Genomic DNA, 144,179 nt, shown 5'->3' with positions numbered 1-144,179 from the left:
GAAGTTTCTTGGATGTTATACTAAAGCGACGTACTATGCTCTGTTGAAAACATAGCATAATTTTTATATTGAAACATTTGATATAAGTTATTGTTATTAAAAACTTAGGCATATGTGGCAAATTAAAAGTGTGGTGAGGGCGAGTTATATTTGAAGGGGAGGATGGAAAAGAGAGAGACAATAAAAAACGGTAACTACCCTGTCTCTCTTCACTTCCATAACATAACCGTGAATCTGTGTCTCAATGGTGATCAAACATTTATCCATTTCATATGACTGTGTAGATTAGTGATGAGTGACATCAGACTGATAAGAAGCCAACTTTTTGTGTGTGTAGCCCTTTTTAATTCTTTCCGCTTCCCTCTTTTCTAACTTCTGAGACACCAGTTTCCCCTTCTTTCTGTCTGGTCAGAGGTAGCATGTTGTTCCGTTATTGTATTGTATGGTATTGTGTGGAACTGGGGACCTAGAAACGACGGAGGGGCTTCGTCCCCGTCACAACCTCAAAACAGGATGCAGCAGTCCACTCACCCCACCGTCACCCACATCGAACCCAGGGTTATTGTGCGGTTCGGCCCCCGCTGGACCCCCCGGGAACGTGTCACACCAATGTTTGCGTGGTAGAGTAATCGCAGACATAGTGTAACTGAGGCGGAATAAGGGAAACCAGCCCGCATTCGCCGAGGCAGATGGAAAACCGCCTTAAAAACCGTCCACAGACTGGCCGGCACACCGGACCTCGACACTAATCCGCCGGGCGGATTCGTGCCAGGGACCGGCGCACCTTCCCGCCCGGAGAGCAGTGCGTTAGGCAGCACGTCTAACCGGGCGGGCTGTTCCGTTATTACAGGAAGCTATTACTAATGGTTCAAATTACTTTTTCACCCGTCCATTTCGTTACATTTCGCGAGGACATCTGAAAAATTCCCCTTGGTGATTACCATCGATTCCTAGGCTGGCGTCCTGCGCTGCTCACACTATAATCAGTTGTAACTTCTAAGATCTCTAATTATCTTTCTCAGGATTAGGATCAGATAGACGCAGACACTTAAAGTGTGCGTGACACAGGTGATATCACCGTACGGCTCACAGAACTCAATCGGCTGTAGTGAGAGTGAGGAGTGATTCTGATACTAGAACTGGCGATGTTTTCATTACAACAAAAGCGAGAAATTAATCCTTTAGTCCACTTGCTTGGCGTGACGCCTATTGAAATTCACTGTCAGTATAGCGGGTCGTGTGGCGACGGTCGCATGAATGTGAAGAACGTGCTTTCGTGAGTGTGACAATTCAAACAAGGCCAAACGTCTTGTGTCAAAGAACCAAAACAATCTCGGCCTCGCACTATCTTATCTGACAGCACGGTCACGCGAGTGGAGACAGTTGTTTTGGAAGACCGTCTGTAGAATATGAAATATGTTGTCGCCGTGGATGAGATTTCCGTGGAATTTTTGCACACTTTCGTGCCTGATGAACGGAAAATCAGGAAAAGTGACGACTTCAAGGCTGCTCGCTCGGCAGTTTACCAGGCGATGTTGAAATGTGATAACAGCATACGTGGGATTTTTTTTTCAACAGTTTTGACAATGAATGAGACAAGGGTGTCGTTTTTCAATCCTGAAAGAAGCACTAGGCAGATCAGTAAAAGAACACAGACTCACAGCCACAAAAAAAATTCAAGTAAGGGCCAGCGCTGAGAAATTGATGGTGGCCATATTTTGTGACAGCTATGGTTTAACACTTATTCTTTGTGCTCAAATGATACTACAATACCAAGTGTGAGCTATTGAGATGTAATAAAGAACTAGATGGTTCCAGCATTGAGAGAAAAACGGCTTTAAAAGGCTGCACGTGTGCTCTTTGCCAAGACAATGCTCCAGTGCATCAGGCGAACGCGAAACAGGATTTTGTTCCTCAAAACAACTTTGAAGTGGTTTTTCGTGCCCTTTATTCAATTTTCGTGTTTTCTGGCTATTCTTAGCGTTTTCCAAAGATGAGAGATACACTCTGTGGTAGTTCATTCTCCAGCCGCCCTGCCATTGCATCATCGATTTTCCAGGGATCAAAACGAACTTCTAAAGAAACGTCCCAATGGGGATGGAATCATGGCATCGATGTTGTGAAAAGTGTGCACGGCTGCAGCCAGATGACACTGAGAAACATCAGAACTATAAAGTTTCCGTGTGGCTGTTTTATGGAAAATAAAATCGGAGAACTGTTGTTGCCTCCACAAGGTCGTGGGGTTGTGTTGGTATAAAAGAACGCTGGCGAACAATGTTTTATGTCCGCCTTGACATATTTATGAGCAGGTATTCCTGGCTGCCTTGCTAGCGCATGACAACGAGAGACCCCTGAACATATTACTACTAACTTGGATTCCAGAATTGTTGCTGTATTGAGGGTACCAATAACACATTTACTTGACAAATATTACGTCCACCTACTAACAAACTAGCACCAATCAGAAATTCTGAGGTGCTATCACAGTGATTTTTGTAATTTGTATGGTGTTAATAGTGCAGGAAATAAATGTCAAATACGTGAGACATAAATCAAAGAGCATAGAACGGAGAAGTTTTTCTGAGTGGAAAGGAATTGTTAATGGAGTTCCACAATGTTCCTCTTTAGGTTCACTATTTTTTTCTTATATCTACAAGTGACTTTCCATATAATTCAAAACATACAAGTTTCAGTTCATTTTGTAGATACACGTTTTAATTAATTCCAACTGACACTTGCAGAAGGAGAAATTCTAAATATTGACTTAAAAATATTATTTATTGTATTTTTGATAATTGCCTCCACCTCTACCCTACATTCTGTTTTTAATACAGTTTCTATATTCCTCAAACTTGCATGATACAATACTAATAAAAATTTAATACAAAACAATCAATAGTAATAACTAAGGTATGAAATTTATAAAAAAAACTTTGTAGATATTAATGGTAATTCGAAATAGGACCAAAATGGTATGCAGCAGCTTCTTAAGCAACTCACAGCGCTACTTTCCTAGTTTGTGTTGTTTCACATTTCAAAGAGAAACAAAGCACAAGTACCAATGTTTAAGAGAAAATTCTTTCATTCGTTTATCCGTGTTGAAGGTGACTGGTCCGCCTTCATAGCCGAGTAGTCACTGTAGATGGCCCCCCTGCGGAGGACCCGCGTTCGATTACCAGGATTGCTGAGGAATTTTACTTAGTGGAAGCACTGGTTCGAGGTACACTCTGCTTTGTGCCGCCAGTTGAGAAGCTACCTGACTGAATAATAGCGGTTCGACGGTCTAGGAAGTCTGCAAAACGGTCGAGAGAACGGTGCGCACACCACATGCCCATCTACCCTGCATCCGCATGACGCTGCAAGACAAAGAATGACATGGCGGCCGGTAGACATTCCTTGGGCCTTCGTGGCCTGGACGAAGAACTAGTTTTTAATCGTGACTGAGTGGTTGGTCTCCGCGGCTGTCGGTTGAATTCTTTCATTGGAGGAATAATGTTGGTATCGAAATATTTGATCTGATACCTAATTACTGAAAATTCCTGTGACATTGTTCAATTTTATTGTAAAACAATGTAACTCTAGAAAATAGCTAGTGCGTTATTCACAAAGAAACGTTTTCTCCGAAACTTGCAGGTTTGTTCTGCAGATACTAAACCTAAACATTATTTCCATTATATGACCTCGTCTGCAAGACTAGAAGTATGCTAAACAGCTGGTTAACATGCTGTCTTTGGCGTATAGCTTAGAAATTACCCATCTGCATACATTGTATCGTTTTTGTTGCCGAACATGGCACCCCAACTCAAGCCTTTCACTAACCGCAACTGTCGTGGAAAACTCGATACACTTTATCTTCGGCAGCTCTGGAACATCCTTAAAGAGGAGCTTTCTGCGAGAACACTTCTCCAAAGCCCTCACCACTCGTCCCTTGTCTGACGCCGACGTTTTCACTTACTTCCTCATCCAGGGCTGAGGACGTTTGCTCACTGGCTGATTAGTACCTTAACTAAGTGCTAAGAGATTGTGCAACGAGCCGCCAGTAAGTCATTTACTCAAACAATCGCTTACTCAAACAATCGTATTGACAGTCTGCCGATAATGCTGTGTGGCCATGACCAAGCAGGTTCCGCATTAAGTCAGGTAAATCGTAACACAAGATAAACTGCAGCCAAAAAAAGCGACCACAAATGGTGAGATATAAATTGTCATCGAAAAAACTTGGCGAATAGCGCATGTCTACGAATTTATACTACTTAACTTGGATAGTCGTCACTACGGCGGGTCGTAATAATTGCTGGTAGTCCGGACTTCTCAAAAGTAAACCGATGGAAGACGAAATTAGCCACCTACATTCCTGCCGCAGTCCAATTCGGATACATGCCTTTAGCCGTTTGCTCCAGCTTACGAAAAGTATAAGACGGTCTTCTCACAAACAATCAAAGGCAAATGCTATTTCTGAAAAACCAGCTGCGTAGTCATCGCAGCACAATGAAAAGTTGTGGAAACATTTGTAAGGACGTGAGGACGAGAAATACACTTTAATTTCCACATGAAAGTGTAACATTGGTTAATTACGTACTATGTTTACTTTCCAGGCTATGAACGTTGCTCAGTGTGACGACCGTGTGCACGCACGACAGCCTGGAACCGTACTAGAGATGGCTCTACTGCTGCCCGAAACAACAGTGGATACCGGAACGTTCAACTGTTATGACACACGTCGTGCGCTGACTGAAGATCGCACACTGCGTCCAATATCCTCAGCTATGCCAACACTAACTTCAACAACCTGTCTCACAATTGGCCGTCGGCCTCTGCCAAGAGGAATTCCCAAATTGCCTGTTAACTCGAACTTCTGAATCATGTTCTTCAACCACGGTGCGGAATGAGGACCTCTCCATATTCCTTTAATGCTTCGATACTCCCGATGAGTAGCAGCACTGATAAAAGGTCTTTACGAGCAAAGCCCTCTCACTTGTCCAGACCCATGATGACTGTCTGCAACTGTAAGGCACACTGATGCTTGTTTTTCAACTCCACCAGTACCTTCCCCTAAAGGCAGGTCATGACACTGACAATTCTAACGACGGATATCCTGCAACTCACAGTCTGAACATTACTCCTATAAACATGGGTACCCATCGGTAAATAGCTTTCCGTCTACACTGGATCAAGTAGCGGAAGTTTAATTACAATAAAACTGCAGCTAACACTAATGTTCAGTACCACAACGCTTCCAACAAACGCACGTGGCGTCCGAAAAGTTTAGGGTCATAATATAGAAGCAGTTTTGAGTAAAGTAATCAATATTTGTAAATGAATATTTCATCAGCTTCAAAATCTTAAAGCGTTCAGTGTGTTTGAAATTACAATTCATAACTTACTACCGCTACACATAATGTGTCAGTTATCACCTTGAAAAATCAAGCAAAGACCATGAAATCTGGTGACAGTGTTAGCTCTTCCCTGCCTACTAACCCTTCAATGCAACTCATTTTTCTCTACGCTAGATTGCTTAGCGACTGTCTTGGTTGCAAAAGTTTGCGTTTCGGCACTTCAGGAAATGTATCACCTCGAAAATCAGCTCCTCCTCATCCTGAAAATGCCTACCGCCCAATGGTTTCTTCATGGAACGACACAGGAAGATGTCACTGAGTGCCATATCGGGAGAATATGGTGGATGGGGTGGGTGGGGGGGGGGGGGGCAGGGAGGCATGAAAATTTGATAGCTCAAAGAAGCAGCAAGTGTGACTGTGCCCTTGACAGATTGCCCTGGGGCGTTGTCGTGGAGCAAAAATTCTGCTTCCCACGATGTTTCGTGTTGACAGCTTCCCATAAACTCGTCAACAGACTACGCCAGTGCACTCTTCTATCAGTTTCTTCTTACGAGCATAATCATTTAGCAGTATCCGTGACATTCCCAAAAAACATTCAGCATCCTCTTGCCCGATGATAGTCCGGCCTTTGCCCTTTCTGGAAGGTAGTGAATTCACAAGTTTCCGTTGCTTGCTTTGCTCCTTTGTCTCGATGGAATACCCACCACTTATACATGGTGATTAGGAGGCTAAAGAAGTCATCTGGACTGGCCTGAATCTGCTGCAACATTTCCGATCCTGCTCGGTTTCTCGGGCTTTTTTTAACGAAGGAGAGCAGTCGCTAAACCCAGTGGGTGATGATCGCTTTCTTCTTACAAACGTCTTGCAATATGTTGAGAAATTATCCAGTGACAATTTTTAGTGTTTCCACTATCACCTTGTGACCGACCGGTTTTGGTGAACCGAGGCATCCACCTCTCTTGCGATTCACCGTTCTTCACAGAGAGACGGTCCGCCACTCGCTTCTTCGTCTTTCAGACTTGTTTGACCACATTGAGAACGTCTGCGACACCTAAACACCGTGTCATATGGCGGTGCCGTACATCTGCGCCAATCCAGCACGAATAGCTACAGCTTTGAGGGTGAAAATATGGTCCGAGTAGCCTGTATTCTATTTTTTATCCGTGCACGGCTAGTGAAAATAATGCAGCCTACTTGGACAGTGTTTTCTTCCTCAAAACACCTTGAGGCTGTGGGCCCATAACAAAAATAAAATTTTAAGATCTTAATGATGGAAGCTGAAGAAATGAACAAAAATTTGTGCTATGGGCCGGGTCTGCTTGGTTTAGCAGGCAGGTACGCTAGCCATTACATCAGCACAGCATTATAGCTAACAGAGCTGCACGGACTACTCTAGTCCAGCTCCCTCCCGAAATCAAACTTCAAATCACATCTTCATCTTATTTTCCCCTTCTTGTATGTTACGACTGCAGACATACAAGGTGAGGCAAGACGAAAGATATATGCTTTGAGGGCTGACAGTGTCGGTGAGTCTGAACAAAAATGTTCTTGTGTTAGAGACGGACTTGGGCTAGAGTAGTCTCTGCAAGGATGTTAGCTATAATTCTGTGGTGGTGTAACAGCTCCCACATCTGCCTAGTGAGCAAGGAGACTTGGGTTCAAGCCCTGGCACATATTTCAGTTCACTTCTTCAGCTTCTATCGCAATCGTACATAAAGATGAGCAGCAAATGTTTCGAGGAAAAGTCAATTATAACAGCTTTAAAGTATTAGCTACAGTCTTGTTCCCCGTAAAATGTATAAAACCAAATAACACACAAAACCTTTCTTTAATAATGAGATATCTTGGTTCGTCTAGCAGCATGCTACTCTGCTGTGATGCGAGGATTTCATTGTGTGTTATGACTGCAGACATACAAGATGTGTCAGGAGCAAAGGTAAATGCTTTGAGGGCTGATGGTGTCAGTTACTCTGAACAAAAAATGTCGTATGAACACATGTGCTGTTCTTAACAGTTTTCGGGGAAACTAATGAAAATAATGGGAACAAGAAAAATGAACCGTAGTAGATGAAACATTGTGATCTGATGTTTTGTTTAACTGTGTATATTTCTTCACAAAAATGTTAAAAGAAGTCCACCGTCAACTGCAATGCATTTTCAGTTCTTGTAAACAACTGCCGTGTTCCTGATCTCAGCTTATTCGTACGGTTCTTTACTTGAGCACATGCATGTAAAATAAGACCTGGAAGTTCCTACTTTGTGAAGAGCTCATTGAAATTGTCAGTAAAGATAACACTCGTAGCATAATGTAGCTCTGGTTGTATTCGGGTGTGTGCGCTGATGAAAGACATGCGACTGACGTCCGTGGCCGGCCGTGGTGGCCAAGCGGTTAAAGGCGCTACAGTCTGGAACCGCGCGACCGCTACGGTCGCAGGTTCGAATCCTGCCTCGGGCATGGATGTGTGTGATGTCCTTAGGTTAGTTAGGTTTAATTAGTTCTAAGTTCTAGGCGACTGATGACCTTAGAAGTTAAGTCGCATAGTGCTCAGAGCCATTTGAACCATTTTTTTGACGTCCGTGAGTTTCAAACATCTGTATATCGGATACGGTTACGAAAAGGGCACATATTCATTTGTACTTCTTTGTTCAGAATCAGCAGTACAGTCCCCCCTCAAATCAGGTACTTCTCCTCCTAAAGCACCCCCTATATCTGCACACAAACAATACTTTAATTATGCAGCTTTATTTTTTCGAGGTGATAATTAAAACGTTATGGCTAGTCCTCGTACAATTTCCTGTGGCATCGACGTTTGTCGTGTTACCTCAAGGATATACATAGCTGTTACGATGTGCCCACAGTGGTATTTGCTACTGTTCCCAGTTTATCACTGGTTGTCAAAAGTTAAGCATGACACGTTCGTAGGAACTCACAGATGTGCATTTAATTTTTGGTGCGCATTCGCATCAGACGCCATCCTTATTGAAAACAATCGTCGTGGACAGGGTCTTTCTAGAAAGTAGGTCATTCAAGCTACAGAGAGCTGTCCAGTGTGTCCGCCAAAGAGACGTTTACTGAATATAATTTAAGGAAATGGTGTTGGATAGTATAGGACAAGATTGATCTTTAAGAGTCAAGGGAACGAAGTAGAGCCGGTCGGAAACAGTATATTTCCTAACACGATATGGTCTTCATCCAATACACTAACATCAGATGAACATCTGCCAGGGCCAAGAAAACAAATTGGCTCTCCAAAACATGTGATACTATACTGCATCTCACGCACCATGCAGGACAACAAAGGCTGATACACCACTACAAATACAAATCTCAAGAATCCAGACCAAAGGGCAGACCTAGCAGAATGCTGGAACCTACAGGGTAAATGGAAACGAGGAAGACCAGAGACGTAACGGAGGAGAACTGTGGAGGAAATAATCAAACATCATTCAACCAATATTTTTGCTATGAAACGCACTCTTTGGAAAGTACTTTGTGGAGAGTCTTGATGAAATAGCAGTTACACACCTACCACATACAAACTGGCAAGCAATTGTGCTTAACGGGTTTGAACCCAGAGTTGAGTTCTATCAATAAATTATCCAGCGCCGTAGTAGAGTGCAAAATTTCTAACTGTTAAATCTTTTCCAATAACAATGCATATTTCAGTCGTGAAGCTCTTTTCAGCGGCTTCAGCATCTACACTGAAGCGCCAAAGAAACTGGTATAGGCATGCGTATTCAAATACAGAGATATGTAAACAGACAGAATATGGAGTTGCGGTCGACAACGCCCGTATAAGACAACAAGAGTCTGCCACAGTTATCTGATCGGTTACTGTAACTACAATGTCACGTTATAAGAATTTAAATGAGTTTGAACGTGGTGTTACATTCGGCGCACGAGCGATCGGACACAGCGTCTCCGAGGTAGAGATGAAGTAGGGATTTTCCCATACGACCATTCCATGAGTGTACCGAGAATATCAGGAATCCAATCTCCGACATCGCTACTGCCGGAAAAAGATCCTGCGAGAACGGGATCAACGACAACTGAAGAGAACTGTACAAGGTGACAAAAGTACAACCCTTCCGCAAATTGCCAGCCAGAGTGGCCGAGGGGTTCTAGGCGCTACAGTCTGGCAGTTAGAGCGACTGAGCGCCGGAACGAAATACACTCATTGTCAGATTGTAAATTTCTGAAGAAGACCTGGTTTATGCCGAGCGAGGTGGCGCAGTGGTTAGCACACTGGACTCGCATTCTTGAGAACGACGATTCAAATCCTCTTGCATCCATCCTGATATAGGTTTTCCGCGATTTCCCCACATCGCTTCAGGCAAATTCCGGGATGGTTCCTTTGAAAGGGCACGGCCGAGATCCTTCCCTATCCTTCCCTAATCGGATGGGACTGATGACCTCGCTATTTGGTCCCCTCCACCGAATAAACCAACCAACCAACTGGTTCGTAGGGTCTTAGCTACCTCAATCTACAACAGACAACAGGAATATTTGAGAAAAGTGTGTTTTACTTTTTGCGCCATTGTAATGCGTCACCGCTTTGAACGTTTGTTATAAGCTTGTCAATATAATGAAGAAGTTGTTCATATCAACAAAAACTGAATTTCCAGTACCGACCACTGGTTCCATACCTCAATGCAGTTAAGGATCGTTTGCCATCCCGATGATTTTGAAACAAAAGCTTTAGCACAAAAAATGATTTACACACTTCGCGTTGTTTTAATCAGTTGGAAGATACGTATTTACTGATATCTCTGATTGGGATAATGTTTTCAAGTACTGCAGTGTCGTGTGACTGGCAGTACAAACTGCAAATAGCACCCTGTGATAGGTAGTATTGTTCAGAAGTGTTACGTGATCTGAAAGCAAAAATTACCATTATCAGCTGCTTTTATAAAAGAAACCTGTTATTAACATGCTATTTGTGATATAATTATCCTAACTGATTAGTTATTTGATAAAAATAGTCAAATACATGTTCTTCTATTACTTTAAAACAATTTTTATATTATATATTCCCTTCAACAAAAACTCACAGTTTGAAATGACATGCAATAATTAAAATTATAATTGGATATTTTTTTATCTTCAAGTTGTTTTCGCGGTGAAATTAGCTTCAAAACACATGTCATACGTGTATCTGTACCAAGTAATACAGTAATTATTTTACTGAAAATTACGAATTTTATACTTCCTGACGGAAATTTACACCATACTTGCTAACATGCAGCGTGAAACTGACATAGAAAGAATTTAAAGCACTAATAGATATCGAGAAGGCAACACTGTTATCAAGTTATTTGTGTAATTAGAAGTAGGTGTTGTTAAGGAACAGACTACTTTGTTACAAAATTAATTCTTGCTAAACGCTAATAATGAAATATTTTCGGAAAAAATTGTCTGTGTTTGAACATTTTAAAATTAATTTCAATACTTCAGTATGATCTGTAAAGCAAAATTATGATGGTAAAAACGAGAATTCGTAACTCTGATACAAAACTATGTTCAAATGAAAAATCAATCGTATTTTATAACAATTATGTGAATTGTGCTTGAATGTTAGAATCTTATAGTCTGAAATCAGTGTACAAGCGTGGGCTAGTACCGCAGATAAATTAATTATGCACCGGCTATGCGGAAGCGCAGTTAGTCTTTATTTTTAGTGAGCTTTGAGTAGCAACAGCGGTAAGATTATAATCTGATTTCATAATGAATAAATTATAGAGAGTGATTCAGTAGAATTATTGCTTTATTTTAGAAAGGAAAGCCTAGCTACAACAAGGGTATTTGCAGCAACCAAACACCCGCCCAGAACAACTGCAAATTAATGAAATTGCGGTTACTGCTACTACAAAAAATTAGTAAATATTTTATTTAAAATTCATCGTCTCTGGCGGGCCGCAGCGTCTTGGTGGATATCTTTTGTTCTAATTAACTCGGAAACGAAGTAACGTATCGAATTTTTGTCTTAACAATTGTTCCTTAGTACAACCTATATTGTAACACCCTTACAAGCTTTTCAGTCTGTTCTTATTTCTGCTTATGGCCGAGTGACAGACATTGTACGTTGTTCATGTTGTTGCTTGGTTATCTGTTATAGAGCAATATTGAACTTGTACTGTTTTTGAATTCGTTCTGTTGTTATTGTAAGGATAGCCGTGCTATTGGTCATTTTAGTCCCATTTAAAGTTCTTTCAGAGTACATAAATTTATTTTGTTCTGTTGTAAATGGGTTTCTACTCTGTTAATTGAAGTTCTTATGTTTGATAAAGTAATTGTCAAATTGAGCTCCTAGTCTGCACAATCCCCGCCCAAACCAGTTCCACGTAAATCCCACGCTACAGCCGCACGTGCGATGTTTCGTGAGACGATCGTCGACCGTCGTTTGTCTTTTGCGGGCACACCGGCATAGGCTTGGCGGAAATGAAGGGGCGAAATAAGGTCGCCTGGTGGAACACAGCCACACACCTGCACACCTGCGCGATCCGGCGCCTCACGCACGGCACGAAAACGGCGGAGCGTCTATTGCGCGGCACACACGCCAGCACGAGCCGCAACCAGGATAATGTTGTCATCCTCGAATCGTGTCAATGGCTTGTATATCTCAGCGATCACGCCAGGGTCGAATGCAGTGACCCGCTATGATCACTTCCGCACGCACTCGCATTAACCGTGTTGTGCCGCGTGCTAAGAAACCCAAAACTAAAAAACAAATAGGAGAAAAAAAGACTTGCGTTTACCATACCACGCTCCTCAGTTTGTTACGCTATCATTTTCTCGAAAGCACATTAAAATAACCGCAATGTGCTTTAACCGTTAACTCACGAGGTGACTTTTCTGTAACGTGTACGACAAGGTGTGGTCTCTGAGACCCCTATCTTTAAACCAAACTTTGTGTTCTGCCTTACGGCAGGTCTTCTCATGGGGAGAGCCTCGGCAGAGACGTCCACCGCATATTCCTCTAGGGAAGTGATTCCAGTGGTGGTTTCCCGTTGCATTTCACTGGTGATGATGAAATGATAATGAGGACAACACAACACCCAGTCCCTGAACAGAGAAAATCTCCGACCCAGCCGGGAATCGAACCCGGGCCCCTTGGCCTTACAGATCGCCGCCCTGACCACTCAGCTATCGGGGCGGACTTTAAACCAAGATTTAAGGTGTAAATCATTTGAAACTTTAATTTATGTCATATAACATTTATGATTACAACTATATAAGTGTTATTTAAATACTCCTTGTTGATTTTATTGCACTAAATAAGGCCAGAATTATCTTATTTTTGTATCAAGCAAAAATCACATACTTTTGTGAAGCTTTTTCAATAGTACAGAAAACGAACTGTTAGAGAACTGAATTTTACATACCGGCCGGTGTGGCCGAGCGGTTCTAGACGCTTCAGTCTGGAACTGCGCAACCGCTACGGTCGCAGGTTCGAATGTGTGAGATGCCATTAGGTTAGTTAGGTTTAAGTAGTTCTAAATTATAAGGGACTGATGACCTCAGATGTTAAGTCCCATAGTGCTCAGAGCCATTTGAGCCATTTGAGTTTTACGTTCTGAAAAATTATGGTATCTTTGTAGAAAGCAAATTTTCGCATAAAACTAACTTCCGGAATTTAAACTTGCATATAAAAACTGAACTCGATAGCCAGGAAAAGAAAGGCTGCAAAATTCATATTCAGCACTGATATCTACATATTTCTTTACCACCACTCAGAACTAACACCAAGTATTTTGTTGGAGAAACAGAAAGGTCCTCATCACCAGTGTCCTGAAGGTCTTCCTCTGAATGGTCCTCTTGTTCGCTAGCAGAATTGTGATCACTGGCTATTGAAAAATCGTTGTCTTCTTCGCCTACATCTTGTTCTATATCATTGATATCATTCTCCATCCACTGACTAAAAATTTCATCGAACTTCAAGAGTGTGTAAAACTGTCACATTCTTGCCCACACATCTTGTTCTGAACTGACGAAAGCAGGTGCGTAGTTCACGAGGCGCGGTCTAGGAGACCCCATCACATGTCGACAACACGTCAGCAACAATCAAATAAGGCGATATCGCAACTGACAACAGTAATTTGTAGGGTTGGTGATTAAATGAAGGTACGTGGTGTATAAAAACGTTTCGCCATAACTGACCTCCTAGAACGACTTGGAACTGGACTCGCATTCGGGAGGACGACGGTTCAATCCCGCGTCCGGCCATCCCGATTTAGGTTTTCCGTGATTTCCCTAAATCGCTCCAGGCAAATGCCGGGATGTTTCCTTTGAAAGGGCACGGCCGACTTCCGTCCCTAATCCGATGAGACCGATCACCTCGCTGTTTGGTCTCTTCCCTCAAACAACCCAACTCGACTTGGAAAATTCTGGCGCGGTCTGAGTGACGACACTTCGTGAGGTGAGGGTTTAGCCGCACTTAATTATTTTGCGTATTACGAACATTCTAGTTGCTGTTTATAAAAAACGAATTTCATTTTGGTAGCCACGAAAAGCAAAACATTATAGTATTCGCTCGCCTCATCGACATCTAGTCCACAGTTCACAGAGAAACAACAGCTTAATGATCTTCTCAAAATGAGGAATGACGTAGGCTGTCGTTGCCTGTTTTGAAAAACAGTATCGGACTGCAGTAACAATGAGATATTGCTGTACCTATGACTGATGTTCTTAACAAGAAAGATGCAATGTTCCTTCAGATATGCATACATGTCCTGAGGCGGTGTGGGGTGGGGGTGGTGGGGGGGGAGGGGGAGGGGAGACACTGCGACAACTATAGCCGTTACGAAACATGTGAAATGCATTCGCAGTTGCGAATACGAACAACCATCAGCTGTGTAAGTGAATGACGACAGTGAACATTCTTGCCGGAGCGGAACTCGAACCCAGATTTCCCGCTTTTTGCGAGCATTCGCCTCAACCCCTGTCAATGCTCGACTGACGGCCAGACCGAAACCACTATATGTCGTTGTTCCTGCGTCACAGTTGTACTCGTGCACACTTTATGTAATTCCGGTACAGGCGAGGACATTTTAATTGAAAGTCGCTGCCTGCTATAGGCTGATATTTCATGTATTTCATAACGGTTCTAATCGCAGCAGTGCCCGTTCCTTTAGACATGTATGCAGTTCCGAAGGGACACTGCATTATCCTTATTAACAATACAAGCACTGTAATATCGTATTTATTCGCCGATTCCAGCCAGCGACTTTCAATTAAAATGTCCCTCCCCCCCCCCCCCCCCCCCCCACCATTCATGAATTAGATAATGTGTGTACGTGTACTGGCTGTGACGCAGGAACGAGAGGTAAGGATCTGGGTCGGGGCGTGGGATGTACGCAGATAGCCACAGCGGTAAGGATTCCGCTCAGGTAAAGGGAAAAATCTGTGTTCGAGTCCCAGTTCGATCCAAATTTTCATTCTCGTCGTTACCTTATACAGCTGATGGTTGTTCGTATTCGCAATACATTTTATGTATTTCACTAACAACGATGAATCATAGAAGCCATGACAGACTTAAAGCATATATCTCCCAGACGGTTTGGAAATGTTTTAAGCAACAAACATGAAACGAAGAAATATAGAGTAGGATTTGTACAATAATAAAACTGCTTCAGTGAAGAAGTTCCGTCTTCGAACTGGTGCCGACCGAAAGGCTTTATAGCGATGACTGCAGCAATATCAAGATACTTTGTACCTCAAATGAATTTTAATTTAAAAATTGTCTCTGCTGGTGTTGACGCAATCGTTATGCATTTAACTTTGTTATAAAGACGTCGGTTGGAGCGAAAACTCGTCTCTAACGTCGTAATTTTTGTTCTTATAGGGAATACAATTCTCATCGTCGCTTAATACGACAAATGAACATGTATTTACCTCCTACATAATGTCATTTTCAGCCCCAGTTAGCAACAAGATTTTCCTTGAATCACTGTACCGTAGAATGAAATGTGTTATTGTAATAAGGCAGCCTGACATATTCTTCTCTCTGCCCTTCCGTCAACCAAAGGTGTAGTATAGACTCCTCGCCTCATTGTTACCATGGCGCAGTCGTACTACAGTAGTGGTGACAATCGCAGAACTCGTTAACAGTATACTACAGTAGTGGTGACAATCGCAGAACTCGTTAACAGTACCAGTGATGTCAGTTTCAGTTACAGTTTGTCACGAAGTGCACACATTTTAGAACAGCCTGGCCAGTAAAAGAAAAATTTTGAAGGTGGAAGAAAAAGTGAAAGTGATTCATGAAAACGAGACTAGAGCTAAAAAGGTTGACGTGCGTCGTCAATTTGGCTTCGTAAATTCCACAGTCCAAACGGTTTGGAAGAACAAGAATAAAATTGTTACTGCGTTTGATCAAAATGGATCTAAAATTAAGCGGTTATGGAAAAGTGAACGGACAAGATGGATGAAACGCTGCTTAAGTGGTTTAAGCAACAGAGAAGTATCTCTCCTTACGGTGAAAGCAGGAGATATTGCCAAGAAATTAAAAGATGAGGAATTTGTGTGCAGCAGTGGCTGTATTGACAGGTCCAAGCAACGTCACGCCATTACACTTGGCAAAGTGTGCAGTCATGCCAGCACTACTGTGTAGCCTACAGTTCACGAAGGAGCTGCAGATTTTTACATCTTTAATGCAGACAAGATTGGCATTTTCTTTAAACTGACTCTTGACAAAACTCTAAAATTCAAAATGAATTGGTATGAAGCCATCTAAAAGACGAATAACAATTCTAGTTTGTGCTGCCGCAGATGGAACTGAGAAGAAATAATTGCTAGTGACGTGCAAATCAAAAAAATCTACGTATTTTAAGCATATAAAAATTCTGACAGTGCACTACAACGCTAATAAAAAGTTCTGGATGCGCCACGAACTCTTTGAAGCTGAAATAAGGCCCCGGGATCGGGAGCTTAGAAGTCAGAAAAGGAAGATACTGGTTCTTGTTGATAACTGTCCAGCACATCTTACACTCTCTGGTCTGGAGGATATTAAGCTTGTTTTCTTCCTGCAAATCCGAGAAGCTTATTACAGACCGTGGACCGAGGAGTAAGTAGAAGTCTGAAATGCCACTATCGTAAGCTCGTATTACTGAAAATGATAGAATGCATTGAGAAAAAGAACGATTATTCAGTTACACTGATGGATGCGATCAGATGCATTACCAAAGCTTGGAGCCAGGTCACAGACAAAAACATCAAGAACTGTTTCCGTCATGCGGAAATCACAAGCTAAGGAATAAAAGCCACCGAAACTGAAGATACGTTCCATGACACTGATGATCTGCTGCTATCTGCTTTGCTGCCAGAAATCAACTGTGTTATTCTCTATCAGTGCGACTACGAAATGTATAGAACAAGCGATAACCTTGTTACGAACGAAACGCAAACTGAAGACGAAATTTCAAATGAAGCGAAGAATCGGGGCTACAGTGACCATCAAGTGAGCGATGGAATTGAACAAGAAGAGGAAAAAAAAAGAAATTAAGTACCTACACCTACTGTTGGTGACGCTGTAGAAGCCATTAGAATTGCGAACATATTCTATGAAGCTAGGGGGGGGAGCAGTGAAATTGCAAATGAAATAATGAACATAGAATGTAATTTAGAAAGTGTGTATTGGACAGATATACACCAGAGTAAAATGACTGACTTGACTCGTAAGTAGCGAAGTTTGATGAGCATTCGACATACTGCTGTGCATTCTGTGTTCGCGTAAGCTTAAGAGTAATGCTATATGTAAAATAAAACAAGGGTAAATAATTTTTTTTTCCGCTTGCCACCACAATAGACTGAAACTACGCATCTACGACACTCGTTTAAAACAAGATAATTTACAGTGTGCTTTGAATGTTGTTGTAGCTGTATTCCACCGTAATTGTACAAGTAGTCACAGCCTTCCTCAAGATCCAATAAGGATAAATTTTGTATCTTATGAATACAATTAAACAATGTACACATAGCCTTGTTCACAGAAGAGATTCTACATCAGCCATTTGGCCTGGGTGGTAGATAACGCAGTTGTGCACGTACTCGCAGTTTTGTGATTTGATCTGGGTGTTTGATATGCTGGCATTTTATCATGTCTATAGTGAGTAAGCTGCAGAAATGCAGTGCCCAGTTTAAATGGTCAGCTTGCAGCAACTAAACTTGCAGCTCTTTGGCAGTTGTAGTGTGATGATAATCACTCGCTGGTGATTTTGACATACATCTTGGAGGTTGCTGCGGACCAGGGCAAATGATAAATAAATGTCGTGTGACTAGACCGTTTGCCATGGTACAAGTCTCTTGATTTGACGCCACTTCAGTGACTTGATCGTCGATGGGGATGAAATGATGATGATTAGGACAACACAACACCGAGTCCCTGAGCGGAGAAAATACCCGACCCAGCCGGGAATCAAACCCGGGCCCTTGGGATTGACATTCTGTCGCGCTGACCACTTAGCTACTGGCGGCGGAGAGGTCAAATGATGTCTAGCAGCTACATCTTCTCTGTGACTACAGAATTAATAATTGATTTGCAAGACATCAGAATTGCAGCGTCTGATTTCCTGCTTCCACCGACAAACTATCTCAGAGAGAAGGTCGACGTTTGCAAAGCAAAGAATCAGAACTAGCTATTTCCGCTCCCCTAGGTTACCTCTGAAGATTTTGGGTTGATTTCACAGGGTGGGCGGCCTCTGCTATCTTTTCCTCCAATTATAGAAATTGTTACACATGTCCTAAGTTGAGTTCCCTTGCAATCCCCTTTGTGTGTATCGTTTTGTTGATCATTTCCAAATACTTTGGAATATCTCTCTCTTGTACTTTGTGAATGGAACACCTGAAGACCTGGCTAATTTTCTTGTACTTTCCGGATAGGTGCATCCATTAATTCACAGTCGCTTTTAGACAGCTACCTATTGTCGGCGATGTCTACTGTACATGGTGGGCAAACTAAAACTGACCTTTGTCAAAGAACGTCACAGAAGATACTGGAAATGTCTATCGTTGATGTATGTATGGCGCTGTGCTCGATTTATCAAACTGAGACACATGCAGCTGCTCTACCTGAAGGACAGTAGCAACAGCGTTTCCAGCATTCTGCTGTAGCTCTTCCAGTACACTGATGACCCAGAACATTATGATCACTGCCCACCGCGACGCTGGATGCCATCTGGTGGCGTTGCAGGCACGTAACGCGGTAAAAATAGTATGTAAGCGTAGCAGGCACAAACGGGGGATCATCCTAGCAAAGATATCGGCTGCAAACGGGGAAATTTGTTGCCCTCGGCGTCGACGTATTGCGTTGAGCTACTGGCTGAAAAATGGGGATAGGAAGTACAACACTGACTACTTTAAATAATGTAGCCGACAGGTGCACAACTGCACTTCACAGTAGTTTACTTTCACTGTTTATAACCTCCCCCCCAGTAATACATAGTTAAATATGCCCAGCGCACTATTGTTTTAGCTTTACATAAGAAAGATTAAGGAAAGGCAAACCTACGTTTCTAGCATTTGTAGACTTAGAGAAAGCTTTTGACAATGTTGACTGGAATACTCTCTTTCAAATTCTAAAGGTGGCAGGGGTAAAATACAGGGAGCGAAAGGCTATTTACAATTTGTACAGAAACCAGATGGCAGTTATAAGAGTCGAGGGGCATGAGAGGGAAGCAGCGGTTGGGAAGGGAGTGAGACAGGGTTGCAACCTCTCCCCAATGTTATTCAATCTGTATATTGAGCAAGCAGTAAAGGAAACAAAAGAAAAATTTGGAGTAGGAAGAGAGAAGAAATAAAAACTTTGAGGTTCGCCGATGACATTGTAATTCTGTCAGAGACAGCAAAGGACTTGGAAGAGCAGTTGAACGGAATGGATGGTGTCTTGAAGGGAGGATATAAGATGAACATCAACAAAAGCAAAACGAGGATAATGGAATGTAGTCGAATTAAGTCGGGTGATGCTGAGGGTATTAGATTAGGAAATGAGACACTTAAAGTAGTAAAGGAGTTTTGCTATTTGGGGAGCAAAATAACTGATGATGGTCGAAGTAGAGAGGACATAAAATGTAGACTGGCAATGGCAAGGAATGCGTTTCTGAAGAAGAGAAATTTGTTAACATCGAGTATAGATTTAAGTGTCAGGAAGTCATTTCTGAAAGTATTTGTATGGAGTGTAGCCATGTATGGAAGTGAAACATGGACGGTAAATAGTTTGGACAAGAAGAGAATAGAAGCTTTTGAAATGTGGTGCTACAGAAGAATGCTGAAGATTAGATGGGTAGATCACATAACTAATGAGGAAGTATTGAATAGGATTGGGGAGAAGAGAAGTTTGTGGCACAACTTGACCAGAAGAAGGGATCGGTTGGTAGGACATGTTCTGAGGCATCAAGGGATCACCAATTTAGTATTGGAAGGCAGTGTGGAGGGTAAAAATCGTAGGGGGAGACCAAGAGATGAATACACTAAGCAGATTCAGAAGGATGTAGGTTGCAGTAGGTACTGGGAGATGAAGAAGCTTGCACAGGATAGAGTAGCATGGAGAGCTGCATCAAACCAGTCTCAGGACTGAAGACAACAACAACAACAAGCCTCATTAATAGTTTGCAGGTAAACCTCCACATACTACTACAATAGTTTACTACTGAAAATCTACGAGCAGTAAAAACCTACCCACAAAGTTCACAGTTCTTGAAGAATAGAAAGGTACGTATGGAAGAGACGCTGTCATTGTTTTAACACATGGCCTAATTGTGTAACACTTATTTCACGGGTAAGTTGAAGCATTGTTGTTGTTCTAACCAACACAGTTTCCTCGTCTGAAACTTGGCCATGGACTGACCGTTTTGGGACCAAAAATCGGGCCCTTATATATCCTCATAATAATGGGGACTGAAACTACACATTGTTCGATGTTTAATCTACAAAAATTGCATTTAAAACTTAACTCATTAAATTAACTGAATAGATCGAAAAATTCTTTCCTTTTAACAGTTTCTCCTACTACAAGGGTTTGGCTGAATTATTTGTTTAAATGATGAAATTATCAAAAAACATTACGCAACAATACTTTTGACAAAACTGTTAATTACTTTTAATTAATTAAGAGCTGGCTTTGCTAACATGTTTTCGAATAGAACCAAATCAATACTTTAATAATACTATTAGTTGTTCCTCCAATTGTTTATAATTATTATAGCATTTATATTTGTTTATAAGACAACAATAGAAATAAGTTACGAAACAATCACTGATTTCACCCTATAATGAAAGATACCATCTAGGAATAGTGAAAATAAATTAGACAATCAGTTACGTACATAAAACTAAGCACAAAATTAGATCTGGTGGTATATTCTTTAAGACAAGGGGCAACCTATCTCTTTTATGAAAATGCAGATTATTCTCACGTTTATTAATGGTAATTAGTCAAAAATGAATAAATTAATTTTAACCATCGAGCGGGCGCGCTTGTGTATAAAGTGCGCCAACCAAAAATAAAGTGATTTCGTGCGGTTCCATTTTTGTTTCACAACTGTAGATCTATACCTACTCCTTCAGTAGTGTTTCAGGTAACACAGCGATAAATTGTGTTGTCGTATGTCCAAGTGAGCAGCAGTAATATAAAATACAAAGCGCGCTAGGCGAGAAAAAAATTTACGATCAGTTAAAAAAAAATGACCCCAGATAGGAACTAGCAACATAATCCCACATTGAGGAAGTTGTCTACGAGATAATTAATGATCGAATAAGCAGCTGGCCGACATATGATGCAACTGCACTGCTTAATGCTTCGAATGGCTTTATTACTGTCTCTTTAGCACCTGTCCTTGGCAACAGAGAGTTATAGAGAAAATTTATTTCATTATTGTTTAATAAAACATTAGTTTAGCGCATATTATGTAAGATTATTTTCTTCTTGTTTAAATAAACTAAGATTAAACTGTGATTTTGATCATACTTGACTTACCTTGTTAACATAAGGAAACCTATTCTTTTTATGTGTACAAAGTGCGCCGGGCGCCCGCTCCTGTTATGAAAAACGCCGCGCCCGCTCGAGGGTTAAGGAGGCAGACGGCAAAACAAGTGGGGAAGTAGAAATATCCCAGCTTGCTTCGTCACAAAGCGACTTCGACAAAGGGCGAATTATTACTACGCAGAGCCTGTGAACGAGTATCTCGAACACGGCGAAGCTGGTCGAATGTACACGTGTTACTGTCGTGAGCATCTACGGAAAGAGGTAGAAGGACAGTGAAACTACCACTAGGCGCAAAATGATCGTATGTCCACCACTCTTCACAGTCGTGGGGTTCGGAATCTTGTCCGCTATATAAAGTAGACTACATGGTGATCTGTGGCATCTCTGTCGAAAGAGCACAGTGCTGGTGCACGTACCAGTGTTTCGTAGCACTCCGTTCATAGTACATTGTTGAACACGGAGCTCCGCAGCAGGTCACCCCTACCTGACATGTTGCTGCAACGGTATCATCAATTACGATTGCCGTGGGTACGAGACCATCGGGATTCGATTGTGTTCAATGGAAAAGTGTCGGCTCTTCGGGGAATCACATTTTTGCTACAATAGGTCGATGGTCGTCTCCACAAACGCCGTCATCGAGGTGAACGGCGGCTCTAAACGTACAGGACGCCGGCTGCTGTGAACATTATTATGCCATGGGAGACATTCTCCTGTGCTTGTATAGGACCTGTGTTAGGAATTTAAGACACGTTGAGAGCTCCGATCCACCTGGACCCCTTCATGCTTGATGTCTTCCCCGACAGCGATGTCATCTTTCAGCAGTATAATTGTCCGTGTCTCAGAGTCAGAGTAGTGCTACAGTGTTTTGAGGAGCGTTATAGTGAAATGTTGACATCTCGGCTGCCAAATTTTACTGATGTAAATCCTATAGATATCTGGGTAACTATCGGGCGCCATCACAGCGTACGCAAATCAGCACACAGCGTACGCAAATCAGCAGCCCGTTATTTACGCGAATTACATGACATGTGCGTGTACAGCTAAAGTCACATACCTACACAAACCTACCAACAAATTGTCGGATCCCTGATATGCAGAATCAGTGAAGTATTTCGTTCGAAAGACGGGCAAACAAGCTACTAAGTACAGGGTGTTTCAAAAATGACCGGTATATTTGAAACGGCAATACAAACTAAACGAGCAGCGATAGAAATACACCGTTTGTTGCAATATGCTTGGGACAACAGTACATTTTCAGGCAGACAAACTTTCGAAATTACAGTAGTTACAATTGTCAACAACAGATGACGCTGCGGTCTGGGAAACTCTATAGTACGATATTTTCCACATATCCACCATGCGTAGCAATAATATGGCGTAGTCTCTGAATGAAATTACCCGAAACCTTTGACAACGTGTCTGGCGGAATGGCTTCACATGCAGATGAGATGTACTGCTTCAGCTGTTCAATTGTTTCTGGATTCTGGCGGTACACCTGGTCTTTCAAGTGTCCCCACAGAAAGAAGTCACAGGGGTTCATGTCTGGCGAATAGGGAGGCCAATCCACGCCGCCTCCTGTATGTTTCGGATAGCCCAAAGCAATCACACGATCATCGAAATATTCATTCAGGAAATTAAAGACGTCGGCCGTGCGATGTGGCCGGGCACCATCTTGCATAAACCACGAGGTGTTCGCAGTGTCGTCTAAGGCAGTTTGCACCGCCACAAATTCACGAAGAATGTCCAGATAGCGTGATGCAGTAATCGTTTCGGATCTGAAAAATCGGCCAATGATTCCTTTGGAAGAAATGTCGGCCCAGATCAGTACTTTTTGAGGATGCAGGGACGATGGGACTGCAACATGGGGCTTTTCGGTTCCCCATATGCGCCAGTTCTGTTTATTGACGAAGCCGTCCAGGTAAAAATAAGCTTCGTCAGTAAACCAAATGCTGCCCACATGCATATCGCCGTCATCAATCCTGTGCACAATGTCTCTCGTGCAGCAATGGTAGCGGCGCTGAGGGGTTGCCGCGTTTGAATTTTGTATGGATAGAGGTGTAAACTCTGGCGCATGAGACGATACGTGGACGTTGGCGTCATTTGGACCGCAGCTGCAACATGGCGAACGGAAACCCGAGGCCGCTGTTGGATCACCTGCTGCACTAGCTGCGCGTTGCCCTCTGTGGTTGCCGTACGTGGTCGGCCTATCTTTCCACCACGTTCATCCGTCACGTTCCCAGTCCGTTGAAATTTTTCAAACAGATCCTTTATTGTATCGCTTTTCGGTCCTTTGGTTACATTAAACCTCCGTTGAAAACTTCGTCTTGTTGCAACAACACTGTGTTCTAGGCGGTGGAATTCCAACACCAGAAAAATCCTCTGTTCTAAGGAATAAACCATGTTGCCCACAGCACACTTGCACGTTGTGAACAGCACACGCTTACAGCAGAAAGACGACGTACAGAATGGCGCACCCACAGACTGCGTTGTCTTCTATATCTTTCACATCACTTGCAGCGCCATCTGTTGTTGAAAATTGTAACTACTGTAATTTCGAAAGTTTGTCCGCCTGAAAATGTACTGTTGTCCCAAGCATATTGCAACAAACGGTGTATTTCTATCGCTGCTCGTTTAGTTTGTATTGCCGTTTCAAATATACCGGTCATTTTTGAAACACCCTGTAGGTGCTCTTCATGTTTTGGCTCACCGGTGTAAATGATGATTATTTGAGTACACATCAATTTTTAATTTACCCTGCACATAAAAATCACAAGGAGAGACATCAGGCGATCGAGGTGGCCAGGAAACTGCATTGCGTCTGCTGATTGTCCTCTTCTCACTGAAAACCTCAGGCATTTGTGATAGGGTTGTCAAGGCGGTGTGTGCTGCTGCTGCATTTTGCTGAAAATAGCCATACAATCGTTCATCTTCTGTTAGTTGATCCACGTATGAACTAAACAGTTTTTGGACATACAGGATAACGTTGTTGTATCAGCTATGACAAATAACGGCCTGAGCAACCTACATGCTTTAATCAGGGTGCTATATGGTTCCGAAAGCTTTTCAATTCTCAGACATCTATGACGTATATATGCAGATTGAAGCGAAGAATGATAATTTGTACCAAGGCCGGGATTCGAACTCGGGTGTCCCGCTCACTAGGCGGATACGCTAACCAATACGCCATCCTGGCACAGTAGCTTTGCACAAGTGCATGGACTCCCACATCACGCTTCCCTCCTCAGTCCAAATTCCAATTCACCCTGAGCCCACTTGGTATTCCTCCTAAACTCGGACAGCATTGCAGAGGCTCTCCAGCTGTATTGAAATAGCACCTCAGCACTGAACGAAACGAGGGATCCTGCCTGAAACCAGGGGCGTAGACCTCCCTCCCTCCTCTCCCCACCGTCTCCCAAAGCCATGAAGATTTGTTTTTCTTTTTTTTAAAATGAGTTGAAAGTCACTTTCGTTAAAATATGGCATAAGTTAATTGTAATGAATATGAGATTAAATTTTTATAGTGAACACTTGCAATGACCGTTAGATTGCAAAGCTCGGCTGCAGCAAGAAATGGAGCGACGTCTACATGTTGTCGACAGTAAGTTGGGCACTTCGTGTCGACTGTCTTATGATTACGACTGCCACCAACCTGTGGTCGTACAGCTGTACCACTAAAGTTGCGCGACGAGCTTGTGCGTCAACTTAAAAATAAATAGCATATTGAGTGTTTTTGAGCATGAACAACCCTATGATAGTCTTTCACACAAGCTTTTTACGTCAGTGTGTAATTCATGCTGGTGATTATTTGGGTGCACACTTGCCTAAAGTAGCATCATTTTATACCAGACAGACAACATTCCCGCTCTTAGGTCACTCCTCAAACTGACGACAAAGTTCTCCTTCCTGCGTTCTCGTACTCCACTGGTGTCGAAGCCTAACCCAGCATCGACATCAGTCGATATCTGTAGAGCGCATCCAATACGTCTGTGATCCCTAAAATTTGAAATAAAAGAAACACGGCTTCAACAGCATTGTGATTACCAAAATCTTGAAGACTTTTAATACTTTGTACTTTATCTCAGAATTTCATTTGCAGTTGTGTAACAATGGTACACCTAATACATAATTAGACCTATTTCCAATGACATAACAACACCCTGGAGCTGTGTCTTCAGGTCACTGACCAATCATTGAGCGTATGTTTGCTTACGTGAGGTTAAACGACGAACAGAGTGTGAGGAAGTCTTAAAACTTTTCGTCACGCCTATGCAAAGGAGACAGCTGACGTAACGTGACTGATATTTTGTTACTTGTCTTGTTCACCTGAAGTGGCATTTCGCGATAAGGTTTTTTACTTATATTTTGAAAGAGTGGAATTTTATTAAATAGTTGCGTAAATTTAATCATGTTAACCAAACATGACGATAAATGTAACCTTTGTATCATCCATTCTACACACATCAAAAAAGTTTTGCATCACCTCGGTTCCGAGAGTTCCGGAACCTGTAAAGAAAACTGGAATAGAGATCAAGATAAACATCATTTCCGCCCTTTCTATTGCTCATAAAAACGGCACATTGCATGTTGTACCACCATATAGCGAGAGCTTCAGAGTTGGTGGTCAGGATTGCTGTACACACAAATACCTCTAATACCCAGTAGCACGTCCTCTTGCATTGATGCATGCCTGTATTTGTCGTGGCATACTATCCACAAGTTCGTCAAGGCACTGTTGGTCCAGATTGTCCCACTCCTCAACGGCATTTGGCGTAGATCCCAAATAGGCGCTGCTCTTGCATGGTTGTCTACATCTCTGGGCAGGTTTAGTGACATCTCTGAACAGTCAAACGGACTGTCCCTGTGATACAGTATCCACAGTCAACGTCTATCTTCAGGAGTTCTGGGAACCGGGGTGATGCAAAACTATTTTTGATGTGTGTACAATAAGGTTTGACGGTTAGCGTTTAAATAAACCATAAATAGTTTCTAGTGACTTTTTAAAAGCATTAAAAATAATGTTTCACAAGATAAATCCGTTATGGAAAAGCTCTTTAAGATTGGATACGTGACTTCAGGAAGCAACACTATGTTTGAGAGAAACCACGGAAGTAACTGAAGACACTAAAGAAGATCTGGAAATTCTGAGGTCTGAGGCTGCAAAACTTTCAGAACTACTGTTTTTGGAGCTACTAAAATTTGTCAACGGCTGGACATCCCCAGGTAACTAAAATCCAAAAAAATACGTCAAACTACTTTATAGGTTATCCTGAAAAGTACCACTGACGATAGGTGTTTATTCCATTTTAGACTATTTTATAATAACGTTTAAAGATCATAAGAAAATACTGTCTGGAATTTCTTCGCTTTTTCCGATTTCAACCAATGAAGTTCTCTTAAATAGTGAAGAATGAGAAGAGTTCAAGGCCCTAATTGAATTCTATACTGAAGATATGGAATGTGGATTTGAATTACGTCTACGAGAAATCTGTGAGGTTAATATGATATTAGTTAACTGCAGAAGCATCCACGGAAAGATCCCAGAATTTGTATCGTTTATTGAATTTTATAATGCCTAGATAGTATTAGGAACAGAAAAGTGATTGAAATCGGAAATGAATAGCAACGATATTCTAAATTAAGAGTGGAATATGCTGCCGGCATAATTATCACACCACAGAATTCGGTAATATCTAGCGATGTTATCGCGGATTCCGAATGCGAATTAAGCATTAACGATGAGTAAAAAATAGTAACTGGATGCTTTTATAAACCACCTGTGTCAGGAGATGTAGTGGTAGAGTGCTTCAGAGAGAATTTTCAGAATTTTCTGAATATGTCTCCCGATTATGCTGTTGTACACAAGTTGACTTCAACTTGCCAGATATACGCGGGCTGTTCAATAAAGAATGATCATAATTTTTTGACAACATACCTTTACTCATCGTCAGAATTTTGATGGTCCTTCTCAAAGTAACCTGAATATTAGAGAATATGATGGCCATAACTTTCCCAGCAGAAGCAACCACTTTTGCTTTCTTGGGGGTTAGTGACGAAGGAGATTTCCACGCTGTCAAAATGATGTAGCCAAGTTTCATCAGCAGTGATTACATTTGAAAGAAACTCCGGATCTTCCTCAAAAATCAACTTTAACTGCATGCATACATGCACGCGAATGTCCTTTTGTACGGGAATCAACAGTTTAGGAACCCATCGCGCACAAACACGTGTCATGTGTAATTTTTCTGTGACCAACGTGTGGGTGATACCCAATAAAATGTTCAGTATTTCAGAAAGTGATCTTAAGGTAACTCGTCGATCCTCTCTCACAATTACAGCAGCAGTGTTGATGTTTTCTTCCTAAGATCACTAACTGGAACACCGTGTCCACCTTCCTTTGAAATTGATTGTCTCCTCTCTTTAAACATTTTAAACCACCTTCGAGCTGTGCTGTAGGGAAGAACAGATTCTCCATAGGCCTCCTGTAACATTGTAAAGGCCTCAGATGAAGATTTGTTGAGACGAAAGCAGAATTTCAAAGCCGCATATTGTTTCTTGCGTGTTACCTCCATTGCAGCGGTAGGCGATACTGAACATAATGAGATTTTCACTCTGCAGCGGAGTGTGCGCTGATATGAAACTTCCTGGCAGATTAAAACTGTGTGCCGGGCCGTTTTCAATCTGCCAGGAAGTTTGATACTGAACATGTCTGACCTTGTCTGCCTCTCACAGGAGGGAACCGGAGTCACAACAATGAAATTACTACGGCGTGTTTGTTGCACATGAAACTAATCATAAGGTTAAATTTTACCGGGAGAAATTATGAGCATAAAAATTATGATCATTCTTTATTGAAAAGCCCTCATAGTTTGGGAGAGTCATGCTATCGAAACTGGTGCCATAGACGAGGATTCGTGTGACATTATTCTGAATGTCTTGTCCAGAAAACCAGTTCGTGAAGGAAACGTCTTAAACTTCCCAACAACAAACCTCTTGGATCTATTATTGTAAGGAGGGTATTAGTAATCATAAGACTGTGATAGCATGAGTAGGTGTATTACAACGAAAGTTAAGAAAGATAGGAATATATTTTTGCATTGTAAGAGTGACAGGATACAAATTGCAGAGTATCTGAGTAGTCACATCAGATATTGAGTGCTAAGGACGATGATGTGGAGGACAGATGGAAAAAATCAAAAGCATCGTTCATTATGCCACACACAAGTATGTCTCAAGCAAACTCTTTAGGCGATAGGATAGACCAAAGGTGGCTTAATAACCGTGTTACAAAACAAAGTTCTTCATCACCGATTCAAGAAACCTAGCTTAATAGTGGAAAGGCATACGGACCAGATGAGATACCTCGAAGATTCTACAGCGATTATGCGAAGTAATATGCTCTCCTTATAGCAGTAGTTTATTACAGGTCGCTGGAGCAACGAAGAGTACCTACCGATTGAAAAAAAGCGCAGGTCATTCCCGTTTTCAGGAAGGATCAGAGAGCAGATGCATATAATTACAGGCCTATATAGCTGCGTGCCTCAAAGATACAGATAGCCGTACCGTAGGTGCAACCACAACGGAGGGGTATCTGTTGAGAGGCCAGACAAACGTGTGGTTCCTGAAGAGGGGCAGCAGCCTTTTCAGTAGTTGCAGGGGCAACAGTCTGGATGATTGACTGATCTGGCCTTGTAACACTAACCAAAACGGCCTTGCTGTCCTAGTACTGCGAACGGTTGAAAGCAAGGGGAAACTACAGGTGTAATTTTTCCCGAGGGTATGCAGCTTCACTGTAAGATTAAATGATGATGGCGTCCTCTTGGGTAAAATATTCCGGAGGTAAAATAGTCCCCCAATCGGTTCCCCGGGCGGGGAATACTCAGGAGGACGTCGTTATCAGGAGAAAGGCAACTGGCGTTCTACGGATCGGAGCATGGAATGTCAGATCCCTAAATCGGGCAGGTAGGTTAGAAAATTTAAAAAGGGAAATGGATAGGTTAAAGTTAGATATAGTGGGGATTAGTGAAGTTCGGTGGCAGCAGGAACAAGACTTCTGGTCAGGTGAATACAGGGTTATGAATACAAAATCAAATAGGGGTAATGCAGGAGTAGGTTTAATAATAAATAAATAAAATAGGAGTTCGGGTAAGCTACTACAAACAGCAGAGTGAACGCATTATTGTGGCCATGATAGACACGAAGCCCACGCCTACTACAGTAGTACAAGTTTATATGCCAACTAGCTCTGCAGATGACGACGAAATTGATGAAATGTATGATGAAATAAAAGCAATTATTCAGATAGTGAAGGGAGACGAAAGTTTAATAGTCATGGGTGACAGGAATTCGCTAGTAGAAAACGGAAGAGAAGGAAAGGTAGTAGGTGAATATGGATTGGGGGCAAGAAATGAAAGAGGAAGCCGCCTGGTAGAATTTTCCACAGAGCACAACTTAATCATAGCTAACACTTGGTTCAAGAATCATAAAAGAAGGTTGTATACATGGAAGAACCCTGGAGATACTGACAGGTTTCAGACAGATTTTATAATGGTAAGACAGAGATTTAGGAACCAGGTTTTAAAATGTATGACATTTCCAGGGACAGATGTGGACCCTGATCACAATCTATTGGTTATGAGCAGCAGATTAAAACTTAAGAAACTGCAAAAAGGTTGGAATTTAAGGAGATGGGACCTGGATAAACTGACTAAGCCAGAGGTTGTACAGAGTTTCAGCGAGAGCATAAGGGAACAATTGACAGGAATGGGGGAAAGATATACAGTAGAAGAAGAATGGATAGCTTTGAGGGATGAAATAGTGAAGGCAGCAGAGGATCAAATAGGTAAAAAGAGAGGGCTAGTGGAAACAGTTTAGGTAACAGAAGAGATAATGAATTTAATTGATGAAAGAAGAAAATACAAAAATGCAGTAAATGAAGCTGGCAAAAAGGAATACAAACGTCTCAAAAATGATATCGGCAGGAAATGCAAAATAGCTAAGCAGGGATGGCTACAGGACAAATGTAAGGATGTAGAGGCTCATCTCACTAGGGGGAGATAGATACTGCCTACAGGAAAATTAAAGAGACCTTTGGAGAAAAGAGAACCACTTGTATGAATATCAAGAGCTCAGATGGAAACCCAGTTCTAAGCAAAGAAGGGAAAGCAGAAAGGTGGAAGGAGTATATAGAGGGCCTATACAAGGGCGATGTTCTTGAGGAAAATATTATGGAAATGGAAGAGGGTGTAGATGAAGATGAAATGGGAGATATAATACTGCGTGAAGAGTTTGACAGAGCACTGAAAGACCTGAGTCGAAACAAGGCCCCGCGAGTAGACAACATTCCATTAGAAGTACTGACAGCCTTGGGAGAGCCAGTCCTGACAAAACTCTACCATCTGGTGTGCAAGATGTATTAGACAGGCGAAATTCCCTCAGACTTCAAGAAGAAGATAATAATTCCAATCCCAAAGAAAGCAGGTGTTGACAGATGTGAAAATTACCGAACTATCAGTTTAATAAGCCACGGATGCAAAATACTAACGTGAATTCCGTACAGACGAATGGAAAAACTGGTAGAAGCCGACCTCGGGGAAGATCAGTTTGGATTCCGTAGAAATGTTGGAACACGTGAGGCAATACTGACACTACGACTTATCTTAGAAGAAAGACTAAGGAAAGGCAAACCTACGTTTCTAGCATTTGTAGACTTAGAGAAAGCTTTTGACAATGTTGACTGGAATAGTCTCTTTCAAATTATGAAGGTGGCAGGGGTAAAATACAGGGAGCGAAAGGCTATTTACAATTTGTACAGAAACCAGATGGCAGTTACAAGAGTCGAGGGACATGAAAGGGAAGCAGTGGTTGGGGAGGGAGTGAGACAGGGTTGTAGCCTCTCCCCTATGCTATTCAATCTGTATATTGAGCAAGCAGTAAAGGAAACAAAAGAAAAGTTCGGAGTAGGTATTAAAATCCATGGAGAAGAAATAAAAATTTTGAGGTTCGCCGATGACATTGTAATTCTGTCAGAGACAGCAAAGGACTTGGAAGAGCAGTTGAACGGAATGGACAGTGTCTTGAAAGGAGGGTATAAGATGAACATCAACAAAAGCAAAACGAGGATAATGGAATGTAGTCGAATTAAGTCGGGTGATGCTGAGGGAATTAGATTAGGAAATGAGACATTTAAAGTAGTAAAGGAGTTTTGCTATGTGGGGAGCAAAATAACTGATGATGGTCGAAGTAGAGAGGATATAAAATATAGACTGGCAATGGCAAGGAAAGCGTTTCTCAAGAAAGAAATTTGTTAACATCGAGTATGTTAAACGTCAGGAAGTCGTTTCTGAAAGTATTTGTATGGAGTGTAGCCATGTATGGAAGTGAAACATGGCCGATAAATAGTTTGGACAAGAAGAGAATAGAAGCTTTCGAAATGTGGTGCTACAGAAGAATGCTGAAGATTAGATGGGTAGATCACATAACTAATGAGGAGGTATTGAACAGAATTGGGGAGAAAAGGAGTTTGTGGCACAACGTGACAAGAAAAAGGGATCGGTTGGTAGGACATGTTCTGAGGCATCAAGGGATCACCAATTTAGTATTGGAGGGCAGCGTGGAGGGTAAAAATCGTAGAGGTAGACCAAGAGATAAATACACTAAGCAGATAAGCAGATTCAGAAGGATGTAGGCTGCAAAAGGTACTGGGAGATGAAGCAGCTTGCACAGGATAGAGTAGCATGGAGAGCTGCATCAAAGCAGTCTCAGGACTGAAGACCACAACAACAACATATAGTTGACGTCAATCTGTTGTAGAATTTTGGACATGTCTTAGGCTCATGTACTGTGAAGATTTTGGACAACGAAAAACTTCTCTATAAAAATCACCTATTCCGCAAACACAGATTTTGCGAAACTCAGCTCGCTCTGCTCATGAGCCACAATGCTGCAAGCAACGGCACTCAGGTTGATGCCATGTTCTTCCATTTCAGGAAGGCTTTTGAAACAATCCCGCACTGCCGTTCAGTGAAAAAAAAATACACGCCGAGTATTGGACCAGATTTGTGATTTGAGTCAATACTTTCTTGCGGACAAAACTCAACACGTCTCTCTTAACGGAACAAAACCGACATATTTAAAGGTAATTTCGCGGATACCCCAAGGAAACGTGATAGGAATGCTTCGAAAGCTCTTCAACGCTGGTTGTAGGTAATGTGGTTGTCTATAAGAAGGTAAAAACGCCACAAGTCAACGACGATTTGTGGAAGGACCTACAGACAATTGATGAACGATGCAACGAATGGCAGTTGACTATGAACGTAAGTAGATCCTGAACATGAATAAATGTGACACACTGAGCATACGTAGGAAAAGAAATGCACCACTGTACAAATATGCTATTGATAACAAATTGTTGGAAACAGTAACCACCGTAAAATACCTGGGAGTATCTAACTGGTGCGATTTTAAGTGGAATGACAACATAATACATGTGGCAGACTGAGATTTATAGGAAGAATCTTCAGGAAATGGCTTACAGCGCACTTGTTCAACCGAGTCTTGAGTGTTGCTCATCAGTCTCAGATACTTAACAAGTACGACTGATAGAAGAGGCAGAGAATATCCGACGAACTGCGTCGCGTTGCGGCAAAGGGTCGGTCAGTCGGCGTTAGAGTGTTATAGAGATGCTAAAGAAACTCTACTCGCAGATACTAGAAGAGAGACTTCTTGGAAAATGGCTCTGAGCACTATGGGACTTAACATCTGTGGTCATCAGTCCCCTAGAACTTAGAACTACTTAAACCTAACTAAGCTAAGGATATCACACACATCCATGCCCGAGGCAGGATTCGAACTTCCGACCGTAGCGGTCACGCGGTTCCAAACTGAAGCGCCTAGAATCGCACGGCCACACCGGCCGGCAGGCTTCTTGGACCACTGCTGAAATTTTCGAGCGGGTACTTTCCTGGAGCCGGCCGCTGTGGCCGAGTGGTTCTAGGCGCTTCAGTCCGGAACCGCGCTGCTGCTACGGTCGCAGGTTTGAATCCTGCCTCGGGCATGGATGTGTGTGATGTTCTTAGGTTCGTTAGGTTTAAGTAGTTATAAGTCTAGGGGACTGATGACCTCAGATGTCCCGTTGTACTTAGAGCCATTTGAACATTTTTTTGAACTTTCCTGGAAGAGTCGGGCAACATATCATTTCCTCTCACATACAGTTCGCGAAATGACCAGAACGAGTAAATTCGAGAAATTACAGGTAATACAGAGGCTAGAGGACTATCACTCTTCCCGCACTCGATTAGCTAATGGAACAGGGAAGGGGTATCTGTCAGTGGTACCTGAAGTACGCTCCGCCACAATAACCATGGAAGCACTGCAATTATGCAACAAAGGCGTGTATCCTAATATCAACATCCTTCTGAAGATGTGGCCACACTTCCTACGATTACAGCCAAAGCAGGCAGAGGTCATTAAGCACTTTAGAGAGAACCAAGCATACCTGCGAAATCCAGTAAGACAGGCAAGTCTGTAAGTCTGTAGTTTACTGTCTCATGTTAAATCATATAACAATTATTTGATTATCATTCACTAATATTTAAAAGTTCTGAAAATAAATGATGTATGCCGCTGTATCAATTGAAGTAAGTTGATAATTTTGTTTTATCCTTTCAGAGGGTTTAACCTTCTTGTCCATTCGTCAGTCAGTGTATACTGGGTGATCAAAAAGGCAGTATAAATTTGAAAACTGAATAAATCACGGAATAATGTAGATAGAGAGGTGCAAATTGACACACATGCTTGGAATGACATGGGGTTTTATTAGAACCAAAAAAATACAAAAGTTCAAAAAATATCCGACAGATGGCGCTTCATCTGATCAGAATAGCAATAATTAGCATAACAAAGTAAGACAAAGCAAAGATGATGTTCTTTACAGGAAATGCTCAATATGTCCACCATCATTCCTCAACAATAGCAGTAGTCAAGGAATAATGTTGTGAACAGCACTGTAAAGCATGTCCGGAGTTACGGTGAGGCATTGGCATCGGATGTTGTCTTTCAGCATCCCTAGAGATGTCGGTCGATCACGATACACTTGCGACTTCAGGTAACCCCAAAGCCAATAATCGCATGGACTGAGGTCTGGGGACCTGGGAGGCCAAGCATGACGAAAGTGGCGGCTGAGCACAACGCGCGCAAGAGATCTTTCACGCGTTTAGCAATACTTTGTTTTTTTTCGTTCTAATAAAACCCCATGTCATTCCAAGCATGTGTGTCAATTTTTACCTCTCTATCTACATTATTCCGTGGTTTATTAAGTTTTCAAATTTATACTGACTTTTTGATCACCCGGTAGTACACCATTGGAGAGAAAGAAGAAACTGGATATGTGAATATAGGGAATATGCTCATTATTTGCTTGTACCTTTGTTTTACCTTTAATTACTTTGAGCCATGGTTTATTCATATGTGGAACAATACATTTGGTGTGGTTATCGTCAATATCACGCACAATGCTTCTTTTCTTTAGTCTTAATGCTTTCATATACACTAATGCTTCGTTTGACTAATGGTGTGCCCTTTTAATCAGGTACATGCCATGTTTTGTAAAGCGCTTTCTTTTCAGATCAACTATGCTGAGACTGAGAGTATTCGACGTGGACTGTTAAACGTAATACGCACTTCATAGACGCTAAATAGTGGTGATTTACGTCAGTACCGATATGCGGCGCCATTTTTCTACTACAGCGCTTTCACCTGCATTCATTTGTATCTGTGACGATCCATTTACGTTACATAACCGAGCCGTTTTGAACAGCTGCCTAACGTTCTGTTGCCTTCGGTGCGCGCCGCCGGAGAAGTGTTAGTACACACGCTCGCCGCAACCACTGAGTGGGCGCCACGGGCCCACTTCAGCGGCGCGGCTCTCCGTGCGTGCTGTGCCAACACCTTCTAACATACTGTTGGCTGTGCCCTGTGCAGCGACCAGCAAGCAAACGTCGTCCGTCATCACACCGGCGGCCCATGGGCAGAGCGTACCACATGCCTTGAATTGCCGACGCGTCGCATTCTTTCCGCGCACTATACGAGATTGGAATAACAGAGAATTGTAAAGGTGGTTCGATGAACCCTCTGCCATGCACTTAAATGTGATTTGCAGATTATCCATGTAGACGTAGATGTAGATGTGCTCACAGTTTCCGTGTTAACTTACGACACCGCTTGAATGGTCATAATTGTGCTTTCTTCTAAACCCACCTGTGACAACTGGTCGTCATACTTATTGCTACTTCTTTTGCTTGGCCCTATTTTGCGTATACTGCGTCTTTTAAAGTCTCTTGTGATTGCTGTTTGTGTTTGATTTTTTTTTAAAGATTTATCTGGATTCGAAATCATAACGCATGTTATGAAATTATTTGATCAGGGGCCATAGGTCTGTGATTTTTAGGGTATTTTAATTATTAGATTGAATTAAATTCCATCGTTTACTGTATAAGTCATTCTGTTCTGTATATTCTTTTAGTGGCTGTGTGTTGCTCCATAGCATCAGAATTTTCTGTGGATGCGACGTATGTTCCAATTCTATATGTTGAAACATTTTATAAAAGTTCAGCTACAGATATTTTGCGATTCTGTTGTCAATGAACATCTTGTACTTCAGGACCTGCCATGGCGTGCAAACCGCAAGCGAGACTGGTGTATGGGCCGCGTGCGGGTTGAGGCTTTCTGTCTCGTCTTTCTTCGATCGTTCTTGGAAGTATACTCATGTTTTCAGCAAAAAAGGAACACCTTGAACGACTAGAAATACGACGTTCATATTCAAAAGACAAGCACATTAGTATGATCTGCAGAAATGATTAGCATTTGAACCATGTCGGCCCGCGTGTTCAAGGTCAATATCGAAATTTCCGCGCAACACCATCTATCGGTAAAATATGCCTGCGGCTCTAGTTGTCACCACAAACTGCAGGTAATGCATCAGCATGACTTGAGCAGACGTGTAGGATGCCTCGCAGACGTATGCGCGAACCGTGCCGTCAAATCAGTGAGTCTGAAAGAGGGCTCATTATTGGCATGAAAGAATGCGCTTCATCCATGCGAGAAGTTGTTGCTCGTGTGAGACGAAACGTTTCGGCAGTGCAGCAGGAGTGTGGAGAATGGTTTTCGGACGGCCGTCGAACACTACAAGATGGGTCAGATGGCACCACCCAGACCATCCCCCCAGAAGATCTACACCTCATCCGAATGGCATTGCACGACAGATATGCGTCCTCTTCGGTTCTGACGCGACAGTGGAACAGTGTAACACATCGTACACTATCAAGGGGGACAGTCTGTCGCCGTTTATTACGGCATGGGTTAAGCGCACGTCGCCCATTTTTCCGCCTACCTTCGACGAATGTGAAGGAACATGCTAGACGACAATGGTGTATGGAACGAAGTCACTCGGGACAGGAACGGCATCAGATATTGTTTTCGAAAGAACCCAAGTTTTCAGATCACCCAAGATCAACCCAAGTTTTGTTTGCTTGCAAATGATAGCCGTGTTTTGGTTCGCCGGAGGCAAGGGGAGCGGCATCACAGTGACCGCATTCGCACAATACATACAGCGCCAACTCGAGGCCTTACGGTATGGGGTGCTATTGTGTACAACCACAAATCACATTTCGTATGTGTCAAGGTCACTATGGCCAGCGTGACCTACGTGAATGACATCCTGCGACCTGTAGCCACACCCTTTCTGCACAACACTCCAGACGTCATTTTTCAGCAAGATAATGCACGACCACATGTTATTGGACGAACACGTGCCCCTTTGTCGCCAGTCTAAAATGTGTTGAATATGGTGAAACGACGGGTGCAACACTGCGACCCAAGGCCGACCACCATAGATGAACTTCGGAACCAGGTGAATGCAGCATGGATGACTATACTACTGGACGCCATTCGCGCCTTAAACGCGTCGATGCGAGCACGTGTCGAACAAGTTATCAGGGCCCATGGCGGACCCTGTGCCTACTAGCCAACAGGACACGTGCTGAACCGAAGTGACTGAAATACTTATCATTTTTGCAGAACATACTAACGTAGATGCCCTGTGAATATGAACGCCCTATCTCTAGTCGTTCAAAGTGGTCTGTTTTTTTCTGAACACAAGTGTACACGATACAGAACTACCCTTCGTTTAGTATTGGTGGTGTGGCAATTTTCTGTCAGCACAAATCCCTTCAGTTCGGCAGAAGCCTAGTGTCAGCACAGTTTACCGTTCGTTATTTGTTGTCGTGATATCAAGGATGTTCGTAAGTCCTGCGGTTGTTCGCACAAAAAGAGGCAGTCTGGCGATCTACCATCACAAGCCTTTAAAAATGAATGAGATTCACAGAAGAGAGGGAATAGAATGCTCAATATCTATTATGCAGTCGCATAATCGACGAGCACCGCAAACTTTTTGTGGAACGACATTACAACACAACGCGGTATGCAGAAAATATTTAAGGATTTAGCTGATAATCAAAGAACAAAGAATTACAACGATCGACATACATAGTACACTGTTCTGTACGTCAAGAAGTACTTTGTGCTTAACATGAGGAAACTGATGGTACGAATAGTAAAATTTCTGAAGTCGCATGCGTTACTCCGCTATCAGTTGCAACAGTTTTCGATGTAACTGAACGAAGAGTATGAGGCTGTATATATTACTGAAAAGTATGATGGTTAACTCAAGAAGCTTGCCGGGAAGGATTTTCGATTTAAGTCCCCCTATTGTTGAACTTATGAAGGAAAAACTACAGCGGGCGCAAAGATTAGAACATACGGAATGGATGGCAGCCTTCGCATTTTAAGCTGACTTGACTGCACACTGCCCACAGTAAGACACTGAATGGTGAGAAACAACCTATTTCTGGTTTGATGGGAAATACTTTAAAGAGAAAATCGTTTTTTAGAAACGACAAACTCTGACAAACACAGTTCAGTTCGCTAAACTTACTGGCGTCAAAGAAAACGCGAGCTGTGAAGAATTCATTGTGCCCTTGAAAGAATTACAAGAATAGTTTTCTAAACGTTAAAGAGGATACTGCCATTCTTACATCTACAATGTAATTCCCGTTTTAACACAAATTCGTTTATGTTGAGACTGTCCAGAGTGCCTACATAGTTTTCCTCCGGTTGAGTTTCCATGATTCCTTATTCACGTTGCAAATGTACTGCAGTGTTTCAATCAACATAGGTGTGTGAAACACTTTTCTATACTATGAAACTAAATGTCACGATTAAATGGGAACCTCAGTCAGAAAAATCTGTGAAATTGTGGGCGTCTGTGCGCATGCCGACAGCTTCTACCACCACGACGTGGCATGGATTCGACTAATGTCTGAAATAGTGCTGGAGGGAATTGGCAACATGAATCCTGTAGGGCTGTCCGTAAACCCGTAAAAGTACAAGGGAGTGGAGATCTCTTTCGAACAGCACGTCGCATCCCAGATATGATCAATAATGTTCATGTCTGGGGAGTTTCGTAGCCAGTGGAAGTGTTTAAACTCAGCAGTGTTCCTGGAGCGGCACTGTAGCACTTCTGCATGTGTGGGTTGTCGCATTGTCCTGCTGGTATTGCCCAAGTCCGTCGGAATACACAATGGACTTGAATGGATGCAGGCGATCAGACTGGCTGCTTATGTACTTCTCATCTGTCAGAGTCGTATCTAGACGTATTAGGGATCACATATCACTTCAACTGCACACGCCCCACACCATTACACAGCCTCCACCAGCTTAAACGGTCCCCTGCTGACGGATTCATGAGGTTTTCTCCATACCCGGACACATCCATCCACTCGATACCATTTGAAACGAGACTCGTCCGACCAGGCAACACGTTTCCAGTCATCAACAGTCCAACGTCGGTTCTGACGGGCCCAGGCCAGGCGTAAAGTTTTGTGCCGTGCTGTCATCAATGGTACACGAGTGAGCTCATGTCGACGATGTTTCGTTGAATGGTGTCAGCCCAGCATTGAAATCTGCAGCAATTTGTGGAAGGGTTGCACTTCTGTCACGTTGAACTATTCTCTTCAGTCGTCGTTGGTCCCGTTCTTGCAGGACCTTCTCCGGAGGCAACGATGTCGGAGGTTTGATGTTTTACCGGATATTCACGGTACACTCGTGAAATGGTCGTACGGGAAAAATCCCCACTTCGGTGCTACCTCGGAGTTGTGTCCCATCGCTCGTGCGCCGACTAGTTGTGCAAACTCATTTAAATCTTGATAACCTGCCATTGCAGCAGCAGCAACCGATCTAACAGCTGCATCAAACGCTTGTATTATATAGGCGTTGTCGACTGCAGCGCTGTATTCTGCATGTCTACTTATCTCTGTATTTGAATACGCATGCCTATACGAGTTTCTTTGGCGCTTCAGTGTAATTAAATGATACTGAATATTTGTTTCATTTGTGACCTATGTTACTGAGAAGAACAAAGTCATATGCTGTGCGATTACATTGCCATTTAAATAAGGTGCGTTCGCAATTTCCCCCGCTTCCCCTTCAGTCTTCTCAGACAGCGTAGCGTGGTGGTGGAGGAAGTGTGCATCCAGGCTGAGCGCTATAGTATGTGAACCAGGGCATGGCTCGTGAGTCAAATTCTTGGCCGCATCTGTCGTACTTGAACAGAAGTAAACCACCTCCCTCAATCCCAGGCTTGGTACAAATTTTCATCCTTCGCTTCAGTCTGCATATATACACGATGGATGTCTGAGGCGTGAAAAGATCTCTGGGACCAAATAGTTTCATTTGATTAAAGCTCATATGCCTGGGTTTCGGGCAGGATCTCCGGTTTTGTTCGATGCTAAGGTGCAATTCTAATACATTTGGAGAGCCTCTGCTATGCAGTTCGAGTTTAGGGGGAATTCCAAGTGGGCAGAGGCGTGAATGGGAATTTGGATTTAGGAGGGACACGTGCTTGGATAGTCCATGCAGTTATGCAAAGCCACTGTGCCAGGGTGGCGTAGTGGTTAGTACATCTCCCTAGTGAGCAGTAGACCCGCATTCGAATCTCGGCCTCTGTTCAAGTTTTCATTCATCGCTTCAGCAAGCTCACGTGCTTATGTTCAGGTAATCAGATGTTACAACACGCAAATTTATTAGCATTCGTAGAACTCTAGATAAGGCATCATTTATCTAAGACATGGACGGCCCAGATATCAATTCGTGGGCCTTGCTCTGACGCGAGTGCTATAGCGCTCAACCTCACTACAGATTTCCGCTGTCCCACGCAACGCTAAGCTGTCTGATAGCTTAGAGGGGGGAGAGGGGCAAACTACGAACGCGACACGTTTAAATGGTGGAGCTGTTGCACTGCATACGACTCGCTTTTTTTCACGTTTGTCAACAACGTAGATCACAAGCAAAACACATTTCAGTACTCTTTAATTATTTTCGACGCACAGAAGACGTAATATAATTTTTAATTGGTACAAACCATCGGCATACGGGGAGCCGCCACGTAATCCTCATTTCATTCGATCGTTATTGAAAACTGGTCTTTCACACAAATACGTCGATAGAAATATCGTAGCAGTTTTTCAATTTCAATGTGGAGACGTTGAAATTCTACTGGAGGAAAGCAATATAGACATCCTCGACAGTTTTAACGTAAAAGGATTTGTCATTAAAACGCGAATTACCTTGCAGGCTAATCAGTCATATCTGCACATGCACAAGGGCGCTATCAACTGAAACGGCAAACGGTCTCGAAAACAGCTCGAAAATAGATGTAAGATTGACAGCGTCCTCAAAACATTTAGGAAACTATCTTTGTAATTCTTTCAAGGCAACAATGAATTCTTCAAACCACGCATTTTCTTTCTCGGCAGTGAACTCAGGGAAGTGGGCTGTGTTTACCACAATATGTCCCTTCTATATCGTGATTTTTTTTAAAAAAATCAATTTCTATCAATTCAGAAAGAAGTTGTTTCTCACTTGCAATGTCTTACTGTGGGAAGCGTGCAGTTAAGTCCACATAAAATTCGAAGCATGCAATCCATTCCCGGAGTTCTAATTTTCGTTTCTGAACTCCTTTTTCCTTCACAACCTCAACAATAATGGATTTTAAATCAAAAAATCGTTCCAGACATGCACACTGTCTTACCAACGTACTTTGCAGTAGTTTATAAAGTCTTCGTTCAGTTCCACCGAAAACTGTCGCTAGTGACAGTGGAACAATGTGTGCGACTTCAGGAACTTAGGTTAGTTAGGTTTAAGTAGTTGCAAGTTCTAGGGGACTGATGACCTCTGATGTTAAGTCTCATAGTGCTGAGAGCCATTTGAACCATTGTCGTGTCTGAAAATTCTGCAATGGATACATGCACATGACTGACCAATTCACTGCTCTGACACTGAAGGTACAAACAACCCCATTCATGGTAATTCTTTTGCAAACCAGAGAAGACAAAACGTTTTGACATCAGGCGTGTTGATGCTCTAACGCCAGCGTGGCATACGTTGTGGATGCAGTCGTATCACATCAGCGGAGAGGAGGTGGCAGAAACTGGGGAGACCTACCAGTACAGTTTGACGTCAAAACCAGGAACGCCGACGGCTGTAATTGATGGCTGGACGAGACATCGTGAAGTTGGAGTTACTCATCAGACTGCTGTCACTTACGAGCTGAACAGAATCAGTCAAATTTGTCGCACTGTTGATTCGCGACAGGCAGTCGGCGATCACATTGTTTATACCAGAATTGCGCGGGATATCAGTGCTGAATGGAGCAATAAATAACAACTAGTTGTACTGTCACAATGAAGACTTATTGTTGTTCAGTCTGAAGCCTTACATAAGCGGTTTGTGATAGGTAAATATCGTGAATTCTCTGGCCTGAGAATGTGGTCGAAAGTACATGATTGCTTTATACACAGACAGAAGTGCAGCGCTCAGGCAAGAACACAAGTGTTTGCCAAACCCATCGACTTACTACTGCAACTCTGCATCAATAGCCGGCCGGAGTGACCGAGCGCTTCGAGGCGCCTCGGTCTGGAACTGCGCGACCGCTACGGTCGCGGGTTCGAATCCTGCCTCGGGCATGGATGTGTGTGATGTCCTTAGGTTAGTTAGGTTTACGTAGTTCTAAGTTCAAGGGGACTGATTACCTCATAAGTTAAGTCCCATAGTGATCAGAGCCATTTTTGAACTGCATCAATAGTCGTGTGACTGCCATCAACTACAAATGCGAGTGGTGCACCCAAGGCAGTAAGTGCTAGGGGTACAACATTTGCCAGGCTTTGCTCGCTGCATTAAAAGCAGAGCTTATCTCCTCTATCCAGTGTATAGGTGAATTCGCATTGGTCTTCTGTCCAGTAAGTAGTGCTGTCTGTGGTTCTCTTGGTGCGTGTAAACATTCAGCGTCCCCAAAAAACAGCATAGCTCCTTGATGATTTCCAGCTGTGAGATTTTCATGATCGTTTCCACTTTCTCTGGTAGCTACAGTAGCCCTATGGACGAAATTGATGACCCAAAGAAGTGATCTCAGGTTTGCCAAAGACACACTTAGCGTTTTTCAACACTGCACCGAGCTGTCTAGGCGTTTGAAAACCTCCACCAGGTGTTGTTGATGCATTGTGCTGTAGCTGAAAACACGAGGATATTATCCAAGTATGCAAAACAGACGAAGAGGTGAAGACCAAGGACTACAAGAAGAGCGATAAAGAGCTACCCCCCCCCCCTCGCATTTAGTTAAGTTCCGCCTTTAGACATCGTGGGATGATCGGGAGCTAACACACAGGGTGGCATAGAACAGACGGACCATCGCTAGCTTTGATAAAACGCGCAGTGGTGTACGTATCTCCCTCAGCACACCGGGTGATCGGATTATGGCTGGCAGCTGGCCGAGCAACTAGGAGTGTCTGCTCCTTGCCGCCTGTATTACCTTGTCGCTATAAAATCACCTCACTGTGTCGGAATCCAGCAGTAGAAAGACCGGTGACGTCGCCGACGAGCCGAGCATTTGCTACATCAGGTAATAAATGGTAACCTGCCAAGAAGTCGGCTCCAATTATAGAAAAGACCGTCGCGTAAATGCTAAAATCCGGGCCCATGTGCAAAATAAATTTCCGTGCTACACACTAACACAGAGACGCCGAGGGACTGCCTGGCAAAAAGCTGCGTCTGTGTCCAACTCCCACTGCCGTTTTCGTAGGTAAAAGATGAGTTACACCTACAAACCTGATCACCAAATTTGCGGTGACAACTCGTTGTAGGTGACTGCTCTGCGCCACTTAGAACCAACGAGTTAGTTCTGGAACCATTGCGTAATTTTCTGTTGTAATGCCCAATATCCCTGCTGTGCCTGCGCTGAGTCAGTAGTTCACTCGTTTGACTAGCCAGAACATGCACATTACATGCCTTCGTAATCCGCCCGCGTCAATGTCGATGACGAGACACTGTTGCACGCCGCCGCTACAGTACTGATTGATGGGGCATTTTTGCATGCTGAATCCGGTCCGCCACATCTGTGACGGAGCCATTTCTATCTGTAATGCTGCTATAGCTTTACCTGAGCCAGAAGATGGCTACTCTACACTGAAGTGCCAAAGAAATTGGTACACCTGCCTAATACCGGGTAGCCCCCCCCCCCCCGGCAGCAAGCAGAAGTGCCGCAACACGACGTGGCTTGGACTAGACTAATGTCTGAAACAGTGCGGGATGGAATTGGCAACATGAATCCTGCAGGGCTATCCGTAAATCTGTAAGTACGGGCGAGTGGAAATCTCTTCTGAACAGCACGTCGCGATACATCTCAGATATGCTCAATAATGTTCATGTCTGGGGAGTTTGGTGGCCAGCAGAAATAGTTAAACACAGAAGAGTGTTCCTCGAGCGACACTGTAGCAATTCTGGATGTGTGTTGCGTCGCAGTGTCCTGCTGTAATTACCCAAGTCCGTCGGAATACACAATGGACATGAATGGAAGCAGGCGATCAGACTGGATTCTTATGTACTTCTCACCTGTCAGAGTCGTATCTAGACGTATTAGGGATCCCATTTCACTTGAACTGCACACGCCCCATACCATTACACAGCCTCCACCAGCTTGAACTGTCCCCTGCTGACATGAAGGGTCCATGGATCCATGAGGTTTTCTCCATACCTGTACAAGTCCATACGCTCGATACAATTTGAAACGAGACTCGTCCGAGCAGGCAACATGTTTCCAGTCATCAACAGTCCAATGTCGGTGTTGACCAGCCCAGGCGAGGCGTAAAGCTTTGTGTCGTGCAGTCATCAAGGGTACATGAGTGGGCCTTCGGCTCCGAAAGCCCCTAGCGATGATGTTTCGTTGTATGGTTCGTACGCTGACACTTGTTGATGGCCCAGCATTGAAATCCGCGGCAATTTGCGGAAGCGTTGCACTTTTGTCATAGTGAACGATTCTCTTCAGTCATCGTTGGTCCCGTTCTTGCATTACCTTTTTCAGGCGGCAACGATGTCGGATTCCTGATATTCATTGCACACTCGTGAAATGGTCGTACGGGAAAATCCTCTCTTCATCGCTACCTCGGAGACGCTGTGTCCCATCGCTTGTGCGCCGACTATAACACCACCTTCAAACTCACTTAAATCTTAATAACCTGCCATTGTAGCAGCAGTAACCGACCTAACAACTGCGCCAGACATTTGTTATATAAAACAACCGCAATACCGTCCGCGGCTCGTGGTCTTGCGGTAGCGTTCTCGCGTCCTGCGCACGGGGTCCCGCGTTCAATTCCCGGCGGGGTCAGGGATTTTCTCTGCCTCGAGATGACTGGGTGTTTGTGTCTTTCATCATCATTTCATCCTCATTAAGTCGCCGTAATGGCGTTAAAGAACTTTTGGAGCGGCGGCCGAACCGCCCCGCTAGGGGTCTCCCGGCCACCAATGCCATAGCTCATTATTATTACAACACCGTATTCTGCCTGTTTGCATCTGTATTTGAATACGCATGACTATAACAGTTTCTTTGGCGCTTCAGTGTAGAAAGTACGAAGTAATGTGCCAGGTCGACTGTCTCGGGCATTGCGACGGCGTCCTCTTACGTTAACGATAGACGCACGCTCTCTGCTTGCGAAGCAGACTCTCTTTTCGCTTTACAATATAATCTCGTGCAGGAGAAACTGTGATGAATCAACTTCGGCCACGTAATGGTGGTCGAGCTGACTGACTATTAGGGCAATCATTGTAGAATCTGTGATTATTCCTCCGTAACGAAAATTGGCTCTCTCCTGCGCAAACCAGAGCGTTGGATTGTGAAGCACGAATGGCGGTGATTGCACGTTAAGTGGTGACATTGTCGGCCCTTCAGCGCTCGCGAAGTATTGCATTTTAGTAGTCTGAAAATCATGTGATCAAAATGGCTCCAAGCACTATGGGACTTAACATCTGAGTTCATCAGTCCCCTAGACTTAGAACTACTTAAACTTTACTAACCTGCCCGAGGCAGGATTCGAACGTGCGACCGTAGCAGCAGCGCGGTTCCGAACTGAAGCGCCTAGAACCGCTCACCCACATAGGCCGGCTAAAATCCTGTGGTCAGTCACGACTGCTCGCTCGTATAGTACCACGTCGAGATCACCAACTGTCGAACTGGCTGTACGAGATAACAGTCCGAACAACCTAACTGCGTGTGTTTAGTTCATCAGCCGTTACAGCACACAAATTTATTAGCACTCGTAGAACTGTAAATAATACAAAATTCAGGCACGCGTTTATGAGACCTAAGTTAGTAAGTCTTGCAAACTGCAGTAAAGTCACCTTTCTATCGAAACAGACTTCACAAACGGTGATTGAACATTGAGGAAGTAGTTCTTCTCTGTGGGGCACAAATGATTTCTGGATGCGACATGGTTGGTGCGGATTAATTCTCGCGGCTTAGAAATTACTCTTCCTCAGTATTAATTAACGGAAGGCGAGAAGTATCTTTATTAAGGAAAAGAATATCCCACTTATTAGTTCCCAGGAGTGTCGTTAAACAAGAAACAACTGACGCCGAATCAAGAGCACCTCCAGAGGTTAGCCGGCGAGCTAATTGACAGGTTCTACATCATACGCTAGGCGAATGTCTTGCTCGCTGCAGTATTAAAAGTTTGGTGAAAGAATCGCCATTAAAAGTTTGGTGGAAGAATTTTGCGGACGCCAGACATCTCAGGCCAACACCAGTTTCGATATTAAGCAATGTTTCTTCGAAGTAGTAATGTGATGGGTATTTTCTGACGAATAATGACGCCTGTTCTGAGAGTTAAATGCCATGACAGGCTGAACCAGACGTCATCTGAAGGAATGAAAAACTGTAGATCCGAGAGTTCTGATTATACGTCACTCAGAAACCACAGGGAGAATTCAACTAGCGTAAGTTTGTCTGAACGTATTAACTTACGCGCAACACAAAATTTGTAACGGTCAGATGCAGATACTTTTTCATAATTTTTCGACGCGACGATCCATTAATTCACATGCACAGATAAACGCCATTGTGATTTCGTTGGATTTCGTTCCAGGCTTTCCTTCGCTCAAACAATGTTTCCTGGTGTTCGAATCTCTTTCGGTATTTTCGAATAGTTATGGTTTTTATTCACTGTAGAGTCCGCTTCGCGTAATTTTTCCACTTTGTTTTGCATTTCAGTCTTTGCTGGATGTTTTGCCAAACCATTTCCAGTCTTCAGCTCTTGCGCAAACAGTTACCCACACGTTTTCCGCTAACTGAGCTTCGCATAACTTTTGATAGTGAACGCGCGCTGTTTTGTCTCGAGCACCATTTCGTGTTGCGTTCAACTGCTCTCTTAACATGTCTGTTCCTCTCACTCGCTCAAACGTAATGACTCAGCGAAGTACTTGGGACAGAGTATGCGGGCATTGCTCATGAGGAGACCTGTGACAATAAGCGAATGCTGGATCGCCAAATCACGGTTTCCAGCATTTTCTGTGATGGGTGTTCATTAATAAAAATTAATTCCGCGACAGTCTTATAGATAATTTCTGTGGCAGTTTTATCTTTCCCACGCTATATTTACACTCACTTGGTCGTAAACTTAGTGGTTCATGGTGTGGGTTCCTGTAGTCATGTCCTAGTTCATGAACCACGGGCAACATATGAGTGGCCAAGTAAGTGGTCCCGACAGTCGGGGTACCAGTTACTTTGGAATAAGGCTGGGCATCTCGGACATATTCTGAGTCGTGGTCACCTTTGTGCTCATACGGCAAAGACTACCAAATCCACCGGCTAGTCTCTCAACCGTTAGGGGTAAAACCCAATGGGACTCGGGGCAAGTAAGACTAGCAACCTGCTTCCCTGGTACTATAAATATGATGCTGGCAACAATCAGAGCAAAATGCCTCGGACCTTTGGAGGTGACGGAGTCCCACCTCTAACTGACAAACCAGGGACTCCTAAGATACGACTTGGCAAACAAATGGTAATGTGATGGGGAGCTATTAATACCAATGGGGGCTACTCTGGGAAGTAGGTAGAGCTGGCAGAGGCTGCAAGTAAGATGGGGCTGGACGTCTTAGCTGTTAGTGACATTCGGGTAAGGGGTGAGAAAGAAGAGGAAGTGGGAGAATACAAGGTCTACCTGTCAGGAGTCAAAGCAGGAATAGCACAATGGGGTGTAGGGCTTTACACCAGGAAAGAATTGGAACCCAGCGTAGTTGCAATAAGGTATGTAAACGAGCGACTGATGTGGATAGATTTGACAGTGTCTAGCAATAAAATTAGGATTGTGTCAGTATATTCGCATTGTGAAGGGACAGATCAAGATAAGATGGATAGTTTTTATGATGCACTCAGTGATGTAGTTGTTAGAGTAAAGGACAAGGATTGGAAATCGAACAGAAGGGTATGAAAAGGTTATGGGTAAATTTGGAGAGGATATGGAAGCCAACAGGAACGGGAAACAACTCTTGGATTTCTGTGCCAGTATGGGCTTAGTAATCACAAACTCCTTTTTTACACATAAGAACATTCATCGGTATACTTGGGAAGGCAGGGGAACCAGATCTGTCATGGACTATATAATAACAGATCAGGAATTCAGGAAGGCTGTGAGGGACACACGTGTATTCAGGGGATTCTTTGATGACACTGATCATTATTTAATCTGCAGTGAAATTGGGATTGTGAGGCCGAAAGTGCAGGAGGTCAGGTCCATATGTACGAGGATAAGTGTGGAGAAACTTCAGGATAAGGAAATCAGGCACAAGTACATAACAGCAATCTCAGAAAGGTACCAGTTATTTCAATGTAGTCAATTACAGTCATTGGAAAAGGAATGGACAAGGTACAGGGACACAGTACTAGAAGTGGCTAAAGAATGTCTTGGAACAGCAGTGTGTAAAAGTAGGATGAAGCAAACAGCTTGGTGGAATGATACAATCAAGTCAGCCTGTAAAAGGAAAAAGAAGGCATATCAAAAATGGCTACACACTAGAACTCAGGTAGACAGAGAGAGTTATGTTGAAGAAAGAAACAAAGCCAAACAGATAATTGCAGCATCCAAGAAGAAATCTTGGGAAGACTTTGGAAACAGGTTGGAGACTATGGGTCAAGCTGCTGGAAAACCATTCTGGAGTGTAATTAGCAGTCTTCGAAAGGGAGGTAAGAAGGAAATGACAAGTATTATGGACAGGTCAGGAAAACTGCTGGTGAATCCTGTGGATGCCTTGGGCAAATGGAGGGAATATTTTGAAGAGTTGCTCAATGTAGGTGAAAATACGATCAGTAATGTTTCAGATTTCGAGGTAGAACGGGATAGGAATGATGATGGAAATAGCATCACATTTGAGGAAGTGGAGAAAATGGTCAATAGATTGCAGTGCAATAAAGCAGCTGGGGTGGATGAAATTAAGTCGGAACTCATCAAATACAGTGGAATATCAGGTCTTAAATGGCTACACAGGATAATTGAAATGGCCTGAGAGTCGGGACAGGTTCCATCAGACTGGACAAAAGCAGTAATCACACCAATCTTTAAACATGGAAACAGAAAAGATTGTAACAACTACAGAGGTATCTCTTTAATCAGTGTTGTGGGTAAAATCTTCTCAGGTATTGTTGAAAGGAAAGTGCGAGTATTAGTTGAGGACCAATTGGATGAAAATCAGTGTGGGTTTAGGCCTCTTAGAGGTTGTCAGGACCAGATCTTTAGCTTACGGCAAATAATGGAGAAGTGTTATGAGTGGAACAGGGAATTGTATCTATGCTTTATAGATCTAGAAAAGGCATATGACTGGGTTCCTAGGAGGAAGTTATTGTCTGTTCTACGAGATTATGGAATAGGAGGCAAACTTTTGCAAGCATCTAAAGGTCTTTATATGGATAGTCAGGCAGCAGTTAGAGTTGACGGTAAATTGAGTTCATGGTTCAGAGAAGTTTCAGGGGTAAGACAAGGCTGCAACCTGTCTCCACTGTTGTTCATATTATTTATGGATCATATGTTGAAAACAATAGACTGTCTGGGTGAGATTAAGATATGTGAACACAAAATAAGCAGTCTTGCATATGCGGATGACTTAGTTGTGATGATAGATTCGATTGAAAGTTTGCAGAGTAATATTTCAGAGCTAGATCAGAAATGTAAGGACTATGGTATGAAGATTAGCATCTCCAAAACGAAAGTAATGTCAGTGGGAAAGAAATATAAACGGACTGAGTGCCAAATAGGAGGAACAAAGTTAGAACAGGTGGACGGTTTCAAGTACTTAGGATGCATATTCTCACAGGATGGCAACATAGCGAGGTGTAGCAAAGCTAATGCAGTGAGCGCTCAGCTACGATCTACTCTCTTCTGCAAGAAGGAAGTCGGGACCAAAACTAAGTTATCTGTGCACCGTTCAATCTTTCGACCAACTTTGTTGTATGGGAGTGAAAGTTGGGTGGATTCAGGTTACCTTATCAACAAGGTTGAGGTTACGGATATGAAAGTAGCTAGGATGATTGCAGGTACTAGTAGATGGGAACAATGGCAGGAGGGTGTCCACAATGAGGAAATCAAAGAAAAACTGGGAATGAACTCTATAGATGTAGCAGTCAGGGCGAACAGGCTTAGATGGTTGGGTCATGTTACACGCATGGGAGAAGCAAGGTTACCCAAGAGACTCATGGGTTCAGCATTAGAGGGTAGGAGGAGTCGGGGCAGACCAACGAGAAGGTACCTGGATTCGATTAAGAATAATTTTGAAGTAATAGGTTTAACATCAGAAGAGGCACCAATGTTAGCACTGAATAGGGGATCATGGAGGAATTTTATAAAGGGGCTATGCTCCAGACTGAACGCTGAAAGGCATAATCAGTCTTAAATGATGATGATGGTCGTAAACTTTCTAGCTGAGTGCTTGGTACTCAGAGCCGAAGGCCGATGAAACTCGGAAATTAGGCCACCAAGGAGATTCCTAGGACAACATTTGTGCTCCCTTATGGAATTCTCTCTCGCTATGGTATTCCTTATTTAATACCCAATGACGAAATGATGACTCGTCCATCCACACGAGTTTGTTGTTGAAGAGGGAAATGAATATATTAATTGTGATCTGCCTGTGACGTAAACCTTTGAAAGTAAACCTCAAAATACGAGCTTATGGAGCCCGTATGATTTAATCATTTCCTTCGTTTTTGCCATTATAATCAGGCCAAACTGCGCTCTGGTTGGAATTAGCTGCAGCCAGTCCTGCCGTAGAAAGTCCTAGCTAGAACTAACCGTCATTATTCTTGGTTTTTTGTGTGGTGTCACCGCCAGACACCACACTTGCTAGGTGATAGCTCTAAATCGGCCGCGGTCCATTAGTACATGTCGGACCCGCGTGTCGCCACTGTCAGTAATTGCAGACCGAGCGCCACCACACGGCAGGTCTAGAGAGACGTACTAGCACTCGCCCCAGTTGTACGGACGACTTTGCTAGCGACTACACTGACGAAGCCTTTCTCTCATTTTCCGAGAGACAGTTAGAATAGCCTTCAGCTAAGTCCATGGCTACGACCTAGCAAGGCGCCATTAACCATTTCTAGAGAGAGTCTCACTTGTATCATCAAGAATGCTGTATACAAATGATGGATTAAAGTTAAGTATTCCAGCAGCTACGTACTTTTCTTTATAGCATTCATTACGTTTCCTGTTTCAGACCTCACGCCCATCTGCGTGAGCTTAACGCGTGAATTTCGGCTACTTCCGAGTGGCGTGGCTGTCTTGCTACGCCACAACATTTTATGTGTTAAGTTTCGCACTACTAGAGTGCACAAACTTCCGACATTTCCTCTGGCTGCATTTAACTTTGCGCAGTTATGAAACTGATTTGTTCAGCGTAGGCTTGACAAGTCCTTTCAGTATTGAAATTAAATTGGAGCCCATTGAACTTGATTTGCAGCATTAGTAGCTCGACTGGTATGGCATATAAAGACGTGTAGAGAGAGCATTCTTGTCGTAAACCTCGTTTTACTGTCAAAGGGCCGTTTGCCTATTTAGTTTAATGTTTTAGTGGAGCAATGCATTTTTTGTACAATTTTTCTGAAATTTTCTTGTAATCAAATTTTGGGCATGGTGTCAATTAGCAAGCTGTGACTAATTCTGTGGTAGGCATTGTCGAAATCGAGAGAGATGAGTTAGTTTCGTTGTAACGTATCTGCTGGGTGTACAATGGCTCTGCATGCTACAAGTACATTAGTCATCGTTCCCCCTGTTGTTGCATTAGATGATATGGTCCTAAGACTTCATAAAGGAGTTACTTCACTCTATTGTTAATGAGTCGTGTATAAATTTTAAAAACCGAACTAAGCAGACTTATTGGCCTGAATTTCTTTAACCTAATCCCATGTGGAGTTATGGGGGTTAGTGCCACGAGGTCCTCTGTGAAAACTTTTGGTAGGTCGTCGTTTGCCATTATTTCGTTGAACACGTAGTTTATTTCTGTGCCTATTATCTCCCAGAAACACACATAGAATTCTGCTGCCAAGCTATTCATCCATACTCGGCGGTTTTTTGTTTTTTTTTTCAAAGAAATTCCTTTTCTTCTTTGGTATTTGTTTCAATTTCTGCGTAGAGTCTGTTAAAGTAACTTTCCACTTGATACCGAATCTTAGTTCAAATGGCTCTGAGCACTATGGGACTTAACTTCTGAGGTCATCAGTCCCCTAGAACTTGAAACTACTTAAACATAACTAACCTAAGGACATCACACACACCAATGCCCGAGGCAGGATTCCAACCTGCGACGGTAGCGGTCGCGCAGTTCCAGACTGTAGCGCCTAGAACCACTTGGCCACCCCGGCCGGCCCGAATCTTAGTCTGCGTGTCCTTCGCCAGATCGTCCATCAAGTACTTTATTAGTTTTTGCCAGGCTCTTTTTGTTTCTCTGATGATAGGAGAAGGGAAGTGGTTTCCTGTCCGATGTCGTTTGTATAGGACTATGCCTCCGCGTTCTAGTGATCGTTGCGTTAGAGACGAAACTTTTGCTTTAGTACATTTTATTTTAACGATGCTGTTTGGTAAGGTATTGGGTTCTTTTAGGGTTCTCTTAAGCACACGAAGCAGTATTCTGCCGTATGTAAGCTTTTTCCTTTGCGTTTTGTTATGGTCGTCTTCTCGAGTTGGGTTTTGTTAGTTCCATCCACCAGAGCACGCATTCTTGGTATATGCGCCGTTTTTATAAGCACTTATTCCATGTTTCGGTGATTGTCTGCTTTAGATGTGTTTCCCTAAGTCACGCGTTTAAAACGATCTCCCATTAAAAGTTATTGACCAGTTCTAGTTAGCAGACTTGTTATATCCTCTTTAAAACATTTTCTTTTAGGGACTTTATTGCTCGTACCCGATGCTGCATACACGTTGACCATCGCGAGGTCATATATATAGACAGAGACTCCTCTGCCACTCTCGTGTATGCCCCATACTGTTCATCCATTTTTTAAAACAATATTGCTGTACCACCCAGATTTTTTACATTAATGATCGCGTCGCAGCCGGTTAATTGGTATATTTTGTCTGTGACGATTCCTTATAGGAGGAGTATGCCCACATCGGCAGCATACACAAGTGGTGGATAAAATTTGGAAACACCAAACACAAAACACATTACCATGCTTAATATGGTGTAGAAAAGTCGTTGCCACACAAAACAGCTTCCAGTGGTCTTGGAATAGGTAAATACCGGTCGTGTATGGTTTTCAAGGGAAACTTACAAGTTCAAGTAACGACGATGGCGGTGGCTAGGGATCACGCACCGTTCTGTCCAAAGCAGACCACAAGGGCTCAATAATACTGAGATCTGGTGGCTGTGCTGTCCAGGAGAGAGGCGATAAATCATCCTCGTGCTCACAAAACGAGTCCTGGGCCACGCGAGCTGTGTGAGCCTCGGCCCTGCCATCTTGGAACACAGCAACGCCATTGCAGAACAAACATTTTAACGTGAGATGGATATAATCAGCCAAAGTGGTAACATTGGCAGTAATGCAACCTTGCAGAATACTCAAAGGGCTCATGCAATCCACGATACGGCTGCCTAAATCATCAGAGAACTCCCGTCATGTATCACTCTTTGGACGTAATCCCCATCAGCAGTTGGAGTCACTGTGCAACAAGGCTCATCGATCAAATGACTTTCTTCAAATGGCTCTGAGCACCATGGGACTTAACATCTGAGGTCATCAGTCCCCTAGAACTTAGAACTACTTAAACCTAACTAACCTAAGGACATCACACACATCCATGCCCGAGGCAGGATTCGAACCTGCGACTGTAGCAGTCGCGCGGTTCCAGCTACAAGCGCCAGAACCGCTCGGCCACAAATGACTTTTTTCCATTGCTTCATTATCCAGGTTTCAAGGGTTCGGCACCATGTTTTCCTTCTTGCGGGTATTTGCATTAATGTCGTGTGGTTTTGGAATTCCATCTCTCCCTGCAGATCCCTGCTTATGGAACTGCCTTTGTGGTGTTTTGGTGCTGTCACGGTTTGCGAGTGCGACATGCAGTTTTCCTGTGACTTTGCAGCTGTTGTCCCTGTAGTAACCACAACCAACATCGGGAACGCCGTGGGCTGCGGATCGGAGCCTCCAGGCGGTGGGGCACGCACCACTGGGTAAACACAGGAGGAGTCGGACGACAGACCACGACAACTGACAGCAACCGACCACGACTGACTATGAGCGACACAACAAGAAGAGATAAACAACGGAGGCTTGTGGAAACCACAACACCAAACACCAAACGTAAATCCACTCGGAACCAGAGCCAGGCAAATGTCAACAACGAGCAACGACCAGAACGCAGTACCGCCGAGATAGAAACGAAATCCAGAGCGAGTACCAGACTGGCTGGACTAGGTTTTTTTTCTTTATTGTGATTTCATTCCCCTGCCCCATATGGGCAGGGGAGGGCTGTCAGCAGCACAATCCGCCGCTCTTCAGCCGAGTGACACGATAACTAAAACAAGAATAAAATAATACATACATAAGGAGATAAAAAAGGGGAACATAAAACAGAGTAAGGGGAGAAAATGGAGGTAAAAAGACATGGACATGTAGACGTTCATGGAGGACAGTTAAAAAAGTCACCAGAAAGTTAAAAAACACAGTTGGCGATTCTTACAACACAGAGAAGACACTGGATGCTCATGCACAGGTTAAAAGTTGGCAACAGTATTAAAAACACTCCGAAACAACACACTTAAAACCCACTTGGAGCACACACGACAAAGAATAAAACTACCAGGTGGGACCCGCCGAGGGAAAGGTCAGAGAGGATGGAAAAGGAGGGGAGAGCATGGGGTAGCTGGGGAAGCGGCGGGATGAAGAGAGGAAGGGCAACCGTGGGTTCACGAAGAGGCAGGAGACACATGGGGCGGGAGAGGAAAAGGGAAGACAGGGCAGGAGGGAGCGCAGAGACACTGGGCACAAGAGATCGAGGGGGAGTAGGAGGTGGCAAGACTCAAGTTTCACACGGAATTTGCAGTCTCCCCTCCACAACGACCACAGGCCGGTCACGTGATTCCACCTCCACACGGACAGGAGGCGGGGCGTGACTGCCAGCGCCCCTGGTTTTACTTGAGTGTACTATGTTATTCAAAAGAACAAGTTTCCGAAGCTAATGACACACACATATTTTGGATATGCAATAGATGCATAAGGTAATTCATAATAATGACAACAGAGTTTGTCAGGGCAGCAAATATGTGTGGTTATTGTACAAAGTTTTAAAACCATTCAGCAGTTTGCTGAGGACGACTGTATGGAAAATATTGACAGTTCAAGATGATGATGATGATGTTTGGTTTGTGGGGCGCTCAACTGCGTGGTTATCAGCGCCCGTACAATTACCCAGTCTTTGCTCAGTCTTTGACAGTTCAATAATTATTCTATCCTATTTGAGCAGCAAATAGACAAAATATTGGAAACTCATTCTTCAGCCGACTGTAAAACTCTGAAAAGTCATATCCCATGTATTGCCAAACTATGCATTAATTGTTATATCAGCCTAAGACACGGATATATTATGAACATAATGCTTGAAGTATGCGGAAAAAACTTTAATAAAGAAACGACACGAACAATGAACTGTTTGCATCTGCTAAATGCTTATGTACAAAGAAACAGCCAACTCGGTACAGCACGTTAAAGTGGAAATTTCACGAACTTAAGCCTTTTTAATTGCCGTACACGAAATTAAAGCCGACTCCTTCGGCAATTTTGTCACAGACATTTTATTTTGAGCAATAAAAACATCACAGTAGAAACTCATGTTCGCTACACACGAAAGTTAATAAGAAAAATATTTATTCTGGTAAACAAAACGGAATAAGAGTGCAAACTTTTGTTAAGTCTCTTAATCTTCTAGGCTCCTTTTGGGCTGTAAATTTTTGAACAACTTGTAGTAAAAACCTGAAAAGAATCTGTGCAATCTGGTTGTAGTGCACTTTGCTGGTTTTGCTTACAAACACAAAGCAGGCGAGAGTGTGTGTTTTCCGGCGGGAAAGGCAACATAGTACACTCAAGTAAAACCAGGAGCGCTGGCAGTCACACCCCGCCTCCTGTCCGTGTGGAGGTGGAATCACGTGACCGGCCTTTGGCCGCTGTGGAGGGGAGACTGCAAATTCCGTGTGAAACTTGAGTCTTGCGTAGGAGGTGACATCCGCTCAGAAGGAGGGAGGGGGAGGAGAGAGAGCCCTGAGGAGGAGGCAGGAAGAGGGGGTAGAGTTGGTAGGAAGGGTATATGTCAGGGCGAAGCTCATCATCCAGGAGGGGTAGACGGTGGAAGTTGCGTTGGGAAAGGAGATGGAGGGTGTGGAGATGGAGGGAGGGAGGGACACAACGGTAAAGGCGCGGCAACTGGTTGGGAGTGGAGAGGAAGGGAGACACCAGGGGGTGAGGGGGATCAAGGCGGCGGACAAAATACAGTGTGCGGATGTGTTCAAGGAAAAGGAGAAGGTGGGGGAAGGGGATGAGGCCATAGAGGATGCGCGTGGGGGACGGAAGGCGGATGCAGAAGGCGAGGCGGAGTGCATGGCGTTCGAGGATTTGGAGGGCTTTATAGAACCGGAGAGGGGCGGAAATCCAAGCGATGCTGGCATAACAAAGGATGGGGCGGATCATGGATTTGTAGGTGTGAAGGATGGTGGAAGGATGTAGACCCCACGTCCGGCCGGACAGGAGTTTCACGAGGCGGAGGCGGTTGTGAGCTTTGTTTTGGATGGTAAGGAGATGGGGAGACCAGGTGAGGTGGCGGTCGAGTGTGAGGCCAAGGTATTTGAGGGTAGGAGTGAGGGGGATAGGACGGCCATAAATGGTGAGGTGTTGGACTAGGGCAGAGCGGGTCCCTATATACGAAACCGGAGGGAGCGGCCATTGGCCACTGTCTGCACGTGGCATAGCGGTGGCGCCCTCGCTGCGCGAGAGCCGCTGCGCGGAATAGCCGCCGCGGAGGCGGAGCCCTCTATGGGCTGACCACGTCCATTTGTTCTGCCGCGTGTTCGACTTCCGCGGCGGAAGGTACTAGAGTCCCCTTATTTTCTGTCACAATCCTTTTCAATGACCGTCCATCACGGTCACTCAACACACACTTTCGTCCTCCTTGTCACTTGGTGGATGACGTTTTCCTGCTTTCCCTGTATGCGGTATGAATCTTCGATATGTTCTCTCCTGTAACACCAACACTTCGACTACTTTGGTTACAGAAGTATCCACCACAAGAGCATCAACAATTTTCCCACGTTCAAAGTCACTTAGCCCCGACATACTACACTCGCTACACAGAACAAAGTAACAATGTCCTGACCACAACTGACACTTGTAACGTATTGAGGACATTGCAAAGATGCCGTTCGTGGTCAAACAGAACTGCGCAACTTTCATGCTTGTCTAGCATCTGCATTTATGTTCAGACACGCATTTCTCGTCGTGTTTCCATACTTTTGTCCTACCTCCGTAAGTAGATCTTTAAATATTGTATTTTCCTTAGCGGCTGCATTATGTTGACATACAAGAAATGTATTCGCAGTTGCGAATGTGAACAACCTTCAACCGCATAGCAGAATGAGGAGAATGAGAATTTATGCCGGACCGTTGACTCGAACCCGAATTTCTCGTTTATAGCGAGTGGTCGACTTACCATTGGCTATCCGCGCATACCTCTCTGCCAGACCCAAACTTCCACATGTCGTCAACCATGTATCTACAACGTCCCCTCGTACATCCATTATGTATATTCTCGTTTATACGTTACAAGTTATATTATGTATATTCTCATTTAATTGAAAATCACTTGCCTGATGGCGTCTGATAAATACGATATTGCAATGCCTTAGGAAATGCATGAAATACTCGCAGTTGTGAATATGAACAACTATCAACTTGATTCCATCCGGTAAAATTCTCGTTTCCGTCTTTCCATGACATCGGACTTCCAAACGACGCAGGCACTGCAGTATCGTATTATGTTGATGCTGACAGTGTCAGTTTTATAATCTCGCATGCTAGTTGGCTGAAATTACTCTCCGAAGTCTTTTGACCAAATCAGTAGTGTGTTGGTTGGCGATGGAACGGAGATTTCCATTTATTGTTCCAATTGTGGGCATTTTTAGGTTTCTTCCCGCATGTTGTGCACTGGTTGTACTTCGATATCTGTGTCTTTTGCTTGTGTATCGCGCTTTATACGCGTTGTGAGGGTACCGGTTCATCACGTTCAGCAATCGTCGTTTCTTGTTGCAAGTTTCACATTTCGGGTCGGGTTTGTCCGTCGGCGCTGCGGGCGGAGTACCTAGCAGGTTGTTTCCTTGGCCCTCGTGGCTTTATGCTGGGCCATATGATGCACTCTGTCTAGGGGACTCCGGCTGCTGCTCTTTCCTGCGAGGTTTCAGCCTTGCTATATGTCGTACTCTTCCAGGGGGTTTTTGGTTTGTTCTCTTTGCTTTCCTGCACACCGACAGGTAGATGAAGGATATTTGCTAATTTGTAACAGGCTCCACTGTGTTCTGTATGTTCAATACTCTTTTTTGGAAGAAAGTTTGCATACTTTGAGCATTTGCTTCCCTTGGTATTTGCTCCTTTGTATTGGAGTCTTTATTTGTGAGCAAGATACTTTAAGGTGATCCATGGATCCGCAGTTTGTGTGTTATCTTGGTTGTCCATCGTAAATAACAAGAAGAATTGTAAGACGTCGTGGTCTCCTGACCTTCATTGCTTACATATTCCGCCTTCACAATCATATTCCTCACATCAAGACGCTTCATTCGAACCCAAACTCGATAAGATAAAGTCAATGTTGTATGAATTCATGTAAACGATATGCAATTAACAAGTAAGTGCACCGTGGTTGAAATACTCAAAGCTGGCATACACACATACGTTCCAGACACGACGGTCACAGAAGCTTTTAGTTCAGGAGAGAAACCGTGCAACTGGATGCCGGTCCCTTCAGAGTACGACCCAGCCTATGTCGGCCGGTGACGGCTAGTGTAGTGGACAGTGTGGGCCTGAGTAAAAGGGGGGAACGACCCTGTGTTCGGCTTAAAAGCAAATTCCGCTACATTGTGTGGGAGCGGCCAGCCTACGCATTCCTTACACATAGCACGCAGTTTCAGAGATTTTCACAGGGAGACAGCAAACGCCAAACGTCATAGCTGCAGGTTTCCAGATTGGTTGCCTTAAACGAAACGTCATTCTCCCATTTTAGAAGAGCAATGCTGATTGGCAGACGATATTTCTGACACCTTGAGCTGAAGGAATAATGGAAGAGACCAAAAGATATACCGCTTCACGTCTGGCGTGGAGAGGCGCCGTTCCGTTGTCGCTCTTTGAGTGAGGAACAAGTCTCTCCTCAGTACTTCACTGGGAGAGCACCTTTGTCGAGAGTGAATCGAAGTGCTATTCTATATTGAGTCCTTGTGATTAAGCATTGTTCACTGTGTTGGCCGACACAGTTATTGTGCGGTGTGAACAGACAGAGTTATAGTTAAATGCCTGCGATCGAATTTTGAGTGGCATCGCGGTGGACTGGTTATCTGACTGGTGTACCACATCAATAGTTATACTAGGGGCGAATAGGAATCCTTGACTTCATCAAGGCATAGGGAGAGTTTGATTGGTGAATGTTAATCTAGATAGAATGAGAGTTATCTTATTTGTCAGCAGCTAGTGGCGCAGACAGCAGTCATCGCAGCTTATGGAATTGTGCGCTACAGCTATTGTGGGCCCCATATTTCCTCCACAACAGTACACTTCACTGAATTTCACAAGCGACAGCCTTGACCATACCTAGCAACATTCTAAAGGATAATTATTCAAGTTGAGTAGGCGCGCCTCTCAGCCATTTTGCCAAGTCAACAACCATCTTAAACTTCATATAGAAATTTCATTAGCGATCCTATCCTTGAGAGGTAACGTCACATTCCGAAAAGAACCACGATATAACTTGTTCAATTCATAACTAAAGGTGCCATTGTGATTTCTCAGAATTTTTGCAAAATAAATAATAACTTTCGTTAGTTTCATGTTTTTCTTACACTAACTAGCACTACTCCTGTACCCAAGTATCCCACTACTTATGTAAGAAATTTTGTGAATTTTTGTGTCATTTCCTTACAGCGGACAACTCCAGAAGATATTTATTGCTGAAAGTTTTTCAGGCATTTCTCTTTAGAACGTTAGGAGCGTCTGTCTGACTTCTGTAGTAGTGTGGGGGTGGAAATTGCATCTTGCAGGAGCCACAGGGTAAAGGGTACATCTCAGATTAATCCATTGCGCAGAATAACAGAATAACAGATCAACCCCACACCTCAGACAATGAAACATATAATCATTTCACAAAAACGTATGTACCTTTTTAAATCGAGTATAACGTTAAAATGTTTGCTTCCTGACCATTTGTCGCTCCGAATTTGCAGCTCAGTGCCATACTGGAACAGAATTTTTTTTGTTTTAGTAAGTTCAACTTCAAAAGCCACACTGTGCCCACGTACAAATTTTAATCCAAGGCCTGGAATAACTTATACCGATTATACAGATTTCACCGTATTCGGAGAATATAATCAGCAGAAATTTCAATATTTGTCGTAAATCGCAGACACGTCTCTTTATTGCTTAAATCAGCTTAAACGACATTTCTCAGAAATTCTTATTGAAACTATATCATCTCGACTTCTCGCAAACCAATTTTCTCGTAAGGCTACTCGTCAGTGTCCGAAAGTTATGGCAGTGCGCAAGCGAAAGAAAACGCCAACTTCAATGTACATTTCTTAATTTCATTTTTAATATTGAAAATCCTTAAATGTTACTTACAAGGCTGCAACCAACTGCTGTCCCCGCGAACTGCCGGCGAGCGACGTCGGACAGTTGTTTACGGCGCCCAGTGCTGTCGCCGCACGTCCGTTCCGCACGGCAGCTGAGGTGCGACTATGTTATCAAGAACATTCCTTTCTAGAGAGCAATGAACTACCAACTTGGCTTCACGATTTCGTTAACTCCAAACCAGTAGGCTTCTACTAGCACGGGACGGTAAGCTATCTCAACTTTGTCAGACTGTTTTGACCCTAGATTACTAAACTCTCGTAAAATTTATGATTGCAGTAGGGTATAAAACAAAATATTTTGTACTTAATTTGGTGTGTAACATACCGTTGGAGATTTAATAATTGTAATGAACTAATGCATAACCTATAAATTATGACTTGCCTCGAATAAATGTGGAGTAACACAATTTATAATAGATTAGTAGCTGTGTAACATTTCTCCCTTTTAATGTTATAGGGTTAAATAATGTGAGAAAGTGTATTTTTCATGTTTAACTAGCTTAGAGCCCGCTGCTTCCCTCGCGTAACTGTATGGCCTGCAGGGACTTTTTTGTTTTTATTTAATCGAATTTTTATGTTGTTTACAAATTGCAACACCTTCTAAGCTTTTCACGCTAATTGAAACTATATAAGCCTGGTCTTTCCCGAATGTACTTCTGTCCAAAAAGCGAATCTGGTAGCTGGAGTTGGTTGGTTGGTTGGTTTGAGAATTAAAGGGACCAAACTGCATAGGTCATCGGTCCCTTGTTTCATAAACACACAGAGCACAGTGAAACCATCCATTAGGCATTCGAAGCACAAGATAAAAATCCCAGGGGAAAAAAATCCCCAAGGTCAATAATAAAGAAACATGGAAAACGGAGCACAGCAATAAAAACAACAAAGAGAAGAAAGGCAGAAAGAATTAAAACTGTACAGCAGAGGATCGTGGCTGGCTGATCACGAAAATAATACGATGAGCCAGCCACTCTGCAACACGTTAAAACCTCCAGCCTAAAAGATTAGGGTGGAGTCGAATTGCAACACAAAACAAAGTAAAAGAGACAGCACAAAAGAGGGTGACGCAATAAAATTAGAGGGACCTATAAAAGCTACTTGCTCGAATAAAACTTAAAACACGATCTGCCATAGAGACATTGTCACCTAAAAGAGATGATAAATCACCCAGGAGATTAAAAGTTCGCCTGAGGGCGGTTAAAAGAGGACATTCCAACAATATATGGGCCACTTTCATGGTTTCACCACAGCGACAATGAGGGGGGGGGTCCTCTCGAGGCAGCAGATGACCATGCGTCAGCCAAGAGTGACCAATGTGGAGCCTACAGAGAATAACAGAATCCCTGCGAGACAATAACAGAATCCCATGGAGGAACCCCACACTGGAGTCCAAAGTTTTTGTTAATCATCACTTTTGCGTTCTTGCACAGATGTCTCCATAGCATACCAGTTTTCATAAATTCAGATTTTAAAGTAAGAAGATTTTTTTTAATTTTCATTTCCTATTGCACGCCCTTGGGCGTTAAACACTTCTTTTTATTTCTAATCGAGAAGTCGAACACCAGTTGTCATAGATATAGCCAGTTCTTGTTTGCTGCGTGTGACTGCTGTACTTGTATCATCAGTAGAAAGAACTCGCTTTGCAGCTTTATGAATATACAGCGGCAGGTAATTAATATGTATTAAGAAAAATAAGGGAGCCAAGTCTGAATCCCATGGGACACCACTCTTGATACCTCCCCAGTCAGAGGACTCACCTGATTTTTGTAGACTGTCTGTACTGTTAATTTCAACCTCCTTCATTCTTGCAGTTAAATATAAATTAAACCATTTGTGCATTGTCCCATTCAAACCGCAATACTTAAGCTTATCTATAAGAGTTTCATGATTCACGTAGTCAAAAGGCTTTGAGACATCTCAAAAATCCAGATGTGTGATGTTCGGTTATTCAGAGCATATGATATTTGTTCAGTGAAAGCATATATAGCATTTTCTTTTGAAAAGCCATTCTGAAAACCACAATGACATTTTTAGTACTTCATTTTTGCAGATATGTGAAGCTGCTCTTGAATACATTACGTTTTCAAGAATTTTGGGTAAAGCTGCCAGAAGTGAGATTGTAAGCATCAGACCTATCCCCTTTTTTATGGAAAGGTTAAACAATAACATATTTCAGTCTATTCAGAAAAATACCCTGTTTCCATGAGCTGCTACATATGCGGCTGAGAATCGTACTTGTTTTTTAGTACTGTGCTGGAAATGCCATCAATTCCACGCAAGCTTTTGAGTGAAGTTATTATTTTCCTAATTTCAGTAGGAGAGATGGATTGAATTTCAATTTCATCAAACTGCATAGGTATTGCATCTTCTAATTTCAGCCTTGCATTTTTCCTACAACACTAAAAAAATAATTGTTAAAATATTTGCTACATCTGACTTTTTATTGACAAACTTTTCATTGAGTTTGATAGAAATACAGTCTTGCTGTGCTCTGAGCTGCCCTGTTCCCCTTTCAGTCATATTTCAAATTGTTTTAAATTTATTATCAGAGGTGCTAATCCCAAACATAATGCTCATACCTCTGGACTTTTTAATAACTTTTCTTAATACAGTGCAGTAGATTTTATAATGTTTGATTATTTCTCGATCATCACTCCTGCTAGCTGTAAAATATGTTTTCCTTTTTTGTTTTCAAGATAACTTTTCCCTTTAGAACATGCCACCATAGCTGTCGCACGGTTCCAGGCTGAAGGGCCTAGAACAGCTCGGTCACAGCGGCCGGCACTTACGGGTTGTAATACTGCTGTGGCTTTATAAAACTTCAGTTGGATTTCTTTCCTGGCATTATTCTGAAAACGTTTTAAGTTCATTACATGTACGGAATTAAATTAATATAATTTCTTGTGGACGTCATGGCTATATTCGGAAGTTAAAAATGTTTAATTTTATCCAGGTTTCTATTATTCAAGACTCCTTTACATCTTACTGGTTGCTTGCCCTGAAATACGATCACTTTCTCTTCATCTGTGCGCAATTTTAGTAATTTTATGGAGCATTGTCCGTGGAGAAAACAGCAACCTAGAAAGCTGTAATAAAATGCGGCCTGCTCCATTCCACCGTAATTTGCTGTCACGAAGGAGTAAAATGGTGTGATGATGATCTTATGAGATACAGGTGGGCAGCCAGCGGCCAGTGGGCCGCACCTGGCTTTCGATCGGTTTCGGCCTGACCAACGAAATAAATTCCAGCTGAGAACAAAATGGATGTACTATCACAAAATCGTGTTTCCAGGCATAGTTTGCTGGCGTGGCGTGTCAGTATCGGTCCAAAACCGCAAAAACAGTAACCTCATGGACACTCTAGTATTCACTTTATGCGCTAAAGCAGTTTCCGCACGAAGACGCGGCCCGCGAGCTTAAGTTAGTATGTGAATCAGGCCCGCGGGCCATTAAAATTTGCTCACGCCTGCTGTAAGAGATCGAAAACGGTCATCGAATGAGATACATGACATATATTCGATCAAGGGAAAAGATAAGTTACCTCCTCCATTGGCAGATGCTGTAAGGGAGACCACAGTCACACAAGGGATGATCCCTGTGGCTAATGGGACCAGAGAGACTAGTTTTTTAGGTTAAAGTCGAAGTCCAGATAGACAACAATCAAGAAAAATAGAATAAAAGAAGCTTCATGCACATTAAATGAGGACAAAGCTAAGTGTAGTATCAATTTACTTCATCAGCATATCAGGGGAATAAAAAATAAAGTAGGTGAGCTCTTAGGAGTGTAGGCAATCTCAAAAATAAGAATGGGATCAACATACTCTGTCTGCCTGAACACCACATACCTGTGGGGACGGAAAGTGCCAGGATAAATGGGTATAATTTAGCATCTTACACTTGCAGATCTAGCATGGATAAAGGATGGAGTTGCCATTTACATAAAACAACTATATAAACACAAAACTGTAGAAGTAAGCAAATTTTATGTCGACCAGCACTTTGAAGCTGGAGTATGTGTATCATGTCTGAAATCAGCAACTCTGATAATAAAATTAAAACAATTTGGAATATTATTAAAAGAGAAACAGGTCAACCAAGAGCACAGGAAGACAGTATTACCATCAAATTGAATGAAAGCTTTACGAACAAAAAGTCAGAAGTTGAAAATATTTTTAATAATCATTTTCTAAATGTTGTGGATATAGTAGGATCCAGGTGTTCATTAGAAGATGCTAGGCTGTTAATCGAAGAGGCCATACCTATGCAATTTGATACAATTGAAATCTCACCCACTTCTCCCTCTGAAATTAAGAAAATAATAAACTTGCTTAAAAGCAAAAACTCACATGGAATTGATGGCATTTCCAGCAAAATACTAAAAGCTTGTTCTCAACAGATAAGTAAGATTCTCAGCCACCTGTGTAATAGCTCTCTGGAACAGGGCATTTTCCCTGATAGACTGAAATATGCTATTGTTATACCTTTACATAAAAAGGGGGATAGATCTGATGTCAACAATTACCGCCCAATCTCCCTTCTAACAGCTTTATCCCAAAATTTTTGAGAAAGTAATGTATTCAAGAGTAGCTTCACATATCTGTAAAAATGAAGTACTAACAAAATGTCAGTTTGGTTTCCAGAAAGGTTTTTCAACAGAAAATGCCATATATGCTTTCACCAGTCAAATTTTGAATGATCTGAATAACCGAAAACCACCCATTGGGATTTTTTGTGATCTCTCAAAGGCTTTTGATTGTGTAAATCATGAAATTCTGCTAGACAAGCTCAAGTATTGTGGCATGAGTGGGACAGTGCACAAATGGTTTAATTCGTACCTAACTGGAAGAGTGCAGAAAGTTGAAATAAGTAGTTCTCGTAACATGCAAAGATCAGCACATTCCTCAAACTGGGGAACTATCAAGAATGGGGTTCCACAAGGGTCAGTCTTGGGTCCTTTGTTGTTCTTATTATATATTAATGACTTGCCATTCTATATTCATGAAGAGGCAAAGTTAGTTCTCTTTGCTGATGATACAAGTATAGTAATCACACCTGAGAAACAAGAATTATCTGATGAAATTGTCAATACTGTCTTTCAGAAAATTACTAAGTGGTTCCTTGTAAACGGACTCTCACTGAATTTTGATAAGACACAGTACATACAGTTCCGTACAGTGAATGGTATGACGCCACTAATAAATATAGACCTTAATCAGAAGCATATAGCTAAGGTAGAATATTCCAAATTTTTAGGTATGTCCATTGATGAGAGATTAAATTGGAAGAAACACATTGATGATCTGCTGAAACGTTTGAGTTCAGCTACTTATGCAATAAGGGTCATTGCAAATTTTGGTGATAAACATCTTAGTAAATTAGCTTACTACGCCTATTTTCACTCATTGCTTTCATATGGCATCATATTTTGGGGTAATTCATCACTGAGGAATAAAGTATTTATTGCACAAAAGCGTGTAATCAGAATAATAGCTGGAGTCCACCCAAGATCATCCTGCAGACATTTATTTAAGGATCTAGGGATATTCACAGTAGCTTCTCAGTATATATACTCTCTTATGAAATTTGTTATCAACAACCAAACCCAATTCAAAAGTAATAGCAGTGTGCATAACTACAATACTAGGAGAAAGGGCGATCTTCACTATTCAAGATTAAATCTAACTTTGGCACAGAAAGGGGTGAATTATACTGGCACTAAAGTCTTTGGTCACTTACCAAATAGTATCAAAAGTCTGACAGATAACCAACAAGTATTTAAGAAGAAATTAAAAGAATTTCTGAATGACAACTCCTTCTACTCCATAGAGGAATTTTTAGACATAAATTAAGAAAAAAAATTATTAAAAAAATAAATAAATAAATAAAAATAAAAAACACACAAAAAAATAAAGTTGTTATATTAACTTAAGTATGTTGTTAAATTAACCTAATTATGTCATGTATTGGAAAATTCGACTCGTTCCACATCATTACGAAATATCGTATTCATGATCCATGGAACTAGTATTAATCTAATCTAATCTAATCTAATCTAATCTGAAGCTGGTGCAAGTGAGCTGCAGCTACATAATGCAGTGTTGATATTAGCAACAGTGTACAGGACTCCATTAGGAGATTGAGAGCTATTCATAAAAACGTTGACTCCCTATTGTGCTGTCTGTCAGACAAAAAGAAGAAGATATTAATCTTTGGTGATTTTAATGTAAATTTTCTAAGCAATTCTGATAGGCAAAGTGAACTACAAGTGTTATTAATGACATATAACTTAGAATCAGTGATCAATTTCCCTACATGTATAGCTCAAGACAGTAGCGTTCTAATAGATAATGTATTTCTACAGCAAGAAGATGTAAAATTAACACATGCTTTCAGTGTGATAAATGGATTATCAGACCATGATGAACAAATAACTGATTAACTTACAAAACCTAGAAGGGTGTGCAGTTCAGAAACCATTAAGTAAAACTGTAAGGTTGCTAAAACCGGTATCTGTACAGCACTTCAGAGAAAGTGTAAGAAATGTTATATAATGAAGCAAATGCTAATGATAAATAATACATATTTCTTGATAAATTTATATCCCTTTTTGAACATTGTTGATCAGAAAAATTGCTATATGTAACACCGAATAGTTTAAAAAGAAACCTTCCATTACTAAAGGCATTAAAGTGTCTTCAGGAAGAAAAAGAAAACTGTATGAGACAGCAAGAATTAGTATAGACCCAGAAGTAATTTTACACTATAAAAATTATTGTAACATACTGAGAAAAGGTGTCAGAAAATCAAAAAATATGTATGTTAGAGATGAAAGTAACAGCTCGGGCAATAAAATCAGATCAGTATACAATGTTGTTAGAAGGGAGACAGGATTAGTACCCACTGGGGGGTAGTAATACTATTAAAGAGAATGAAGACATCTTAGCCAAGAGTACACAAGTAGCTAATGTATTTAACAACCATTCATAAGTGCAGGTGAGAAATTGGTGAGAATAGTTCAAAAGAAAAATTCAAGCATTACATGAAGAGTCAGTTTTGAGACATCTTAGTCAGATTAATTTTCACCTAACAGTCTCCTGTGATATAAGGAAAAATCATAAAAATCTTTGAAAAATATATGTTCTGTTGTAGAGATGACATGTCTAACAAGATATTAAAACAATATTGGGATATTACAGCTGATGTTCTGAGTCACCTATGTAATGTGTCACTAACTCAAGGTATTTTCCCAGATAGGTTAAAATATGCCATTCTCAACCCTCTATACAAAAAGGGGACACCACAGTAGTCAATAATTACTGACCAGTATCGTTGCTTACAGCATTTTCAAAAATTGTTGAGAAAGTAATGTATACAAGAGTGGTTAGCCATCTCAACAGTAATGGTATACATATCAAATCAACTGTTCCACTGGGACAGCAATATACAATTTCACTGCCCACATAACAGAGTCTTTAAATAGTAAAGTGTTACCAACAGGAGTTTTTTGTGACTTATCCAAAGCATTTGATTGTGTAAACTATGACATGATGTTACAGAAATTACAATTCTGTTATATAAATGGAACAGTATATGAGTAGTTTAAGTCATATCAACAGAACATGAAGTGAAAAGTTTCTTTATATAGTTTAAGTGATTTAAGGAAGTTTGCCACTTCATCTAACTGGGGCGAAATTACATTAGATGTTCCACAGGGTTAGATCATAGGTCCCCTTCTGTTCTTGAAATACGTGAATGACCTCCCTTCTTATCTGAAACAGGAAGCTAAACTAACACTGTTTTCTGATGATAGAAGCATCATTATTAATCCAGTAAAATAAACTCCAATAGAAAATGATACAAATAATCTCTTTGCAAAAGTTATTATTTGGTTTTCTGTGAATGGGCTTGCTCTGAACTTTGAAAAAACACAGTACATCCAATTTCCTACTGCAAGGTGTACAGTTCCTTCAATCAATACAACACATCAACAGCAGTCAGTAGCCAGAGTAGAGCATGCTAAGTTTCTGGGTGTGCATATATGTAGATGAGAATCTCAATTCGAAAATTCGTATTTTGGATCTCCCAAAGCAACTAGGTTCTGCAACTTTTGCAATCACAGTGACTACCAATTTTGAGGATGTAGAAATTAGTAAGCTAACATACCTTGCATACTTTCACTCTCTGATGTCATATGGAATAATATTTTAGGGTAACTCAACACTTAGGCAATGGGAATTCACTTCTCAAAAGAAAGTGGTTAGAATAATGTGTAGGACTCATGTCACACATCTTGTAGGTATCTGTCTAAAAGGTTAGGAAATCCTACAATAGCCTCACAGTGTATTTACTCAGTAACGAAATTTGTTTTTGACAACATGGACCAGTTTTAAAACAACAGTGACATTTGTGGTTATAATACCAGATGAAAGAAAGACTTACACTATCCTCTACTTAATCTATCTTTGGCGCAGAAAGGGGTAAAATATGCTGCTGTAAAACTTTTCAGTAAATTACCAGACGAAATAAAATGTCTGACAGACAGCAGTAATAGTCCAAAAATAAATTGAAATCATATCTCCTTGACGACTCCTTCTATACCACAGACGAATTCTTGAATAGGAATAAATAAATCTATAGATACAATATATGCATTTTGTGCCATTTAAGAGAATGGGGTCGTTAATAAAAATTTTAAGCTTTTAAAAAGACACCTAGATTCATGTGTGCATTTCTTATGTACTTGACATGTTCCACATTGTTACTGTGAGCTTGATCAATGGAACATATAACTAACTCAACACTGCTTTTATTGAAGTAATTTTATTATGGACAATGTTAGCTGGTAATCTTAGTCTCTCTACTGCAACTTATAAACCCCCAGCTGACAGGCTTTCTGTTCTCTGCAATTAGAGTTAAGTCATATGCATATAAAATTACATTTAGTCTAGTGTCACTATTTAAACATACTTACTTTAATTCAACTTTCCCTTTTACTGAAGATGTCATACATGTGTCTATGTGTTGGTAAAGTGCAACGTAATCGTTGTACACCTTTGTTTGTGTTCATTGGTGTGGTGATTATGTTTCCCTTATCTACAACAATTTTTCTGTTTGGGTATAGACTTTTAATAGTATTTATGAGGTGAGATGGATGACCTCTTCCGGGCACTATATTCCAAAATGCCTTTTCATAACCCATAACAGCAAGATGGTGATAGCCATGTAATTAGCGGAAAGAAGTAGCTTCGAGTTTGAATGCTTAGCCGTCCCACAAGTGTATTGGAGAAGTGAGTAGCTTGTACAGGGTAGTCCAGAAAAGTTACGACAAACTTCGAGGGGTTGTAGAAGGTGTCTAGAGGAACAAATCGAGGACAGGAACAGGCGCCGACGCCTACCACAAGGCCACCCCTTCAGCAGAAAATGTGGCTTTGTACACTGACAGACTGTAGGCAGAATGTCTCGTAATGTTGTTTGTTATTCAGCGATCGCGACCGATTGCTACAATCTCGAATGTAGAAGATGGAGCTATATGCGTAGAAAAGCCTTGTGTCCTACGAATGCAATGAATATCGATTCTCAGTTGAAGTGGTGTGAACACACAAAGGTACTTGCAAACAGAATGTCATCAGCATGTTATGCCCTTAGAATACTATAATCAGTGTTTAACATGCAGTGTCTTTTAGTTACATATTATTCACATGTACACTCAATTCTTAGCTATGGCATTCTTTTTGGGGGAACAAAAGCACAAAATATGAACACAATTTTCAAATTCCAGAAAAGAGACATAAGAATAATAACCAAAAATAGTAGTTGATCTCATTGTAAAGGTCTGTTCAAAACACTGGGGATACATTTACCAGTCAGTTGTACACATCAAAAGTAACATTGGTGATTACTGCACAAACAGCTCTGTCCATGACCATGGAACTAGAGCTGGACTCAAATTACATTTACCAAGATAAAAATTAACATAAAACTCAAAACAGCATTTTCTACCAAGAAATAAAACTATGCAATAAATTACCAAAAGAGATTAAAGAAATTGCAAAAATACACTTATTTAAAAAGGCAGCTAAAAAGTACCTGTTATGTAATACATTTAATACACTGAAGGATTACTTAGATAAAACAGAGTAAGGGTTTGGTAGAAAAAGTTATACAAATAAATAATAATAATAGTGGCTGTAAGTAGGCAGTCTGTGGCTAGTTTGCATTGTTGTCTGCCATTGTAGTGTTGGGCAGCGGCAGCTGGATGTGAACAGTGCGTAGCGTTGCGCAGTTGGAGGTGAGCCGCCAGCAGTGGTGGATGTGGGGAGAGAGATGGCGGAAGTTTTGAAATTGAACTGCTATATATATTATGATTATTAAGGTAAATACAGTGTTTGATCTCTATTAAAATCTTTCATTTGCTAACTATCTCTATCAGTAGTTAGTGCCTTCTGTAGTTTGAATCTTTTATTTAGCTGGCAGTAGTGGCGCTCGCTGTATTGCAGTAGTTTGAGTAATGAAGATTTTTGTGAGGTAAGTGATTTCTGAAAGGTTGTGTGTCAGTTTAAGCACAGTCGTGTATAAATTGTTCTAAGGGGACGTTTCATGGTCATAAAACATTCAACATCCCACATAACACCTCCACACTATGTTTTTTCCTTTTTTTCCTTTTCTAGAAAAACTTACCCCCATGCTATGCATAGCACAATACTAACACCTCTTCCTCTTTCTGAACTCAACATCTCACTCATAGTAGAGGGATGCTGTTTCAGAATACCAAATGGGAAGTTGCAGTAGAGATAATGTCCCAGAGATCACCAGTGTGTGTGTGTGTGTGTGTGTGTGTGTGTGTGTGTGTTTTTAGTGAGTAAAGTGTCATGAAACAATGTGTGTATAGTGTGTGTAGTGACTGGTAGTGAGATATGAGGGAACGGTATGGCATTACATTATTTAATAAGTTATTTATTGCAAGTATTGTATACCAGGATGAAGTCTAATGATTGGCTCTAACTAGAAGTCTGTAAACGTATGTGTATATGAATCAGCTTATTTTAAATTGGTCTAAACTTGTAAATACTTTGACATGTCTTATATCCTTGTAAAAAGAGACCTACAGATCGATAAAGCTACTACCACTACTAGTAGTATTAGTAATATTCCAAATAGATAAAATTTCAAAGTCATGTAAGTATTGCAGTCATTCATACGTACTATCAATGTTATTCACTGTTGTTGTGGTTTCAGATGATACCTGTGAATATTTATTGAAAAAGCCACCACAACGTAATTCAGGTGATACAAATCCATTGACACAACCACCACAACATGAATCATGTAGGTATTACATTGTTATATACTAGCGATGAATGCATATCTGATTTGTTGTTCATTGCTGTAATTTTCAGATGATATCTGCAAGTACCCACTGATGAAGGAGATAGTACCACAATATGACCCAGCAGTAACAATGTTTAAACTTTGCATTTCTTAACACAAACAACTCAAGAAGAGTCATTTGTGGAATTCCATTGTGTAAGCAGTTTAACCCTGTTGTGATAATTGAAAATCCTCAGTTTTGTAGTAGTAAAGTGATGCTATCATCGATGAATATGTGCACTTTTACGATTATTGCAGTGTTTAGCCAAGATACTGAACCCCAGCATCCCAATCGGAACACCATGCACTTTGTGAAGGAGACTTTTAGCAATCAATAAAAATATTAAAAAGAACAAGTACATACACATTCAAAAAGGACTTTTAATAATTTAATGTTTACAAGATATGCTATGCAGTGTGCTATCAGTGAACATATTACTTGGATATAAATCTATTGAAGGATTTAATAGCACTCGCTTGTTGTGGCTTCAGTCACACTGAAGATAGTGTAACCAGACATTTTTAGTTGTATTCTACCTCAACATGTGGCAATGTATATGTACCTAATTTACTACATTTAGTTATAGACCTGAAATCATATTTAACTTTAGTTATTTATCCAATTATTTGCAAATGCTTATAACTGATGAAGAAAGTCATGAGTTGTTTTTTATTCCTATAAAATTCACACATATTAATGTAACTGCATAGACATCAACATGTCTGTATAGATGTAACAACCTCTTTGTAAAGAGTTAATAGTTGCAACTGATCATGTGATACTGTAGGGAAAAAAGGAGTAATAGAACTGGCTCATTCCTACCTGACAACATATGTGCAATCATTATTGGTCTTTTAGATTGTGGTGAAATGAATATAAGAATGATGCTACTATCTCATCCAGAACAGGTTGTATTCTGCAAAACGATATTCCAGCCTTAATATCAATTATTACAGGATACAATGGATAATATTAACGAAGTAACATTTGCAAAATATATTGGTAGCATCGCTGTCCGACTTCCAGACAATGTAAAACGAATTCAGTGTTCATTTTCGATAATGTGGTTACTGAAAAGGAACAATATATAATAAATTATTCCTGTCTGAACAGCATAAAACAACTGATGTTTTCTATATTTCACAAATATATTCAAGGATACCTGTACAATTGGTATGAGATAATAGAAAAATTATTATAGCTATTACACAGGACAAGTTGAACCTGATACATATTCATAACTGTCATGTCAGCTGGGATATGACTTTTAATGAATCTGAAAGGATTTGAACAGATTCAGCCTGGTGGTATAATAATAAGTATGGCTTCATAGTAATTGATAAAATTAGAAAATTGGATGACACTAGCTGCAGGCGAATTTGACAAGAGTATTTAAAACAAAATCAGTGTAAAAATGTCCATACATCATGGACGAGTATGTGAGAATGATTCACTTATATAAATGAACCAGAGTTGATTCAATGAATATTCTTAAACGGCATGCCAAACTGATGCAGGAAATCAGTGTGATAAAAAATCGTTTGGCAACATTATTACGTGAAAGTAGTAAAATGAATGAACGAATTAATAAACTTGAAGCAACAGTCGCACAGTAAGCGCAGTTATATTGGAAACACACACAAAATATAATTTTCTGAAGTGGATGTAATAGACATCAGTCTATTTAGCACACAGCCCAGAGCAGGAATGCATGACACAATGCATCGCCTACAGTACTCAGGTATGAATATTTCCTACAGAAAGCTTGAGATATGTTGCTTCCAGAACCTATCAACAGTATACAAATTGTGAATCTCATATAAGTATTGAGACACTGATGTAAATATGTCATTAAACATGTACTAGAGACAAATTTGATACAACATTGAATATTAAACCTGAGAGTGTTAACAGACAGAATGTTTTTTACGTATGTAGATGCAAAAATTCAATCGATTGCTAAAAATCTGAAAGAGCTAAACATCCATATTAAAGCTCCTTTGGGGTTACAGAATACATTGACTGTAAAGGACAATGTAACTGAGAAGACTGCAAAGACCTATGAAACTGAATCCAAGGAGAAAAAGAAAAAAAATGAACTCTCACCTAATTAGTCTGAAGATGCAGATATAAGCTGTACGCAGACACTTAGTCTATTTAGTGCACAGCAATATGTAAAAAAATTAACAAATTGGCAATTGCAATTCGTCATAAATTAAAATTGTTATGAATCAGACAACTGATTCAGGGTCATAACCTCAAAGAAACTTTTCAACCAATCTTGAAGTCACTAAATGAGTCTTGCAAATGGTATTAAAGAGGCTGATGATGATATGATTGACAATTTCAGTAAACATTACACAAATGACGACTTTAAAAAGACATACAAAGTTAGCAGCATGCAGACATATAGACTAGGTACATACACTCCTGGAAATTGAAATAAGAACACCGTGAATTCATTGTCCCAGGAAGGGGAAACTTTATTGACACATTCCTGGGGTCAGATACATCACATGATCACACTGACAGAACCACAGGCACATAGACACAGGCAACAGAGCATGCACAATGTCGGCACTAGTACAGTGTATATCCACCTTTCGCAGCAATGCAGGCTGCTATTCTCCCATGGAGACAATCGTAGAGATGCTGGATGTAGTCCTGTGGAACGGCTTGCCATGCCATTTCCACCTGGTGCCTCAGTTGGACCAGCGTTCGTGCTGGACGTGCAGACCGCGTGAGACGACGCTTCATCCAGTCCCAAACATGCTCAATGGGGGATAGATCCGGAGACCTTGCTGGCCAGGGTAGTTGACTTACACCTTCTAGAGCACGTTGGGTGGCACGGGATACATGCGGACGTGCATTGTCCTGTTGGAACAGCAAGTTCCCTTGCCAGTCTAGGAATGGTAGAACGATGGGTTCGATGACGGTTTGGATGTACCGTGCACTATTCAGTGTCCCCTCGACGATCACCAGTGGTGTACGGCCAGTGTAGGAGATCGCTCCCCACACCATGATGCCGGGTGTTGGCCCTGTGTGCCTCGGTCGTATGCAGTCCTGATTGTGGCGCTCACCTGCACGGCGCCAAACACGCATACGACCATCATTGGCACCAAGGCAGAAGCGACTCTCATCGCTGAAGACGACACGTCTCCATTCGTCCCTCCATTCACGCCTGTCGCGACACCACTGGAGGCGGGCTCTACGATGTTGGGGCGTGAGCGGAAGACGGCCTAACAGTGTGCGGGACCGTAGCCCAGCTTCATGGAGACGGTTGCGAATGGTCCTAGCCGATACCCCAGGAGCAACAGTGTCCCTAATTTGCTGGGAAGTGGCGGTGCGGTCCCCTACGGCACTCCGTAGGATCCTACGGTCTTGGGTGCATCCGTGCGTCGCTGCGGTCCGGTCCCAGGTCGACGGGCACGTGCACCTTCCGCCGACCACTGGCGACAACATCGATGTACTGTGGAGACCTCACGCCCCACGTGTTGAGCAATTCTGCGGTACGTCCACCCGGCCTCCCGCATGCCCACTATACGCCCTCGCTCAAAGTTCATCAACTGCACATACGGTTCACGTCCACGCTGTCGCGGCATGCTACCAGTGTTAAAGACTGCGATGGAGCTCCGTATGCCACGGCAAACTGGCTGACACTGACGGCGGCGGTGCACAAATGCTGCGCAGCTAGCGCCATTCGACGGCCAACACCGCGGTTCCTGGTGTGTCCGCTGTGCCGTGTGTGTGATCATTGCTTGTACAGCCCTCTCGCAGTGTCCGGAGCAAGTATGGTGGGTCTGACACACCGGTGTCAATGTGTTTTTTTTTCCATTTCCAGGAGTGTATATTATGATTATTAAGGTAATTACAGTGTTTGTTCTCTATTAAAATCTTTCATTTGCTAACTATCCCTATCAGTAGTTAGTGCCTTCTGTAGTTTGAATCTTTTATTTAGCTGGCAGTAGTGGCGCTCGCTGTATTGCAGTAGTTCGAGTAATGAAGGTTTCTGTGAGGTAAGTGATTTCTGAAAGGTATAGTTTAATGTTACTCAGTGCCATTCTTTTGCAGGGATCTTTGATAGTCAGATTGCGTTGCGCTAAAAATATTGTGTGTCAGTTTAAGCACAGTCGTGTATAAATTGTTCTAAGGGGATGTTTCATATGTCGACCCTTAGCCTAGGATACCTCACTGGAATCTTCGGTTTTTTTCTTGTAGTTTGTGTATTTAGTGTAGCTTTTGTTTATTGCTAGCGCGTAATTATAGAGAGAATTTCCTTGGTAGTTGTGGTTTTTCATTGTTGCACAGTAAAACAGTTGTGGCATGCATGTAGATTTGCACCAAGTATTTCGCAGCTGCGCTTGCAATTAACTAGATTTATTTTCAGTTCTATGTTAATGTGTTCTCTTATTTTTGCTCTTCAAATTGTGTTTTTTTTGTGTTGTCGTGTGAAATATTGTGACAATAATGGCGTGTGAAAAACGTAATACTAGGCTCCAAGGTAAACTGAGAAATGACAGTGAAGACGAAAGCAGTGTGTTAGCGCCACCGAGTAATGAATTAACTAATGTTGAAAGTAGTAATCTGGTAATTGTACATAGGGAAATGGAGTGGGCTGCAAACAATGGTGTAGACAGTGAAACAATTAGTCAACAGGGAAGCATTATCGATCGATCGGTCGGCAACAGCTCCCCTCAGGATTCCGAAATGACAGAACACAATATTGCAAATACTGTAGACTTAGGTTTTGGGTCCTCACCGTTTTCTCAAATGAGTCAAGACACATTTTCTGCTTGTCAAAATGTGAATGTTGCTGGTGCAAATGCACTGCCAAAAAGCGTAGAGGAACAGATTCCAGACACTAATGCATTGTTATTACAATTAATGCAACAAATGGAACAAAATCAGAGACAAACACAGCAAAAGCTTCAAAAGTTAGACACAATGGAACAAAATCAGAGACAAACACAGCAACAGTTAGACACAGTGGAACAAAATCTTAAAAAGTTAGACACAATGGAACAAAATCTTCAAAAGTTAGACACCACACTTGAACAAACACGTGAAGATTTAACTACTGAGTTACATAACATCGAATCGAAATGTCAAAAAATCTGTAATGACGTAAAAACACAAATTTGTGAGCATTTCCAACCTATTTTTTCGCGTCATGAAAATGCATTACAGAATCACGAAGCAGCCATAAAAGAACTGCAAACTATTGTTCATGAAAATCATGAGACCTTGCAAGCTAAAATTGACTCAGTTGCATCTACCGATTCAGTTACGCAACTTGCAAAAACTCAGGAAAATTTAAAGGACGCAGTAGATACCCTGAAAATTGGTTCAGAAAGACACATGGAGTAAATAAGTACACTATCGGAGAAAGTAGCCGAACTTTCGGATCAGATCACTAACTTATCTACAAAGGTAGATGATGATCTGAATGACACAAGACCTGTAGCCTTTACTGACACAGAAGAGTATGAACAAATAAGAAAATTCAAACAAAATCAAAATCAAATCAATACACAGTACATAAGAGAAATCCGGGAAGTACAAGATCAGTTGACGCAGGTGATACAAGAATTACATATTTCAGAGGACACTCGCGCTCCAACACGGGAAGAGGAACTTAGAAATACGGAAAAGCCACAAAATAATAACACAGGGCATTTCGGTAATTATGAAAGGAATTGGCAAGGTGGACCGAATTTTGAGATGGAACCGCCGACACGACGTAACAATGACCGATATGCTACTCGCCGACCCGATGACTTTGACTATAAGCTGTTCATTACTACACATAAATTCAAAACATTTAAGAATTCTGCCAACGACATTCATCCACAAGCGTGGCTCCATCAATTCTCTCATTGTTTTCCTCCCAACTGGTCATTAGAACACAGATTAGAATTTATGTGTGGCTACTTGGAGAATAAACCAGCTGTAAGAATGCGATCGGTTATTCACGATTGTCACAGTGAAGGAGAATTTTATCATGCCTTCCTCTCAGCATATTGGTCTCAAGCTACACAAGACCGAATAAAACATGGCATCATAATGATGAAACGTTTCGAACAATCTGAATTTTCCAGTCTTATGAAATATTTTGAAGACATGTTGCATAAGAATCAGTATCTTTCAAACCCATACAGCCCCTCAGAACTCATCCACATTTGCTTAATCAAACTGCCTGAACATTTACGACATATTATTTTAGCAGGACGTTGCAAAGACGACATTGAAGCTTTTCAGGGACTGTTACAAGAACTAGAAATTGACACTGACAATCGCGTAATGCGAAAACAGGAGCACAACAACTACAGGTCACATCCGTCGCAATTCCGCGATGAAAGAAATAATAACTGGACACGACAAGGCTATTCTCACAACACAAATCGTGACCAAAACAGACACCACCCGTATGACAACAGTTGGCAGAGCAGTAATAATTACAGGGAAAGATCACCTCTCCGCAGTAATGACTATCACAGAGACAATCAGAGAAACAGACAATATGGGAACCAAAACAATTATTATCAAGGGAGACAGAATAACAAAGATGCAACGGTCCAGAGCGCAGTTACGACTCAGGGAGAAATTCTCCACCACGTGACCGACAAGAAAGAAACTATGGAATCTACCGACATGACGATAGACGATATGATCGTAACGACAGACCTGAACTGCATCAGAACTGGCGGGATTCTCGTCATGGTGAATTTGTAGAAGTTAGGTCTCCAAATCCCAATAACGACGCGCGCCAACAAAGAGACAATAGGCAATGACTCACACCGCTGGCAGCCACAAGACGTACTTATGAAACTGGCGACACAGCTGCCGTAGCTAGTAATTACGTAAAAATGGAAGACATTAGGGACATCTTACTCCAGGAACATGACGTAACACGTAACAACATTGCATATCCTGTGATTCACATTACAGTAAATGACGTAAAATTTACGGCAGTACTTGACTCTGGTAGTCCCATTTCAGTAATTAGTGAAACAGCTTTTAGCAAGTGCAACAAATCGAACGATTGCCCCACACTTCCGTTACGTAAGATTAAATTACAAGGTGCAATCTTTGGAAAAAGTGTAGATGTACGCCAACAAACCAACTTAGAATTCTTTTGTCAAAGCCACAGCTTCTCTATGAACTTTCTTATTGTTCCATTATTGTCGACGGAAATTATACTGGGAGTAGACTTTTTGAATGAATACAAAGCAATCTTAAGCTTTCACGATGCTGAAATAAGTTTAGAGAAAGAAGGTAAGTCAATAGCTTTGAAATTTGAAGACTGGCTCTCAAACCATGATGAGGAAATTAATCGGCTTTACCTTCTGTTAGAAAACAGTTCGGAATTTTCTACGGAACTAGACATTAACAATCACTCTGCAAGTACTGACAGGGATGATATCGACGGCATGTTTGAAAATAATGAGTTAATTCAGAATAAAATTCAAACAATTGAGAATTGTAATGACACTGATAGGCAGGACCTTTTTGAGATTTTACAAGCACATTCCACAGTTTTTGCTCACAAAACAGGAACAATCAAGGGATTTCAATACCAATTTCGTGTTCGTGAGCATACTAAATTTTGTGTTAGACCATACGTAATTCCAGCACATTATAGGGACCGTGTTAGAACATAAATACAATCTATGCTTAATGAGGGCATTATTGAGCCTGCAGTAAGCTCATACAACAACCCATTACATGTTGTTGAGAAGAAGAATGGATCGATCAGGCTTGTTTTAGATTCGAGACAAATCAATACTATCATCATTCCTGAAACAGACAGGCCGCAGACGATGGAAGAACTTCTTCAAAATTTTAATGGTGTAAAAGTGTTGTCTTCCATTGATCTCAGATCCAGCTTTTATCAGATCGAACTTCATCCAGAATGCAGAAAATACACAGCTTTCCTTTGTTTCGACGTTTGTTATCAGTTTCGGAAACTTCCTTTTGGTTTGAACATTTCTTCGGCAGCATTCATCCGCGGGTTAAATTCCATATTACCTGAGTTCTTAAAACGTCACATCACCGTATATGTGGACGATATTCTAATAGCAGAAGCTTCATGGGAACAACATAACCGCATCCTCAACAGTTTGTTACGTATTTTTGCAGAATCTGGAATTACAGTTAACTTGGAAAAGTCTGAATTCGGTAGGTCAAAGGTGAGGTTTTTGGGACATATTATTTCTTCTGAAGGCATTCAGCCGGATCCTGATAAGTTAGAAGCAATCAGAGCCATTCCAGTTCCATCCACAAAAAAACAAGTCCGCAGTTTTCTAGGTCTCGTAAATTTTTACCGTCGTTTTCTGAATATGCAAATTGTAGTTACACCAAAACTTTGTTCTCTCACTGGAAAAAATACTATTTGGAACTGGGACGAAAGAGCACAGTTGGAATTCAATTCTCTGAAAGAAGCGTTACTTCACGCGCCAATACTAGCTCATCCAGATCTGTCACAAGATTTCTGCGTAGCACGGATTATTCCAAAGTCGGTCTTGGTGCCCATTTATTTCAAGAAGCCATAGAAGATGACATTACTGTTCAGAAAACCATTGCTTTTGCTAGCCGAGTGCTAACAAAATCTGAAAAAAATTATTCCGTTACTGAATTAGAAGCTTTAGCTATCGTTTGGGCATTTAACAAATTCCGTTTCTTTCTTTCTGGTAAGCACGTAAAAGTATACAGTGATCATCGTGCATTACAATTTCTTATGTCTTCAAAATTAAATCATGACAGGTTAAAACGTTGGGCATTGTTTCTGCAAGAATTCCGCTTCGCAATAGTCTACATTCCCGGCAAGGAGAACATTGTTGCGGACGCGCTGTCACGCGCACCGGCTGGGCTTGAGAAAAGTAACACAGAAGGCAACCTTGAGAAAAATTTCAGTATTCTTTACATTCAGAAAGTCGCCTTTGAAAACTTCATCACCACATCTTTAAAGGACATTGCTCATGAACAAGATAAAGATCCGATTTGGAAAGACATCAAAAGTAAATGGCATGAAAAGACACACACTCAGATTCGGGATTACTACCTGGTTAGAAACAACATACTCTTCAAGCGCTGCACTGTTGATGACAAGCTATGGGTACTTTGCATTCCAGACGATTTTGTTAATAAGCTCATTTGGTACATTCATCTTAGCTACGCACATTTTGGTCCACGAAAATGTTATCATATTCTTCGAACAACTTGTTATTTTAACAATATGGAAAAGCGAATTCGAAGAGTCTTGTCTATTTGTAAACTTTGTCAAAAGGCGAAACCATCTACTATCTCACATCGTGCTCCGTTGTTTCCTATTATTCCTTCTAAATTAAAAGAATTTGCTGCTGTTGATCTCTTGGGACCCCTTGTCAGAACATCGAATGAATTTTCGTACGTTCTAGTCGCTGTTGAACTTACGTCAAAATTTGTTTCTCTCACTCCGTTACGTAAAGCCACTGGACGGTCTGTATCCAACGCCTTTGTTAAAAATTTCTTACGTGAAGTTGGTCACGTTGCTAAAGTCATTTCAGATAACGGACCGCAATTCAGATCTGCTGTTTGGTCACGCAAGCTTCGGAATCATAAAATCAAACCTGTTTTTATTTCATTGTACTTACCACATTGTAACCCGTCTGAATGGATTATGAAAGAAATAAATAAGCTTTGCAGACTTTATTGTCACAGAAAGCATCAGCATTGGGACAGATATTTACATTTATTTCAAAACGTGCTGAATGAAATGCCTCATGACTCCACTGCTTTACCACCTACTCTTGTACTAAAGAATGAAGAACCACCGAACAGAATCAGAGAGCTTGTACCTTTCCCGAATACACGTAAACTTCGACACAAAGACATAATTGATTTGGCTCTTAAAAATATAAAATCTGCAGCAGACAAAAGGAGAAAACTACACGGTAAAGCAAATGCAAAGAAATTATATATTGGTCAGAAAGTTCTCATTAAAGCTCATTCATTGTCACATAAGAAGAAACACTTGAGTCACAAATTCTTTCTAGTTTACAATGGACCTTACAGAATCCGACGTATACCACATGATAATTGCGTTGAAGTTGGAACTCTGCGTACTGGGAAGAGTAAAGGTTTACACCACATATCACATGTAAAACCGTTTATTGAAAGATGATCTGCTTTTTAACTTTGTCTTTGCCATAAAACGTTTCACTTCACGTTACTAGTATGCTTTAGAAACTGTTACCATGCAACAATGTTTAAAGTTAAATATCCAGTCAAGAACCAAGAGAACTTATTTAAACAGAAATTACGAATGCATTGTTATTGCGAACAGACGACACAGTGTTATTGTGTGTGTACATACTTGCTTGTTAGTTGCACGATTACGTAACGACTATAAGGCTCACATACTTAGAACATTTACCAGTACTGCTAATGAGATTTTAATGCAACATTTTGGTTTACTTGAAAATACATTCTGAATTAAAGTACTTTCTGTGAAATGCCAGATGACACAGTGGTTAGTTTATGTGACAGCTACACGATTTTATCACGACGCTGCTAATGCGTGACAATTTACAATGTTGCTTTTGCGGTGTATCTGTTTTATATCTGCACTGTTTTTTCTGAATTCTTCTATAAAGTGAGACATGTTTTAGTGGTGACTTTTGTGGTATGGCTACAAGGAGACAGCCTTTTCCGTAGCACAACAATACGTTACAGCACAGTAATTTCTTCATCACAACAATAAACGTAATAACTAAGATATCTCTATGCCAAGCATTTCACTTTTGTTTATCATGAGGTAAGTACATTGGCTTCTGCAGAACTTAGCTTTCAGAGGAAAATAACTACGACACTTCCACAGAGATTATCTTACAACAAGATGCACATTTAGCGCTACAGGACTCGCATTTCAGTGATTAATTTTGTACTTAAAACATTTATTTTTAAAGATTTTTGAATTACAAAGAAAGTTTTCCGTGATACATTTCATTCCATTGCTGTAATCTGTAACACCTGAGGGTATAATTACATTAATCCTCAGGGGGGTACATGCTTACTTTGTGTACCATGTGTTTGGCAAGCACAAGGAGCCCTAGCTAATATGGTATTTGCTTATACAACTTTACACATCGGTACCATATTTCTCTCATACATAAATTATACAGCTATCTGATCATTTAACTGAGAGATAAACATGTTTTTTACTACGTCAGTGACACATGTTTACGTAATTACACCGTTGGATAACTTCACACTTACGAAATTGTATTTTGTCTGTACTGTGTGAACTTTTCATATTTTTTCGGAACCATTGTGATATTATGAGAGCTTTGAATGATGTATTCGGTATGAGATCATGATTTTTAAAGTACGTTTGAGGCAGATGACACTATTGAAATGAGCAGAGAATATTTTTTATGGTTTCAAATTATTGCAGAAAGCTACGATTTTTTTGAGAGTTGACTGAGGTGTTATGATGTTATTTTTACGACGACGATGTGTATTATGCTGTTGAGGTATGTTTATGTCAATAAGATGATGCTACCATATATGAGGAATGTGATTACTGCACGTGCGTCATCGGCACACAGCTGTGTCAGACACCTGGAGAACAAGCCATTAGGGTGTGCCTTTCCGGAAGCACGGGTAGAAAAAAAAAAGGGAGGCCATTATCCTCGCTATTGACATTTCCTTGTTGAAGGCATACTGTGGAGCTCGTAATTTATGATATTTACTGAAATGCCTAATGAAATGATGAGAAATATTTTTACATCTGCACACCTGATTACGACAAGCGTCTTTCTATGAGAGTTGAGAGAATTTCTACTAACTTATGAAATGTCACATGATTATTGAATGATATTTTTATGCTTTGGTTTGCGTAATTGCTTATTTCATTTGATATCTGGTTTCCAGCTGTGTTGCAGCATTGCTTTTATAAAATAAAATGCATTTGCTAATGTGAACACTTTCTGTCAACAGATCTATTAAATAATAATTTTGTAATCCACATTCTTTAAAAAAGGAGCACTTTGAAAGGAAAGAACAATAAGAAGGGACTAGTAACAGTAACTGGACACATAATTTTCTTTTCAAGTACATGGTAATGTTTTTTTTTACAATAAGTTGTTGTGGTGCACCACTTTAATTACATAGACATTAAGATGTGAATATACATTTCCCTTATCGGCATTGTTGTTTTTACTGTAATATTTTTTCTGCTTGAGCTATGTCATGTTTAGGTATAAGTTACTGCTGTTTGCCAGGCATAGTGTTACTGAATTTGACTTTGTGTTACTCTTCTAAGCTAATTTTCCTTGTTTGCTGCACAGTGCCTTATATTAGTTGTAATATTACAATTGCTTTGCTAATTTTTTTAATGCTGCTTGCTTCGCAAATCTGCATTTTTTTTCATTGCTGTTTATATTAATTGTTTTTTGTGCTGCTGCATTGCCTCGTCCCTTAGTTTAGCATCTGAGCTCAGTAGATTTAAGTTAGCTTAAGAGGGGTAGACTATATAAGAAACTGACTATGGAGAATAGGTAAAGAATGCATTGCGAAGTTGTATGAAAAAGATTTGGGCCAAAATGAGTATTGTACAATGAGAAATAATTATTTTGAAAGAAATATAAATAGAATACAGGAAGGAGGTATAGATAGGACTTTTTGGGAATAATGATGAATGAAGGGAGATCTCCAAGAAGCAAAGAAAGTTTTGTTTGCAAAATACTGCAATAAACCAAATGTTACACTGAAAACGAACCCTGTCCTTTCCTTTTGTGTTATCCCACTATGTGTTTGTGTACCCTTGTGTATTTGTTATCTTCCTGTCTCTGTGTAGTTTCATAGAATTTTTTCTTCTAATATTAAGCTACATTCACTATGATGAGGAATACTGTTCTCCACAAATATAATTGGCATTAATAATATGTTATTTACCTTGTAAAGATGCTTAGACATTATTTATTCTGTTTTGTTTTAATGCTCATGTGTAAAGTTGATGTTTCAAAAGTTATTCTGATCGTTTATGTATTTACTTATGTCATAATTCCTGTAACACTGATGTATATGTTTATTTCGATTCTTTTGTAAAGCCTGCACTACAAATGTTATCTGAATTCTTATGTTCTTTAATGATGTATTTTGTACCTTTGTAATTGTATTCTCATGTTATAATATTGTAATTGACACCAGTTAATCAAATTAAGTAACTTGTAAGTTCCATTTCACTACACACGTTTCTGTTGGTCATAGTATGTGGACAATATGTGAGAAGTAGGGACTGTTAGTGTTTGCACGTGTGTTAATAATTCAGCAAGGGACTGGATAACAGCATTGCTGGTTTTAAGGACAATTCCAAAAACTTTGCGAGTGCACAAGTGGTGGTTATGGACTTGCTATATTTACTGCAAGACTCTTCAACGGTGATTGTGCACCCACACAGTCACAACCGATGGCTGCTGGCCATCTCTACAAGGACTGCAGTGGGTCTGCATCTTTGATGACTCACCAATACCATTATTTCTACAAGGACTACAGTGGGTCTACACCTTTGCTGACTCACCAATACCATTATTTCTACAAGGACTGCAGTCGGTCTGCACCTCTGGTGGCCCACCAATACCACAATCTCTACCAGGACTACAGTGGGTCTACTCTGTGATGACCTACCTACCAATATTCATCAACTTCGACTGACTCTGCTGTGGGTTTGCTCTGTTGTAGCCCATTACCTGTCAGCATGTCAAGAGTCAGCACTGTCTTTCTGTTGGAAGGACAACACTACTTCTTCAAGACTGCATGGACATCCACTACTTCCGTGTGCAATTGTCTTTTACTGCTCGGACTTTGACAAAAGAAACGGCAGTTTTACTGTGATGAATGATCAGGACTGTCTTTATGGACTGTGAGAAAATTTTAGCTTTTGACCAACATTGTATAAATAAGTGTGTGCATTTGATATCTTTGTTATTGTAATTATGAAAAATTTTTTCAAATCATTATTGGCCTCTGCCCAAAAATATTATGTAAAATTTTTTGTGGGGAGCATGGGGGCTATGTAAGTAGGCTGTTTATGTTTTCTTTATGTAAGTAGGCTGTTTATGTTTTCTTATTGGCAACGTTACATAGCGCTCTGTATGAAAATCACTGGCTGTACTGTGTGCAGTCTGTGGCTAGTTTGCATTGTTGTCTGCCATTGTAGTGTTGGGCAGCGGCAGCTGGATGTGAACAGTGCGTAGCGTTGCACAGTTGGAGGTGAGCCGCCAGCAGTGGTGGATGTGGGGAGAGAGATGGCGGAAGTTTTGAAATTGAACTGCTATATATATTATGATTATTAAGGTAAATACAGTGTTTGTTCTCTATTAAAATCTTTCATTTGCTAACTATCTCTATCAGTAGTTAGTGCCTTCTGTAGTTTGAATCTTTTATTTAGCTGGCAGTAGTAGCGCTCGCTGTATTGCAGTAGTTTGAGTAATGAAGATTTTTGTGAGGTAAGTGATTTCTGAAAGGTTGTGTGTCAGTTTAAGCACAGTCGTGTATAAATTGTCCTAAGGGGACGTTTCATGGTCATAAAACATTCAACATCCCACATAACACCTCCACCCTATGTTTTTTCCTTTTTTTCCTTTTCTAGAAAAACTTACCCCCATGCTATGCATAGCACAATACTAACACCTCTTCCTCTTTCTGAACTCAACATCTCACTCATAGTAGAGGGATGCTGTTTCAGAATACCAAATGGGAAGTTGCAGTAGAGATAATCTCCCAGATATCACCAGTGTGTGTGTGTGTGTGTGTGTGTGTGTGTGTGTGTGTGTGTGTGTGTGTTTTTAGTGAGTAAAGTGTCATGAAACGATGTGTGTATAGTGTGTGTAGTGACTGGTAGTGAGATATGAGGGAACGGTATGGCATTACATTATTTAATAAGTTATTTATTGCAAGTATTGTATACCAGGATGAAGTCTAATGATTGGCTCTAACTAGAAGTCTGTAAACGTATGTGTATATGAATCAGCTTATTTTAAATTGGTCTAAACTTGTAAATACTTTGACATGTCTTATATCCTTGTAAAAAGAGACCTACAGATCGATAAAGCTACTACCACTACTAGTAGTATTAGTAATATTCCAAATAGATAAAATTTCAAAGTCATGTAAGTATTGCAGTCATTCATACATACTATCAATGTTATTCACTGTTGTTGTGGTTTCAGTTGATACCTGTGAATATTTATTGAAAAAGCCACCACAACGTAATTCAGGTGATACAAATCCATTGACACAACCACCACAACATGAATCATGTAGTTATTACATTGTTATATACTAGCGATGAATGCATATCTGATTAGTTGTTCATTGCTGTAATTTTCAGATGATATCTGCAAGTACCCACTGATGAAGGAGATAGTACCACAATATGACCCAGCAGTAACAATGTTTAAACTTTGCATTTCTTAACACAAACAACTCAAGAAGAGTCGTTTGTGGAATTCCATTGTGTAAGCAGTTTAACCCTGTTTTGATAATTGAAAATCCTCAGTTTTGTAGTAGTAAAGTGATGCTATCATCGATGAATATGTGCACTTTTACGATTATTGCAGTGTTTAGCCAAGATACTGAACCCCAGCATCCCAATCGGAACACCATGCACTTTGTGAAGGAGACTTTTAGCAATCAATAAAAATATTAAAAAGAACAAGTACATACACATTCAAAAAGGACTTTTAATAATTTAATGTTTACAAGATATGCTATGCAGTGTGCTATCAGTGAACATATTACTTGGATATAAATCTATTGAAGGATTTAATAGCACTCGCTTGTTGTGGCTTCAGTCACACTGAAGATAGTGTAACCAGACATTTTTAGTTGTATTCTACCTCAACATGTGGCAATGTATATGTACCTAATTTACTACATTTAGTTATAGACCTGAAATCATATTTAACTTTAGTTATTTATCCAATTATTTGCAAATGCTTATAACTGATGAAGAAAGTCATGAGTTGTTTTTTATTCCTATAAAATTCACACATATTAATGTAACTGCATAGACATCAACATGTCTGTATAGATGTAACAACCTCTTTGTAAAGAGTTAATAGTTGCAACTGATCATGTGATACTGTAGGGAAAAAAGGAGTAATAGAACTGGCTCATTCCTACCTGACAACATATGTGCAATCATTATTGGTCTTTTAGATTGTGGTGAAATGAATATAAGAATGATGCTACTATCTCATCCAGAACAGGTTGTATTCTGCAAAACGATATTCCAGCCTTAATATCAATTATTACAGGATACAATGGATAATATTAACGAAGTAACATTTGCAAAATATATTGGTAGCATCGCTGTCCGACTTCCAGACAATGTAAAACGAATTCAGTGTTCATTTTCGATAATGTGGTTACTGAAAAGGAACAATATATAAGAAATTACTCTTGTCTGAACAGCATAAAACAACTGATGTTTTCTATATTTCACAAATATATTCAAGGATACCTGTATAATTGCTATGAGATAATAGAAAAATTATTATAGCTATTACACAGGACAAGTTGAACCTGATACATATTCATAACTGTCATGTCAGCTGGGATATGACTTTTAATGAATCTGAAAGGATTTGAACAGATTCAGCCTGGTGGTATAATAATAAGTATGGCTTCATAGTAATTGATAAAATTAGAAAATTGGATGACACTAGCTGCAGGCGAATTTGACAAGAGTATTTAAAACAAAATCAGTGTAAAAATGTCCATACATCATGGACGAGTATGTGAGAATGATTCACTTATATAAATGAACCAGAGTTGATTCAATGAATATTCTTAAACGGCATGCCAAACTGATGCAGGAAATCAGTGTGATAAAAAATCGTTTGGCAACATTATTACGTGAAAGTAGTAAAATGAATGAACGAATTAATAAACTTGAAGCAACAGTCGCACAGTAAGCGCAGTTATATTGGAAACACACACAAAATATAATTTTCTGAAGTGGATGTAATAGACATCAGTCTATTTAGCACACAGCCCAGAGCAGGAATGCATGACACAATGCATCGCCTACAGTACTCAGGTATGAATATTTCCTACAGAAAGCTTGAGATATGTTGCTTCCAGAACCTATCAACAGTATACAAATTGTGAATCTCATATAAGTATTGAGACACTGATGTAAATATGTCATTAAACATGTACTAGAGACAAATTTGATACAACATTGAATATTAAACCTGAGAGTGTTAACAGACAGAATGTTTTTTACGTATGTAGATGCAAAAATTCAATCGATTGCTAAAAATCTGAAAAAGCTAAACATCCATATTAAAGCTCCTTTGGGGTTACAGAATACATTGACTGTAAAGGACAATGTAACTGAGAAGACTGCAAAGACCTATGAAACTGAATCCAAGGAGAAAAAGAAAAAAAATGAACTCTCACCTAATTAGTCTGAAGATGCAGATATAAGCTGTACGCAGACACTAAGTCTATTTAGTGCACAGCAACATGTAAAAAAAATTAACAAATTGGCAATGGCAATTCGTCAAAAATTAAAATTGTTATGAATCAGACAACTGTTTCAGGGTCATAACCTCAAAGAAACTTTTCAACCAATCTTGAAGTCACTAAATGAGTCTTGCACATGGTATTAAAGAGGCTGATGATGATACGATTGACAATTTCAGTAAACAACACACAAATGACGACTTTAAAAGGACATACAAAGTTAGCAGCATGCAGACATATAGACTAGGTACATACACTCCTGGAAATTGAAATAAGAACACCGTGAATTCATTGTCCCAGGAAGGGGAAACTTTATTGACACATTCCTGGGGTCAGATACATCACATGATCACACTGACAGAACCACAGGCACATAGACACAGGCAACAGAGCATGCAAAATGTCGGCACTAGTACAGTGTATATCCACCTTTCGCAGCAATGCAGGCTGCTATTCTCCCATGGAGACGATCGTAGAGATGCTGGATGTAGTCCTGTGGAACGGCTTGCCATGCCATTTCCACCTGGCGCCTCAGTTGGACCAGCGTTCGTGCTGGACGTGCAGACCGCGTGAGACGACGCTTCATCCAGTCCCAAACATGCTCAATGGGGGACAGATCCGGAGATCTTGCTGGCCAGGGTAGTTGACTTACACCTTCTAGAGCACGTTGGGTGGCACGGGATACATGCGGACGTGCATTGTCCTGTTGGAACAGCACTATTCAGTGTCCCCTCGACGATCACCAGTGGTGTACGGCCAGTATAGGAGATCGCTCCCCAGACCATGATGCCGGGTGTCGGCCCTGTGTGCCTCGGTCGTATGCAGTCCTGATTGTGGCGCTCACCTGCACGGCGCCAAACACGCATACGACCATCATTGGCACCAAGGCAGAAGCGACTCTCATCGCTGAAGACGACACGTCTCCATTCGTCCCTCCATTCACGCCTGTCGCGACACCACTGGAGGCGGGCTGCACGATGTTGGGGCGTGAGCGGAAGACGGCCTAACGGTGTGTGGGACCATAGCCCAGCTTCATGGAGACGGTTGCGAATGGTCCTCGACGATGCCCCAGGAGCAACAGTGTCCCTAATTTGCTGGGAAGTGGCGGTGCGGTCCCCTACGGCACTGCGTAGGATCCGACAGTCTTGGCGTGCATCCGTGCGTCGCTGCGGTCCGGTCCCAGGTCGACGGGCACGTGCACCTTCCGCCGACCACTGGCGACAACATCGATGTACTGTGGAGACCTCACGCCCCACGTGTTGAGCAATTCGGCGGTACGTCCACCCGGCCTCCCGCATGCCCACTATACGCCCTCACTCAAAGTCCATCAACTGCACATACGGTTCACGTCCACGCTGTCGCGGCATGCTACCAGTGTTAAAGACTGCGATGGAGCTCCGTATGCCACGGCAAACTGGCTGACACTGACGGCGGCGGTGCACAAATGCTGCGCAGCTAGCGCCATTCGACGGCCAACACCGCGGTTCCTGGTGTGTCCGCTGTGCCGTGCGTGTGATCATTGCTTGTACAGCCCTCTCGCAGTGTCCAGAGCAAGTATGGTGGGTCTGACACACCGGTGTCAATGTGTTATTTTTTTCCATTTCCAGGAGTGTATTTATTAAAGCTAACCAGAAATGCATCTCAGAGAAAGAGAGTTTGAATCAACACCATCTTAATTACTACTAATATTCTTAAAAAAAGGATCTGACTTATAAAGTTATAAGCCAAAACATTTAAAATCATATGCATAAATACGATGGATGTCCAAGGCACATGAGTGAGATGGCAGGAACATAAAAAAACAACTACAGCATGACATACATTAGTGTTATGAAACCTTTGTTGGATGGTAGTTATGCTACTAAGGGTACCACAACTGACCTTCAGCATAAGAAATTGAACAATCGTTCTAATTATGCTGACGGGATTATAGGCTATTTAAAGCTTCTGTGGGAATTATAGCGCATACAAATGAGAACATGTCATTTATTTCTGAGCTTCAACAAAGGTGCAACATTCAGTAATTATGAAAATAGTGGTGAAGAACTTCGGAAAGCGGCCCATGAAAATGTTCACTTAGACATATTATAATTAGAGATTTGGAACATTTATGGCAGATGTATCATATAGATTATGGCAGTATGTGTACAAGAATAAAGCTTTCAAATATATTTTAATGTTCATTGAAACCTACTCAAACTTTTATTAGGCATTACCTGTCAAAACAAAGACTGAGAAGGCAGTCATATATTTGAACAACTGTTTCAAACTGATATGTATTGCATTCCAGACAATTTACAGACAGCTCATGATGCAGAATTTTACAATCAGTACTATAAAACCCTAATGCACAGACAGGGAATACACCATTATTCCACTTTCTCACAGATGTATACAGTCATGGAACAAAAGGACAGAACAATAAAAGGCCATACCTGGAAGCAATTCAGTCTGAATGAGTCATGTAAATCGATTGATATACTTCCACAAATAATCGAACAATAAACATGAAATCTACGCAAATTCATTACAATAATCTTCCAAATACAGTATACAACTGCATTAAAACGGTAGAGCCATATTAACAGAACTTTAATGTTGGAGATTTCGTTTTAATTTGTAAACACAGATTTGTATTTCAGATATTTGCGAAACAGCTCGATGGAGATATTTACAGTTTGCACTGTGCGATTAGCAAAACCAGACACACATATATCTTGAAAAATTGTAGAGAAGTGATATAGCAGGCAGTTTCTACACAGAAGAACTAACGAGAACTAGGGAAATGGATGATCTGCTCTTAGAGCATATCGTTAGATGCAAAGGAAATACTTAGTTGATTAAATACCTCATGTTTCTATCATTAGTCAATAGCTGGGTCGATTTCACGATGTCATATAACAGAGTGCATGAAACAGCAAACCAAACAGTTCTGCAGCATGAGTGAAATGAGGCACATCATATACGGATGTGGTTTTACTTGACAAACTCCCAGATGAACTGCATATTGCGACATCTAATAATTGTGGTGTATGTACAAAGTTACAGACGTAGTTGGCATGACATGATAAGGGAATTAATCTGTTGGATGACCCCTGTAAGGAGCATGATATAGCATACACTGACTCCAAAGATAGGATCCGACATCAAGTATCAGATCGAATTTAGTGGAGTAGCCCAAAGAGACATGGAATGATATTGGTATTGGATAGCGTATTTCAGCATTAGCGGTTCATAAAATAATGTGAGCCGAAGTTAAATTGGATGATGGAATAAGTTCTCAACGAATCATGAATGCTAATCGTTCTCCAACAAAGCCCAGTGGGTGTTTAACAATGTGCATTCGCTCATCTTTGACTGCAGCTAAAGGAGCTGTAAAGCAGAAGCAAGGGAAAACTTAACTTAAAACACACAGTACTCTACAAATACCTAAAATATCTGGAGGGTTTCTTCCATTTCTAATATGTAATTAAAAAATTAGCAGCAAGGAAGCGTAGAGTCCCTCCTATATCTGTACATTATTTAAGCTGAGCGTATTTCTAGAAGCTGAAGCTGAGACCAACGTAAGTGCCCATAGAGGAGGACAAGGGAGGCCATTCCCCTCGCCCCCCCCCCCCCACCACCCCACAGATTTCAGGGAAATATATATATATACAGGGTTATTACAAATGATTGAAGCGATTTCACAGCTCTACAATAACTTTATTATTTGAGATATTTTCACAATGCTTTGCACACACATACAAAAACTCAAAAAGTTTTTTTAGGCATTCACAAATTTTTGATATGTGCCCCTTTAGTGATTCGGCAGACATCAAGCCGATAATCAAATTCCTCCCACACTCGGCGCAGCATGTCCCCATCAATGAGTTCGAAAGCATCGTTGATGCGAGCTCGCAGTTCTGGCACGTTTCTTGGTAGAGGAGGTTTAAAGACTGAATCTTTCACATAACCCCACAGAAAGAAATCGCATGGGGTTAAGTCGGGAGAGCATGGAGACTATGACATGAATTGCTGATCATGATCTCCACCACGACCGATCCATCGGTTTTCCAATCTCCTGTTTAAGAAATGGCGAACATCATGATGGAAGTGCGGTGGGGCACCATCCTGTTGAAAGATGAAGTCGGCGCTGTCGGTCTCCAGCTGTGGCATGAGCCAGTTTTCCGCGGGCTACGCGTGAAACTTGCCCGCACGCGTTCAACCGTTTTTTCGCTCACTGCAGGCCGACCCGTTGATTTCCCCTTACAGAGGCATCCAGAAGCTTTAAACTGCGCATACCATCGCCGAATGGAGTTAGCAGTTGGTGGATCTTTGTTGAACTTCGTCCTGAAGCGTCGTTGCACTGTTATGACTGACTGATGTGAGTGCATTTCAAGCACGACATACGTTTTCTCGGCTCCTGTCGTCATTTTGTCTCACTGCGCTTCGAGCGCTCTGACGGCAGAAACCTGAAGTGCGGCTTCAGCCGAACAAAACTTTATGAGTTTTTCTACGTATCTGTAGTGTGTCGTGACCATATGTCAATGAATGGCGCTACAGATACGAATTGAGAAGCCTCCTACAAACTATAATATGGGTGTCCTTGGGGACCAATTTTATGACAAATGTAATGTAAAATGGAAGACACATTCTCAGTTCCTGTATAATAATGATGCATCAAAATGTTAATAGTTAAAAAAACATATGTTTAGATAACTATATACAACTTTTAAAAATTCAGTTGCTTATGCCCTCATATTTCTGTGCTGAATGACTTTTATTTAGCAAATGTTTTCTTCCTTTTAAGTTTAGAAAGTCATAGAATTCTGAACAACTATATTTCAGAGATTAATTTTAACCACCACAATTGATTTCAAAGTCCCTATTTTCGTTTGAGTTTTCTTGGGTGTCCATATCTTACTCAACAAAGAAAATACATGCCCGACTGCTGCATTTTTACATGGAAGACACAACGCAAATTCTGCAATCCTTGAAATATTCTCACACGGAATTCGTTTCGATGTGAAGTGCTGAAACATCTGTACCCAACGCAAATACAGTGTCAGTTTTTTCTACGTTCCATATGTCTATTTTCTGAGGAGTGACAAACTGCTCCATATTAAAACACTCTTGAAATAATTCATTGTCATTGATGTTACAGTTTGACAATACATTTATGAGAGATTCGTGGCATGTAGGTACATCGCTTAAAAGAACCCATTACAAGTCCGAAAAGGCATTAAAACCATCTGTCCACTGCTCACTGTATTGTGCACTGTTATCATAAAATGCACAAATGGTTTCAGTGCACTTAATAGCGTTTATGTCCCCCTCAGATTCAAGTTTGCTTACAGCACTTCTTATAACATGTTGCATGAATCTGGTTTTTCGTTTTCCTCTCATATTCACTTTTAAATCATTAACTGCCTCTCCAACCTCAGAGTATGTAACATGCTGGCCTTCTCTTCTATCTTCAATACTGCTGCATGAAAAGTTGACGCTTGATTATGTAAAAGCATAAGGAGGCCTTCAGAGTATGGGTTTTCAAAAAATTTCTTTACTATTGTTGGGCATTTTTCTTCACTCAGAAATATGACTTTAGTGGTCTACAGAGCCGTAAAACTCTCTCAATGGCTGGGATCAGGACCAACCATCTGGTACTGCTGTATCCAAGTAGTTGTTTGTACTCTATATCTAAAAATGTACAAAATTCTCTTATTCTTTCTGCACGCACAGAATATATGTTGAATTAATAATAAATATTGTGAATAACACTCTACATCGACTGGTAAACAATCTGCAGCTGTCGTTATGGCATGGCTGCACACCCTACGCCAATGATGTGTGGAAAATATTGTTTGTCCCTCTTCGAGACTGTCCACCAAAGTATGTTGTCATTGACCCCACAGAATGGCACAGTCTTATCATCATCATGCTGCTCTTTAAATTGGAGAATTTTCACACATATGCCTTCAAGTGGCAAGAAATATCGAACACGTACAGGAAAGAGCTCTGTGCTTTCTTGATTGGATGCCTCAGAAAGAATAGTAATACAATTCAATTTGCATATTTCTCGCTGCAGTTTGTCACGACAGTGTGGAGCATGCACGTTAACAACTATGACTTCACATTTTGTATGGTGGTCACTTGGAACAACTTTCCGAAAGAGGTCTGTTAAACTTCTCGAAGATCCGGCACTCGTGTTTGGCCGTTTTCAAGTGAAACTTTATGTTGTACATCCCTCCATGAGAAACAGAAAACTCTTCTCCACATTTCGTGCAACGACATCGTAGTTTTTTCGCCCTCTTTTTATTACGAATGGATACCTGTGTTAAAAGTAAATAAATGACAGTGTATAAGGGTTTGTTAGCTTAATTTTGATTTAACCCATCTACCATCTATGGATATCTACAGAAACTCAATTACTACAGAGGGGTCTACCAGACAACCTTTTTATTTATTTATTTATTTTTGTAAACAATTGTTTTGATGAATATATATATATATATATATGATTTCCTGTTTTTTCCAGCTTTATAAGTGCTTAAACGAGCAACTTCAACAGAAAGAAATTATCATCGTTGGTCAGGCGTATAAGATAAACATTCATTCTCGAAGACTTTAATTTACATCTTTTTCACACGTTGACAGCCAAGGCCAAAATGAATGAACTGCTCCCAGAATCCATGTTAAATGGTTCGTACAATTTGATTCGTCATCTCAGTTGTAGTCCATCTGTCTCCGATTTTTTTTTTAAACATTTATTGACGAGAAAATAGTTCCTGCGAATTATTTCGTAGTTGACGTAAAGAGTGCAAAGCTCAGCTCAGATGCACAATAATATCGTCTTACACCTTAAAGAAATGGAAATTACATTTTCCAGATGAGTTGTGTACGTCTGTGTACTTGTTAAATGACCTTATCGTTAATCGCCATTTACCAATTATCTCGTAGATTTTTGCCCAATTTGTGAAGAAACACCAAGTTTTTGCGTGGAAGAACGCTACAAAACAGCATTCCCCAACTGAAGGGTCGCGATCCGGCACCGGGACATTAAAAAAAAAAAAAAAAAAACACGGGGTGGCACAGATACCTTCTTATGGTAATTGACAGTTTACAATTATGTACTTTATTAAATAATCACATGTTAGTAATAGTAAGTTAATTAAAAAACTTTGTTTCTAAAGGGACTTATATAACAGTTGCATATTACATAGAAGTTGCATTTATTCTTGTAAATAACGAAATTAAGCGTCGTTAAGATACTACTTTACTGACGATCGTCCTGCGTTTGGCCTAACACTGAAGCTCACAAAGTTAAGAGAATTTCAAAGAGAGTACAACATAGGTTCATCCACGCACAATACAGTAGCTCTTCTCAAGTAGCATTTGCTAGGACCGGACAGTGGACACTAAACTGAAGTAATATTTTCCTTCAATCAAAAGCAACCGAACATGGATAAGGAATCCATTTTCAGTCAATTTAGAATCCTGTAAATCGTCAGATTCAAATACTGACTCGTTAACTGTGCTGTCGTGTGACAGATTTTTAAGTATCTTGTCGTTGAGATATCCCGCTTCAGCAGAACAAGCGATGAAATTTCTAATGCCTTTAGATTCGATACATAAGTGTGAATTAGTATTTTCAACATTGGTGTTCCTGAGGAAATAAAAAGGCCTATGTAAACCGACTGGAAGTTGAACCAGTCCTAAGGATAAAGATAACGTCTTTTGAACCGAATTTGGTGTTCATAGTTAAAAATAAACAACTACATACTTCTCACTAATAGAGGACAGTAATACAACTGTGAAACTGTAATTATCATGTTATTGTTAAAAGTTGATTCTTGAAATACAATTTATACTGTGTAGACTTCAGAAAGTGTTTTAATTTGCTTCATTTTGAGCCACGCGGGAATTTAGGCTGTTTGCCTCCTACAAGTGGTGTTGGGGTCTTGGCGGCATCATTAGAAATGTTGTGCTCATTTTCTCACTGTTGTCAACGTGATCATATCTAACAATTTTTGCACTGTAGCTGCTTGGCAATAACAAGTTAAATTTAATTTCATATTCTTTGCTACTTACCAGTACTGTATATGAAAATAACAATATCTGTAATGCCAAATCACTTTTTTTTAAAGCTCACCTGTGCGGGTTGTGGGGCTGACAGTAGGGCTAACAATGTTTACTCACGCAGAGCTCACGTACTTCAGTAATGTATCTCCTCTGTGCCAAAAACTGTTTTCTCGCAAGTGTTGGCGTCAATCTGGAGGCAGGAGAAGAACTAGCGGTGGGGGCGTTAGCTCTTTCAAATGTTCTACTGTACAGTAAAAGACAATTCAGCGGTTCAGGAAGGGAAGGCAAAAAATATAACCAGGCCAGGACAAAAAATTTAAAAACCTCTGCTTTAAGACATATTAACAATTAAAAAACTTTTGTTTTCATTACCATTAGCGACACACATTATACCTTTTTCGCCTGAAACTAAAATATTTGTGTGAAATTCTGCGTGCACTCTTCTCTAACTTTATTCCAAGTGCGAATACAAAATTCTCTGTCATCGCGTCCAGATGACTTACTGTAGCTGTTCCTGACGCCCAAAACCGATAAATCATACGTATTTGTTACGAATGCTTTTGTAACTGGGTTTATACAGAAACTCGTTTCCTGCGAGTTAACTCGCAGTTGGCGCCACTGGCCAGTTCGTTAAAATCAACACCTATTTATTTCAGGCACTATTTATAATGTGTATGTTTTATAGATTTTTTGTTGATATCAGGTAATGCAGAACACTTCCTAAGCAAATTTGAAGTATTTTGAATATTTTTGATCCTGATTAGGGTTATTAAAAAAATTACAACGAAACTGATGCAATCCTCAAATTGAGGTATCATTTTATCCAATGTTATATATTTGAAGGAGATCAAATTTTTACCAAATGTACACTACATGATAGCTGAGGTACTAGACCTACTTAATTCCATATATTATGTATATTACAAATATAAAAAAACACATCTTAGATTTTAATTTTTACAATTTTTTTAGTGAAAATGTTATTTTTTCTATGATTTAGTTGATGCTGCAATAAAGCTTAGGTCAATTACATAAGTATGGACTACTGCAAGTTACAGAAAAAAATTAGAGCATGCTTTATAAACTTTAGGAAATATTTGTACCTGAATTCTGAAAAATACAACTTGTGGGAAATTGCGAATGAAGATATGAGTCCAAACAAACTGTGCCTCAGAACATTCCTGAAACATAGTCGTCATCCTGCAGCATTTCTTTATCTTCAAGCTTCCTCTTGGCATTCCTTTTAGCACTTCTTGCTTCTTTGATAACTTGAAGAGCGCATCTTTCAGCTACGTGCACCCGTTGTCTGTCACACGCAAGCAATTGATCTTCCATATTAGAGCCACATTTCATGCCTAAATTTCTCAGGACTTCCAACCTTCCTATCACTCCATCATTGAAGCATATCACTGCATCTACTACACCAACTTTTAATGTATTTAGTCCTACAAAAACATTCTTGGGTAATCTTTCCCATATGCAATGGTCGAATCTTTCATTTGTATTCTGAGCGCCCCCATGAAGACATTTACTAAGCAAAAAAGGGTCACTCAGGTCTCTAAAAATTGGTTTTATTTCATCCATAACAGGCTCAGGAAGATAACGCTTATGATGGTATATTTGACCCCTTTCTTTTGCTTTTTGGTAACCACACCAAGAATCTGCTCCTTTAGGACAAAGTCCGTGAACAAGGTGGTCATCTGTGGACAAACTATGAAAGTAGATGGCCCATACAGCTTTTCTCAATGATGTAACATTATTCAGAGGTGCAGTTCATCTAATGACCAGTTCATAATAACTCTGAAGAACGTCTATTTCAGTTTCTGTCAATCTGCCTCAGCCAGTCAGAGATTTTCCATCAGACAGCAAATTTCCTTTCATTTCTCTTCGTAGCTCCCTCAGTGTAGCACCTATCCTCTTTTGCACATGTCCACAACACTCCAGTTTCGTTACCAAGGTATCACCATAAACATTGAACTCATTAATTTTACTGAAAGCCTTAGAGTCCCCATCACCTAGGTATTTCGTATATCTAACATTATAAACGGGCACCGACCTCTGAAATATTTGTGCAGCTCCATCATATTCCATACCTCCACTGTAACCGTCATAATTCTTAAAACACTGATGTTCAATATGTCCTTCAGTGTTACCATGCCAGGTGTGGCAGTACTTACATAAGCACTCAACATCAACAACTTGTCCACTCTCCACAGAAGTAGCACTTACAACACAATTCAACGATTAATTTTGCCCATTTCTTTCTCCCTCTCACCTACACGATTGGCAATGTCACTAATTGCTAAATTTATATCGCTTTTATGAGCATCTTGCGCTTTTATAGAGTCGCTTACCTTGCCCCCAAGTTCTGTCTGTAACTTATCCATTTTTTCTCCAAGATCTTTTTCCACTGATTCGATTTTTGATTTTGCAATTACAACTTCGTCTGTAATTTTCCCCATATCCATTCGGACACATTTTAATTTACCATCAATTGCTTTTTCAAGGTTACCCATATTTTTTTCAACTTCGTCTTTCACGGTGGAACCTATTTCAGTTCGCATTGTACCCATATCAGTCCAAATTGTACCCATAAGTGTTTCAATTGTACTGATATTATTTGCCATTGTATTCATATTATTTCCCAATCCCTGGATCATTTGCATTAGCTGAGATATCATATCTCCCCCACATTCATTCCCCTTGCCTGAATTCCTACTAGTTACACTTTAGTGCATAGATTTCGGAATAACAGGCTCACTTTTGTTTATAGAATTACTCATACTGAGTAACTGTTTTATATTCGCGAGATCTATAAATTGAACTTGAACTTCAGAATCAAACACTATTTCTCTATTTGCACAGGCACGTATCTGATCTGAGATGGTCCCCTCTGCCATGATGATGCCGTCGGTTGTAGTGGAAGACGACACTGAAGACTGCCCTGGAGCACTTGAAGATGCTATCGTGGTACTGCTGTTGTACTGCATCTGCCTCTGGAGAAATCGCCTGATGTAGTTAGTTGTAGCTGCTGCCGGGTACCGCGTGCTCCAACCGTCTCCGATACCGCTGTCCGTTAAACGCGCTAACCGCTACTGTTCCCTGCACTCAACTTATTTAGACTCCGAGCCCCCACGATAATTGCCTTTAACGTGGTAGATTAGGACCTCTATAAATAGCATGTGTTAATTGAGAAAATTACTGCGTAATTTCACTGCTTCCACAAACCTCCTTGAGAGAAAAAAGCCGATCTCACTTTGTGTTTTGTGAGAGGTTCACTCTACATAATACATCTCTACTGGTTTTGCAAAGGCAGTACACTTTGCATAGTACGCTGAATAGCAGAGAGCAAAGGAATTACCACTTTGCGGGACACAAATCCCGACGAGCCCACAATTGTGGGCTTTCAAAATAAAACTGATGAAATGTGGTGGCCCTCAACTACGAACCCTCAGATTCAAAGTTGAAATATTGAAAATTTTGGCTAGTTTCGTTGTCTAGGGGCTGGGGTACGTAGTTGACGCATTACAGGCCAAATATTTCTGAGTCTACAGTTTACAATCTACACATGAACCAAATGGTTGAACGTTCCTATTACTCGGGAATTGCGAATTTTTAATGCAACATCGTAGTTTATAAATGAAAGATTGCAATTAAATAGAATCTGCAGGTACTATCTTAACGACTTTAAATGATGAGTACGATAGTAGAAATACTAATGCGGTATATTTATGAAAAACAGTTATTGGGTTAGATGGTCCATCAATTAAATAAAATATAAGTTGCATAACAGGGAAACAATAAATTCCTACTTCAAGTAATTAATTATGAACGACAACACACCTTGTGAGATATTCGCTTCTAAACGCATACTACGTCTCCACTGTAGAAACCACGGAAATTTCACACGTTCGCAAGTCGACACTCCGAAGTATTTCTATCTCCCGCGATCACCCGCAAACCGCTCCACACTCTGCAAGTCTTTCTCGCGACCGTGCGTCCGCCGTGCCGTATACGAGTAGTCCCGGACTCCTCGTGTCCTGTGCGGCTCTCCCTCACGCCGCACTCTTCAGAACTCCCCTCCATTCACTTCGGTAGTCGCCTCCCTTCGTAACGAGCGCTGTGATTGGCTACAAGCACTCCCTCCATGTCTCCACACCAACGTACATTCACAAACATATTTAAACACATACGAAATGCTGGATTTACATTTAAACAACTTGAAATTAAATAAATATTCCTATCGTTGGACCATAAACACGCTCTAACACACATTATTAGACACATAAACAAATTAAATAAACATGTATCAAAGGAATAGAACGAAAGGTAGGCTTGTAGCCTAATGTCTCTGTGCTTTCTAAAACTCAGTAAATATTTAATAAATTTCTTCGTGAATAGTATATATCGGATATAAACAAAGACATAGACAAATACATATATTTCTAATCTTACTGATACCGCTTTTTCGTATCACTGTGGAGTACTTATGGCCAGCCATGATCGATAGTAATTGGCCACTTTGATTTACAGTCAGATACTAAACTTTAAACTATTAAAGACATTGAAAATCTGATTAAACCATCAAAATTGTCGTGCAAATAATAGTAATGCACATGTTTCTTTTTGAGGTATCATGTTTCATCTGGCTACTATTAGAATGAAATTTTCACTCTGCAGCGGAGTGTGCGCTGATATGAAACTTCCTGGCAGATTAAAACTGTGTGCCTGACCGAGACTCGAACTCGGGACCTTTGCCTTTCGCGGGCAAGAGCTCTACCAAGCACTTGCCCGCGAAAGGCAAAGGTCCCGAGTTCGAGTCTCGGTCGGTCACACAGTTTTAAGCTGCCAGGAAGTTTCATTGGCTACTATTACTTTCCATATGAACAGTGAAATGTCTGCCATGATGGATCACAAAGTCCGCCATTTTTGGCATTCTCGGCGTGTCTCCTGCATCGACACAGCGTCACCATGGAATTCCCAGCCATGCTGCTTGACCACGCACTGGGGCTACCCCTTACGCTCAGGTAACATTCGGCACCACGATTGCTGCCGGGGCGTGGCCTGCCGAGGGGCCCCCGCGCAGCCACGCCAACTCCGAACTTTGAATATTGCCAGGGCGCCACAACTCACCCATTACTACACATAGTTGAGGGTTAATTAAAAGCAGAGTTAACTGTTTATGACACTAAATTATGAATCGTTACTTACCTCTCTTGCAGTTCATAACTGAAAATGCAGTGAGGTTTGGGCACTGCGAAGCTGGTTACAGTCGGTAAACGCTACAATATGCACGCCAACAAAACAATCACGAAAGAGATACAGCTAGGGAAATCCATCTCAGAAATACCAACTTCAGCACAAATTTTATTGAAGGTTTCGAATTTGAACGCATCAGCAGACAGGTCGTGTAAACGCATTCTATAATGCGGTATGTTAGGTTTGGGATATGATATGGAAATAAAGTGTAAAACACTTTTACACTGGCAATAATGTGAGAATTACATGCCGAAACATCCCATGACCACGACTTGAATCTGATTTGTAAAAACTGGAACATTTATGCATCCCGGCTGAACCCGGTTGGGACAGGACTCCAAAAACCGGATCCGCCTCAGCCAAATCAGGCCGTCTGATAACTTTACATTATTTTGTCTAGTTCTTTATTAGGAACAACGAGAAGCCACCGACAATCCACGACCACATGCACCAAACCACCACCCCACCCAGCAGAGTTGTGTGGTGGCAAACCAATTATGCATGTGTACATTTTACTCCACACATCTGTGCCACAAATATAAAGTCTAGACGCTGCATTACAACGACTTACGTCAGTTTGTATCATTTATGTTTATAAAGATTTTTTACTCTTCATCGTTTTTTTGTATCTCTTGCCTACTTCTTTTAAACGTATTAATTGCGCAAACAATCACGTTGTTAAGCGCCCAAAACCCCAATATCAACAATCTGTTCCTTTTTTCCAAATGCAAAATGTCAAAACTAAATGCACATTTAATAGTGATTTTTAAACCAAATACCCTGTTTAAAAAAGAGAAAATAATGACTGGGGAGTAGTATGCACGATTTTTTCGACGATAACTTCGAATGCAAATAAGAGTGATTCTGACATAAATGGTCACTTAACCTAAAAAAATGATAAAGATAATTCGAAACACCAGACTAGTACAGGGTGGAGCGCGGTAAATTGGTTTTTCATAATTCACGTTGTGGCGGCGCTGTTGCTCGAATAGAGGGAAGATTGGACGTCGTTTATAGTGACAGAGGGGAGGGTTGTATTCTGTTGTTGTTCAGTTGCGATAATGGAGTGGAAACGTGAGGAGCGCTCATTTTGTGTTGAAGTGTATTTCTCGAATTCCCGCTCTATCATTGCAGTGCAACGTGCTTTTCGTTTGCGATTTGCAGTATCCCCACGCGGACGTGTTCCTGGACGACAATCCATTTTAAACTTGGTAAATGCATTCAGAACAACAGGGGATGTGTCATCTGTACGAAGAGGATGTGAGAAAAGCGTTACAACACCACAAAATCTCGAACGAGTTAGAGCAGAAGTGCTGCAATCTCCGAAATGCTCAGCTCGGAAACACGCACTTGCTCTTCGCATTTCAAGACGTTCTCTCCACCGGATTCTTCATAATGAACTGAATTTTCACCAGTATAAAATGTGTGTGGTGCAGCAATTGTCAATACGAGATTATGTAACATGAAGAACATCTTGTGAAGACATGCATCCAACCATATCCCGTGACGCAAATGTGTTCTTTTCTGATGAGACACATTTTCACCTCAGTGGGTGTGTAAACAAACAGAATATGCGGTACTGGAGAGACACGAACCCCAGGCTAATTCACCAGAGATCCCTGCACTCAGACCGCGTCACTGTGTGGTGCGCCATATCACGAATAGGCATCACTGGCCCTTACTTTTTCCAGGAAAATCGTCGTGCTGTAACTGTGAAATCGGATCATTACTTAACTATGCTGCAAGAGTTTTTCCAGCCGATTTTCGAGGCAATGCAGTTACAGGATGCCTGGTTTCAACAAGACGGTGCCACTGCCTGCACACGCGGCGGGAATTACCATGAATTTTCTGAGGCAAACGCTTCCTGGAAGGCTTATCTCTCGGATGGACTTAGCTCCATGCGATTTTTTTTCTTTAAGTTTACCTGAAGTCAAAAAAGGTGTATTGCAACCGTCCCAACACGCTGGAAGACCTACAGAACAATATTGAGGCTGAAACTGCAAGAATACGAGAAGACATGCTTGAAAGAGTACATGAGAATTTCAGAAAACTACTGCGGCAGTGTGTGGATTGTGAAGATAGACTTTTGTCAAATGATGGTTCAAATGGCTCTGAGCACTATGGGACTTAACTTCTGAGGTCATCAGTCCCCTAGAACTACTTAAACCTAACTAACCTAAGGACATCACACACATCCACGCCCGAGGCAGGATTCGAACCTGCGACCGTAGCGGTCGCGCGGTTCCAGACTGAAGCGCCTAGAACCGCTCGGCCACTCCGGCCGCCAGACATTTGTCAGATATACTGTTTAAACCATGTAATTACAAACTTCCATTACCGTCCAACAGGAGAAAATAAACAATGTAGATTTGTAAGTGTTCTTTTTTTTTGTTTCATTCCCAAATCAGCTATTTACCACGCTTCACCCACAGTTCAAACATCACTACATTCTGTGATAAGCCGCGCGGGGTAGCCGTGTGGTCTAGGGCGCCTTGCCACAATTCGCGCGGCTGCCCCCATTGAAGGTTCGAGTCCTCCCTCAGTTATAGGTGTATGTGTTGTTCTTAGCATAATTTAGTTTAAGTTAGAATGTGAGATTAAGTAGTGTGTAAGCCTAGGGACCGATGACTTCAGCAGTTTGGTCCCACAGAACTTACCACAAATTTCCATTTTCTTTTCTGTGATAAGAGTAGATACACCTGCCCCAGAAGAAAATCTGATTCATGCAGCCACACAGTTTTTCACCGAGTACTGTTTCCATAGCCAAATACGGCAAAAAAGAAACATACTGTTGGCACGAAAGCTGCAGCTCTAATGAAGAATTTGTTAAGCCCTCTATCACTCGGCAAAACGAAAAGTGATATAAAAGATGTGTATCTCATAAGCGCATCTGTCGATGTTACTAATTATGAAAACGCTAAATCACCCACATCATCATTCAGTGATTGCATCAAAATCGTATCACAGATCAATGATACCGAAAATATTGAAAATGAGACGTTCTACACAATTCCTTAGATTATTCTACAGCAACTACGGAAGCATAATTATACGTATCTGTCTACCTTCTCACAAAATTTGAAACGAGTCACACAAGGTGGAAGAATATAAGTGGCGAGCATCAAAAAAAGTGTTTTCGCACACAAAATCCGAATGAAGCTCGAGTTTTGAAAGCAAGTTTTGAATTTTATTTATTTTATTTTAATCACTCTAAATCGTTTCCGCACATTCAGTTCAAATAAGAACAATTTTTACGTGCTACATTTACCTCAAGAACGGATAAGGATTGTTGGATAAAAATGTTTAATTTTTACTTTATCCATTATCTACCTTCGCGCAAAGCTTAAGCTGATTCGAACAACTTTAAAGTGCAGAAGTTTTGCGCTTCAAAAAACTCTCAGAAAAACGTCTTTTTGCAAGTAATTTTAACATAGAAGTGGTGCGCCCAAAATACTCATAAAAATAAAGCTGTTTTTTGAAAATGAGATTTGAATTTTATCCTAAGAACGCATTTTTTAATTGTCTGAATCACTTTAAGCCTTTTTCACGCATTCAGTTCACGTAAGAACGAATTTGGCTTGTTACATTTAACTCGACTTAAACCACCGTATTTTAACGACGCATAAATATTATAAGATATAAAATATCATTTTTAGTTTATCCATTTATCTACCATAGTCCAAATCTTTTACTGATTTGTACAAGTTTAAAATACAGAAGTGATGCGCCTCTCAGGCATGTATTTGCACATAAAATCAGAACGGTGCGCGTACAAATGGTGCCATTAGCTGAGCATTAACTTCAGCCCAATTAACATCTTTTGCAAGCTACAGTAACACATATTCGAATGGTTATACAGATTACCGCTGGTCCACGCTATACCAACAACCTTTTACCCCATGATTCTAGCTGGAATAGGAACCGAGCATCAAGACCCCCCCCCCCCTTTCCTTTGAAACCGTGATTATGTTGTAACGTTAACTACGTGTATAATGGGTGTGACTACTGCGATGTTTACAACATAGTTCTGATTTCAGATATGCTGGATGACGCAGTATTCAAGTAGTTTACGTAATGGAATGGCTGTGTGCCGTCATATCGCAAACCCACATTCATTAGGGCTTTCTCAGTTTCGTATACCTGTTGATATTTACCGGTATTTGATTACTAACCTTCCAATTAAATCTGACTCAGCAGAATATTCGTTTTTCCAATTGAGAAGAAAGCAGAAAAAATTTGTAACTTTTTAAACTGCTCAGCCAAATTTTATAGTAATTGTAAAACATATACACATCGTCTTCAATATCAATAACTTCCAGTGATTATTTTTACTATCAGGTTTCATAATTGCCTCTTGATTTACTATCTGTACAAGTAGTAGCTGATATTTCCTTATAACAATGAGAAGAAAATGGTTGATTTCATAAAACACAACCACTGTCTGGCTTTTGTTTCTTGTCTAGTAAACAACGTGTCTCACGTTCGTCTTCGTAATAAAAGCAGACGACATGCTAAGTCAGTGTCGCCTGCGTGCGAATGCAGGCTACATTTGCAACGAGGGAAGGCTGTTAGCAACGGTCGAGTACCTTCGATTTGTGTCGTTTCAGCTAGACTCCACACCAACCAACGCGCTGGATGTCTTCAAGGAGTGAGCGAATAGTAATCACTTATCTTTTTGGAGGTTCCAGACTTAAGTAGGGCCAGTACTCCTTAATCTTCTTTAGTGAAGGAATATTAGAAAACGGGAGTTCAGCACATCTGATTTTTCTTTGTCACCCTCAGTTCATCGATTCCAATTAAAAAGTGTGGAAACCGAAGTAAATTTCATTATCGCTGTTTTACAAGTAATTTCAAACGTTGTATTTAACTGTATGAATATGTATTTCGTCTTTTATTTTAGTTTGTTGTTGATATTGACACTTGGCGTTCATACCATGCAGCCATCACCTTATTATAGAAATGAAATATTTGATTATTAAAAACAATGGATACTTATTCAGAGCACATAGACGGTAACAGATCATAACAACAACGATCAAGTTCCACAATGTTCGCCGGCCGCGGTGGTCTCGCGGTTCTAGGCGCTCAGTCCGGAACCGCGCGACTGCTACGGTCGCAGGTTCGAACCCTGCCTCGGGCATGTGTGTGATGTCCTTAGGTTAGTTAGGTTTAAGTAGTTCTAAGTTCTGGGGTACTGATGACCGCAGCTGTTAAGTCCCATAGTGCTCAGAGCCATTTCAACCACAATGTTCCAGGGTTCATAACTTGTTACCACCTGTCGCCCAGCATTGTCGAACATAAACGTTTACGTGGTTCAGATGCTGTGGTGGGAGGCATAATGTTCCATGGGCGTATTGAACATCAATTCTCTGAACGCGATTCTCTCTCTGGTCAATGTTATTGTGAGACACGTTCACAGGAGTCTCTTCAGGGGTGCACTCGGCACGTATTTCGTTTGTATGGATGACAATGTGCGAACTTACCGTCTGTGATGATCACACACCCTATTAAGCATCATTTCCCGCCGTTTCTAACGTCCAGGAGACCATCATCAATCGGGGTGACTTCACTGTAATTGTTATCTTTGAAAAAAGTGGTACTTCTATTCGTCTCATTGCGTATTTCTTTCAGCTGCCTTTTATACTAAACTGTAGCAGTTCAGTTTGACAGTGACACGTCATACGAAAGTTAGTTTCGTTCTTAAGCTTTGCATACCAGCCTGTATATTATTGAGGTAAAAAATAAACATACACTAATTTGTTCTTTAGTCACATTGCTACACCGTCTCCTCTTTATATGATGGATTCCATAACGCAAAAATAAGCATCGTCGTCCGAGAGCCCATAAGTTTGGTATAGCAGCTCGCTCCCCAACCCCGTCCATCTCAAGAGTGTGACAGCGTGTAAAATATATTAGTTCGGCGACTAATACATCCTTTTCCAATACACTCTCAATGTGAGTATTTCACATGAGCATGTCGTTTACCTTGGTTTTACCGTCTGATTTCCGCAATATTAGTCGTGTTATTATTGTAATCAGTATCAGTTTTAAGTTGACGCAAACATTAATGTCAGACGAAATTTCTTTCAGAGCTGTGGAGTCTGCTCTCTAGTTCTCTCTCAGACAGTGTAAGTTGTAAATCAAGAGTTCGGGTTCTAGTCTCTGCCCACTAAACTGTTTCAATCTGTCGCTGTCAGCCCCTGGTAGCTGAGTGGTCAGCGCGACGGAATGTCATACGTAACGGCCCGGGTTCGATTCCCGGCTGGGTTGGAGATTTTCTCCGCTTGGGGACTGGGTGTTGTGTTGTCCTTATCATCGTCATTTCGGCCTCATCGACGCGCAAGTCGCCGAAGTGGCGTCAACTCGAAATACTTGCACCAGGCGAGTGGTCTACCCGACGGGGGGCCCTAGCCACACGCCATTTCCATCTGTCGCTTTCGTTCAGTACTGTTGCTCCCTTACAGTCAAAATGAATGCTGCCGTGTTCTTAATTTACTGTGACAGGTATGCTGAGTGTTCGAACTGTTCGCAAATCACAAATACTTTCATGCTACAGGCCAGTTGTACGGGCTGATTTATCCTGAATACTCGTGGCAGTAGTGAAAGTATTTCTAAACAACGGTGTAAGCTAACTATTAAACAGATAACTTTCCGCGAATTGTATTGGCAACTGTGAACGACACTTACCGAAAAGCAATGTTATTTGCTAATGATTTCTTAAACTTTTTGGAAAAATCGTTTCAATTATTTCGTTACGGTATGAAACCAAAAAGTTTCGGAGGAATCAGTAAACCTACAATAAAAATTACTGTAACAGCCGTACTCGTAGTTGCGCGACTGACGAACATACAAGGAGGTAACAGTAACGAAGTCTACAGGTTGTTCGGAAATTCCCGATACAAACTTCTAGGACGTGTAGAGAGGAGTTCCCTTCTATGACTGTTTCAATTCAGGTATGAACGACTCCTCGTCTGCTGAGGGAAAAAAGTCTCTTAATTGCTTGTTCTGGTACGCAATAGGATAGACAGGTTTGAACTCCTACAGACTGCTTCTTGTGAGGTCGTATGAAAACTTTAATTTACGAGATTCCTGTAGAGATAGAAGAAGACCTGCGGGCACGAGATCCGGCTGATGCACTGGAAGCTGAAGAGACATCGACCCACTTTGTAACGCATCAGTACTGTTCTGTACGTACAGTACGCTGGGTTCTTTTTTGTTTTGGAATAATGTAACCATGTTATGTCTAAGTGTTAATACAATCAAATGGGCTTAAGTGGTAAGTGGATGTTTCGTTATTTTTCCTTTCGAATTGTTACCTAATAACTGTATTGCGTCGTGCCTAATTCAGTTCCTCAAGCAGAAGTGGATGAGTTACAGCTCTGAATTGAAACCGTAGTAGAACGGAAACGGTAATATTCAAAATATTCTGTGCTCACTCCCTTCTACAAGTCCTAGAAATTTGTAACGGGAATTTCCGAACAGCCTGCGTAACTGAAACGCACAATACGTTGTTACCTCATTCTTAATAGTAGTTCTCTTCGTATTCGTTTCTGTCAAATGAGAAGATGCGCTACATTAACAATATTATCTTATGACTATTTTCAGAATAAATCAACAGCAGTGAATGTTGAAAGAGAGTTAAGAAGGAAACAAGAATTTTGATACTATATTCTAAGATGTGAATATACAAAAATAAGCGAAAAATATCTTGCACCAAAGAAAATGGTCAAGGCACGTAACCTGAGAACCATAGAGTAGTTTCTAGTGTCATATCTCTGGTTTCAAGGAAAAAACAATGTAAACGAAAAAATTGAAACAGTGAAAATATTGCTCAACTCATATTCCCCACACCAACAAAATTTTTCGTAACGTTTTTCTCAATTCAATTACATAAAAATTATTTTTTATTCTTCACCTTTAGTCACAAAAATAGTCAATATGGTAAGTTTATTGAAACAACTACTGTAAAATCAAGTTGTGACTGCTATTTGGCGATTTCTATAATACATAACTTCAATTTACTTTCAGAGGGAATGCATTTCAATACACATTGGCCAAGCAGGAGTGCAGATGGGAGATATGTGTTGGGAGCTCTATTGCCTAGAACACGGTGTGACGCCTAATGGCACCATGAAGATTACAGACAGTCAGTCGAATTCAAATAACTGCCACAATTCGTTCTTCTCTGAAAATGAAGCCGGGAGGCACAGTCCGAGAGCCATCATGTTGGATTTAGAACCTACGGTCATAGGTAATGATCAAATCTCTTTTCCCCGCTCTGTTTCCTATACCGCGCGCGCGCCTGTGTGTGTGTGTGTGTGTGTGTGTGTGTGTGTGTGTTGATTCACGGGTGGATAGGTTGTTGGGGTCAACATGTTGTTCATGATGTTTGTCGCACGTTCCCTACGTTACTGGTCAAAGCCGACCAGTGTTGCTAACTCTAAAAAACCCGAGTCGTTAGATTCAATATCAAAAGTCGCTAGAAAGTCTCTAAAACTGATGTTACTAGGGGTGTACTGAAAATTTCGTGCTGTGAATGGTGCAATAAGCCAGTAAGGGGGGGGGGGAGGCAATAAAATATTAATAAAAATTGTCTCATACCTAATTGGGCACTTATGCAGTTTAGCAGGTACGGAAAAAATTTTTCATTTTTTTTCAAAATTTGATCGATTATAGTCAAATTTGATACGCTGATTACGAATACGATATTTATTTTCGCCCCAGTCAATTATTTACATCAAAAAAATTGTTTAAAATTTTTTTTAAATTTTTTTATTTTTCAATATTTTGTCGATATAGTGAATTCTGATGCGCTGATTTCGAATATAACATCCATTTTCATTTTCCCTTGACCGTCGGCGATATCTTCTGCCCGATAAGCGCGGCGCTGCCGATGACGCAACATTGCGTAATACACTAACTAATCAGTATTTTCAAATCATAGGCGGCCGCTGCCGCGGCTGCATTCCAAAAAAAAAAAAAAAAACTCCCAACCTAACCTCAAGTGGGCTACGCTACAGATAACTTTATTTATGAAAATACAAAGTACAATCACCAACAAACTTTACATATTCACCCACAAAGCTCTCCAAGCCAGATACATTTGGAATGAAAAATTTTTTCCGTACCTGCTAAACTGCATAAATTGATCTGTAGCGTAGCCCACTTGAGGTTAGGTTGGGAGTTATTTTTTTGGAATGCGGCCGCGGCAGCGGCCGCCTATGATTTGAAAATACTGATTAGTTAGTGTATTACGCAATGTTGCGTCATCGGCAGTGCCGCGCTTATCGACAAAATATTGAAAAATAAAAAAAATAAAAAAATTTAAAAAAAATTTAAAACAATTTTTTTGATGTAAATAATTGACTGGGGCGAAAATAAATATCGTATTCGTAATCACCGTATCAAATTTGACTATAATCGATCAAATTTTGAAAAAAAATGAAAAATTTTTTCCGTACCTGCTAAACTGCATAAGTGCCCCTAATTGCTATATTGTCTTAATTAAATGACGCATCGCTTGCAACAACATACATATAAAATACGCTAACGTTTAATTAAACATGTTATCATAATTGACACAACACATAAATTGTTGTTTCAATCACAGTAGTCAAATATACTAGAAATATGCAACTATATTCGTAACAAAAGGAAGCAAGAACTCAAATTAGGTTACAGAATATATACATACCGGTATGTGAGCTAATCATCGTCGTCACTCAGAAGATCGAATAACTCTTCTGTTTCATGCTCTGACAGAACTGTAGTTGGTATTCACTGAGGCGTGCGAAACTGCAAGCTGAAGAGAGTGACAAATGCAACGGATCATTACCAAATGCTTCAAACCATATTCTCTCTTGAGTTGTTCGAAAAGGCCATTGTTTATTCCAACTATTGCAGAAACATTATCTATGCCAGTTCCTACCATATTAGCGATTGGAAGTTTGAGATCTTTCAAAGAATTCACAAGAACAGCAGTTTCTACTACAGCGAGTTTGAGAAATGCTGATCTAATGGTTTGGTTCTTTACACTATAGTACCGATACCTAGCATTTTAGATATTGATACATCTGTGGTTTCATCTATTAGTACACTGTATTTTTGGTCACCTATATCTTCAACCAATTATTGTGTAAAATATGGAGCCAAAACTTCAGTTATAATGTTAGTGCACTTTGTACGATGTAACTGCATGTTTTTAGCGCCCTCACCACCGGAAAACACCTTCTTGCACAGTATTCCTAAATGATCTACTGCTAAAATAGAACAATGTTCAGCAATAAATAAAGAAAGGGAGTCTTCCTCTCTGCTTGCTATTTTAACTGTAGTTTTCGGAACAATTTTCACAGGTAAGGTGGTTTGTGTTTTTTTTAAATCAATTTTTTGTTTATGCTTAATAGTTTTCGAATTCTTTCTGATACCACACAATTTAGCATAAAACTCTGTTGCACATACTAGACATCTTGCCTTGGATAAGTCTCCAACGACTGGGTTCAGCCACCCATTGAATTCAGGTTCTGCTTCCCACGCGTCCCGATATTTTTGAGCGTACTGCTTTTCTTCTGCAGTAAATCCATTATGTAAGCCACCACAACATAAGTTTCACGAATTTATAATCACTGAAAATACATTAAAACTCAGGTGAACTAGAGGTCATGAAAAAATCTACTCACTCGGTAACTCGATATCAGTCCTATTGTTCATTGTTTAAAACGTAATAATGTCTGAGATACCCCCACCGAATCGTTCTTATGTTAGCACTGTGCATGTGTTAATAATTTGACTGCGAGTTAACATTTCGAAAAATTAGAGGTTGCTGGGAAGAAATGTATTTTATTATACTTAATATTACGTATGTTTTTTGTCAATTCGAAAAATAAACGGAGTTCAAAAGTTGAAGAATTATATAGATGGATACGGTATCGACGATAACAAGCTAGTGGGTAATGAATAATGAATTGTTCTATAGTCAAGGTTTTCTATCTCTGTAGGCAGTTCCCGCATTCAGGTTTACTAAATGCTGAACACTGCTACATGATCTGCTAAGAACTTAATTTAACTTAGTAAATCTAGAACAAAGTCAGTGTAGTACCCATTCTATAGTTAAATGTTAGTGTTGTTAATGAAAATACTGGCCCAAAATAGTTTTGATTTGTACTTCAAAAGTCGTCAGTACTCCAAAAGTCGCCAGATAAGTCGCTAAATAATTTTTGTCGCTAAAAAGTTTTTTTTGTCGCTAAGACGAAGGCAAAGTCGCCATTTCTAGCGACAAAGTCGCTAAATTGGCAACACTGAGCCGACGACTGGTATCTGATTGTTGGGCACTGATATACGTATGCTTTTCTTCGTCTCTTTTTCTCTCATAAGCTAAATCGTTGGGTCTAAAACAATATGTGTCCACTTATGCCACATTTTTGACACAGTAACCTCCAGTATAATAATAGTGAACCGATGTATATACTGCGAAATTAAAAATAAGAACCATACTCTCACGGATCAAGAATACTGCAGCATAGAAAACTACCTTTTGAAAAAAAAAACATTCATAGTAACAGGTGAAAGGGCTTTCTGTTCAGATTTTAATGGTCTCCCTTGACAAAATATGCGCAGTCAAGCAAAAAGTCGCTTTATCGCACAAAGCCGGCCATTGTGGCCGAGCGGTTCTAGGCGCCTCAGTCTGGAACCGCGCGACCGCCACGGTCGTCCTTAGGTTAGTTAGGTTTAAGTAGTTCTAAGTTCTAGGGGACTGATGACCTTAGAAGTTAAGTCCCATAGTGCTCAGAGCCATTTGAACCATTTTATCGCACAAACGTCTATTGCAGAAGCTATGATTCAAAATAAGGCAGATCACATTTCTCGCCAAAGGGAATACGTCTGTAGTTCCATGGACAACGTGGTCATAAGAGACAGAGAACGGTAGCAGTTGGAAATGGGTGGGTAAGAATCTCAGACTAATCGAAGAAATCATCTCAGCGTACACCTAAGCGCTTAATGGAAATCTAAATGGGGATTGCCGGATGGGAATATGAACTCCGCAACTCCCGACTACGGGTACAGTGTTTGAATTACTGCACCTCCTCCATCAGTAGTATCCCCAGAATTTTCAGAACTGCCTACAGCAACAATCGGCACTAAATAGAAGATATAAAAAGTGTACAAAAAGTTCGAGGATATATCCAAAGCCGGTATTTAACTATGTTAGTAATTATTTATGCTATCATCCTCAATCCAGATCTGTTTTATTCTTACGATAATTTACCGTGGTTACTATTTAGTCCTTCTTATCTTTGTGTTGATAAATACCTAAAAGATCTGTTGTAATTCGTTTTACGTTTTCTCAGATATATTAAAACCCCATCTTCAAGAAAATACATTTTTTTTCTGTCGTATGCCGCGCTTTCTGTCATAAAGAAGTTTATTGTTGACATACAATGATTGTAATTGTTGTGATATGTCTGTTTGTCTTTACGTGTGGAGCTCGTCTCAAAGTTCCTTATACAATGTATTTTTTCCATAATCTTGCCGAAACATAAGGCTTCACACCATAACTGTTCACCATTTGTTACACAGTCAGTTTTGAAAACAAAATATATCTTGTCATGCCACGTATTGGCTGATCTCTGACTCCATACAGATAATAAACTCATCGTAAAACATACCTAATAGGAAAAGAAGGCTCATGATTACTATTTCTATCTTATGGCACGAAGAAGCTCTATAAGATCGTTAGCACTTTCCACAAGTTATAAAACGTAAGATGATTCAATTATTAAATATATATGTATATTGTTTTTTAACTATGTAAGTTTGAATTTAAAAATACGTTATTCCTCTCACAGACTTACCAGTATTTATATTATTTTGCCAGCAGAAGTAGTTTGAACTTATTAAAGACGATACTTAAGTTTTGCCTCCAGGGCGCTCACGTGCCACAAAGCCCCCACCCCCACCCCGTTTTACATGAAACCCTGAGTGAAGTGACGCCACCATTTAGGTTTTTCGGTATTTCTCCAAATCGCTGATGGGAAAAGTAATTATTCCTTCAAAAGGAAACAACCAATTTCCTTCCTCAATCCAATCTTACGCTCCCTCTCTGATCATCTAGTGGTCGGCGGGACGCTGAACACTAATGTTCCTTATCTTTTCCTAGATGAAACATGAATACCACAAATCTCCATTTTTCTTTCTGATTCAGTGTTTTCCAAACCACGATGGCTCTCAGTTTCTTCTGCCTCTATAGCCTAGGTCATTAAAGCACTAGATTCGAAGGCAAGCGGTTCGACTCCTTACGAGAGAAGAAATTTTCACATTTAGTGTTTGGCAAGCAAGCAGAAAATACATGATAGGATAAGTTACCAATCGCCAGATTATTTATCAACATCATGGATTAAATCCCATGCCCCTGTACAGTATCTTATTAGGCATGCCAACAGCAATAGGAGCACCTCACTTCACTGTACGCGGACTCAACGACCACCACCCATACTTCTTCCTTTGCTCGTGTCAAAAGTACCAAATAAAAGCAGACATTGAATACAGAAAATAAAAAACACGTGGACAAATTATTTACCTGATAATCTGTTGTTGTTGTGGTCTTCATTCCGAAGACTGGTTCGATGCAGCTCTCCTTGCTGTTCTGTCCTATACAAATCTCTTCACCTCCGAATAACTACCGCAACCTACATCCTTCTAAATCTGCTTACTGTATTCATTTCTTGGTCTCCCTGTATGATTTTTGCCCCCCACACTTGTCTCCAATACTAGATTGCTGATCCCTTCAAATCCCAGAATGCGTCCTGTCACCAGATCCCTTCTTTTGGTCAAGTTGTGCCATAAATATGTTGTCTCCTCAATTCTGTTCAGTACTTCCACACTAGTTACGTGATCGACCCATCTAATCTTCAGTATTCTTCTGTAGCACCATATTAAGTACAGAGAATATGAAATATACGTGGACAAATTATTTACCTGACAAGCTATTGTTGTTGTGGTCTTCGTTCCGAAGACTGGTTCGATGTAGCTCTCCCTGCTCCTCTATCATATACAAGCCTCTTCACCTCCGAATAATTACTGCAACTCACATCCTTCTGAAAATGCTTACTATATTCATCTCTTGATCTCTCTGTACGACTTTTGCCCCCGCCCTCCCCCCACACACTTCCCTCCAATACTAAATTGGTGTTCCTTTCATATCCCAGAAAGCGTCCTGTTAACCGATCCCTTCTTTTGGTCAAGTTGTTCCACAAATATCTTGTCTCCTCAATTCTGGTCAGTACTTCCACATTAGTTACGTGATCGAGCCCGTCTAATCTTCAGTATTCTTCTGTAGCACCACATTTCGAAAGCTTCTATTCTCTTTTTATCTAAACCGTTTATCATCCTTGTTTCACTTCGATACATGCCCACGCTCCAGACATATACCTTCAGAAAAGACTTCCTAACATTTAAATCTATATTCGAAGTTAAAAATTTCTCTTCTTCAGAAATGCTTTTCTTATCATTGCCAGACTACGTTTCATCTTCTCTCTACTTCGGCCATCATCAGTTATTTTGATACCCAAATAGAAATCTCATCTACGACTTCACCTTTCTCGTCTCCTTATCTTGGCTCTGAGCACTATGCGACTTAAATTCTGAGGTCATCAGTCACCTAGAACTTAGAACTAATTAAACCTAACTAACCTAAGGACATCACACACATCCATGCCCGAGGCAGGATTCGAACCTGCGACCGTAGCGGTCGCTCGGCTCCAGACTGTAGCGCCTAGAACCGCACGGCCACTCATGCCGGCCGTCTCCTTATCTGATTCCCTTAGCATCATCTAATTTAATTCGACTACATTCCATTATCTCTGTTTTGCTTTTGTTGATATTCATCTTATATCCTCCTTTCCATTCCATTCAACTGGTCTTCCAAATCCTTTGTCTCTGACAGAATTATAATATCATCGGCAACTTCAAAGTTTTTCTTTCGTCTCTCTGAACTTTAATTCCTGTTCTAGATTTTTCTTTTGTTTCAATGTACGTATTGACTAACACCGGGGATAGTCTATAACCCTGTCTCACTCCCTTTTCAACCACTGCCTCTCTTTGATGCTCATAGACTTTTATAACTGTCATCTGGTTTCTGTACAAGTTATAAATAGCCTTTCTCTCCCTGTATTTTCCCTGCTACCTTCAGAATTTCAAAGAGGGTACTCCAGTCAACATTGTCAAAAGCTTCTCTAAGTCTACAAATGCTAAAATGTAGTTTTGCCTTTCCTTAACCTGCCTTCTAAGATAAGTCGTAGGGTCAGTATCGCCTCGCGTGCTCCTACATTTCTCCGGAATCCTAACTGATCTCTGAGGTCGGCTTCTACCAGTTTTTCCATTCTTCTTTAAACAACTCATGTTAGCATTTTGAACCACGACTTATTAAACTGATCGTGCGGAAACTCTCATACACTATGCTATCAAAAGTATCCGGACACCTGGCTGAAAATGACTAAAAAGTTCGTGGCGCCCTCCATCGGTAATGCTTTAATTCAGTATGGTGTCGGCCCACCCTTAGCCTTGATGACTGCTTCCACTCTCACAGGCATATGTTCAATTAGGTGCTGGAAGATTTCTTGGCGAATGGGAATCCATTCTTTACGGAGGTGTTCTATAGGCTTCAGGTCAGGACTCAGTGCAGGCCAGTCCATTACAGGGATGTTACTGCCGGTAAGCATTCCACCACAGGCCGTGCACTATGAAGCAGGTGCTCAATGGTGTTGAAAGTGCAATCGCCATCCCCGAATTGCTCTTCAACAGTGGGAAGCAAGGAGGTGCTTAAAACATCAATGTAGGCCTGGGCTGTTATAGTGCCACGCAAAACAACAAGGAGTGCAAAAACACGACCACATCACAACACCACCGCCTCCGAATTTTACAGTTGGCACTACACACGCTGGCAGATGACGTTCGCCGGGCATTCACCATACCCACACCCTGCCATCGGATTGCCACATTGTGTACCGTGATCCGTCACTCCACACAACGTTTTTCCACCGTTCAATCGTCCAACGTTTACGCTCCTTACATCAAGCGATGCGTCGTTTGGCATTTACCGGCATGGTGTGTGGCTTATGAGCAGCCACTTGACCATGAAATAAAAGTTTTCTCACTTCCCGCCTAACTGTCATAGTACTCCTGATGCAGTCTGGAATTCCTGTGTGATGGTCTGAATAGATGTCTGCCTATTACACATTGTCACCCTCTTCAACTGTCGGCGGTCTCTGTCAGTCAACAGACAAGGTCGGCTTGTACGTTTTTGTGATGTACATGTCCCTTCATGTTTCCACTTCACTATCACATTGGAAACAGTGGACCTAGGGACGTTAAGGAGTGTGGAAGTCTCGCGTAGAGACGTATGCCACAAGTGACGCCCAATCACCTGACCACATTCGAAGTCCGTGAGTTCTGCAGAGCGCCCCATTCTGCTCTCTCACGATGTCTAATGACTACTGAAGTCGCTGATATGGAGTACCTGGCAGTAGGTGGCAGCACAATGCACCTAATATGAAAAACGTCTGTTTTTGGGGGTGCCCGGATACTTTTGATCACATAGTGTACCTCTCAGCAACTGCTTTCTTTCGAATTGGAATTACAACAATCATCTTGAAGTCTGAAGATCTTTCGCCTGTCTCATACATCTTGCACAGCAGAATGGAACAGTTCCGACGGACGATAGTCTACCACCAGAGTCTTGTTTCGACCTAGATCTTTCAGAGCTCCGTGAACTGCTTCTCGCAGTATCATATCTCCCGTCTCATTTTCATCTACGTCCACTTCTCTTTCTATAATATTGTTTTCGATTTCATCTCCTTTGTATAAACACTCTATATACTCCTTCCACCTTTCATTTTTCCCTTCTTTGCTTAAGACTGGTTTACTGTCTGAGTTCTTGATATTCATACAACTCCTTCTCTTTTCCCCAAAGGAATCTTCAATTTTCCTGTAGTCGGTATCTGTCTTTCCCTTAGTGAAATATGCCTCTAAATCCTTACATTTGTCCTCTAGCCATTCCTGCTTCGCCATTTGCACTTCTTGTCAGCCTCATTTTTTTAAGCATTTGTGTTCCCTTTCGCCTGCTTCATTTGCCGAATTTTAAAATTTTCTCCTTTCATCGGTTAAATTCAATATCTTCCTTGTTATCCAAGGATGTCTACTATGCCTTGTCCTTTCACTTACCTGATCATCTGCTGCTTCAAAATTTCGTGTCATTCGTCTTCTGCTGTATTCCTTTCCCCTGTTCTAATGAAGCGTTGCCTAATGCTCCCTCTGAAACTCTCGACAACCTCTGGGTCTTTCAACTTATCCGGGTCCCACCACGTTAATTTCCTAGCTTTTTCCAATTTCTTCAGTTTTCATCTACAGTTCATAACCAATAAACTGTGGTCAGAGTCAACATCTGCCCCTGGAAATGTCTTAAAATTTAAAATCTGGCTCCTAAATCTCGGTCTAACCATTATATAATCAATCTGAAACCTTCCGGTGTCTCCAGGCCTATTCCACGTATGCCAACTTCTTTTATGATTCATAAACCAAGTGTTAACCATGTTTAAATTATGCTCTATACAAAATTCTACCATGCGGCTTCCTCCTTCATTCCTTTCCCTCAGTCCATATTCACCCACTATTTTTCCTCCTCTTTCTTTTCCTAATATCGAATTCTAGTCCCCAATCAGTTAAATTTTAGTCTCCTTTAACTATCTGAATAATTTCTTTTATCTCATCGTACATTTCTTCAATTTCCTCCTTATCTGTGAGCTAGTTGGCATGTAAACTTGTACTGCTGTGGTGGGTGTGGGCTTCTTGTCTATCTTGGCTATGATAAGGCATTCACTGTTGCTGTTCGTAGTAGCTTATCCGTATTCCTATTTTCTTATCATTATTAAACCCACTCCTGTAGTGTCCCTGTTTGACTTAGTATTTATAGCCTTGTATTCACCTGACCAGAAGTACTGTTCCTCCTGCCACCGAACTTCACTAATACCAATTACGTCTAACTTCAATCTATCCATTTCCCTTTTCAAATTTTCTAACCTACCTGTCCGATTAAGGGATCTAACATTCCACACTCAGATCCGTAGAATACCAGTTTTGTTTCTCCTCATGACGACATCCTCCTGAGTAATTCCCGACCTGATATCTAAATAGGGGACTATTTTGCCTCCGGAATATTTTACCCAAGAGGATGCCATCATAATGTAACCATACAGCAGAGTTACATGTCCTCGGTAAAAATTATGACTATAGTTTCCTCTTGCTTTCAGCCGTTCGCAGTGCCAGCATAGCAAGGACGTTTTGGTTGATATTACAAGGCCAGATCAGTCAATCAAGCGGGCTATTACTCCTGCAACTACTGAAACTTCATAACCAAATGGCAATTCTTCTTCCTTTTTTTATATGTTCCGCGTGTTCAGGATACTCTTGTTTCCATAGTTCACTCCTGATTTTTCTGGGATCTCATTGAAGCAGAGCAGAATACTGCAAGAAACTCATTCTGGACTTCAGACGAGCTCATGGTGACCGATGTTCATGAAGGGGATGTGCTGAGATGTCACAAACCTTTTGCCGCTCTATATTAGCGGCCACATCTGATATCGGGCAGGGCTATGTCTGCAAATGATACAGCCTCTGGGTTGGTGTTGGTTTCAAGCAGCCTGTGGATTCTCTACAGGTTCCATTCAGGGCAATATCGACAGTTTACATGAGAAGATCTATGCCACACAAGACTAGCATATTCAGTAGCAGAGTGCTGGGACAGTTACTCTTACTTTATGAGGCTCGACACCCATCTAGACTCAGTTACCTTATGAAGCAAAAATGTGTGTGATAAAACCTTTTCCCTGACGTTGATGTTATGTGTCTTGAAGGTTAGAGAGCGGTCCAAGGTAATGCCATGGTAAACTGGAGCATTACAATGTTCCAACTGTTTTTCTTCCAAAATCATACGCAGCTTCCGGCAGATTTATTTGTTCTTCAAATTAAAGGCGCAAACTTTGCTTTTCGCTGGATTTGGCCGGAGATGACTTTCCTCATAGTAGTCTGAAAGCACTTCAAGGGCAATGCTGAGATTTTGTTCCACAGTCTCAAACTTTATACTCTGAGTTACCAGGGCTAAGTCATCTGCATACAGGAAGCTCTTTTCTCATTTGGCTTTTGACTACGTAAGCCTCACAGCCACACGTTAGTGTTGTCTGTTAATCTCGAATACGTTATTTATAGGTTATTCTGAGATACGCAGTCATCAAGATCCTCCTTAGCCATTCTACATTCACTGCTGGACAAAACGTCTCCTACAGACTTCTCCATGCGTCATGGTCACCACGTACATGCAGCCGGTTTGCTCCAGCATGTCCACTAATGTTATCTACCCGCCTTATATTGATTGAGTAGTCGTCACCGTGCTGAATTCCAGCACTACGAAAAAACTTCTCGTTACGTCTACTATAAATGTTCTAAGTTACATGTCCTTCCCAACAACATGCCTTTCATTACAGTCATAATTATGACTTTCATTCCAATTTGTTCCCTCATACATTGCTTAGTTTTCCTTTACTCTTGACAAATCTCAAGAGGTATCTCTCCAATGTTTGCTGTTCAATCCTCGGTTGCCGGTGTCTCGCTGCCATAAACCAGAACTGCCCGCACGCTGACAGTAATCTTTCCTTTTAATATATGCTGCCTTACGAACAAAGTGAACCACCCAGAAGACATGGCTGGATGTCAGTGTAGCTTCCTACATGTAAACATCATTGATGGGTATGTAAATGATTAGAGCTGCAGTTCTCTGTAACATGTAGAACGGCAAACAAAGTGCGTTAATGTTGTTAATGTTTAGTGTTGTTACCGGGCCTGATATGGTTTCATATAATGGAGCTGAACAGCGTTAGATATTGAATGATCACTATGAAGAACACGGAGATGCCGCCTGACTGGGAAGCATGGACTGCTGATGAATGGTGTCACATTGTGTTTGGTGATGAATGGTGGTTTTGTGCTACCCCTCATGACCATCGTCGGGGAGTAAAGAGACGACCTGTAAGGGGCGTTATTCTTCCAGTGTTTTGCAGTTACTGCTGGCAGCGTGGTGTGGGGAGCCATTGGCTATGACTTCGGTCATGACTGGTAATGAGAGAGATCAGTACAATGGTATGTCATGGACATCGTACGTCCTTATGTGTTACCTCTCATCCGACAGTATGGTGGTGCCAATTGTCAATAGAACAATGACGTCCATACATGGTAATTGTCTCTACGGACTGTCTGTGCGGTGTTGAGGTACAGTGGTGTCCAGAAAATTCCCCAAATTTGTCCCCGACAGAATATGTGTCGGACTATCTTGGACGTCAACTCCAACCCAGTTCAAATATCCAGTAAATCAATGTCCATCTACAACAGTTATAGGCCAGCTTGCCTCAAGAAAGAATACAGAAACTTTATGATATTCTTTTCAACTGAATCAGTGTATGCATCAAAACTATGAGGAGTGCAACGCCATACTGATAAGTAGGATTATACTGCCAAGTTCTTTGTAAAATTGACTCTATTCTGTAATCATTACATATCATCTCAAACTGTGAAGTTTCGTTTCTTCCTCCCATTGTGAATGCTTCACTTTTTTGTCACGCAACGCATATATAATGATAGTCTCGAAAATTGTTTTTTACAGACAGTATTTTCATCCGTTTTTACTTACCTTTTTATTTTATTTTCCTCTTTTTCCAGCCGTTTTCTAGCACGCTAAATACAAAACTAATCAAATGGCTCTTCGACTAATTGTTAATTAGTACTACAGTAACGGAAATGGGAAGTGTTACACTTGAACACCTTGACCAAACTCTACCAAACTGACACTCTATCTTGTCCATTTCTGTGGGATACGCTGACTGAAGTTTCATACTTATACGAGTTTATTTTCAGTACACCTAAACGCTACGCCGAAAGATGATGAATGGTTGAGTACATGGTGCCTATTGAGTGTGCCTAACGTTGGGCCACAACACAACTTGCCCAGGGGTCGGGAATGTGCAGTTTATCGCCATCTTTCGGACTTTGAGAAAGATCGAATCATTGGCATGAGGGGCCTGGAAGTATCATACGGACAGATCGCACAGGCATTTGACTGTAGTGCCATAACTGCAGAACAAGTGGTGACTAGTTGGACTGGGGATAGCACTGTGGCAAGAAGAGAAGGCGTAGGTCCTTCCAGAAGGGCTACACCACGACTAGATTGGCTCTGATGAGTAGATGGGTGACACAGTTGAAATTCGGGCAAAGGTTACAGGCGGTGTCACCATGAACAGTCAGGAGCAGATTGCTGTAAGCTGGTTTGAGATCTCGAATTGATATGTGTCGCTTACCACTCACACCGTACCACAGACAACAGAGATTTGCAACATACAGACCCAGGGTCAACTGGGATACTGAGTGCCCTCGTGTGATGTTCAGTCGTGTGAGTCTCACCTTTATCAGTGATAGCCAGATTAATGCCAACCTTCTGTAGACGATCTGATATAAGATTCCAGGGATCAGCGATTCCCTCCAACTCCAGAAGCCAAGATGTGGAGAATTATTTTTCAAGGAAGATTCCGTGCTCACCAGTATATGGAAATAATGGTACAGTCTGTTGTCGTACGCTTCGTGACAAAGACACCAAATAGCATATTCCAGCAGGATAATGCAAGGCCCCACACAGCAGTTCGCACCATAAATGCATTGACTAGTCTGCCTGGCAGCTGATTTCTGACCCATAGAGCATGTCTTGGATGTAATGGGCAGTCGTATGCTTTCATATCAGTCAGCAGCTGTCAGTCTATATGAAACGACACAGCATGTGTTTCTGGTATGACAAGGAAAACCTCCAAGATGAGAAGCCATATACTTCCAAGCCACAACGAGTACAAGAGTGTATTTGTGATCCTGGAAGTCACACCTCATGGTGATCTGGTGAGGAAAATCAGTTTCCAATTGGAATGAAAGTTTAATACCCTGTATTTGATGACCACTACCACTAAGTTAGATAAATATTGGACTGACGCTTAATGGTGAAATTTTATTTCCGTCAATGTCTTTTTTTAATTTCGATGCTTTGATTGAGCCTTATTTTAGTGTTATGGTAATTGCGTTTCAGGCATGCTTCACAATCATATTCTGTTAAGTTCTACCATTCGTCATTGAAGTTCCCTGCACTGCAAACAAATTTATGTATCGTACGTACCATGATGTGCAAAACTTAAGGAGGAAAGTAACTTTCGGGTGATGTGTCACTGCTAAGTAACATACCTCGATGGAACTTAAACCGTACATAGAAAGAATCGCTAAAGTATAGCACAGAACGTAACTGAAAGAAATACACAATGAGACGAAAAGAAATGCCACTTTTATTCACAAGCAATAATTACACTAAAGTCACTGCGATTCATGATGGTCCCCTGGATATTACAAAAGGCAGCACATGGTTCTTAATAGTGTGTGTGATCACCACAGACTGCAGTGCATGCTCTGCAACATGCTCCCATGCTGGACATGATTGGTCAGAAGTTCTTGAGATAGAGCGTTCCATTCTTCCACCAGCGAAGTTGACGACTGCTGGATGGTCGTTGGTGCATGTGGACGTCCTGCAGTACGTCTCCCCAATGTTTCCCATATGTGCTCGAAGTAATTTGAGCCTGGGGAAGGGGCAGGCCAATCTATTCGCCGAATATCGTCTCGTTCCAAAGACTCCTCCACGTGCGAAGTTCGATGTAGTAGCGCATTGTCATTCAAATATATAAAGTTAGTGCCGAATTCACCCTTGAAGAGATGCACATGAAGGAGTACAGTATCATTCGAGTGTGCTGTGTTCAAAGATTGGAGGCCAGTACGCCCACAAAACATTATGCCTCTCCACACCATAACAACAGGACCACCAAAACGATCATGTTCGACCATGCTGGACATGGAACACGTAATACACCCAAGAACATTGTCGAACATGATCGTTTTGGTAGTCTAGGTATTATGGTGTCTAAATAAAGTAATAAAACAGTAAATAAATACCATTGTGTGCATAGTATGGCCACATACAGAGTGTTCTAAAATTCCACTTACAAACTTCCAGGACTTATAGAGGGAAGTGAGTAGGCAATACGAGGGGCGTTTGAAAAGTACGTGCAAAAATAAAAACTACTTATGTGTTTGGGGTAAACCTTTTTTATTTTTCGACATAGTCACCTTTTAGACTTATACACTTCGTCCAGCGCTGTTCTAATTTGTTGATTCCTTCCGAATAACAGGAATTGTCCAAGTCTGCAAAATAGCTATTAGTTGCTGTAATCACCTCCTCATTTGAATAAAATCTTTGCCCCGCCAGCCATTTCTTGAAATTGGGGAACAAATAGTAGTCTGAGGGAGCCAAGTCTGGAGAAGTTGGTATCGTATTTCCATTAATTTTGCAACCACAACTGCTGAGGTGTGTGCTGGTGCATTGTCGTGATGGAAAAGGACTTTTTGCGGTCCAATTGCCGGCGATTTTCTTGCAGCTCGGTTTTCAAACGGTCCAGCAATGATGAGTAATATGCACCTGTAATAGTTTTACCCTTTTCCAGGTATTCGATGACGATTATCCCTTGCGAATCCCAAAAGACAGTCGCCATAACCTTTCCGGCTGTAGGACTGGTCTTCGCCTTTTTTGGTGCAGACTCTCTCTTGGTAGCACATTGTTTAGATTGTTATTTGGTCTCAGGAGTATAGTAATGTATCCATGTTTCATCCACAGTGGCGAAACGATACTTAAAGTCCTGCGGATTCTTCATGAATAGCTGCAAACCATCCTTGCTACACATCACACGATTCCGTTTTTGGTCAAGCGTGAGCAATCACGGAATCCATCTTGCAGATAGATCTCTCATGTCCAAATGTTTATGCAAAATATTATGTACTCATCCCTCGAGATGTCCACAGCACTAGCAATCTCACGCACCTTAAATCTTCCGTCATCCATCACCATATCATTGATTTTATCAACGATTTCTGGAGTCGTAACCTCCACAGGGGGTCCAGAACGTTCAGCATCACTTGTGCCCATATGGCCACTCCGAAAATTTTGAAACCACTTATAAATTGTTCTAATCGAAGGTGCAGAGTCACCGTAATGTTTATCAAGCTTCTCTTTAGTCTCCTGATCCGTTTTGCCTTTGATAAAGTAATGTTTGATCACCACACGAAATTCTTCTTCGTCCATTTTTCCACAATCACTCGACTTCTTTGACGTACACGAATGCCAAACACAAAGAAATAGACCAATATGGCTGAAACTTGGTGTGCGTTCTTTGCAAAGATGCTACTAACTAAACACGACCTCGATATGCGCCGGTGCTGCCATCTCTCGGACTTTGCACGGACTTTTCAAATGTCCCTCGTATTCTGAACTGGATCTCATTTACGGAAACGTACCGCTTCCGTGTTAGAGCCGTTTGAAAACATGTTTGCTGGGTAGGTTTGGAATAGACTGGTCGTCATGGGGGTGCTTAGGTCGGAGCAGATGATGTCATCTAACGTCTATCCTACCTCTCTGACCTTGTTCGAGCCTCTTTCACATGTTTGTGAGTGTTAGAGCAATGTGGTTGAGTACAAGTTTGCAGGATTCACCAACAGGATATTCCTGTATGGCGACGTTCACAGTAATAGAAGTGCTGCTCGTCGCTTATATCAATACCGTTACCCACAGCGTCTGACTCCATTGCACATCATTTACGCCACAATTATGCAATGGCTTCGAGAATTGGGTACCTCCACCATCAGCAAGGGTGATTGTGGTGGTCCAAGGAGAGGCGACGCACCCGAATTGGTTTGACTGTTAACTATAGTGTTTATTAAAACTAATTAAGTTTCCTTTTTGTTTCTTTGCTTATTAATTAGTGGAGCTGTAAAACAAGTGATGCACTGGGTCACATGTAGTAATGGTTGTAGCATGGAAATGGGCTCCAATTCAAAATATTATCTACTCATTCCCTTCTACAAGTCCTATAAGTTTGTAAGGGGACTTTTAGAGCATCCTGTATATATTATTGTTGTTATTATTATTATCATTATTATCATTATTATTATCTGCATCGAGACCCTGTAGGATCATACAAAGCATTCTGTCTCATTTCAGCATTATTTCTGATCTTCTATGATTCTCTCTTTTTTTTCTCCATGAAGTCTCTTTCTATCCTCAGTCCACATTGTTCCTGGTTCCTTTGGGACTTCATTCTCTGACCTAACATTCCACTTGTATATCTTGTCTCAGTATATGCTTCTATCATGAATTTCTATTGGATCGATTTGTGCTATGGTACTGTTGACTTGACACCTTGTATGTATGTCAGAATTCTGGTGGTGAGCCTTTTTGGTAGTAGCCGCTGATGTGCCATAGAACTTAAACCTTCTTTTTCAACATGAAAACAATTACTATGAGACATTCTAAAATAAAAGCAAATATTATTTTCAACGATAATGTAAGTTTTGTAAAAGACATCCCACATTATTTCGTACGAAACCATTAACATGAAACATCACAAAAAGAAAGGTGTTGGTTGCATCGCAATACGTCAAATACATCTTAATAAATTGCAAAGTGAAGTTAGCGCTACAAATAAACAAAAGGTGCCGCTATTGTACATCCCAAGATGCAAGAGGGAACCCCACATTGCTTGTAATCAAGATGTAATTGACGTTCCTCGATGCAACACACACTATGCTTACTGCTGTTTACACTGTTATCAAGTGCACTGGAAAGAATGTTCAGTCACATGACTGTATACAACCACCCCTCTGTTAGATCCCTGATGAGACATTAATAATGTCACATGACTGTATACAACCACCCCTCTGTTAGATCCCTGATCAGACATTAATAATGTTACTAATGGGACAAAAGCGATCGTCAACCCAAGCACCGTTATCCAAGATGGCGGCGATGGAGTCATGAAAGATGGCGGCCTCGACGTCATCTGATGACGTCATCCAAGATGGCAGGTTTCCGCGGGAAGTTTGAATTTTGGCGGGAAGATAAGACAATTGGGCTACCTCCACTTACTGACCACCCCCCCCCCCGCCCCCTCCCCTCCCACAGAAAATGGCGGAAAGTTCAAATTCCATCAGAACAATGCAACACACCTCTACTAACCAAAGAAAATGGCGCGAAGATAAGTCACTTGGGCTACCTCCACTATCCTAAGTCATTCGACCACTACCTCTTCCTATGGATTGGCTGGAAAAGGACTCAGCCTGTGCTGGATGTAAGTCTTTATTTTGCGTGCAGTGTATATTTAACCAATTTGATCCAGTACAGCCATCCAGTGTATTCACCATGAGGTCCGGAGTCCAACTGACCTAGTACACAGTACCACCACCAGAGGGTGCTATCATCTGTTCCTTGACATAATCCAAGATGGCGGTCTGGGGTGGGATGAAATGGTGGGAAACAGTGTGGTCGTCATGGGGTAGGTGGGTCCAACTGACCAAGTACACAGTACTGCTACCAGAGGATACTGTCCTCTTTTCCGTGTCATAATCGAAGATGGCAGGGGGAAATGTAGGGAAACAGTGTGGTTGCCATGGGGTACAAAGTCCAATTAACCTAGTACACAGTACTGCCACCACAGGGCGCTGTCATCCTTTCTGTGATGTAATCCGAGATGGCTGGGGAAAATGGAGGGAAACAGTGTGGTCCCCATGGGTTCTGGAGTCCAACTGACCTAGTACACAGTACCACCAACAGAGGGCACTGTCGTCCATTTCGTGAGGCAACCCAAGATGGCTGTCTGGAGGGGAAAATGACTCAGTGTGCGCTGGGCTGATGGAGAGAGGAAGGGGTGTACTTTATTTATTTTGGAACAATTTATTTAGGGATAGATTTTAGATAGTATATTATCACAACAATACAAAACACACGCTCTGACATGCTTGGGGTCATGACACACATCCTACAGACCTGTAAACTACTCGTAAATTACTGAAATAACACTCTGCAGACATGCAAACAATTCCTAAATTACCGAAATAATTTCAGTACACAGCACACAGACATGTAAACTGCTTCTAAATAATGCAGTGCACTGATGTGCAGACACAAAATCGACTCGTAAAATGTCCAAATAACAGCTAGCACAGCCTACAGAACTGCTCGCAAAATAATGCAACAGACATGCAAACAATGTGTGCAGGCACCCGCCGCCGCCCCCTAACCACTGGATTGCACAGGAGGCTACTGCATATGCTCCCAGAAGTCGGGATGCATTGGCAGCTGCCAAGCCACACACAGATGCCCAGTTTTGGTCCGGCAAGCATGACTCAGTGGAATCCTTTTCATACTTGACACCTGAGAAATTTCTCTCGAAATACGTGGCAGGGGGCAAAATTAGAACAATTACACAAACAGAATTCGAAGCACAGTCTTACACAAGAGAAACAAATGGCTGGAATTTTCGGTATCCTACAGCTACAGGTCTGGAGATGTCCTAATGCCACAGTAGTGGATGAGTGATGGCATCCCCGCCAGAGATCGATGGTCTGCTTCAACTTGTCTCTGAACACTTGCTTTCTCAGAACTTTCCATACCTACCTTGCCTCCATCTTGTTCGAATCAGTTTGTAGACGCTCCTACGTCCCAGCACAAAGGATGTCTCGTGCATGAATAGAGCATTTTGTACAGATCACCATATTGCACTGACAATTAAACCCTGCAAAGTGGCCTACAAATCGCCAAATACAGAAAGACTCTTAGTCAATTACACTGCTCTTCCACTGAGGACAGGAGCTTGAATATTAGATTCCTATCTTGCACCATACAAAATCAGCCCTTTTACATCATTCGTACATATACCATGAAGACAGACAGCACTGTATATACTCCTCACAACACTAGATATTTCCCTGCAAGGTTGGTGGTCATCCACCCCCGACGGGTGACCAGAGCGCCCTCAACAGACCAAAGTCACTCTCAGAACAGTTCTACAAATTCAGGCTCGTTCCCCTCTCCCTCCCCTCCCCCCCCCCGCCCCCCCCCCCCCCCCGGCACAAACGCGTTACTGTTTCTGGTCCATGCTTGGTTGCTTGCTTTTTGTACACCCATCTCCAGGCTCTGGGATTACAAGAACACATGTATTTTCGCATGGTTTGCCATAATATTATACCATTTTCGCGGTACGTCTCGATATCAAGTACACAGCAGTATCCTACCGATCACTCACGTAACATTATTCCAAAGATGTGGACTGGAAATTATTTTCTACAAACCCGAAACTTTAGCTAGGTGGGGCATGCTGTAAATCACTGACTAACTAGAAACTTGTCATGTCTGCGAAGACATTTACGCGGAAACTCGAAAAATAGAAAAAACTGATATTTCCATTCGCATATACCGATGTCGGTGATGTAGCAGATTCCAATCATCCCTATAATTTGCAAAGTCAACCAAGGTGTTTCTCATGTCTAGAGAACTGGGAAACATGTCTTACACATGCTAGATGCTCACCCCACCACAATCGATCTTCTTTCAACTAAATAAAGGCGCGATATGTGCAGAAGCAGTCAACTGAACAATTTCCATGGGAGGGAATATCAGTCCAGTGCAAACGCATCTCCATATTCAATCTTCTCAAATTTCCACACCATCATGAAAGCTATGAAAGATGGCAACACAGTTATGTCATCTACATTCATAAACTCCAACAGGCCTCTCCATTCGGACAGCTCCTACCATTAACGGGAAACGTGAATCATCCCCACACAGGTCACTGGCGCTGCACACCAAGCATGCACAGGTAGAATCATCACCCTAAGAAATCGGTCACATATATACACTCCTGGAAATTGAAATAAGAACACCGTGAATTCATTGTCCCAGGAAGGGGAAACTTTATTGACACATTCCTGGGGTCAGATACATCACATGATCACACTGACAGAACCACAGGCACATAGACACAGGCAACAGAGCATGCACAATGTCGGCACTAGTACAGTGTATATCCACCTTTCGCAGCAATGCAGGCTGCTATTCTCCCATGGAGACGATCGTAGAGATGCTGGATGTAGTCCTGTGGAACGGCTTGCCATGCCATTTCCACCTGGCGCCTCAGTTGGACCAGCGTTCGTGCTGGACGTGCAGACCGCGTGAGACGATGCTTCATCCAGTCCCAAACATGCTCAATGGGGACAGATCCGGAGATCTTGCTGGCCAGGGTAGTTGACTTACACCTTCTAGAGCACGTTGGGTGGCACGGGATACATGCGGACGTGCATTGTCCTGTTGGAACAGCAAGTTCCCTTGCCGGTCTAGGAATGGTAGAACGATGGGTTCGATGACGGTTTGGATGTACCGTGCACTATTCAGTGTCCCCTCGATGATCACCAGTGGTGTACGGCCAGTGTAGGAGATCGCTCCCCACACCATGATGCCGGGTGTTGGCCCTGTGTGCCTCGGTCATATGCAGTCCTGATTGTGGCGCTCACCTGCACGGCGCCAAACACGCATACGACCATCAGTGGCACCAAGGCAGAAGCGACTCTCATCGCTGAAGACGACACGTCTCCATTCGTCCCTCCATTCACGCCTGTCGCGACACCACTGGAGGCGGGCTGCACGATGTTGGGGCGTGAGCGGAAGACGGCCTAACGGTGTGCGGGACCATAGCCCAGCTTCATGGAGACGGTTGCGAATGGTCCTCGCCGATACCCCAGGAGCAACAGTGTCCCTAATTTGCTGGGAAGTGGCGGTGCGGTCCCCTACGGCACTGCGTAGGATCCTACGGTCTTGGCGTGCATCCGTGCGTCGCTGCGGTCCGATCCCAGGTCGACGGGCACGTGCATCTTCCGCCGACCACTGGCGACAACATCGATGTACTGTGGAGACCTCACGCCCCACGTGTTGAGCAATTCGGCGGTACGTCCACCCGGCCTCCCGCATGCCCACTATATGCCCTCACTCAAAGTCCGTCAACTGCACATACGGTTCACGTCCACGCTGTCGCGGCATGCTACCAGTGTTAAAGACTGCGATGGAGCTCCGTATGCCACGGCAAACTGGCTGACACTGACGGCGGCGATGCACAAATGCTGCGCAGCTAGCGCTGTGCCGTGCGTGTGATCATTGCTTGTACAGCCCTCTCGCAGTGTCCGGAGCAAGTATGGTGGGTCTGACACACCGGTGTCAATGTGTTCTTTTTTCCATTTCCAGGAGTGTATTTTATCCCTGTACTTACAACTAAATGCTACAAATCGCAGTCATTGAAAAAGACCAATAAAAAGGTGTTAGCATGTGGACGTAATGTGCTGTTCCAGTCTCTTCTGTACCTAAGGTCCATCACCGTTCCCTTTGGATCCCTACGTAATTCGGTGCTCTCCGATACACACGATCGAACAGCGGAGGAGTGGTACTCAAGCGTCAACTTTAGGTTACAATATCTCCGGATGTAATTAACATTTTACAATGCAACAAACAGCACTGATTACGTATTTGTTTATATGTTCAGATGTGCTAACAAAACTAACAGGGTTCCATTTAAAAAAACGTAGGTTTGTGTTAAAAAACATACTTCCGTGCATTTTTGTATGGTTTGTATTAACCAATTACACTAGCCCCTCTCCTGACATTTGGTCTGTAGAATCGGTTCGTCAGTATTTGATGTGGTTTACGAAATATATCCAGCGGTAACGTTAGGTGACTCACCCTATATATATATATATATACAGGGTTATTACAAATGATTGAAGCGATTTCACAGCTCTACGATAACTTTATTATTTGAGATATTATCACAATGCTTTGCATACACATACAAAAACTCAAAAAGTTTTTTTAGGCATTCACAAATGTTCGATATGTGCCCCTTTAGTGATTCGGCAGACCGTGCTGAAAATTCGAAGCGTTTGACTTTGTCATCGGGTGTCAGGGCTTGTAGCAATTGTAAACGGTAAGGCTTCTGCTTTAGCCTTTTCTGTAAGATTTTCCAGACCGTCGGCTGTGGTACGTTTAGCTCCCTGCTTGCTTTATTCGTCAACTTCCGCGGGCTACGCGTGAAACTTACCCGCACGCGTGCAACCGTTTCTTCGCTCACTGCAGGCCGACCCGTTGATTTCCCCTTACAGAGGCATCCAGAAGCTTTAAACTGCGCATACCATCGCTGAATGGAGTTAGCAGTTGGTGTATCTTTGTTGAACTTCGTCCTGAAGTGTCGTTGCACTGTTATGACTGACTGATGTGAGTGCATTTCAAGCACGACATACGCTTTCTCGGCTCCTGTCGCCATTTTGTCTCACTGCGCTCTCGAGCGCTCTGACGGCAGAAACCTGAAGTGCGGCTTCAACCGAACAAAACTTTATGAGTTTTTCTACGTATCTGTAGTGTGTCGTGACCATATGTCAATGAATGGAGCTACAGTGAATTTATGAAATCGCTTCAATCATTTGTAATAGCCCTGTATATATATATACAGGGTGTTACTAAAAGGTACGGCCAAATTGCGAAAACAGGTTGTCTGTGTAAAGGCAAATCGCCGCGCCATCCCTGAGTGTCTGACACAGCCGACTGTTAACAGAAGAAAATTCTCAAGCATATCGAGATATGTGCATATCTCGATGTGCTTGAGAATTTTCTTCTCGCACAGATGGAAACTGAGTCGAACGACTCCATTTACCGACTAGATGGGGCACCGCCACACTGGCATCTGACAGTGCGGGAATTTTTAAATCGGAGTGTTACTGAACGATGTATCTGTCGCATTGGACGGTACACGGTTCCACATAAAGAAACGTACTTGCTTGAATGTCTCCGTTGATACCAGCCCTTAAAACATTAACCAAACAAAAAAACATGTGCACTTCGATGCCCCTCGATGCTCTAACATTTGCCGAAAACGGCGTTTCGGTATGTGTAACCGTTCACGAAATAAAAGAGGTGTTACGTCTTACTTGGCTCACCCAGTATATATATACCACAAAGAACGAAACTCGTCTAGCTTAAAGGGGGAAACCAGATGGCGCTATGGTTGGACCGCTAGATGGCGCTGCCATAGGTCAAATGGATATCAACTGCGTTTTTTTAAATAGGAACCCCCATTTTTATTTACATATTCGTGTAGTACGTAAAGAAATATGAATGTTTTAGTTGGACCACTTTTTTTGCTTTGTGACAGATGGCGCTGTAATAGTCACAAACGTATAAGTAAGTGGTATCACGTAACATTCCGTCAGTTCGGACGGTATTTGCTTCGTGATACATTACCCGTGTTAAAATGGACCGTTTACCAATTGCGAAAAAGGTCGATATCGTGTTGATGTATGGCTGTTGTGATCAAACTGCCCAATGGGCGTGTGCTATGTATGCTGCTCGGTATCCTGGTCATCATCCAAGTGTCCGGAGCGTTCGCCGGATAGTTACGTTATTTAAGGAAAGAGGAAGTGTTCAGGCACATGTGAAATGTCAACCACGACCTGCAAGAAATGATGATTCCCAAGTAGGTGTTTTAGCTGCTGTCGCGACTAATCCGCACATCAGAAGCAGACAAACTGCGCGAGAATTGGGATTCTCAAAAACGTCGGTGTTGACAATGCTACATCAACATCGATTGCACCCGTACCATATTTCTATGCACCAGGAATTGCATGGCGAAGACTTTGAACGTCGTGTACAGTTCTGCCACTGGGCACAAGAGAAATTACGGGACGATGACAGATTTTTTGTACGCGTTCTATTTAGCGACGAAGCGTCATTCACCAACAGCGGTAACGTAAACCGGCATAATATGCACTATTGCGCAACGGAAAATCCACGATGTCTGTGACAAGTGGAACATCAGCGACATTGGCGGGTTAATGTATGGTGCGGCATTATGGGAGGAAGGATAATTCGCCCCCATTTTATCGATCGCAATCTAAATGGTGCAATGTATGCTGACTTCCTACGTTATGTTCTACCGATGTTACTACAAGATGTTTCACTGCATGACAGAATGCCGATGTACTTCCAACATGATGGATGTCCGGCACATAGCTCGCGTGCGGTTGAAGCGGTATTGAATAGCATATTTCATGACAGGTGGATTGATCGTCGAAGCACCATACATACCATGGCCCGCACGTTCACCGGATCTGACGTCACCGGATTTCTTTCTGTGGGGAAAGTTGAAGGATATTTGCTATCGTGATCCACCGACAACGCCTGACAACATGCGTCAGCGCATAGTCAATGCATGTGCGAACATTACGGAAGGCGAACTACTCGCTGTTGAGAGGAATGTCGTTACACGTATTGCCAAATGCATTGAGGTTGACGGACAACATTTTGAGCATTTATTGCATTAATGTGGTATTTACAGATAATCACGCTCTAACAGCATGCGTTCTCAGAAATGATAAGTTCACAAAGGTACATGTATCACATTGGAACAACCGAAATAAAATGTTCAGATGTACCTTCATACTGCATTTTAATTTAAAAGACCTACCTGTTACCAACTGTTCGTCTAAAATTGTGAGCCATATGGTTTTTTGACTATTACAGCGCCATCTTTCACAAAGCGAAAAAAGTATATATATATATATATATATATATATATATATATATATATATATATATATATATATATATATATATATATATATATACTCCGTGTTCCCGTACTGGGTGTTTCCGTAAGAGCTTGTAAAAATTTAACAGGACATAGAGGATGCTTCACTGAAAAATTTGAGATAGGGAACCTGTGGTCGGAGAAGACAGCTTAAGGAGATAATAGGAATAAAATCAGATTACTGTGTACTTTTTTATTTACATTAGTTAACTTAAATACCATGATTGACACAATGAACGTACCATTTGCACTGTATCTTTCAAAATATGCTGTAACTGAGGGCCATCAATCTCACTGCAAGCATGACATCGGCGAACAAGTTTCTGGCGTACCTTGGTGTGCTGCGAATCACCATCACAGGCAGCTACAATTCTGCCAAATAATTCCATCTCCGTATCCGCTGGATTCTCATACACAAGTGACTTTAGATGTTCGCCTAGGATATAATGAAGGGAGTTCATGTCAGGTGACCTCGCAGGCCATGGAATAGGACCTCCCCTTCAAATGCAGCGACCAGGAAATACTCTACCAGTACTGCTCCATCGTACTGTACTGTATGTCTCTGAATAGCACTGAGTAATAAATGGGTCTGTCGTCGATTCGTAGCACGTTCTTCTTGGGACAGTCTAAATATGACACAACAGAGCCACCTTATGGACGAGTAAAGTAAACAAAACCTGCATGATGTTCAAAAACGTTCAAATGTGTGTGAAATCCTATGGGACTTAACTGCTGAGGTAATCAGTTTTACCTCCTTATTTTACAATATTTTAAACCAGCATCCCGACCATGTACCAGTATTTACGGATGGCTCTAAACAGGAGGACTCTGTTGGTTGTGCTGTTGTTTTCCCTGATCGAGTCGTCAAGTTATGGCTTCCTGCGGCGTTTACCATCTTTGATGCCGAATTTTTTGCGATCTTGCGGGCATTTGAGCAGATGAGATGTGTTCCCAGTCTTAAGTTTCTCATCTGTTCTGACTCCCTGAGTGCCCTTCAGACCATGCAACACTTGTACCCAGCGGATACGGTCGTCCGGAACATCCAAGATGCCCTACTGCACCTGCAACGGCAGGGGAAGGAGGTTTCTTTCTGCTGGGTGCCGGGGCACGTGGGTATTAGGGGAAACGAACTGGCGGATGTGGCTGCCAAAGATGCATGTTACCTCCCTCACGTTGTTGAATGTGCCATCCCCCTCCAAGCTGTTACCTCCCTTTTGCGTTTTCGTGTTTGGCGTCAATGGGAAGAGGAGTGGCTGGCAGTCGGTGAAAATAAGCTGCGTCTGGTCAAGGCCACCACGCGGCCATGGCGTACGTCCTACCAGTCATGCAGGCGGGATGAGGTTATCCTCACTCGCCTCCGCATCAGGTACAGCCCCTTACCGCATGGTTTTTTACTCCGGCGGGAGGACCCCCCAATCTGCAGTGCCTGTGGCGTCCAGATTACTGTCCGCGACATTTTACTTGACTGTCTTTTATTCTCTGACCAGAGGGCGGTGGTTTCCTTGCCACCGGATTTGCCCTCTATTTTGCAAGACGACGCAACGACTGTGGTCAAGGTCTTACGGTTTTGTGTCCTGTCCAATTTGTTGCCTCGGATTTTAGGGAGAGGATTTTAATGTGCTGCTGGGTGACTGGCTCACCCAGGATTTAGGTAAGAGGTCCGCCAGTCACGATTACCTGCTTGTTTCACTTCGATTTCTGTTCTCTTTTCCTTGTGTTTCCTTTCCTTTTTTAATGCGTTTCTTCTCCTCTTGTTCTGCCTCTGTATGTGAGGATTTGGAACTGCGCCAGGTCTGTGTCTTTTAGCCGTTCTTCTTGTTCGGTGTCCGTCTTCGTCCCTTCACCGCATGTGTTCCTGTTTCTATGCGTTTGGGCGCTGATGACCATGCTGTTTAGCGCCCGAAAACCTCAAACCACACACACACACACTCCTAAGGACAAACACACACACCCATGCCCGAGGGAGAACTCGAACCTCCGCCGGGACCAGCCGCACAGTGCATGACTGCAGCGCTTGAGACTGCTCGGCTAATCCTGCGCGGCCCTGCATGATGACTTCGTGGTAAACACGCTCTGTCTGCTTCTTTCCTTGCAGGAAATAAAGAATATGCATGTAAAGGAACAGGAAACAGTACACTACGTGAAAACTTGTACGTTTGTGTGTCTGTGTGTGTGTGTGTGAGAGAGAGAGAGAGGGAGAGAGAGAGAGAGAGAGAGAGAGAGTGGACACGCGCACTTGAGAGAAAAACGTGGTGAGAGATGACTGATCTACAGACCAGGTGCGCAGTGGACAGTACAGGGAGCTGTACCACCCAGAGCAGCTGATATCCGGCAAGGAGGACGCAGCCAACAACTACGCCCGCGGCCACTACACAGTGGGCGCCGAGTTGATCGACGCCGTGATGGACCGCGTGCGCAAACTCTCGGAGCGCTGCGACGGCCTGCAGGGTTACATCGTGTCGCATTCGCTGGGCGGCGGCACCGGCTCTGGCTTCACGTCGCTGCTCATGCAGCGGCTCGCCGACTCCTTCCGCAAGAAGACCAAGCTCGAATTCGTCGTCTACCCAGCCCCGCAGGTAAATGCGCAACGTGTCACACCAGTCTCGCGCGTCTGTATCACCATTAGGTACACGGAGACTCCCTAGAGTGCCGGAGAAATTTGGACACAGAGATATGCGCACAACAGGGTTTTCCGGAAATTTGCGGCCACCAGTTTTGTCAGGGAATTTGGGTACCGATTGCTTGGGGTGCCGAAAGGCCTTCCTCAGGCTGGAGGTGTCCGCAAATCTCCATTTTAAAGCATTCATGTTCTTATCTTTCCAGGCACAGTCAGTATATAAGGGGCTTCACATGTTCAATATTTATTAATTATTATATATTATCAGTTCTTCAATATAGTGAAACCACCATCACACCATCAAAAGTCATGCCAGTATTTTCATTTGGAAACACGATTTCAAGAAACCAAGATTTCAAAGAGCCTTTAAGCTTTTGTTGTTATTTTATTAACTACTGCTGTCAAATAACAATAACGAACATAGGTTATATGAATACCTGAGAAAAAAGAACGACATACTCCACTTTACTTTGCTCACTGATATTGGATGTCTCCGGATGCCACGCGAGAGAACTGAGAAAGAAAACATAGTAATTAGAGAGGAAATTACATTTGAAAAATGGTTAGAAGTAACTGAAATTTCTCAACAGAAAAGTCATTTGTATTGTGTCTACCTGTGTAACGAGGTGGATGAACACTAGAATACACCAAAAACTATAATACACCAAAAACTATACTTGTCAATGTCAAAGGTCTTCTTAGGCACTTGTGGGTTTTATTGTTGTTCTGAAGAAGGTGTAGTTATCTATGCCAAAACCTGGGTTAACACTAGGTGCTTTTTTCGCAATCGAGGCGGGTTTTTAGTTTTTTAATATATTAACCAACGATCGCTGACGCGCTGTGATGTTGAAGGTTCTTAACTTTTAAAAACACCCGAAGCAACGTAGACGACACTGAGACAAGTAATTGAATATGAGACACATGGGGTCGCAAATGTCGGGAAATGTCCGAAACGTGGATGACAAAAATATTGAACATGTGACGTCACCAGACGACGTACCTCGCAGGTGTAGCGGTTGGGCTTGTTGACAGTACTGTCGCTGGTAAGGGACTGTGCTACACGTCGCTCCGATAGGCTACTCTGTTTTCGTAAATGTAAAATGTTTCATCGTAGTGTCCTGTTACCACTAACGCAAGCACTATCGTGTCACATTTGATAATACAAGAATGAAAACAGAGTAACCTAATGGAGTGACGCGTAGCACTGCCATCAAGCGGCGGGGGGGTAGGATCGGCGAGCCCAGCCGCTGCACGTGCAGTGAGGCACATCGTCTAGTGACGTCACATATTCAACTTTTGGGGTGTTTCCCGACATTTGCTGCCCCATGTGTCTTATGTTAAATTATTTGTCTCGGCGTCATCTACTTCGCTTCGGGTGTTTTTAAACGTTAATAAGAACCACCCTGTAGAATGATTAAAATATAAACGTATTTCCGCAAAATAAAGAACAACCGCCTTCCGTTACAAAAGTGATTTTATTTCAATGCACTATGCATTTCAAGCCCTCCGAGCTCATCTTCAGATGCTCTGACAGCCTACATCAATTGTTTTTTCAGATTTAAGTTAAGTCTGATCTGTCTCCAGCATGGGATACCTTGTTTTGAAGCACAATATGAATCAACATGTACGTACTTCCCATTCCACAGCACGTTTGTAACTACAAGTCAAAACACTGCAGCCACAAGTCAAAACAAGATTTGTGGCTACGACTGTGTTGTAGAATGGAAAATGTATATATGTACATAAACATCACTTATTTAAATTGTGATTCAAAACAGTGTTTCCAATACTGGAACAGACCAGAATTAGCCTAAATCTTAAAAAAATGTAGACTGTCAAAGTACCTGAGGATGAGCCCCCAGGGCCCGAAATGGATCGTGCATTGAAATACACTCACTATTGTGACTGAAGGCGGTCGTTATTCATTTTACAAAAGTAGTACAGTCCACTGTTCTCAGTCACCGGTAGAAATATCTGTACTTATACCTGTTACAACCTGTGTACACAGATACGAATTTTTATCAGCATATAACTGAACTTTGCTACAGGAGAATGTCCAAATTTCTTAACGATTTGTGATAATTTTTAGTCTAGCTTGCTCTTTTCAGATACCAATTATTGTACGAATACTAGTAATGTTCGAAGAGGAAGCAGTTTTCCGCAACCGCAGTGTGGGATACCGTCATGTTTTAATCCTACATACTAAAACCGTGTTCAATATTTAAAATGAAACCAAAATGAAATTTAAAAAATTCATTCTGACGAACTAGGTTTTGTTTTGTTTGAAATACACACACGAAAAAAAGTTTTGCCTCACCTCGGTTCCGAGAGTTCCGAATCTGTGCAGAAGATTGGAACAGAGATGAAATAAGCATCATGCTCATGAGAACCACACATTGCATGGTGTACCACCATACAGCGAGACCTTCAAAGGTGGTGGTCCAGATTGCTGTACACACCGGTACCTCTAATACCCAGTAGCACGTCCTCTTGCATTGATGCATGCCTCTATTCGCCGTGGCATACTATCCACTAGTTCGTCAAGACACTGTTGGTCCATATTGTCCCACTCCTCAACAGCGATTCAGCGTAGATTCCTCAGAGTTGTTGTTGGCTCACGTCGTCCATAAACAGCCCTTTTCAGTCTGTCCCAGGCATGTTCGATAGGGTTCATGCAACCTATTACCCACAGTTTGGTTCGTAACACGACGTCCCGTGGCCGCACGAAACGCATTATTCAACATGGTGACGTTGCTGTCAGGGTTCCTCCGAGCTATAATCGGTAGGTAGCGGTCATCCACTGCAGTAGTAGCCCTTGGGAGGCCTGAGCGAGGCATGTCATCGACAGTTCCTGTCTCTTGTATCGCCTCCATGTCCGAACAACATCGCTTAGGTTCACTCCGAGACGCCTGGACACTTCCCTTGTTGAGAGCCCTTCCTGGCATAAAGTAACAGTGCGGATGCGATCGAACCGCGGTATTGACCGCCTAGGCATCGTTGAACTTCAGACAACACGAGCCGGGACCTCCTTCGTGGTGGAAGACTGGAACTCATCGGCTGTCGTACCCCCTCCGCCTAATAGGCGCCGCTCATGCATGGTTACTTACATCTTTGCGCGGGTTTAGTGACATCTTTGAACAGTCAAAGGGATTGTGTCTATGATACAATATCCACAGTCACCGTCTATCTTCAGGAGTTCTGGGAAAAGAGGTGATGAAAAACTAGTTTTGATTTGTGTATATAGTACAAAGACACAGAGGATACGTATATTCAATGCCAGGCATATTCTGAGGCCAAACAACACTTTCTGCTTGTGTATAAAGTAGAAAATATGGATTATTATGCGAACAATTTGCTTTTTTGTTGTGCTAATGATATCTCGCTTTGTCTGTCACGGTAGATAAGAGTGCAGTTTCAGAAGGCGAAGGAGGGGACAAGGTAAATCCTTCAGCATGTGAGCCGGTTGTGTCTGCAAATCGCTGGTGTCCACAACTCCAGACACCATTTCCGTTATGGTTTGTTATACCAAGGATAAAACTACAAGATGCACTTCAACAACAAAATCGCAATCATAGGATACCTTCTGTTCGCTATATTTTGCAGTATTTATTCATACACTGCTCCACATTAAAATTGTAACACCATAAGGATGTGCAGCGTGGGGCAAATAAAAGTGGCCTAGATAAATGAAGACGACTGGATGTGAATGTATGCATATAACCACACCCTGTTACGTGCACTCCAAATGTCCTGCTGTGACATGAACCACATCGGTTCAGAGCGTAGTGTGGGCTGTGTCAGTGTGAATGGAGCAGCGCAAAGGGGACGATGGTACTTACAGGCTCACAGTGAAGCAGAGTGTGTTCATTGTGGAAAGTTACGTGACAACAAAGTCGTGGAAATAGTGTGGTCAGTTGTTTGCTGAGAAGCTTAATGTTGTCAAAGTGCCAGCAGAGAGTGCTACGAAATCCTTAGTCAGAAAATGGCTTCAGGCAGAACCTGTTTTGTGTTGTTGTTGTTGTTATCTTCAGTCCTGAGACTGGTTTGATGCAGCTCTCCATGCTACTCTATCCTGTGCAAGCTTCTTCATCTCCCAGTACCTACTGCAACCTACATCCTTCTGAATCTGCTTAGTGTATTCATCTCTTGGTCTCCCCCTGCGATTATTTTTACCCTCCACGCTGCCTTCCAATACTAAATTGGTGATCCCTTGATGCCTCAGAACATGTCCTACCAACTGATCCCTTCTTCTGGTCAAGTTGTGCCACAAACTTCTCTTCTCCCCAATTCTATTCAATACTTCCTCATTAGTTATGTGATCTACCCATCTAATCTTCAGCATTCTTCTGTAGCACCACATTTCAAAAGCTTCTATTCTCTTCTTGTCCAAACTATTTACCGTCCATGTTTCACTTCCATACATGGCTACACTCCATACAAATACTTTCAGAAATGACTTCCTGACACTTAAATCTATACTCGATGTTAACAAATTTCTCTTCTTCAGAAACGCTTTCCTTGCCATTGCCAGTCTACATTTTATATCCTCTCTACTTCGACAATCATCAGTTATTTTGCTCCCCAAATAGCAAAACTCCTTTACTACTTTAAGTGTCTCATTTCCTAATCTAATACCCTC

General features: G+C 41.6%; 1 protein-coding gene across 1 annotated transcript; it reads left to right on the top strand.

Moving 5' to 3' along the window:
* Positions 1 to 47,826: 47,826 nt before the first annotated feature.
* Positions 47,827 to 139,568, top strand: LOC126188586 (uncharacterized). Its single transcript, XM_049930187.1, has 3 exons — positions 47,827 to 47,862; positions 111,326 to 111,548; positions 139,198 to 139,568. Exons 1-3 carry the CDS (start codon positions 47,827 to 47,829, stop codon positions 139,566 to 139,568), a joined length of 630 nt encoding a protein of 209 aa, XP_049786144.1.
* The last annotated feature ends 4,611 nt before the right edge of the window (positions 139,569 to 144,179 follow it).

This window comes from Schistocerca cancellata, chromosome 5 (assembly GCF_023864275.1).
Source record: "Schistocerca cancellata isolate TAMUIC-IGC-003103 chromosome 5, iqSchCanc2.1, whole genome shotgun sequence".
Classification (NCBI taxonomy): Eukaryota; Metazoa; Arthropoda; class Insecta; order Orthoptera; family Acrididae; genus Schistocerca; species Schistocerca cancellata.
This window is presented reverse-complemented; position numbering and strand designations above follow the sequence as displayed.

Bases quoted from the DNA above. Each gene is read 5' to 3' on its own strand.
- LOC126188586 (XM_049930187.1), top strand. From the start codon at position 47,827: ATGGGGCTGGACGTCTTAGCTGTTAGTGACATTCGG. The intron at 47,863-111,325 runs GTAAGGGGTGAG...ATTTACTTTCAG, and splicing joins TAGCTGTTAGTGACATTCGG to AGGGAATGCATTTCAATACA. The intron at 111,549-139,197 runs GTAATGATCAAA...ACTGATCTACAG, and splicing joins TTTAGAACCTACGGTCATAG to ACCAGGTGCGCAGTGGACAG.